At 42.1% G+C, this 140,545-nt stretch overlaps 2 protein-coding genes and 1 long non-coding RNA gene across 6 annotated transcripts in view; 1 reads left to right on the top strand and 2 right to left on the bottom strand.

Moving 5' to 3' along the window:
- The window catches only part of LOC142144050 (uncharacterized), a 5,933-nt gene extending 2,172 nt beyond the window's left edge, over positions 1-3,761 (bottom strand). The window contains exons 1-2 of the long non-coding RNA XR_012689645.1: positions 1,842-3,761; positions 1-1,127 (exon numbers count right to left, since the gene is read on the bottom strand). The exon at positions 1-1,127 is cut by the window's left edge and continues 2,172 nt beyond it. This is a non-coding gene — a long non-coding RNA (uncharacterized LOC142144050). The remainder of the gene's footprint in view (positions 1,128-1,841) is intronic.
- Positions 3,762-7,176: 3,415 nt separating this feature from the next.
- On the bottom strand, positions 7,177-30,657 carry LOC142144052 (uncharacterized). 3 transcript variants are annotated; one of them, XM_075202428.1, is made up of 2 exons: positions 30,561-30,657; positions 7,177-10,689 (listed from the first exon to the last, which is right to left on the bottom strand). In XM_075202428.1, exon 2 carries the CDS (start codon positions 10,562-10,564, stop codon positions 7,976-7,978), a length of 2,589 nt encoding a protein of 862 aa, XP_075058529.1. In that variant the 5' UTR covers positions 10,565-10,689; positions 30,561-30,657; the 3' UTR covers positions 7,177-7,975. The 3 variants fall into 3 exon arrangements, with proteins under 3 accessions (XP_075058529.1, XP_075058527.1, XP_075058528.1); XM_075202426.1 differs by lacking the exon at positions 30,561-30,657 and adding an exon at positions 20,997-21,095; XM_075202427.1 differs by lacking the exon at positions 30,561-30,657 and adding an exon at positions 15,014-15,280.
- A 24-nt stretch (positions 30,658-30,681) lies between these two features.
- Positions 30,682-109,465, top strand: CCDC150 (coiled-coil domain containing 150). 2 transcript variants are annotated; one of them, XM_075202424.1, is made up of 28 exons: positions 30,682-30,922; positions 32,332-32,490; positions 36,543-36,763; positions 37,787-37,965; positions 44,777-44,845; positions 45,216-45,332; positions 45,417-45,546; positions 48,199-48,242; positions 48,364-48,456; positions 56,809-56,916; positions 57,026-57,150; positions 66,030-66,207; positions 66,967-67,035; positions 72,090-72,182; positions 72,787-72,870; positions 73,846-73,953; positions 74,035-74,097; positions 81,526-81,654; positions 90,250-90,419; positions 97,204-97,297; positions 97,378-97,547; positions 97,651-97,777; positions 98,049-98,240; positions 100,837-100,905; positions 101,007-101,156; positions 101,242-101,328; positions 102,312-102,398; positions 109,009-109,465. In XM_075202424.1, exons 1-28 carry the CDS (start codon positions 30,786-30,788, stop codon positions 109,168-109,170), a joined length of 3,414 nt encoding a protein of 1,137 aa, XP_075058525.1. In that variant the 5' UTR covers positions 30,682-30,785; the 3' UTR covers positions 109,171-109,465. The 2 variants fall into 2 exon arrangements, with proteins under 2 accessions (XP_075058525.1, XP_075058526.1); XM_075202425.1 differs by having other exon boundaries at positions 30,852-30,922; positions 32,342-32,490.
- Positions 109,466-140,545: the final 31,080 nt, after the last annotated feature.

Raw genomic sequence — 140,545 nt, forward strand, 5'->3', positions numbered from 1 at the left:
GGGCGAACCCTGGTACTATCCATAAGCTGCTAGTGAGTACAACCATAGCATCTTTTCCCAGATGCACTTTCTCGTGTGCTATATTGGCCATAATGGGATAAACTACTTTTGGCAGACACAAACGCTGACCTTTACACCACTCCTTGCACTTCTAGTGCTCCATGTATTGCCCAAGTCTTTTTCTTATTTTCTGTTGCTTGTCTTTCCATAAGTTGGAGTGTGCTCTGGTCAAACAGGGGTCAGGGGGTCACCATGTAAATAGACTCCCCTTGGGGTACTGGGGCTATGGCGGCTTCTCGTGCGGCCTGGTCTATTTCACTTAGCTTCGGGGGTAGTATCTCTGTGTGTGTCTTCATCTTCATCACTGTTTGGAGGACAGCTGGAATGCAGTGAACAATGCCCTGGTATGTTCATCATATTGACTGGTTTGCTTGCTGAACCCATAAGGTCCCTACTTTTCCATACAGGGCCATAATCATGCGCAATTACAAATGCATAACTTGAATCAGTGTAAATATTTACTCTTTGTCCTTTTGCATATATGCATGCAAGTGTCAGGGCCTTTAGTTCAGCTTCTTGTGCTGACATGTGACTCGGTAGAGTCTGTTGAATCACTATTTCTGTGTGTGTGGTTACAGCACACCCTGTATACGGGACAGGATCTATGTGATAGTGTGAACCATCTACAAAAAGAGTGATGTCTGCATCTGGTAATGGTTTATCTTTAATGTGAGATAAAACCAGAGATTCTTGTTTCATTAGTTCTATGCAATCATGTTCAGAAAAATTTTGTTTGCATTTTTTTTTTTTTCCTTTCTTTCTGTTCAAGCTGGAATGGAATTCCCCCAAATCCCTAGGGTAACCCCAATATATACAGGTACTTCTCCCATCTTTTGAAACTTGCTGCAATAAGGCAGCAGGATTCAACATTGTGCACTGCTTAAGTGTAACGTTACTGGGAGTAAGCAGTGCTACTTCATTAGGATAGGCTTCAGTAAGGAGCATGTGGAATCCAAGGAAAAGGTTCTTGGTTTCTGAGTTCCACAAAGTTTACACTCATTAGATGGAGTGTACAGTACAACGGTTAAGACAGATGTGGTAACTTTAATTCTTCTGGAAGAGAAACACTTAGCTTAAATAACCTGTTAATAAGCCACATCATCAGTTCTATTAGTGTATATAATAATGTGTTGGGCCACAATACTCACAAACACATTCCTGCATTGGGTGTAAACCCCTGTAGTCATGGGTTGCTCTTTTCTTTATTTGGTTGGGTTAAACTTTCATATTAGAATTTTCTAATTATGTATAATGATCTATACATTACTATGGGCCTGAGTCTGGTTCTTCCAAACTTGGCTTTCCTTTCTAGTCTAGTACACATCTACAGCGCACAGCAAAGGAAAATAACGTGCAATCTATATTCCTCCTGCTAATATCAATGAACTCCCCTCTCTGGTCTCCCTTGGACCTTTAAAAAACTTAAAATACAGTTTACTCAGATTCCCCTTGTCTGAAGGTCTTAACATATATCTGTGAACATGAGAGGCTCTGGGGCCTCTTGTGCTTCCTTTTTTTTTTTTTTTTTCTTCTAATAAAAAAGGAAAGGGAGGAAGAAAATACACAGTGCGCTCGGCAAGTGTTATATGTCACTCATTTCACAATAGGAGGGAATGTCCTTTGTGCTGTATATCTTCATACTTAGTAAATCTGGCCGGTAACAAATGTTTTGCTTGTGCTTGGTTTCTGTCACAACGTACGATACCGTTAAGGTAACTGGGTGTCCTAGCACAATATCTATACTCTTTTCAAGCACTAAAGCAGAGTAGTATGCAAGTGACCTTAGCTTGCGACCATGTATTTGTGTCAGTACTCCTTGTACATGTGCACTGACTTCATAACAAAATAATGTGAAAGGCTTGTCATAATCTGGCAAAGCCAGTGCTGGCGCTGAAGTTATTTCAGCTTAAAATTGGTTAAACATTTGGTTCTGCTCAGAGGAGAGTATAAATGGCTTGCTATGATCCAGAAGTGCTAATGCAGGAGCACATACAATTGCTCTTAAAGTCTTAAATCTTTTTCATTTCTGTAAAAATATAGAATTCCCATCAATGCATTACCATACCCACAATAAAGAGAATTATTTACAGTATATGACAATTATAGCACAGTAAATAAGGGCAGTAAATGTCTTTACAAACACTGATTTACTCAAAACTGTAATGAGGATACAAATAAAAACCTTTTGCTTTCTGCACATACAGAAAAACCACCTAGTTCATGCATTTGCTATGCGAATAGCACATAAACTCTAATATCTCTTCCAAAACAAGGTAATCATTACTCAGAAGAGTTTACGTTATTTAAATCCTTCATTAGTTTATACTTATGTTTGTTGTGGTGCAAAGATGGTGCATTGGAAGTTAAATCAATGCAATCTGGATTGCCTAATGGGTCTTTGCAGCTGGAGACCTGTGAATAAAAAAACTTTTGCATAGAGATTAACATTTATTTACTGGGAATTACTGTAACTGTAACATGCGTGTATACTGTTATCAGGTAACCAGTGAACAGCTGCTAAAAGCTTAACTGTGACGCTATGCGTTCCATGCCTTGATTTCCTCAAAGGGGCAGTCCCTAATTTCACAAATAGAGAATGTCAAAGTGACGAGACCTGGGCGAGTGTTCAAAGCCACTCCTTTCTTATCATCTCTTAGTACAGCCCTTTTAAATGACACTAATTAAATTTCCGGGTTTAGAAACATTCAATCTGGAATCTTGGTTCCAAGTATTCAACCATTTTAAAAGCAGCACTGTCTCATAAATCAGAGTACTCTCGTTAGACACAATACATTGTGTCTGTAAATCATTCAACATTTTCTCAACAAAATCTCTCTCCCGTGACCAAATATTCACACATATTTCTAGATTCTGTGATTTTCGTGTTCAAAGTAAAAATATATTCACTTAAGTCTCGCTCACAGACGACATTTTATCTCGTAACATTTCTTTAAAGGCATAACAAACCCTCCTGATTTCTGAGAACATTCATCAGCGCCATTTTAACACAGATAAAAACAGCATGTAAGCTCACTCCCACAATTCTCAACTTCATTAAAGAGAAAGCTATATTTCTGAACTTCAGAAACAAAATTATTTTGTTCAAATACAGAAACGGCTTGTTGGATCCCAGCCAGCTTTGTTCTGACACTAGTACTTATAGTGATAATGTACATTATTTACAATCTTGTCCGTGCAATCGGACCAAACATTTTAAAACTTCTTTTGTATCTTTTTAAAAGCTTATCATTAAGCAATGAATGTACAACTTTTTCAACCTTGAAACATGTCTCTTGTAAAAAAAACGGACAAGACAGACAAACATTGTGATTTAAAGTAAATCAAACATCTCCCTTATAGAGCACTAAGACAGAGAACAAACAATGTGAATTATCACGGATCTCTCTCACACGCAGTAAGACGGAGACAAAACTCACATACAGAGAAAGAAAACTTAACTGACATCTTCCAGCCTACTGCTGTGGAACTACAAGTCCCAGCATTACACTAAATACAAGTTAGCTTCAACATGTTATCATCAATCAGCACTCCGGACACATTTTTTTTTTTTTTACATACATTGTCAAAAAACAAAAAACAGTGTGCTTCTTATCTCAACACACTGAAATCATTTACACAGAATAAGGGAGGGGCACATTTCATTTATTCAGCTGCACAGGATCAAACATACATTTATAATATACAACCTACTTGATTCATTATTCAGCTTCCGATGCATTTAGCATATCCACATATATTTCGACTTTTCAGATCTCTTAACTTTCCTGTGCCACCTCAAACAATCTCTTGGGGTTTGATCTCAATACCCCTTTGTTCTTGTCACATTACCACTTGCAACACCTTTGTTTCTCCATCCACACATATCTTTGGCTATCCCCGCTTTCTTGAAAAATTCCCTGCAGACCTTCTACTCCCCCATTTCCTTTAGTCTTTGTGCATCATATCTATGAGGGAGCTGCTGTCATTTGTTTACTATCTATATTACTCGTATTGACAGTATTCTGTTGAGTCCAAATCGGGACTCTTATCTAGTTTCTGTGGGTTGTCCTTGCACTGGACGTCCCGTTCTGTGGACTCCTTGTACTGGATGTCCGTGCTAAATAGCTTCTTTGACAGTATCTGGGACGAAGGTCTTTTGGAAATCTCTCTTACACAATTTGGGCAGATTACAGAATCTCCCTTCTTTGATATACCTCTGGGGATGGTGTCTAAAATGTTCACTCAATGTTCAAAACAATAACTCTCTAAATCCCTCTATTCCATTACATGCTTCTTTGATCAATGTCTTATGTGACTTTTATGCTTTATACATCATACATAGGTACAAACACATGCACTCAAAATTCAATCATCTTTCAAAAATCTAATCAACAATACAATTACAGTAAACAAATTGGGTTAATACTGTATTATATTAATCAGATGATACTTGAGACTCACAAATTCGCGTGTCAGGTGCCTCAGACAGACATGAGGTGACCCAGACTAGGAAGACCAACGAGTAGAAATCTACTGACCGCGGATGTTGGGGTTCAATGTGCTGGGAAACCTCCGTTGTCTGTCTTGTAGCCTGCTGGACAGCGAATCTCTGTGGCGACCTCCAAGTTGTTAAATCTAAAATTCTGACCCAAGTCAGCCTGTGGTGTCAAGTATATCTGGAAGCGCTTCAATCAGCTGGAGAGAATTGACACAGACCAAGTTCTGTATGCAAGGAATATTCTCTAGTTTATTGATACAAAGATACAGGTTTTTATAGGCTACTGAATAAATGAATCCTACGTCATATGCATACAATAGTTTATACCACTAGTTTATGAGAAGCGCTACTGATTAACTTTCTCACGTATTCTTGAGGTGTTTACTTTTCTCCCCCTTCTAAGGACAGATGAGCCTATTATTTCTTATCTCAAGGGGAGTTGGAGATATGCTATGTGCAACACCATGGATACAGCTCCCATACTACCAGCTGGATATGAAGCTCATTATTGTTTTCATAACTGGTTACATTCTTCAGGTGTTCTCTATTAGTTCAACTTCAAGGCCATAGGCTCACATATTGCAAAACTGCAAGTTAACAGAAAAATGAATAATCTCTTCTAGCAAATAATATTTCTATACAAGTTACAATAAAATGGCTGAACAAAGGCCTGATGAGGCCTTAACAAAAAATCATATTTAACATATATTTACCTCAGTACTGATGGTTTATTTGTTATATCATATGTGTTAAATATTTCCAGCTTCATGTTTTGGCTGTGATTTTTGAAAATGGCATGTTTTTTTTACACTTATAAGATATATGATTAATAAACATGATTAATTAGTTCTCAGTGTCTTCTCTCCTTCACTAGGAGATCCTCAGGGAGATAATCTCATTTATTTGTTTAGTTATTTACATGTAATTCAACTTCTCAGCAGCGCGACCCTGTCCTTTTGTTTTTGTTTTTAACCATTTAGGGTGGCTATGTGCAATCCACCTTGGGTCTGCAGCAACTGAAAAGTTTGAGTATTAGTCTCCCTTATTCCCCACTTTTATACGATTAATCTATTCCCCGCTATTCTCTAGTGTGCGCCATTAACCCCTAGTGGGTTCTTTGTTTCTAATTTCCTGCAGGTCTTGTGGATCCATTTGCCCGCCTAAAGCTGGGTTACACTGAATAGGAACAGCTGCCAGCAACATTAAAGGAGCCTTACTACAAAGGATCACGCCTAAAATGGATACCCAAAGTTGGCTATAAGGAGACTGGTGTCTGTGTTACCTTGTGAGTTATGTTACAACTGTTACAGCATGATTAATTTAACTGTTTCATAAAAGTGCTATAGCTTACTTGATGATTTGTGTTCAATAAACTTAAGCAATCTTTATTCGGATATTTGTCTGGGTGTGAAAATATGCTCCCATGCACTGGGGGCGAGTAATAGGCTGAAGGTAGCCCAGTACGCGTTGACTTGGTGCAGGATCCCACTGGTACACTCTCCTTTGGTTTGTGCAGGCAAATAGCTTTAGGGTGCCCCGTTATCAATACATATGCCTTTAAAAATGAGTGCATTTGGAGAACAACAGCATCTGCATTATGCAGGGAAAAGGGAGGACACCCCAAGCGCTACCGGTATACAAGGTACCACCTCCTTGCCAAAATACTGTGAATAATGAGAAATAATGCAGAATGACCAGAACGCCTATTGTTACCATTATTATGGTAAAAGTAACGCTCATTTTTGCTCATACCTTAATGGGGCGCGAGTAAAAATATAACAAAAATCCGCACAAGGTGTCTCGCAGCCGTTCCAGAGGCACCTTGCGCGGATTTTTCTTACAATTGTATTCCCCCTTATATATGGAAATTAGTAATCAGAATCTGGCCTAAAGGGATTATAAAGCGTAGAATCCTGCTTGTTCCTTAATAATATTCAATATAAATTCTGACTATGGCCAGCTAGGATGTTATGCAAGTAGATACGATGCTCAATAGAGATTAACACAGTAGCATATATAATGACATTCTCATGCTTATATTTTTTTATTGTATATTAATATATTAAAAGTTTAATGTTTTATATAACTGGCTGAGTAGTTTATTTAGTCCTTTTAGACATAAGGCAGCACCAGGGGTTTACTTTATCATTTGCTTTATATGTACTATTTTGAGGCTTGGCAGCACCTCTTAACCCAGGTTGCCTCTCTGTGTCTGATAACATATATTTCTAAGTACATTTGAAAATTGACGTTCTGCTGTGTTGTAACGCCGGTGACTTTTTCTTTTTTTTTACTAATTACATGTAGTAGCTGCCCACAGCCGACAGGGGTCACTGATTGCATGGACAGCTTTTAGTCTTCAATAATTAAAACAGCAATTCATGAAAGATTATTACTAAAAATACTGTTCTAAAACAGCAAAGTGATTAACATATCAAAAAAAAAGTAAATGTTCATGATCAAATTAATTATAGTTATCTTATTTCAACCAACAGCTCAGACATACCAAGAAGGGAAAATGTTCACAGCCTCCACATTTCTATAAGCAACTTGGCCTATATGTACACTGTTATGCCCGTTTCTATCGTCACCAATAAGTGTCCGATGCGATTAATGTGGTTCCAACGCACAAAGAGATTTAATAGCAAAATATAAGTATAACAAAATACAACAATGTTTAACCTATATATTACGCCACACACTTGATCCAGTAACAGCTTATCAATCCTGAAGTCTGTGTGGTCAAAGAGAGTGATACTGTCCAGTGGCTTTTTATGCAGGTTGAGTTGACAAATAAACAGTGATGATGTTGCAATGTACACAAAGATAACTAAAAGAGTTCTTCATTGTTTCAGGGTTTATGAGTAGATTGCAGGTCATAGATCAGTTCAAACTAATCTTCTCCAGGTGGGGAAAATTCATTCAAACAGCTGTGTAAGTATCTTACCTCAAGGAACCGCCTAAAATCTGGATTAAATTAACCCATTAACAGAGTACATATCAGAATTAACCTTATACTGATCATAGATAGCGACCAATCTGTGTGATTGCTTCTGCGATGATACCAGATTTCTGCTGGTAAAATGTGGATTAATATAAGACAAAACTCAATACATTTCTTAGGACCTGAACCATAAATACCTTTAATGTAGGTTTATCTTTGTGTAAATAATCTCTAATTCTTAATAATAAAACAATGTGAGCTGGAACTTTATTAAATGTGAACTATTTACAAATGTAGAAGTGAATAATTGTGCATTTGCTCTGTTTGCCCGTGTGGTTGCGTGATTAACTCTGGTATGACGTAGCGTACTAACCGCAATCACATGGAAAACTATTACAATCAATAAATAATAATTTAGAACAACTTCATCCACTTATTCGACTTCGACAACACCTCATGTAATGACAGTTGAATTATTCTTGACTATTATTAATACTCTGAGATTCAAATGAGTCTCTGATTAGATTTGGCTCAACCTTGCTCTTTCTCAAATAAGGCAGTACATTTTCTGTGAAGAATACTTCAAGTTTGGCTTCTGTCTGCTCCCAAAAATCATAGTCAAAAAATACAGAGACAATGGTGGTCTCTTTATTTGTATGGACTAGTAACTCTGCATACAAAGTGTTAGTGATAGCCATGTGACACTGAATTTGGGTGTAGTAGGCATGGTCTCTCCGCAGGGTGTAAGAGGTCTCATTCCATGTCAGACAGAAAGAACGATGCTTGCAGGCCTGTCGCAGAGTGCTATCAGGATGCTTGTATAAACACTTCACCAGTAAGGGCCAGCTGTCTTTTTTACTCTTGTTTATCACACTCCTGCCAAAACATACCAGCCAAGACTTCTCCATGTGGCTGACTACATCATGGTCTTCCACCTTTAGCTTTCGATTGTATTTTTCCAAATTCAGCTTTGTGTACTTATGAATGGCCTCCTCTTCCATTTGTCTGATCCACTCCTGGTCTGTCCGCAACTTCCTATTTCCTGAACTCAGCATAGCTCGTAGCTGTGATAGAGGCATGTGCTCATTTTTACTTTGTGTGAACCGGCTGTGAATAATCTCATGCACTGAAGAAGCCATTATGCAATTCTTACACTGGCTGGCCCAAATAGTTTCTGTTCTATGATGTTGGAGGAGTTTTTGAGGATGTGGTCTGCGGTTGAAAGGTACAAGGAATCTCCAGATAGATGTATTATTGACTCTCCTAGAAACTTGCACAAACTTCTTTCTTTTTGCAACTCTCTTTTTGAAATCATCAACCATCATGACATAATCATCTGTGCTGAATTTCAGAGATGGTTTGTTGGGGGGCTGTAAGGTACATTTATCCATGGGTTCTGACAAAGGACATAACTCAACAGGTGTGTCTGAGATGCATCGGGGAAACTTTCTCAGATTGAGTGGGAAAGATTTTATTTGTGAAAACAGATGATCAAAAATATTTTGCATTGGACGAATTAGTTTGTGCATGGGATCCAAAGCCATTGTACAGTATCTATATGATTTGTTTTTATGATTTACAAAAGGTTTGTACTGGGAACAAGTGTTGGATTTACTCTGGGAAGCATTGGTAGAAATACTCTTGGAGTGTGAGGCAGGTTTGATCTGGGTTATTGAAGCAAGTGTGGTATTGGAATTTTGGGGACATATGTTTTTAAATGATTTGGAGGGTTTGACCTGAGTAGGCACAATAGCTTTGCCTTGGTTGCATGAAGCAGATTTCTTTTTAAGACTTGCAGAATTGTCTTGTGATGGCATGGGTTTAATCTGGATATTTTTAATATGTTTCTTTTTTTCCTTCTTTGTTTTATTGGTGTTTTGAGTAGAATCATACTGAGGACATGTAGAAGAGTTTATTTTACTTTGTGAAGATGGATTGCTTTGAGGGGGTAGGTCAGATTTACACTTGATGTTTGGAGGTTTTCTGGCCTGAGTGCCTGGAATTATTGGAGCAGTGCTACCCTGTATGGATGGATCTGGATTTTTCTGAGGGTTTATGGAAGATACTTGCTTTGTGCATGGATTAGGATGTCTAAGGTATGAAGGAAAACATATATCTCGTCTTTGTAATGAAAACGGAATGTTGGTAGACAGTGGAATAGTTGGTGCTGGACTTGCAGAATTGTATAGTGAAGGAATGAGTTTATCCTGAATATCTTTCATTAGTTTCTTCTTTTCCCTCTTGCTTTTCTTGGTGGTTGGAAGACAAGTACTCTGAGGACAAGTAGTAGAGTTTATTTTACTTTGTGAAGATGGATTGCCTTGAGGGGGTAGGTCAGATTTACATTTAATGTTTGGAGGCTCATTGCCCTGAGTGTCTGGAGTTATTGGAGCACTGCTACCATGTATGGATGGATCTGCATTGCTCTTAGTGTTTATGGAAGATACTTTCTTTTTGCATGGAGTAGGAGTACTGAGACGTGAAGGAAAACATATCTCTCGTCTTGGTAATGAAAACTGGATGTTGTTAGGCAGTGGAATAGTTGGTGACAGACTTGCAGAATTGGTTTGTGTAGGAAGGAGTTTATCCTGCATACTTTTCAGAAATTCCTTCCTTTCCCTCTTGCTTTTCTTGGTGGTTGGAGCAAAATCATTCTGAGGTGCATATGGATTACCTTGAGGGGGTAGGTCAGATTTACATTCGATGTTTGGAGGCTCATTGGCCTGAATGCCTGGAATTATTGGAGCAGTGCTACCCTGCATTGATGGATCTGGATTTTTCATAGGGTTTATGGAAGATATTTGCTCTGTGTATGTATAAGGATTGCTGAGAAGTAAAGGCAAAGATATATTTGCTCTTTGTAATGAACGCCGGATGTTGGAAGGCAGTGCAATAGTTGGTGATGTCACCTGGTATAAGCTCCCTGTCTGTAGGCAATATAAATGTCCTGTTGCTGGACACAGCAGATACCTTATACTTGGGTCAAGTGGGTTTGTTGTCAATGGCAAGAATAGGTGGGAGTTATCAAAGTTTGCTAAGGTTGTTGCTGCCGGGTGCTGCATGATCAATGTAGAAGTATGGGTTTAGTATAACGGAAAGTTAGGTGTTGATTGAAGCAAGGTAGAAGCAGATGGTCATAAATATACTGCGGCTAGTAGAGTTTTATAAATCCTCTTCTCATGGATTACTAAAAAGAAAAAAAGGGGAGGGGTGAGATGTGAAGGCTCCCTGTTACCATATACTGCTAACTCACATTCAGCAATTATTCATTTATTTCCGATATCCTTATTTGTTGTGTCGCCTCTAGACTTATACATTAAAGTCATTCTTTTTTTCAAGAGACCAGGTAATATTGATGAAAAAATATAAATATAGTGTAAAATGAGGGAAAAGCAACAAAAACAACACAAACTTCCAGTAAAATGAGAGAAAACACTGTAACTTTTGAATTACTAAAACATAAATTATTTTACTCTGGTGAACAAAAAAAAAAAAAAAAAAAAAAGACTCATGTACAGCGACATACTCAGATGTAAAATGCAGGAGAATGTAATGTAAAATCATGGAAATGGGTCCACTGAAATGCATGATTAACAAGGCTGTAGTAAATACATAAATAAAGTCTAAAATCTGGGATGTAGAATCTGGAAATCAAAAATAAGGGGGCCCTTCCATATCTAATATTATCAATACAACTTATATGAACAAGAACACAAAGATTGAAACTGTACCAAAAATCGAATGTATGTACCAGCTAAAAGTTGTATTTTTCAGGAAAACTTCTTTCATTTTGCACAATTCACAGTAAATTCATGTAAAGCAATATCTCAACAAGGGTAATCCTGCAAAATTTAGTTAACTACCTCAATACCACGTCATCATTTATCTGATGGAATGTGGATGTGGTAAGAAACATGTTGGGAAAATAAAAAGGGCTCTGAAAGTCTGGATTTTTGAGCATGTGAGAAATATTATTCATAAGTTTGCTAATCATAGTATTCTGAGACACTTTGCTAAAGTTCATAATGCGGATTCTGTTTCACTTAAATTGAAAGCAATTGAACATATCCAATTAGACAAAATAGAAGGGGATCATTTAATATGACTAGCTCAACGTGAAACCTTTTGGAATTTTACTCTAAATACATTCTCAACGATAGGATTGAATGAGGGCTGTGAGATCCTTCCACAATGCTCTCCCTGACTGTAAATCATCATAAATTAAATAATTGTGTAAAAATTTATAATGGTCCGAGATCACTTTATGTAGGAATGGAGCACTAAACAATATTTGGCCTGATGCAGAGTTGAGCTCATCTTGGGTATAATTTATGGATCAAAAATGCACATGCAAAAATAGCGTATTTCAACCCATATTTCAAGATGCGTCCAGCTCTGCATCTGTAGCATGTCATAAATCCCACAATCAGCGACTGATAACGCCTATACAAAATCTATAGCGTGGGATGTTTTTCACCATTTTCAGCAACCTTGCCTGGAACCGCATTGTTCACTGGTACTCAGATGGCCCTTGACTTGATCCCAGTAGTGTACAGTTGTTAACTGCCATGAGTGAGGGAAACTCGCAGCTATGGAGCAACACGTAGACGAAACAAGACAGACAGTACACAAAAGAGGATAGTCAACTGGCAAGCCTGATCACACGGCAAGAGAGGTACTCAAGGTACAAAAAAATACAGAGTTTGAAACCAGTCAAGGTCCAGTTAACATAGCCAAGGTCAAACTCGCTGAACCAAGCAGCAGAAGATATACCAATATATACAGTATATAGGACAAAGATACAGGAACTAGACTAGGTAAACCTGACACGCGCAAGGCGAATATGGCAATGAGTGTATTTATGTAGGTCCTGGCCAATCAGCTACTGGGTAGAAATCATATGAGTAGAAAGTGTTGGCTGATCAGCTGCTAGGTAGTGAGCAGTGTTGAGTCTTGCAAGAGCTGATAAATCAGCTGCAATGTGTAATCCGTGTTAGCAACTCCGGAAGCAGGGAGAATATGGTTTCTTAGCAACCTCAAGAACACAGAAACACAACAACTCTGTCATTCAGCTAAATTTGGAATGGATTCTGTAGACAACAGAGAAGTAAAACCATAAAATAGCATATGCTAGTTTAGAGCAGGGACACTTACACCCATATACGCATACGCAGAACCAGGACAAAAGCACAAAAAAACTTTGTAAACATTTATTTTCATAGCTAAACATGCATTCGCTATTAGGCTTCCTATAACATTTCTTATCACATATGCATGAAAGTAACGAATACATTTTCTGTTAATATATGCACAAAAAAAACCTACAATATAAGCAGGAGCAATGAGGAAAGGCAACCAGCATTTTCAGAGGTAAATTCGCAATCAGCCAATCAGGAACGGTGTTGGTGATCATCATCATTACCAATGTGTATCTGCACCAGCCCTTAGGCTGGAGCAAATAATCAGTCCGTAAAAGACGTATTTGCATTCAGACAATCTCTTAGTTTCCTTGCTGCACTGAAAATTACATACACTAAATTCATAAACAATTCCCTGCATATAAGGCATAAAAAATAAATAAAGTCCAAAGGCAAATAGCAGCTCCTATCTTCATAACATCCACACTCAAAATGGAATAATTTAGGATAAAAAAAACATAGGGATAAAGGGTGCATGTTGTAGTTATTAATATGCAATCAATGAAACTGTTGTATGAAAGCAGCGTACATTTTTCAAATAAAGATGAAGCTTATCTGTCAAATGTTCATAGATGTACTACAGACTGAATCCTCAGCTCTCACTTGTAATCACTTCATTATAGTGTTAGGGACTTACCTCTCCTCGTTCCTGCTCGCGAACGCAGCCGATGCTCTGTTCTTCCGGGCGGTGCGCAGCTGCAAGTTTTTTGTGGGCATGCACCGAGAGAATTCACGCAATTTACTCTACACAAACACGCCCATAGTGTCCAGAGGGTTATTCCAGTCAGAGTGGAAGAGTGCTCATGCCACAAAACTAGCATAAAGGCCTAATGGTATCATCTGTTACCTGTGCCTATATAAATGTCAGAGGTTTTAAGTCTATCGATGAGTTTAACAATAGACTTTATTTCCATATTTCTCCATAAAGTAAGGGGGATAGGCTGCCATGCCATCTTGAAAGATTGGATTCACGAAAAAACAAAATGTAAATGTATATATAAGGATTGACTTTATGTTTATGTATCATGGATATTAAGAGAGGGTTATCAAGAGCCTGTTTGGATACCTCATGGTCCCCAATATATAGAAAGGAGGTTAAATTTAAGTCTGGTAAGAAGGTCTTCTCTGGGTATGTGTTGGCATAGATTCCAGTATCATTTAGTCAATCCCTAAAATAGCTCAGATTATATCTGACTATATCTGACTATATATAAGTATGCTTGAAAAATACATTCCTCCATTCGATTTGACCTGTTGAAGCCTAATTAGACTAAATCTGGGATTCTTATTATTCCAGATGAAATTCCTACATGCTGAATTAAGGAGTCTTTATGTGGTAGTAATATTGGTCCAGCTTGCAGGGCATGTAGAAGTCAAGGAAATAAAGTAATTTTTAAAATTTGATCTGCCTAAGTAAGACGACTCCTATCCTCCATCTCCAGCTCCCTATTCATTTATGTGATATTAAGATTATATAGATTATGGAGATCATTTTGTAATTCTGTTCCTAGGTATTTCATAGTCTTATTTGCCCATATATTTGTAGAGCTTCAAGAAAGCCCAATGAGGGCACATGCAAACCTACCTTAGCAATGGCGCCATTGACTTTATTGTGCATCACAAGTCAATTTTCCCCATTAGGAAGCTGATTGATTCTTTATGATTTGAGACATATAAAAGGATATTATCAGCAAATGCAGAGATTATAATATTTGAAAAATGTATGTTTTATTAGCCTGCTGGGAAGTGATATGTTTATCATAGAAAAACAAGAAACTAATAATGTCCTCCCCAAACTCCCTTCTGTTAAGAATATCATATAATTAGAGCCATAAGACCTTGTAAAATGCTTTGTGCACACCGAGACTTGGTATCATGTTATCGGAATTGGGTTGCAGTGACAATAATATCTTGCCATTCAGATGCCTGAAACTGAATGGTGACCACCCACCGAACCATGTTGATGCTCTGTAAGGAGTGAAGGAGGGGAGGGGCTTTAAGCCTGCTGCCCATTATTTTTGCTAGAAATTCACAGTCAAGGTTGAAGAGGGTGGTGGGGCAGTATTATGTCTGTAGATTAGGGTCTTACCTGTTTTGGGTATAAAGTTAGTGTAGGCCTCGTTAAAATTTAGACTGGTGCGTATTGCACCCATGTGCAAAAAGCAGAATGTTCCTAGTTTTGTGTGTGATCCCACTGCACTTCTTATGGGAACGGTGGTCATCGTTTTTACGATTACCACCATAATGACACCAAGGAGTCCTCCAAATAAAAGACAAATCTATAAAAAAAACGATGTAAAGAAAAGCACTTACCTGTATACCGAAGTTGCAGATGTCCGATTGGCGCAGGATGCTGACCGTAAATGAGTCCGACTACCGAAGTGGCCGTCAAGAGATTTTAATGTCACTGCGGCTTTTCCTCTTAATTTAAAGCGGCAATGTCAAACCCCACAGGTTAAGTGTTAAAAGTGAGTCCGTCTTACATACAGATGATGTACGTTCTACATAAGCCCTAACCACATCTAAAAGAGGGCTTGCTGGCTCGAAGACCTGCAACAAGTGAAATCAGGAATGACAATATCCTGGTTAATGTGAAACTTAGTCAATACTTTAGGCTGAAATTATGGCAATGTACATACAACTGCCCTATCGTCAAGAAAAACCAGGAAGGAAGTGCGACAAGAAAGAGCTGCCAATTCAGAGACCCTCCGAGACGACTAAATAGCTTCCAGGTCATAAGTTTCAAAGGAACTGATTCTAAGAGTTCAAATGGCGATGTCTGCAAAGCCAAAATAACTAAATTGAGATCCTGCGGAGCTACTGGAGAGGTAAACAGGGGTTGGAGATTTAAAACACCCTGTTTGGACATCCGTCAAAAGAGTCAAACGTTTCTGAAAATATATGGATAAGGCCGAAACTTTCCCTGTAAGGGAAGCGAGCCGCAAACCCTTATCCAAGCCATCCTGCAGGAAGGCCAACAACCTTTCCAGGTAAAAAGAACTCATTGAAAACTTATGGCTCTCACACCAACCACTGTACAACTGTCAGACACGATGATAATTCCTAGAAGACGATGTCTTCCTCACCTGAAGCATAGTCTGAATAACTTTATCTGATAAACCCTTTGTCACTCACCGGACCGTGAGTGCCTCTGCGCTGGTGCGTGGCTCCCTAGCCTTCCTGCCGGCACCTATCCTGAACGGCGGCCGTCCGCCATCCTGATGGTCTGCGCATGCGCAGCTCCCAAGAACTCTTGTGACTGTTGCTTTTAATCTAAATTGGTTGATCAGGCAACTCCCTATTTAAGGCACCTGTGTGCATTACCTCATTGCCTGATCTTGGAGTCTCATTCCCTGTGAGTCTCTGAAGGTGTCTCCTGTGTTCTACTAGTGTCTGATTCCGTGTTACTCATCGCTGGTTTCCATACCTGCTACAGACTCCTGTGTTCTACTAGTGTCTCCAGCTTCCTGCTGATTCCCTGTGTTACTCATTGCTGGTTTCCAGACCTGCTACAGTCTCCTGTATTCTACTAGTGTCTCCAGCTGCCTGCTGATTCCCTGTGTTACTCATCGCTGGTTTCCTTACCTGCTACAGACTCCTGTATCCTGCTCGTGTCCTCAGCTGGCTCCTGGATTACCTGCTCAGCTCACCTGTGGTTTCCATACCCACTACAGCCGTTCAGCGTCTCTGCAGTCCTGCATATCCCTGTGGACAAACTTCTCTACTGAATAGCGGTATGCCTATTTGTTATTGACTTTCCATTGTTACTGTGCATATCCGCTTAGGACAAGCTTCTCTACTCAGCAGCGGTATCTATACCCGCTATAGACTATTATTGTTACGCTGCATATCTGTTTGAAACAAGCTTTACTACTCAGCCGTTGTATGCATACATGTGATTGACTATCCGTTATTATCCTGCATATCTGTGCTGTGCAAGCCTTTCTACTCAGCAGCTGTATACATACCGTTATAGACTTTTGCTGGATACGCTGCATATCTGTTTGGGAACAAGTTCCTCTGTGCTCTCTGTTTTCATACCATTATTGACTCTTTGTATGCCTCCTCTCATTCGCACCTGTTCAACTCCTCACTTACTAAGCAGTGGTACAACTTGCTGTACGCAGACCACTGACTTCCCCGCTACCTACCTGCACCTGGACAAGTCTTCTTACCATAAGCAGTGGTACAACTTGCTGTACGCAGACCACTGACTTCCCCGCTACCTACCTGCACCTGGACAAGTCTTCTCACCATAAGCAGTGGTACAACTTGCTGTACGCAGACCACTGACTTCCCCGTTACCTACCTGCACCTGGACAAGCCTTCTCACCATAAGCAGTGGTACAACTTGCTGTACGCAGACCACTGACTTCCCCGCTACCTACCTACATCTACTCACGTCCATCCTGATCTCTGTGTTCAAATCTGCCTTTCCACTATATCAGTTAGTCGCTGATTCATTGACCAAAGATTGCTGCAAGTCACTGACTTTCCTATTATTTATTTGCATTCTCTCTCCATCTGCTGTGATATATGTTCCGCTAGTCACCCTGCTACCAGAGGACCGTTGTGTGAACTTCACTACTCTGGTAAGCCCACTCATCTGGTGAATTCCTGGGCAAGACTCCTAGTGCCCGTGACACCCTTCTTTTTAATGATCAGGGTTTCAACCTCCATGCCGTTAAAGCCAATTGATTGAGTTTCTGGTGAAAGAACGGGCCTTGACTTAAAAGATTCGCCCTTCATGGCAACCGTGAAGGAGGTTCCACGGACATTACGAAAAGGTCTACGTACCAAGACCTGCTTGGCCATTCCGGAGCCATAATAATCGCTGGAACTTTTTCGCACCTTACCTTTTTTAACACTTGCAGTAACATTGGGATTGGAGGAAAGATGTACACCAATTGGAAGTCCCAAGGAACTGTCATGGCATCCAACAGAAAAGCCTGGAGATCCCACGTTTACGCACCATATCTGCCCACTTTATTGTTCCATCTGGAAGCCATCAAGTCTATTTCTAGCTGGGCCCACCTGTTGACCAGTTTGGTAAACACATCCGGGTGAAGCAACCATTATCCTGGGTGGATTGCATGACGACTTAGATAATCCACTTCCCAATTGTCCACTCCTGGGAGAAAGACCACGGACATGGCCTGTACCCACTTCTCCACCCACTTCATGATGTGTGAGACTTCTTTTATAGCCAGGGAGCTTCTGGTGCCGCATTGGTGGTTTATACAAGCCACTGCTATGGCGTTGTCTGACTGGATCCATACTGATCTGTTCTGGAGTCGAGACTGTGCCTGGACTAGGTCATTGAACACTGCCCTTAGATTGATGATAGACACGCTTCGTCCAGAGACCAAGTCCCCTGTAATCTCAAATTTAGAAGAACCACTCCCCAACCTGAGAGGCGTCCATTGTCACCACAGTCCAATGAGACACACATACTTGAGATTGTTGGTGTTCAACCACCATAGCAGGGATAGCCGAACAGAAGCTGACAAAAACGAACAACAGGGCTGCCAACCGGGTGTCTGACCTTTTCTAATGAGACAGAACTGTCATTTGAAGAGGCCGACAATGAAATTGGCCCCACTGCACCGAATCGTAACATGACACCATGCAGCCAATTAGCTTCATACACTGAAGCACTGACACCTTCTTGAGAGCCAGCATTTTTTTCACTTGGATCTGCAACGTTAGAATCTTCCCCAATGGTAAAAATACCCTGACACCTGGTGTAGAACAGGAGTTCTAGAAATAACATGCGTTGAGTAGGAATCAGACTGGATTTCTTGATATTTATAATCCATCCATGCTCCTGCAACGTTTCCGCTGTCAAGCAAAGGTGGTCTCAAAGAAGATCCTCCGAGTCTGCCTTTATCAGCAGATTGTCTAGATAGGGAATCAGCTTTACCCCTCGTAGATGAAGAATCGCCACCAAAAGCACCATTATTTTGGTAAAGACTCTCGGTGCCGTGGCTAATCCGAAAGAAAGAGCCCAGAACTGAAATTGCTCTTGGGCCACTAACTGAAACTTCACTCTCTCTTTCTCTTTCTCTCTGTCCCCAGGGAGCTCTATGTGTGTAACTGCAGGCTGTTATGGCGCCAGATGAGATACAATGCCCGGGAAAGAATGGGGGCATTCCCAACTGCCATCTACTCCCCTGCAAAATGGGCATTTTTAATTTCAAAATGGCCACTTTTAATTTCATTATTGCCTGCCTAACGGGGTGAGGACTGCGCTCTTCATCACAGCCTCACTCTGGTAACATACCCCTGGTACCTGACCTCCACAACTGGGCGTCCAGACAATTTTCCTGATCCACAGCCAAACCATTCAGTGGGAGACTGACCAGGCACAGACCGCAGGCAGCGCTGATATCCCCTCTGCCTGGGAGACAGCTGCTGCAGCCGCGGTCCCCAGGACGACCTGCCACGCTGCCCTAGACAGTGGGTGCATCCACGGACACATTTTTAGTGCTGACTGACCCTTTTCCTGGGACCAGCACTTGTGAGAGGGGCGGCACAAAGCACCTTAGGCACTATCCCTCACTGCTAGTCGCGGCGTTCACCCATTTAACATGGTATTGTAATCAAAGTGGTAAAATAAAAAAAAAATGCTAAACTAAAAAAAAAGTGCCCTACCCTGTAGGCACTAGTAAAAAAAAAACTGAAGAAGGTACCTGGAGGGGGCATAGAGGGGAGGTAGCAGGCTAGACACATCTTTAGTACCATAATCCACACTGCACCCTCTATGCCCCACGTTGAGCAGTGTCCCCCAACTGATATTGCAAGTGAAATAAAGAATAACTTAGATCTATAAACTAATATGTACAATTTTGATTAATTAAGCAATTCATTATACTAATCAACTATGACATACTGAGGGTCTTATTACCCACTGATCAAAAACAAGGATACTGTAACATTAACATATAAATTGATTAACATAAGACAATCAATGCTAAGTGTCAAGGCGCTATTAGGAGAAAACACACAAGATCATTTAGGGGACAACAATTTGTGTTTCCCCTCAGATTTTTTTTATGTTAGCCTATTGCACTTGTACTACTAATTCAGTATTTTATTTTAACTAATATTTTGCAACATCAGTTGTGTATTACCATGTTCAACGACTTTTAATGGTTTGAAATAAAATCTATAATTTTTATTGTATCAATACCAAGAGCATTAGATTAAGAATGAATCTACATACTGGCCTATAAATAAGTGCTTTCAAGATCAGAACTCTTTTTTTCTCTTTTTTTTGGTCTAATGCAATTCTGCAAAATTTTGTGCATAGTTGTTCGGGGGCCTTTCCCAAAAGTGGAATGTGCTCTAGGTCATAAGGAGACAAACAAGTGCATTTGATTAAAGTTAATGCACTGTGCATTCTCAGTCTGTTGTTAGTAAATGAGCCTTTGTATCTGTTTACAATTCTATAATGAATTTACATCTAGTAATTGGGAGTTTGCAAAATTTAAATGATATATCCATATAAGTAATCATTATGTTATAGCTTTAAAAGAAATTATTATATATTGTACTCAGAATGAGAAAAGAAAAAGATTGAAGCCTTGATAAAATGTTACAATAAGATGTTCTCAGAGAATATGGACAAGCCAAGGACGCACAGCTGAATGTTTTATAAAAAGCAACATTAAGACTGGTGGGAAAATGCCTGAGAAGATAAAAACATAAGAAAGATTTGTTTAAAACTTACATATTCCAGAATACGCATAATGTATCATTAGCTTGTTGTTTTCATAATTTACTGTATTCTAATTGGTTGTTACGCTTCTATACCCCTAAAAACTGTTATGTATAATTATATGATTCATTTCTGAAAAAAAGCAGTTTCAGTTTGCAAACCAGACACTTGTGTGGTCTCTTATTCTGTGCTCCGATCGATCGTTACTATAGATATTTGACAAACTGCTGACTGACTTATTCAATTACAGGTGGTTATTCTGTCAACATAGGTAAAGAACCCCAAAATAATTGCCTCTCCTTGCTGCAAATTATTTATGCAGATTAGTTAAAAGTCTTTGCGATTTTTTTCCTACATTAAGCCATTCCTGTACCAAAATCCCTGACTGTATCTTTCCCATATAATCAGCTGCATCTGTTTACATTTTCTCTCACATGCATTTCCTTTTATCCAATTCTGCATCACCTATTGTAACTGGTCAACTTGTCAGTTATTTTCTGTATCTCTACCTGTCATATAATTCAGTTATGTTCCACTCATAAGCATTCTTTTCTCAACCCTTAATACTATTCTCACCTTTCTAGACTTCTTCAATCCATGTCACAGGGCAAGTCTCTCTCTGTTGTCTGCTTAGAGACAGTACAATCCTTAATTTACAGTCCCTTGCCTGGTTGTTCTTCTGAGTTTCGTTTTCCTGTCTGTGACAACACCTCTGCTCACATTTTACTCCACCCCCTGGTGTTGAGTTGATATAAACAGCAACTGCAAGCAAGTTTTACTGTATTGCTTTTAGCTCTTAAGTGACACACACATAGTTTTCAGAACTATAGTTAATATCTATGTACACTATATGGACAAAAGTATTTGGCCACACCTGATAATTATTGAATTCAGGTGTTTCAATCAGACCCGTTTGCCAGAGGTGTATAAAATCAAGCACCTAGCCATGCAGGCTCCATTTGCAAACATTTTTGATACAAAATGGGTCATTCTAAAGAGCTCAGTGACTTCAAGCGTGGTACTGTGATAGGATGCCACCTTTGCAATAAGACAGTTTGTGAAATTTCATCCCTGCTGGATATTCCACGGTCAACTGTAACATTATTAGGAAGTGGAAGCCTTTAGGAACAACAGCAAATCAGCCATAAAGCGAGAGACCGCGTAAAATCACAGAGCAGGGTCAACGACTGCTAAGGTGCATGATGCGTAAGTCACCAACGCACTGCTGATTCCATAGATGAAGAGTTCCAAGCTTCCACTGGCATTAATGTAAGCACAGAAACGGTGTGGCGGGAGCTTAACTGAATGGGTTTCCATGGCCGAGCAGCTGCATGCAAGCCTCACATCACCAAGACCAATGCCAACCGTCGGATGGAGTGGTGTAAAGCACACAGACACTGGACTGTAGAGCAGTGGAAACATGTTCTGTGAAGTGACGAATCACGCTTCTCTGTTTGGCAGTCAGATGGGCGAGTCTGGGTTTGGCAGATATCGGGAGAACGTTACCTGCCTGACTGCCTTATCATGATGATCACCAGCAGTTACTTATATAACGTCACTAATTCCGCAGTGCTGTACAGAGAACTGATTCGCATTGGTCCCTGCCCCATTGGAGATTACAGTCTAAATTACCTAACATACACAAACACAGACAGAGACTAGGTTCAATTTAATAGCAGCCAATTAACCTACTAGTATGCCAACTGTGAAATATGGTGGAGGAGGGATAATGACATGGGACTGTTTTTCAAGGTTGAGCTAGGCCCCTTATTTCCAGTGAAGGGCATCTTAATGCTTCAGCATACCAAGTCATTTTGGACAATGATATCTTTCAACTTTGTGGCAACAGTTTGGGGAAGGCCCTTGTCACGACTGTAGTGGGTGTTTGACTGGTAGAAGGTACCTGCTGTTGTTGGCGCAACTCAGAGGAAGGCGCGGAGTCTAACGTGCCCCTGGTATTCACCAGGAACCCCCGCAAGGAAGTATGGACTCCGCTGCAGGGACACGCAGGTCGCGGTCCTTCCTAGAGTCCACAGCGAGATACAAGGGAGTGTCAGACAGGCCGGTTCGGCAACGTTCAAGTAGAGGAGGTACAAAGGGAAATCCAGAAGAATGGTCAGGCAAGCCGGGTCGGTAATCTACAGGGAGCGCAGTACAAGGCAGAATCCAGATAGGGGTGGTCAAACGGTCCGGGTCAAAAGGGTCACAGGCAGCACGAGGAAGGTCAGGAACAATATAGCAACTGGTACACAGAAACGCTGGAGGCAGGAAGACCTGATACTCTGGCACTGGTAGGAGGGCCAGAGAAGGTTTAAATACTGGAGTGCTCCAATAGAATCAGCGCTGCAGCGCTGTCATCCTCAGCGCCGGGAATCACTATAGCGTCCCGTTGCCTAGCAACGGGTCGCGCTGTCTGCAGAGGTCAGGCGGCCGAGGATCCGGAAATGACGCGTCTGGTTGCCTAGCAACCAGACGCGCGATCATACAGTCAGGCGGCCGTGCGGACGGCGCCTGACAGTATACCCTCCTCTTCCTCCTCCTGTTTGAAGGAACTTCTTGAGAATTCTAGGAGCGTGAAGGTCCTGTTTGTCCACCCATGATCTCTCCTCTGAGCCAAATCCTTTCCAATGGACCAGAAATTGCTGTTTGCCACGAAGAATGCGAGAAGCCAAGATCCGACTGACTTCGAATTCAGTTCCAGAAGAGGTTTGTATTGGTGGGGGACGACCGGGAGGTCGATAGAATTTATTGAGTACCAGTGGTCGTAGTAATGAGACATGAAAAGTATTATGACATCTCAGAGAAGGAGGAAGTTTCAATTTGAAGCATACAGGATTAATGACTTGCATGATGGTGTACGGGCCAATAAATCGAGGAGCCATCTTCATAGAAGGGACCTTTAGTCTTAGGTCCCGGGTGGATAGCCATACCTGGTCTCCCACCTTTAAGAGAGGAGTGGCCCTCCGATGACGATCTGCAAAGATCTTGTGATGCTGAGTAGCCTTGAGTAAAGCCGTCTTAGTCTTAGCCCAAATGAGAGAAAATTCCCGATAAAGAGTATCTACAGCTGGGACCGGTGAAGAGGACACTGGAAAAGGATCCGGAAACACAGGGTGACTTCCGTATACAATAAAGAACGGAGAGAATCCGGTAGACTCATGAATGTGTTGATTATGGGAGAACTCCGCCCAAGGAAGGAATTGAGACCATTTATTCTGGTTGTCGGAGGTAAAACAGCGGAGGAATGTCTCGAGATCCTGATTGATTCGCTCCGTCTGTCCGTTGGTTTGCGGATGGTATCCCGAAGAGAATTTCAATTCTATGTTTACTCTCTTACAAAAGGTTCTCCAAAACTGGGATGTAAATTGGACTCCGCGGTCCGAAATGATCTCCTTCGGGCACCCATGTAGTCTGAATATCTCCTTGATAAAGATATCTGCCAGACGACTGGCCGTGGGCAGTCCAGTTAGAGGAATAAAATGTGCCATCTTCGAAAATCGATCAATAACCACCCAGATAGTGGTAAACCCTGCACTGAGGGGTAGGTCTGTGATAAAATCCATGGCCACACTTTCCCAAGGAGCATCGGGGATAGGAAGTGGACGAAGAAGGCCTGCCGGGACTCTTCTACAAGTTTTGTGTTGAGCACAGGTAGTGCAGGAAGCAATAAATCTCTCAACATCGGCACGTACATTAGGCCACCAGAAGCGTCGGCAAAGCAGCGATGTAGTCTTCTTTATTCCAGCATGGCCGGCAATGCGGGATGAATGAGCCCACTGCAAGGTCTTGAATCGGAGATGGGGTTCCACAAATGACCGGCCTGGAGGAGGAGAGGACGTTTTGGTCCTAGTAAGGGCTACGATATTAGAAGGATCAATAATATGCTGCGGAACCAATGGTCTTAAACGATCGGAATCGTCAAATGAGCGAGATAATGCATCAGCACGTCCATTCTTGGCTCCCGGGCAGAATGTGAGCTTCATGTCAAATCGAGCAAAGAAGGATGCCCAGCGGGCTTGCCGAGGATTAAGGCAACGAGCCTCTTGAATGAACACTAGATTCCGATGGTCGGTAAACACAGTAACAGGAAATATAGCCCCCTCCAACAGATGTCGCCACTCCTCCAGAGCCGCCTTGATGGCCAGTAATTCCTTGTCCCCTATTCCATAATTACATTCGCTTGGAAGAAATCGTCTGGAGAAAAACCCACACGGGTTGTGTGAGCCAGCCGGAGACTCTTGAAAAAGCACCGCCCCAATGCCTACTGAGGATGCATCTACCTCTAGGAAAAAAGGTCGTTCTTGATCTGGCTGGGACAGAACTGGGGCTGAAGAGAATGCTTTCTTTAACGTTATGAAGGCAGACATGGCCTCCGAAGACCAGACCCTAGGGTTGGCAGTCTTCCTGGTTAACGCTGTAATGGGGGCTATAATGGTGGAGAATCCCTGAATAAATTGGCGATAATAGTTTGCAAAGCCGATGAACCTTTGAATAGCTTTAAGGCCTTGTGGCTGAGGCCAGTCCAGAATAGCTGACACCTTGGAGGGATCCATACAAAGACCTTGACCCGACACGATGAAACCAAGAAAAGATACCTGACTAATCTCAAACACACATTTCTCCAGCTTGCAATAGAGGTGATGTTCCCGAAGTCTACGTAAGACCTCCTTTACTTGTTCCCGATGAGTCTTCAGATCTTTAGAAAATATTAATATATCGTCTAGATATACTACCACAGAAGTGTATAACAGGTCATGAAAGATATCGTTAACGAAGGTTTGGAAGATGGCTGGGGCGTTGCAGAGGCCGAAGGGCATCACCAGGTACTCGAAATGTCCATCTCTGGTGTTAAAGGCCGTTTTCCATTCGTCTCCTTCTTTGATGCGAATCAAATTATAGGCCCCACGGAGATCTAGTTTGGAAAAGATTTGAGATCCACTGAGTTTGTCAAAGAGGTCGGAGATGAGAGGTAGTGGATATCGATTTTTGACAGTGATGCGGTTGAGAGGACGATAATCAATACAAGGCCGAAGAGACCCATCCTTCTTCTTAACAAAAAAAAACCCTGCACCCGCTGGGGAAGTAGATTTGCGGATAAATCCCCGTTTCAGGTTTTCTGAAATATATTGAGACATGGCTGACGTCTCTGGACGAGATAAAGGGTAGGTCCGCCCCTTGGGGATGGGTTGGTCAGGAGATAAAACAATAGCGCAATCCCAGGGACGATGGGGAGGCAAGATCTCCGCTTCCACTTTACTGAATACATCCTGGAATTCCATATAAGCCTCAGGAAGGTGGGTTAGCTCGGAATGAGCCATTACTTGACATTTAGGAGGCAAGACTCTAGACAAACATTCAAAGCGACATCCTTCACCCCACGACATAACTTGAGCGTGGTCCCAATCCATCTGAGGAGAATGTCTTCTCAGCCATGGTAACCCCAAGATGAGGGGATTAATGGACCTCGGCAACACCAAAAGTTGGATAATTTCGCTGTGAAGTACTCCTACCCTCAACCGAACAGGAGAAGTCACGGATGAGATGGAGCCGTGAGTGACACGACTTCCGTCGACTGCCGTCAGAGATAACGGTTGGGGCAACGGGTTCAGAGGTATCTGGAGCTGCGAAGCTAGATCCGCCGAAATGAAGTTCCCGGAGGAGCCGGAGTCCACAAAGGCCGTGGTGGAAAAGGTACCCTTGGGGGTGCTCAGGATGACAGCCATCTGAAATTCTGGAGAATTTTCTTTAGAATAGGGAGCAACTGTGGATTCTCCTAAAACGGCCTCCCCGCCACCATTTAGGAGGAAGAGTTTCCCGGTTTCTTGGGACAAACTCTTAGCAGGTGTCCCGAATCTCCACAATACAGACACAGGCGTTGTTTGAAGCGTCTCTCCCTCTCTTCAAGGGATAATTTAGAGCGTCCTACTTGCATTGGTTCGTCCACTGGCAGGATGGGATTTTGGAACTGGGGTGCTAGCCGTGGTATGAACCGTTTGCCAGGAGAGCGTTCCTGCGTGCGCTCTTGGTAACGCAAATCCACCTTTATGCACATGGAGATGAGAGAATCTAACTCAGCCGGGAGTTCTCTGGAAATTAACTCATCCTTAATCCGATCCACCAGACCTTGCCAAAAGGTTGCCACCAGTGCTTCATTATTCCATTTTAACTCGGAAGCCAGGGTTCGGAATTGAACTGCGTATTGCCCTACGGACAGGTCACCTTGGCGGAGGTTTAACAAGCTGGTAGCTGCAGAAGCAACTCTTCCGGGATCATCGAAGACTTTCCTGAAAGCTTCAATGAAAGAGTTGGAGTTATGAAGAAGTGGACCCCCTTGTTCCCATAAAGGTGAGGCCCAGGCAAGGGCTTGACCACTGAGGAGGGAGATGAGAAAAGCTACTTTGGTGCGTTCTGAAGAAAAGGCCCCTGGGTTGCACTCAAATTGGATGGCACATTGGTTCAGAAAGCCCCTGCACTTCTTGGGATCACCGTCAAACTTTTCGGGTGTCGGGATGCGTACACCGGAGGCCGCTGTAGAGACCGTAACCACACTGGATGCTGTGGATGCCGCAGAGGTTATGGCTGGTGTAGCGGGTGCAGCATTCTGAAATGTATCGAAGCGGGTAGCAATCCCTTGGACACATTGTAGAAGATGCGCTTGGGCTGCTTCTTGTTGCTCCACACGTTGGGCCAAATGCAGGAGTAGGTCACGAGCAGACGGTTCACCAGACCCCTCCGTTGTCATGGCCAGAGTATACTGTCACGACTGTAGTGGGTGTTTGACTGGTAGAAGGTACCTGCTGTTGTTGGCGCAACTCAGAGGAAGGCGCGGAGTCTAACGTGCCCCTGGTATTCACCAGGAACCCCCGCAAGGAAGTATGGACTCCGCTGCAGGGACACGCAGGTCGCGGTCCTTCCTAGAGTCCACAGCGAGATACAAGGGAGTGTCAGACAGGCCGGTTCGGCAACGTTCAAGTAGAGGAGGTACAAAGGGAAATCCAGAAGAATGGTCAGGCAAGCCGGGTCGGTAATCTACAGGGAGCGCAGTACAAGGCAGAATCCAGATAGGGGTGGTCAAACGGTCCGGGTCAAAAGGGTCACAGGCAGCACGAGGAAGGTCAGGAACAATATAGCAACTGGTACACAGAAACGCTGGAGGCAGGAAGACCTGATACTCTGGCACTGGTAGGAGGGCCAGAGAAGGTTTAAATACTGGAGTGCTCCAATAGAATCAGCGCTGCAGCGCTGTCATCCTCAGCGCCGGGAATCACTATAGCGTCCCGTTGCCTAGCAACGGGTCGCGCTGTCTGCAGAGGTCAGGCGGCCGAGGATCCGGAAATGACGCGTCTGGTTGCCTAGCAACCAGACGCGCGATCATACAGTCAGGCGGCCGTGCGGACGGCGCCTGACAGCCCTTTTCAATTGTAACATGACTGTGCCCCAGTGCACAAAGCAAGGTCTACAAAGACATGGTTTGATGAGTTTGGTGTGGAAGAACTTGACTGAACGGTGCAGAGCCCTGACCTCAACCCCTTCGAACACCTTTGGGATGAACTGGAATGGAGATTGCGAGCAAGGCCTTCTCGTCCAACATCAGTGCCTGACCTTATAAATGCTCTACAGAATGAATGGGCACAAATTCCCACAGAAACACTCCAACATCTTGTGGAAAGCCTTCCAAGAAGAGTGGAAGCTGTTACCGCTGCAAAAGGGGGACCAACTCCATATTAAAATATATGTATTTGAATAAAATGTCATTACAGTCCCTCTTGGTGTAATGGTCAAGTGTCCGAATACTTGTGTCCATATAATGTATATGCCCTGGAAAAATATATTATCACAAGCCCCTGCAATATGGAACAATTTTAAGACCTTCTGTAGTGGTAGAAATTGTCTATTCTTCATATTATAAATAGAATAATCAATGTTTCTGATACAGACTGTGATTCCAGACACCTGTGATAACACTATACATGCTTTATAGACTGAATAGACTCTGTGACACAAGTTCTTGTTTTCTGATGTTAAATGTAGGGGAAAACTATATGAGGCAGCAGACATTGGAACCACACAATACATAGGCCATTATATTCTGTGATTTTAAAAGATATGTTGTTACCCTTGTCTTTCTCCATTTACACTCCTATTGATTGCATTTCAGACTGATGCCAATAGATATTAGTCCATATACGAAATCTGCTGCTCTATGTAAATAAATGTTGATGATGATACGTACCAATTGGTGGCATAAGTACTAAGCCCAATTGTATTTACATGAACTCTATACAGTCATCCAAGAGTACAGCTGGTAATGGTCACCCACATCGCAAAATTATAAGTGATATGAAAATCTGGTCATCTTTCTCCCATAAACTCGGCATGGGTATGAAAAGATTGTAACACAGACGAGCTTGTTTGTCCGGACCACTGTACAAGTAGACCTGAAAAATCCAGCCTTCTGCATGTGTCATTCAGATCTGGGGGTTTATTTATTAAACTGCGGGTTTGAAAAAGTGGAGATTACCCTAAAGCAACCAATCAGATTCTAGCTATCATTTTGTAGAATGTACTAAATAAATGATAACTAGAATTTGGTTGCTATAGGCAACATTTCCACTTTTTCAAACCCGCAGTTTAGTAAATATACTCCGTAGTCATTTACCAATTGAGACATGCATCACCATCTAAAACCTTACATTGCACAGAGTTTTCTAAGGAGTTCTTGCAGTTCAACAAATGATAAGGAAGAACAGAAGTTTAAAAGGGAAATTCAAGAAAGTACATGTATACAAAGGATGAAGAGGAGCAGAAGGTCAAAATTAGTGCATGTATTCAGATAAGACAGAGGTCAAAACCAGAAAGCTTAATCAACAATCAGAGATATTGGCATTAAAGCGGAAAAAGAAAAAGGTAAAGAGGTAAAAGAAAAACAAAAGAAAACATAGCTTTAACTGACACCCAAATCACCAGCACAGAATTAGACTTCTTTTGCCTAGAACAGCCCCTTTCCCAGTTTTGGAGGTGTCCTCTGATACTCAAATGTCCACAGCCAATTCTAGCAATTGTTGCTTCCTTCTCATTGCTTCTATGGATCTGAAAGTCCATGTAGCTCTTCTGGGCTCAGTGCTACACTACAACGTGGAATATGAGCTAGCAAATTATGGTTGTAGTTAATTTTACTTGCCTACATATGCGGTAGCAAAGTCAGCTCTTAAAAGTTAAGCAAATGCTATCTCTCTATATGGCAATGGGTGTAAGTCTACTACATCTTTCCCTGGTCACTGTCAAATTTTAGTTCCCCGGTCACTGGCTATAGCCCAATTCTATCATGTCCAAACTTTACCCTTGGCCACTTGGCCACATAGTGCGTTCTTTAAACAATTATCTGTAATTATTTAGTAATGCCTTCAAACAAAATAAGTCCACTTATATTATTATACATGCATCAATATTTTGATTGGATAAATGTAAACAAAATACAGAGTATCTTTATTTGTGTTTGGTCAATAATTGGAAAGTTTACTAGTTGTTTTTGGATTGTAAGAGGAAACCAGACCACCTATAGGAAACCCAAGAATAAACACAAGTAGAGCATACAAATGTCGCGCAGATAGGGCCTTCATAACCATGTTATAGCGATTCTTTTAAGCATACTGTAATGTGGATGTAAAACTGCTGGTGAATACAGTTATGCTTAAAACTTGCTGATAAAAATTGAAAAAATTGCTGATAAACTTACAAATAATTTAAAAATGTATATATTCGGTCTGCGCAGGTGCATAGTGTCACCAAATGAAATTAATTTTCAAAGGATCTGGTCACTGACAAAATTAACTGCATTTTAAATACACACATTGAATAAACGCGGAGCATCCACAATAACAGAAACTAGTCATGCTTCAAAAAAACCAAAAACCTATACACAATTGCAAAGACAAATATATTACAAAATCCGGGGTTATAATTGGAAACATACAAGCAAGTAAAATTATCTTAATCTTTTGAAAACGAATTGGTGAAAATGCATCAACAAAAAATTATAAATTAGACCAGCCCAGCAGAGTCGCTAAATGAAAACAGGAATGATGTGGGATAGATTTCTGAACCACAATGACAACAGCACGAAAAAGTGTCGTCAATTACGTGCAAGATGTCCTGCATGGCTGCCATCTTTGTGGAGATAATCGCATATCAGACATATCCCACAGTTCACAACAACAGCACCACCTTGTGAAAGACATCCAGGAAAGCACCGTTCGGCCTCCTGTAACAGTTCCCCAGGGTGCTTTTCGGTGAGTGATCGAGCATGCGCGCTGAAGATTCATGTGCAGCGGGACAGTTTGAAGGGAGAAGCCGTGGTTTATCTCCATGGTAACAATACGAGGCCTAGAAGTGAAAATAAGGAGATTGACGTCAAAAACAACCTATATTGCACATCAGAGGCATAGAGGCAATTCCAATGCAGTGACCATTTGTACAACTGTCTACACCGGCCATCAATGTAGGTACGGTATTCAGTATCATCTCTCTGTTGGGTCTATTGGGCAGCTGCTGCGTGTCAAATAACATTTTAAATGGATTTTTGGTAATCAGGAAGTTGGAGTCACACATTATTCCAACACCATCAGCTCCGTCTTATATATATGGCATTATAGTGTTAGAATACTTTATGACAATGAGCTTCATGATTACCAGTTTTTACTTTATAATTTGTCATATTTTACCTAGATCAGTAGTAGCTCTTCATCTCACTCCTCAGTGATGACAGGCTAAATGTAAACATATAATTTTTAGTGCTGATGTTTCAGTTATATGCTATATTTTCATTCAAAATTAAAATATCCCATCAAGGTTTGACATGTTATTTATGTATTCATATTTCTTCAGAATTTAGTCACTACTTTTAAAAGGTTCGGATACACTGACATAGGCCAACGTATATCTGTCAAAATCAGCAGCAAAATTGCAGATTAAATGTTAAGCAATATAAGTAGTCTATATTTAAACATGATCTGTGGAACAGATAATAAATGATCACTCAATATATTTTGTAACTTGAGCAGTACTGTATTTTTCTTTACTAATTTCGTATTATCATTTTAGTTGTTTCCATGACATAAAAAGTAACCATTACCAAGGTGAAGCCACATCATTTCTTTATTTCTCTACAGCAGTGATGGGCAACAGGCGGCCCTCTGAGCCTTCACCTGCGGCCCCAACTCTTTTCTGCTTTATTGTCTGATTTGTTTATAAGCTTGTAACACTTGTTTATAATGCCTGCAGATGTTATTACAGATAGATCTTTCTTTGATTATATGTGTTGTTTTAACTTATTATAGATATTGAAGATTAGAGGACCGCTCTATGTGGCCTCCGAAGTGTATCAGGTTGCCAATTAGTACTCTACATAGTACTTTAAAGTGCAGTGGTATTTACAAATGGAAAACAGTATTGTAACAAGTGTCATATAATTGATACAATGGGGTATATTTACTAAAATGCGGGGTTGAAAAAGTGGAGATGTTGCCTAGATCAACCAATCAGATTCTAGTAATCATCTATTTAGTACATTCCACAAAATGACAGCTAGAATCTAATTGGTTGCTATAGTCAACAACTCCATTTTTTCAAATGTACCCCAATAAGTTGAATAAGTGCAATTATGGGATATTATGCAATCAATTTGTTACTTTAATACAGTAAATACAGGTCAGTTCAGATTTGATTTCAATGTACACAAGTTTACCTCTCTTTGACATCACTAGCCCAATGTCGGTTAACTCTGTGAAAAAACACCAGCTACATCTTCAGCAAGCTGACCTGTATAAAAAAACATCTTCAGTCTTGTCAAATATTTGTACTTATAGAAAAAAAATGTATAGAATGTGAAAATAAGTCTGGATTTAATTTTAAGCTGTAAACAGGAGATGGCACGACCAGTGATCGCACCACTCAGTATTCTTCCTACTGCTCCTGAGACCTTCACAGTGCTGGAGCAGCGGATGCGTATAGCAGAGGAACAAGCAGAATCCCTGATCATTGACCTACACGCACTTGGTGTTACTAACCACAGGTGAGGACTGTTGAGTTAATACAATTTATGACATGGCTGAAGACATAATCCAGTGTTTTCATACTTTTGGGAAGTCTTTCATCCAAATGAAATTGTATAACATGTTCTGTATGCTAGGACTGAACAAACTTCATGTGTTTTGTTTCTTCTTCGTTTGTGGACAAGTATTTTGAAATATTGATTACGACGTATGTAATTTCTTTAGTTTAAGTCTGCTATATGTGATTAGTACAAATTTTTATTATTTGATGATTTTATGTATTATTATTATTATAAACCAAAAGTATATTGTAAGTGTTGGCTGCTAATCAATTTTTTGATATTATATTATTATATTGCACACTAAATCGATTATCAATTAAGATCAGTGCTTGGATTTTTTATTTGACTATTTTCCATTTTTGGAGGCTTTGCAGCACTTCTTTTCCATAACTGCATTCTTAATTAGTATTTCTGGTCTTTGTGTCTAGTTTAAATTCCTTGTATCTATATATGCGTCACACACACACACTTGTTTTTATTGCATCGTGAGGACACATGTCTGGAACATGGTGTGTAGGAACACCCCTTTCCTAACGCCCTGTAGACAGAGCAATCATAGGGGTATGTGTAGGAGCGGTTTGTCACCAGAGTTACCACATGAGATTTGCACTTTGACTTTGCATAAAGTACTGACACGGACTGCAAGCTGGGGAAAGTGACTTTCTGAGGACATCCACATTCCCGCATACCTAAATTAACAAATAATAACAATGGTAGGGGAAGTTTTGTGTATTCTGGCCGTCTGAGAACATATGCATGCCCGCTTACACCGAGGCACGGTTGCGTGCCATGAGGCACGCAACACAGTCTCGCTTTCCGGGCACCCGGCATGTCTGTATAAACCTCATCAGGTGTTTCTCCACAGCCTGGACCTCCTCTCTGTCCCAGGATTTTCTCCGCACTTCTTTGCAACCTGAAAGGAAGTAGAGTGGTCCATTATGGCTCCGCAAAATACAGAGAAGGCAAAGTTCTTCTGCCTAGCAAAACTGTGTGTAGCACCTACCTGTGGTAGCCATGGCTGGGCACTGGTCCCGTGTTGCCAGGTCCATACACCGCCTCCCTTCTAATGTGGAAGTGTTGACTAAACGTAAAAGTCAAAACCATACATCAGACACCAGATTTTCCACTTACCTCCCGGATCAATGTGCATCACGTCCAAAATTTTGCCTTTGAATTCCGCCAGTCTGCCACTCTTGAGAGCCATTAACAGTTTGCTGATCTTGGTGAGTTGGAGGGTACGTTCTGGGAGGCGGTAATACTGTCAGTACACCCTGATATCTTGCCCAAGGAAGTCTGCCAACTGATTCAGTTCTGCGTCGTTTAGGTTGAGGACCTTCGAGAGAGTGGCAATGTGCTTTCAAAGCTTCGTGGAAGACAGCGTGTGGCGATGCTTGGCCACACTCTCTCGGGCACACAGTCGTATGCAACCGGAGCCTCTGAAGTGTGACAAGGCAGCTAGTCTGGTGAACATGAAGACATTTTGGCTATCCACTCCACATTTGTCACGCTTTTCTGCGAGAAGTTCCATTCCAGCTTTCATGGCAGGTGTCAGCAGGATGGGGACTTTTCTCCCTCATTTTCCTCGGATTTCAATGCGAGTGAAGTGCCGGCAGAGCTTCCTCTCAACCTTGGAAAGCGCTAGGGGCACAACTTCGTGGAGATCCGAAGTATCTCTTGAGGAGAAGGTAGTCACCAACATATTTGAAACTTCCTCTTCCCTTCTTCGATTGAACAAGATCACCTGTGTCAGGGTGACCTTTGCAATTAGTGTCCAGTGGTTAACCGTAGGCTCGGTGGATAGCCCACTTCGGTAGGCTTGCTGCTTCTCTTCGAGGTAAAGTGCACCTTTTTAACATGTTACGTGAAAGATAAGAGCTGAGGCATGTTCCACTTGGACTCCTTAAGAGTTTTCGCGGAAGCCGATGAGATCAACTCGTTCCATCTTGCCTCATATAGCTTCCTGAAATTTTGTGTGTTTTCAACCACAGCAGTGCAGCCATCCATTATGACTCAGCACTCCACAATGTTCGCTTTCTTTTGCTGGCTGTGCCGACCTTGAGTGCCAGTGAGGGCGTCTTAAATGTAGCTGTCTCCTCGTCATAGCCAGCTACCAGCTTCACAGCGTCTACTACGTGCAGAAAGTTTGATGGGGCGATAAAGTCTTCCATGCTCTCCAAAGGGGTAGCTCTTCTGGCCTGTAGCAGTAGCCTGCCCATTTCTCTAAGCTTCTGATGGATGAACTCGTGCCTGCCAACATCTGATCCGACCTGTCCCATCTGCATGTTGCATCAAGCATTTTTGACTGCGAGTAAGACTTTATCTTGGGTCATGTCACTCAAGAGCTTCCAAAAGCCATCACTAATGTCAGGTGGAATAGGCTGAGCAAAGGCACACAGTGACTGGACTCTGCTTTATCCAGGTGTGAGCTTGTTGCCCCTTCGGTTCAGCTTAGATCTCTTCATGTGTCGCGACAGTTGTGCCAATTGCATGCACCTTTCTTTCGAGTCCTTGGGGAATTTCAGAACCCTGGCTACTTCAGTCTTATTGTGGTGAACATGCTCCAGTTTTTAAGTGGGGCTTCTCACAGTACAGGCAGTACTGCTTTTTGTTATATGCCCTGGAGCCATCACTGTTTCTGGATAGCGTTTGGACAGACACCGTGTCGTCTCTCCGACTCTCTGTGTTCAAAACACGGCTAGCAGAAGGTCGAGAATGGTTGTAAATAGAACTCATCTCTGGGTACCTGCACTCTGCTGCGCTGGTGGGCAACGGGGCATCACCGCTAATGTCTGAACCGCTCTCCAGGGGCATATTCGTCTCCACTGCTGTCTGGGCTATAGTCGGAGCTACTAGTGGGCTCTGTCATGCGTCACTGTCCCAGCTTTACCTTCAGCAGCAGACTGATTCGACTGTGTCTTTACCCTCTTGGTGTACAAAACGCCGCAGGATGCAGTCACTTCTGTTTCCTGCTCCTGCTATACATTCGGACAGAATACTGGCTTATAGCGGTGGGAGGCACACACACTTTCTCCCCTCCCCATTGGACACACGCACACTTTTGTTTTCCGACAAATGTGACTCGTGGGGACATACCAGATTTTTATGCTGAGCATATCAGCAAGGTTCCCTGCATTGATTAATTAGCCTTGGGAAACTTCGTGGGGACCTCAATTTTAGTCCCCACTTTGACTCGGGTCCCCACAGTGTTGGTGTGTAAACAGGTCAATGTCCCCACAAGCATATGAATACACACACACTAATACACATATATTCTTTTTACCCAGGAAATAACCTGAAAAATCACAATCAAGAAGGATTTAAGGATTTGAATCATAACTTGTTAAGAAAATAATCCCTAGATATGTTTTCTTCCATATCTTTCCTTTCTTAAGACACAAAATAGGAAGAAAATTGTTATGAAGTTTAATAATTCTAATATAAATGCATGATGACAGCTGTGTTTTTGAAGCTGTCTGTGGTATCTTTGTCAATCCAGCATATGCATTTCACTGAGTCACATTCTTCTGTTAATTTACAAACCTAATACCTTCGAAGCATGCTTACATACTCTGATTTTACAAAGAAACTTTAATATAGTTCTCAGTTGGGAAGCTTTGACTTATGAGCCAGTTAGACTATTTAGGATCCTCACAGCAGGATGTCTGCTGGAGGAAGAGATTAGCAATTAAACACAATGAATACTTCTGATATTTTAACCCCTGACTGTGATATAACTATGACAATTCATATTTTATTTTGACAGTTATGGATTAACCATATTAACTACAATTCCTAATTTACCACTACACATCCATTTCAAATATTTTTTGGTATCCTACTGCTGTCAACTGGTAAACATACTGTGGATAACTAATACTTAATTTTTACTTAGAACTGCAAATAAAGAAAAAATATTTTTTAACTTTTTTAAAAACATTTTTTTTAAAGAAAAGTACTATTATTTTGCCTTGCTTCTTATGTTTTCCCTCACTTGTCTTGTGCTTTTGTAGACCTGCAAGCACAAAATTGAAATATCAAAATTCTGCAGAGGTTCTTCGCCCAATTAGTCCAGTGAGGGCCCGACCGGTATTCACTGGAGATGGTGATACACTATGGAGAAACTGTGAGAATCTTGTCAATCGTACATGTCACATGGAAAGCATGCTGCAGACTTTGAAACTTAGTGTTTTCCGACTACACACGGGTCGGGAATTGAACACAAAACACTGTGGTAAGAAAGAACTAGACATAATCATAATTAATGATGGGTCTGGGAAAGTTCTAAAATGTAGAAAAAAACCCATAGGGGATATAACCCGCCCCACTGTGGGCACATAATTGGTCTTTCTGATATTTCAAACTGTCCCAAGTGTGGTGAATTTTTAGCTGAATTATTCCATTGTTTTTGGACCTGTCCTATTATAAAGAGCTTCTGGATCCGAATGTGGAGATTTGCGACGACACAATTGGTAATCTATCTGCCTTTTAAGCCTAGATTGTAAATGCTCGGTGTCTTATCAAAGGAAGTAAAAAAAAAAAATAATAGTAATGGCAGTTTTGGCAACAGCTAGAAAATCTCCACATGTGAATCCAGAGTCGTCCCCTTCCACTCCCACACACACACACTTGAACTATTTAAGGAAATAAAAAATGTTTTTATCATGAGGATGGACTGGCTTTCTTGGCAAAATACACTATTAATTTAGTTAAAGGACCAAATACTGGGCTCTCCCTGTGCCTGAAGATATCACAGAAATATATTGAGAACTGCTATATTGCACTTGACATGAATATCAACCATAATGTTTAGAAAAGAATACAATAGACTTAGTAGTATGTTCTTTATTACAATTTATACATAGTGCAACATTTTTGTGCAACTCTTCATAATAATAATGTTGTAACAGACACAAGTGTTGTTGTACATCTTCTCTCTGAGTTTTTGCCTTTCTAGTATCCTCGCGTTGATTCTCCTGTTACCTTGACCATTTGTGATAATTTTATCTGACAATTGTTCCTTTACTGGTTTCTGTTTTGTAAATGTTTGAACTTCTTCAGTAAAATGTTAAAAAAAAATAAAAAATTAAATTTTGTGTTCTATATGCAAATGTAGAATGTAAAAACTATATTTGTTTGATACCAAAGAAAATGAAACCTTTATATCCATGTTGCTGTTCCGCTCACAAAGTATAGTCATTAACACTTTTAAATGAGTTTTATGCATGTTCAGCTTTATAAGATTTTATGCCTCTAGATGAACTGGAACAGCGGTTGCGTGAAATGCAAGAAGTGCATGCTCAAGAACTGAAAAGTGCACAACTAGAAAACATGAGACTGCGTCAAAGGTTGAACTGTGCGATTGAGGATCGGGAAAGAGAAGAGGAAGCCAAAGAGAGGTTGAGTGCTGCCCTGGAGATTGCAACAACCTCTAAGGTACATGAGGAAAAAATATACAAGACTGACAAGTGTGTGATCATACCCATTGTATCTGTTATGGGTGACTTCTGTATCCAGAAATAGTTTAGCATAATGGTACTTGCTGTTTGAATATGGTTAAGAACCATTTATGCTTTAAAAATATTTTGTTCAGGATCTCCTGGCAGTTCATGACTCATACCCTCAAGCATTTCGGTCTGTCTGGGGATTTCTTGTCGGGGGTCCAGGCCTTGTATTCTCACCCCTCTGCTAAGGTTATGGTCAATGGTTCTCCTTCTGATCCCGTCCCAATAAGTAATGGCACCCGCCAAGGATGCCCACTCTCCCCTTTAATTTTTGCCCTGGTCATTGAGCCTCTGGCAGCCACTATCCGAGCCTCCCCAGATATCAGAGGAGTGGAGACAGGGTCCCTGGAGAGTAAGCTCTCACTATTTGCTGACGATATACTCCTCACGCTCCAGCAACCAAGAATATCTCTGCCCAACCTGTTCTGCCTCCTCTCGAGATATGGCGACCTGTCCGGGTATAAAATCAACATAACAAAATCCGAAGCCCTATTTCTTAATGTGCCCTCACAGGACTGCTATGATCTCACCTCCCATTTTCACTTTAGATGGCAGAAGAAAAAATTAAAATACCTGGGAGTATATATAACCACCTCATATGAATCCCTGTATCAGGAGAACTATCCAGCCCTCTTCCACAAACTCAAATCAGACATTTTCTCCTGGCGAACCCTAATCATCTCGTGGCTGGGCAGGATCATTGCGGTTAAAATGACTGTTCTCCCTCAACTTCTTTACCTTTTCCAGACACTGCCTGTGAGAATACCCCTAACTGAAATTTACTCTATGCAACAACACCTTTCTAAATTTGTTTGGCGAGGCAGGTCTCCCAGGCTCCGATTGGCACTACTTAAAAAACCTAAGGGCTGTGGAGGCAGGGGCTTCCCCGACCTCAAGGCCTACTACTGGGCAGCTCAGCTTAGCTCAATAGCTTCCTCATTTGCTCCACCGGCATCTCATGCATGGGCAGACCTGGAGGCTGCCTACCTTTCCATACCCGACTTGTCAGGCCTTTGGGGAGTCCCTTCTGATATTCGGAAGGTCCTAACCAAACGTTTTCCAACTCTGGAATTTGCAGCTCGGATCTGGGAGACCTGCAAGGGTCATCTCTCTATCTTTCCTAACCCTCTGCACATTATACCCCTGTGGCATAACCCCACCTTCCCTCCGGGAAAGTCCCGATCTTTCTCTCGGCTATGGACTAGGGCAGGTTTCCGTTTTGCCGGGAGCCTTCTTGAGCGAGGAAGGCCCATATCCTATGACGCCCTCTGCTCCAGAGTCCCTAACTTTCACCCGCCGTTCTACCAATACCTGCAGGTTCGGCACTTACTCCTGTCGGACAATTCACCTCACTCCCCCTCCCAATTTGAATCTCTCTGCCTCTCTTCCCCTCTGCGAAGGGGTATGATCTCGTCCTTATATAGTCTACTACTAGGAAAACTGATTCCCTCCGGGAACGCACATGAGAGGGAGTGGGAGAGGGATCTGGGCCCTCCCCCGGAGGAGGACTGCTGGGAGACCATCAGGCTGAATGTGGCTTCTAGTTCCATCTCCACATTAATTAAGGAAAATGCGTACAAAGTCTACTACAGGTGGTATCTCACACCTGACAGGCTCGCAAAAATGTACCAGTCAGCCTCTCCTGATTGCTGGAGAAATTGTGGCCATCGAGGCACCTTCGTGCATATTTGGTGGTCATGCCCGGTTATCTCCTCCTTCTGGGACAGGGTATCGAGACTTCTTTCCTCCCTCCTCCAATGCCCTATCAGAAAGGATCCATGGTCCTTCCTCCTCTGTTATCCTATACAAGACCTAGACACCCACTCCGCAAAACTTGCCTCGCATGTTCTGGCAGCCGCCAGATGTCTGATTGCTAAGTTCTGAAAGCAGACGAACCCCCCCCCGCATCTCTTCTCTTAAATCTTATATATGGTTTATTGCCAACATGGAAAAAATCACGTCGCTGCTGCGAGACAAAGAAGACAAATTTCATCAAATCTGGGCCCCCTGGCTTTATGCCCAAGATCCCCGTAGCTTTCTCTTCCTCCAAATAGTTTCTCCCTTCACAACTCCAAATAACATTGAGCCCTTTACTCCTTTAAAACACTCCCATGCAGATATGACAGCACCCCCTTCTGAAGGTGAACATGCTCTTCTCAAGTATATCCTATGATTCGACCATCTCCCCCCCCCCCCCCTTACCTACCCTACACCTCCTCCTCCTCCTCCAATGCCCATTCCCTCTCCCTCCCGCCCCTCACCTATTACCATTCTGTTATATTGCAATATACTTTACTGTTTTATGAGTGACATTGCTGGATATCTACTATGCTTTATGATTATTCCAATCAATATGCTTGTTGTCTAAAGTCTATGTCATTCATACTTTATTATACAATAAAAATTTTGAGTTAAAAAAAATAAAAATATTTTGTTAGCATTAAACTGTGTTCTTCACTGAAATGGCTTGCAGTGTTATTGTTTTTAATACCGGCCCGATCTCTGTTTAGTACATGTCCACCAGAGATGGACAAAATTCAGCTGAAGTTTGGGCCATTGAACAGACAGAGTACAGATTTGTTTGTTACAGAGAATGGATAAAAATCCATGCACACGGCATATGCTATTCTGTTCTGTACATGGTTTGTCATCGATTCACTTATAATGCTCGTATGTGTAGCTTTCCTGAACCCCATAGGGGGGAGTTTGGACAGAATAGCATATGTCAGTGACGATAAGCTTTAACACTAGTAGTAAGGCTGTGGAACTGCCAATGAAGGAAGACAGTGATGACAGATTCAGTGAATGCATTTAAAATGGGTTAGGTGAAATTGCACCTGTAGGTATAATTAATGTTTAAAATAATGGGTTGAGTGATCATTATGACTGCCATCTACAAATGTTTGCCAGTTGGGACTAATTGAAGAGTGAAGCCTTCCTCCCCATGAACAATCCATGCTGTATAATTTGCTGTTCCTGGCCAGGCAGGCTTGGCTAAATGCGGTCTATCAATGGGTAAAGCTGGTATATAAATCTCTTCCTTGTAAGAAAATTATGTTCATTAGGGATGCCCTGACAAATTTTCAAAAATATGACGCCCATGATACTCTCAGTGGTGGTCTGTGAATCTGTCTATATGTCCTGCATACTTCTGGTACTACCTAACTATATTCAATATATCTGTATGTATGTATGTAGGTGTATATATTGCTGCACCTTCCCCTGTGTCCCCCCACCAGCAGCCTTGAGGCTTTCTCCCACGACTCTTTGGGCTTTGCCCTTACAATGCCTGATGAGCTGGCTTGGGCTCAGGGCCTGTCATGCTCGGTTCATGGCTTAGTTTAGGTATCCTTTTCCTTGGAGAGGATTTGGACAACTGTCTACACCCAGGAAGCGTCAGTGGGGGGTGGGGGTCAGATTTCCTGACTCTGGAAGGGTCTGTTTCTGAGTTTTTGGACTGTCGCCAAAGATGCGTCTATTGCTTTGCCTATAGCTGACAAGTGACGGCCACAGCAGGGTTTGCTGTTCACTATCTTAGACTGGACATTGGTGTTGACGCATGCCAGTCTCTGAGGATGAAGCCATTGAGCTTCAAAACCAACTCCATGGTCTCTGGAAGAGTCTAAGCTTCCAGTAAACATGCTGAAACTCCGGGCGATCTTCAGTGCTCTAGCCGGAGAGTGGCAGTTGTTGCGAGGAAGGGCCATTGAGAGTTAATCAGACAATGCCATGGTGGTATTCTTAAATCACCAGAGGAAACCGAAGAGAGCTCTGTCCATAAAAAAGACCAGACGAATTTATGCAATGGGCAGAGCAGAAAGTTTTGGCCATTGCAGCGACTTTCATCCTGGGGGTAGAAAATTGGGAAGCAGATTTTCTCAGCAGACAAACCCTGCACCCGGGGAATAGACCGTTCATTCAGAGGTTTTCTAGCAGTTTGTGGATGAGTGTGGGCAACCAGATGGTGACATGAAGGCACCTCAGTTGAACCATAAGGTTGGTGCTCTTCTCTTCCAGGACAAGGAATATACAGTTGTTTCTGGTAGATGCCATGTCAGTTCCATCTAATTTCCAACTAATTTACCTATTCCCTCCAATAGCAGTTCTTCTGCAGATGCTCCATAAGTTAAAAAGTTCATGTGATACTGATAATATCAGTCTGGCCCAGAAGGCGTGGATACACAGACATCCTAACCATGGCAGAGGGCCCAGCGTGGAGCATGCCTCTAATTCCAGACCTGTTAAGTTCAGTGTTTACCTCGGCTGACTTTAATGGTATGACTGTAGAAGCCATGATTCTTACAGGCAAGGTTTTTCAGTGTTGTCCAGGCCATGCCAAAGGTTCAAAGTTTAAAACTCAGCTCTTTGCAGGTTCTCCATCCTCGATGTTCTTTCAGAGAAAACTGAAGTGCAGACCTTCTCGCAGGGAGTGACATATGTGCAGCCTCCATATATCCCCCCTCCCATAGCTCTGTGGGATCACAACCTGGTGCTGACAGCCTTGCAGCATCCTCATTTTGAATCATGTAATTAGGTTGCATTAAGGATCCTTACCTGGAAGACTTTTTTTCACACAGCTTTCTCCACAGCTGGGGGAATTTTGGAGTTGGGGCTCTATCTTGTAGATCTCCTTTACTCATCTTCTATGAGAACAGGGCTGTGCTTAGAATTAAACCTTCCTTTCAGCCCAACATGGTCGCCAAGTTCAGTGGAAGAGGGCTCTCTTCATAGAAAAATGCAATTTGATGGCAGATAAGAACCGCTTGGCCCATCTATTTCTTCTCCTATAGCTAAGAAGCGACAACCTCAATAGAGGTTGTTGTTCAACCGGAACCGTGGTGGTGGAAGTAGCAAAAATCTTATATTGGGCAGAGAAAAATCTGAAGTTGCTCTCAGTGTTGCATGTAGCAGACAAGCAGAACATAACAGCCAATCACCTCCGTCGAAAAACAGATTCATCCAGTCGAGTGGTTTCTGCATTAGGAAGCGCTTCAGCTACTAATAGGACAATTTGGGATGACTTAATTGGACAATATGGCAAAAACCAGCAACACCAAGGTACCCAGGTTCTTCGCTTGGCACAAAGCAGAAGGGACACAGGGAATAGACCTTTCCATGGACATTCCCTTTAGGTTATGTCTTCCCTCCATTTCCACTCATTGCTCTCATTCTAAAAATAGATTAGAAAAGAGAAGGCAGAAGTGATAGTGATCCTTATGTTTTAGCTATGTCATCTGTCGTTTCCTGTAGCACTGGAGATCCTCCGGGATCAACCATGGCCTTTTCCTCTTCAGCCAAATCTCCTCCACCAAGGCCCAATTTTTCATCCAAACTGTTCAGCCATAATGGAGTCTCCAAGCAAGCAATCAACACACTTTTACAAGCAAGAAAGAAGAAATCTTCATTAAACTGTTACAGAAATTGAAAAAAAGTATCACATGATGTGACTCAATCGAACTGCAGCCACAATTCCACAGGTCCTTGGCTTCCTTACATTATCTTTTCAGCAAAGGTCTTGCCTTCTCTACACTCAAGGTACAAGTTTCCATATTGAATTTTGAACCACTGCAAGAGGGTTCTCAGAGATGGAGAACAACTGTTCCTGGTGGTAGCTACTTCTGCAGAGTTAGAGAATTAAAATCATTGTGGTGCAAGGAACCCTTTCTAAATATCTATGCAGATTGAGTGGTATTTACAGCGAATCTAACGTTTCTCACAAATTTAGTATCTACATCCCACATTAATCAGGAGGTTGTATGGTCAACCTTTTCTCCACAACCTAGTGATGAAAAGGAAGGAAAACTGAACTTGTTGGATTTGGTTAGGGCAATCTCCTTGTAGTTAACCATTACAGAAAGATTTAGAAACAGAACAACTCTTCATGGTTCCTACAGGGCCTCAGAAAGGGTGTACCCCTTATAAACAAGCAATTTCCAGATGGATCAGAGGAATAATTATACAGGCAAACAAGAGGAATAGACATACGGTGCCAGATACATTGAAATCCCACTCAACATGGGCATTAGCAACATCTTTGGCAAGAGGGGCTCAGGCTTCAGCAACAGAGCTTTGCAAAGCACCTTCGCTGGGCATTATCTTCTGTCCTATCCTCTAATGACTCTCATGTTCTCCCCACAGCCAATGAATAAATTGATGATTTTGCGGCTTATGTGACTGATTTGTTCTTTTTAGCCCTGCCTGCTGTATTGCTTCGGTACATCCCGTTGTAATGTCTGCCAATGAGGATTGAAGAGGGAAATTGTGAATTGTGGTTACCATTTTCCTTTAAATACTCCATGGCAGCCCAGTTTCCCATCCTTGTTTGATAGCTTTATATTTTCCAGAGACAACTTGGGAAATTACTAAAAGATGCAGAGGAAGAGGAGGAGCTTCATTATATACAGTCTAGGGGTGGTTTTACTTAACCTGTCTCTACTGGACTGGAAAGGGAACCATGGCTGCCATGGAATATTTTGAGGATGGAACTAACAGTAACCATAATTCACATTTGTCACCGTCGGTGAAATTTGCTAGGCAAGGAATGTTGGTGTTTATCCTATTTGTCATTGTATTGCTTTGTGGTATTTTTTTTTTTTTTTTTTAAACTTCATTGTCCCTTTGTGTCATTGCCTCACAGTCGCCCTATAATAAATTTAGTATCAATCTAAATGTGCATTTTTTTTATTATTTTTTAAATTTATTTATTAAATAAAAATATTTATTTTTCATTTTTTCTATCTCAGACGGATGTGGCAATCGCAGCTGAGGAATTGAAAGCTACAAAAGCTCGTATGAGCCAAAAGTTGGTTGAGGTAAGGCTTGTCTGCTGCCTGACATAAAAAAGTTTTGTTAGGTTTTTCACCCTTTTGTTATTGGAAAATGGGATAACAGTAACATGCTCAACACATATTTGAAACCATCATTATAAGCACATATTTGTAGTTAAATCAGTTACTGGTAGAGGACCCGAACTCTTCAATGCTGTTACAGTAAAATGGCTTAGCGTACTCGTACTCATACTTGCAGTGAAATATGTTAACTGGAAACAGATAACATAATTCACATCGCACACCCTGCATGTTCTTTGCCTCATCATCATATGGAGTTTCTCTTGTCATAGTTTTATGTCAGGAAGTAAAATAAGTTATTTTTATTATTTGCAGTATGATTATTTCTCAACAGTTGCAAGAGAAGCTATCACAAGAGGCAGCCTCGCGGGCCGTGCTTGAGGGGGAGCAGACTGCTCTGCTTCTTACAGTGCAGGACATGAAAAAAGTTGTTGAAGAAGAGCGAGCACAGGTGAGCTGTATATATTGTATGATCATTGCAAAGCAGCAAGATGTACAGTATTAACACCTATTCCTAACTGTGAATAAATTGCAGGTTCAGCAGCTGCAGCAATACTGTCATACTATGCACAGAGAAGGACAGGACATGAAGGACACATTACAGCAGGTAGAGCCAAGATGTCAGAAACTGGAGAAGGAGAACAAGCAGTTCCAAACTGACTTAGGTATACAGGAGGAAATAGAACAAGTGATACATGCAACTTGTCTAATAAGTTAAAAAGACTGTATTCTTAGTTAGGCCATGCACCTAAACCTTTTTTTTTTTTTTTCACCTTTTGCACAGTGTGTTCCCTGGCAGGGCTTTTACATATTCTTTTCCTGTTTCCGTTTTTCTTTCCCTTGCACCTTTTCTAGTCATATTTCTCTTTTCCTCTTTTCTCAATTTGCTTTCTTCTCACACTTCCCCCTTTTCTTTAACTGAATTTCTATTGGTTTTTGCAAGGCACAAAGGTAAATAACAATAAGTCATTGGATACATAGATACCTGTATGTTGAACAGTCTTAAAAAGGTCAACAAAACATTGCAAGGGTAAAAGAAAGCAAGGGGTAGACTATAAACAGAGGGAATGAACCTAAGTATACAAAGGATATTCATAGGCCATGTTTTTCAGGGGAGGACGTACAATGGGGAGGGTGCGGGCCCCAGGGAAAACACAATACAATACAATAAGCAGGAGAAACACACATACACGAGTACACACATGATAAATGGAAATGGCCCCACTAAATCAGTTTGTGGTTTTGAATATACTCTGAAAAGTGTGCATGGTGAAAACCGTAAATGTTACCTCAAAGTCCAGCGTACTTTCACTTTACTACCTCCATCCCTTCATTACTTTAAATATCAGTTTTTCATTATTTTTGTCTTAAACTAATCCTGAGAGTGAGGGGCCATTAGGACGGTCTTTATTACATGCTTCACTATTGTGTGTGTGTGAACAATCTTATTACATTGGTTAATGTGTGCCAAGAATTGGGATTTCACTTCTAACCAGAAGGTAAAAAGTGCACACCATTAAATCTATAGTGACAAGTTTGGGTATCTGGCACCTAGAGGATTTAAATCATTTTATGGGGAGAAGGTTATGCACCTGGGAATGCCTTCTTAAATAAGACTTAACCCCTCCTGCCAACTAATTTAAATAAACCAGTCCTGCAAAATAAAATCTCCAGGTGCTACCAACTTGGCCCATAAATCCATGCACTTAGCTCTGTGTTCTCCCCAGCAGCTATTTCCCGGGTTCTCCACCCGGCTAGTCCTGCATATCAAACCATCCTTCCAATCTGAGGTAGTGTCAAAATTTCACCTGAACCAGAACATCGATATCCCGGATCTAGGAGATAGTTCGCCCTTGGGAGCTGTAGAGTCTTTGCAGGCAGATGTGGTCAGAGCCATAACAATCTATGTCAATAGAACTTCATCCTTTACATAGACTGAGAGCCTTCTGGTTCTTTATGATGCGTAGAAGAGAGGTTGGCCAACGACAAAGCAAGTCGTTGCCAGATGGATTAAAGTTATGATTCAGCACGTCTTTATTTCTGCAGGGAAAACCAGTCCCTGAGAACTCCACAGCTCGTTCTGCCTGGTCGGCAAGCGATTCCTGGGCAGAGCGGCAGGGGACCTCAGCCGAGCAGTTGTCTCTCGGTAACCTGGTCCTCTCTCCATACTATTCCAAAATTCTACTAGCTCAATTTATTTGTATCCAAAGAGGCTAACTTTGTACGTAAGGTTTTGTGTCTGAGTGTACCCTCCCCTGCGGGCAGGTTTGGAACATCCACAGTGTAGTAGTGGTTGAAAGAGAAAAGAGCATTTTTATCCTTGAATTAAATCCATTTCTCTGATTCCATTTTGGAGACACCCCTTTTAAGCTCTATTTTATTAGAAGGGGAGGAGCTTTGGTTTTAAATAGTTTTCAAGAGTTCAAACTAAGTGCCTACTCCATCACTGGTCCTCTATACCTCAAATGCAATCTGACAAATGGAATTAAAGTTAAGTTTAAAAATCATCTTGTTTCTCCAAACACTACTATTTAAAACAATCCCAGTAGTTTAAAATATAGAAAAATATGATAATGCCACTTTATACAGATCTATCATCTCATTAAAGTGCCTTTTAAATATGTAAAAGAAAAAAGTGCTAAATTTTAGTGTGCTCTCAGGTACACTCTGCATGCAAATGTCCTGACTTGGATAGAGAGTTGGGTAGATTGTAGCTTTTATGCTCACTCATGGATAGCTTCCATCCTATGCCACAGCTTCCCTTCCTTGTGCACTTGCTAGGCTGAAGAACTGAAAGAACAGAACTAGGTGCCCTAAAGCAAGCAAAATGCTACATCCTGCCAGACCCTCAGAGGCAGGGCATTTGCATACAGAAAGCTTTGTGTTTCTATGCATTTTCTTGGGCAGAAGATTCATAGAAAAACTAAGGCATTTGACAAAAGTGACATACATACATTTTATTAATGTATAGTTCAATGTTGGCTAATCTGTGACACTCCAGGTGTTGTGAAACTACAAGTTCCAATATATAGCAGCTTATTGCTGGAAGGGTATGCTGGGACTTGTAGTTTCACAACACCTGGAGTGTCACAGGTTAGCCAACACTAGTATAGTTTATTGACATATTTTTTGTTAAATGGTGGTAGAACTCCTACTTAATGGTAGGTGACACACATGGCAGATCTTTCTTTGTCAGACTAGCCAGCAACCTGAACCAATCCTACAATTTTCAACTGTTCAGTGTGGTATTTTGGGAAATGCATATAAATATTATAGTGTAGTGTGCCACTTCTAATGCCGGTTTTGTTATTTGACAGAGGCAAAAGACTCGCTTGTAAGTCATCTGCAAGAGGAAGTCAAGGTAAGAAAGAAAGGGGGCAAGTGATCTAGTGACTGGGTAGTTTTGATACTTGGGGTAACTTTGCAAATGAGAGTATGTGTGGTGACAAATGGGCATTACTGTGACTCTCTATTACCTTTAGATTATCAAGCAGAAGTGTGTGGCAGAGCAGGCAGAACTTGCTATGGTCCGTGATGATTCTGTTGTTCTGCGGGAAGCAGCAGAAAGAGTTCAGGTAAAATAACCAGAATAAATTTTACTTTTCACCAGTGTGAAGGTCCTCTTACTAGCATAGAAAAAATAACTTCTTTTAGATAAAAAGGGGTCATCTTATATCTATTTAATTTTACTCTGGGTTATCAAAATGGATTTCAGGCATAAGCTGTCTGTATTGCTTGTATTTCTTCACTTGTGTTCTTTGATTGAACAGCTGCAACAAACGTCTATAACTACAACACTCACCGCATTCCATCCGTGTACTTGTGTACGTAATTTATTTGCCCTCATTGTTGCTAAGTTTATAAACTTTTTTTATTTACGCAAGCACACACACACTTGTTTTGCCTGATTGAATTATAAGATATGGCAGATTTAGGCACTAACAATTTGTCCAAACAGCTGGATCTAACATATGGAATTTCCTTGTTTAGGCGATGAAGCGATACAGGCACCATTGTACGTTATTGTCTGTGTTTTTCAATCCTGTCCAATTGATTTTGATCCCACTGGCAGATTGGCCCTGCACACTCCGATGTCTGTATCAGGAATTGAACCATTAACATCCTGTTTCCCTGCCTGCCAGGGAACCATTAACATCCTGTTTTGTTATTGTATTTTATACCTGTGATCTCACCTTGTTACTTTTGTTACCGGATTGCCAATCCGTTGTCATTGACTAAGTTTTTGTGTCATTACCCATGCATAGACTTCGGCTTGTTTAACTGTGATCCACTTCTGACTGCATTGAGCTTGGCTGGTTCCTGATTGCTTCCCTTTGACAACTGGGAGGATACACCTCTGACACCAAATTAATTATAGTCTGCCTAATTTGGTCAAAATCAACCAAACATTCTGACAACATTGATGCATAAATGACCAGATCATGTGGAAAGCAGATGACTAGGTCCACAGGAAGGCAGTTGAGGTGTATACAGGAATAATTGCTGTAGTGATGATTACACTGGCTCTTGCATGTCAGCGAAAAAAGTCCAGGAGTACTGGAAACATCTAATGCAAAAAGTCTAAAGGAAATGTTCAATAGAGTAAAAAACAATATGCATACAGTAACATTTCATATTGGTGCGCATTCGTGAGCAGTTTCAGGATAGAAACATTTGCTAATATGCGGGCTGCATGGTGTCCAGGTAGTGTAGATCTGGGACTTCAGTACGGGAGTGTCAAAGTTTAAATTATTTCACTGGGAACCATTTATTGTCCACAAACCATTTGTTGAGTAAATAGTGTATGGGAGCGTGTACAGATAATCATCTACTGAAATATGCATTAAACATATATAAAATATAAGATGAACATATATATAGAAAAGATATGTAAAAATGGATACATTTGGTTTATGATAAATAGCTACTTGACAGTGTAAGAAAGTATAAATGTCAAGATGTGTGTTTTAAACCAAATGGATGTAATGAACTGAAAAAGAAAATCCAGCATAATTCTTTGTGACTTACTTTAAGAAGTTTCACTTATTACAAAATTAGATGAGATGTTTTGTAAAAAGATTGTTTGTAGAGAATCTAGAAAGTTACTGTGATGTTTATCAGAATTTCGGATTTTTATTCATAAAGCTCTTTGGTGTTTTAGAAATATAATGTGTCTTACTCTTTTTGGACATTTTACATCTTTCTACAAAGCATGTAGGCTTGTAATAGTATAAGTTTGACAATTAAATTTATGGTATAAAGTTACTTTACATGAAGACTTTATAATTATGACCCGTGACCATGCCAGACATAAATGGGCTGACGCAGAGTTGTACACAAAATAGACAGATCTTAATTACTAAATCAGGTTAAGACTGATCTATATCCTACTATTATTTAAATCACACCATATGATTCATGGTCCTACAAATGGGTCAAAACAAACTAATAAAAAATTATCTAAATCACATTAACCCTGTAAATAACCATTGCTGAATAGACTAAAACCTTCCCAGTCGTATTCATTATTAAAGGAATTATAGGCCACATATTAGCTGGTCTTCATCGAAGTCCTCCACCTCTGTGGAGATGTCGTTAAATCATTCTAGATTCTTCTCAATGCCTTTAAAGCATACTTGCCAACTCTCCCTGAATGTCTGGAAGGCTCACGAATTTCAGGTTAATCTTCCCTGAAGAGCAGACAGTCTCCCGGATCCATGGCAGAGACAGGGCTTAATTCCCTAATTTGCATTAAGCCCAGCCAAGCAATACCACTTCTACGGTAACGCAATGGTGCCACCACATTCCCTTCCCACACTTGCCAGCTGATCTGTCCCGTATGGGAGAAAGCAAAGTTAGCAAGATAAAACCACAATAAACTCCATAGAGGAATGAACAGGAAAATATATTAAAAACAACAATCCCTACTGTTATTTGGCAACCTTTTGGTTTATTGCAATCTGTAAAAGGGAAGTAAAGCCTGTTTGACATCAAAGGTTTTGCATTGCTGACCAGAATAGGGTGCATAATGTAAATTATATATGCTTAACGAAATATGTTCATGCTCTCTTTCACACCTCTGTTCCTTGTTGGTATGTTGAGAGGGGTGCTGCTCTATGCAAACTTTACACAAATATACAGTGTGAATTGACTGCATTATAGATCAGAACAGAACCAGTGACATCACAGCAACTCATTCTCAGCTTTTTGACCTGTATTACAGTGCTAGGTGAGTGATGAGTGGCAGCTATCTAATCAAATAGGACAGTACTTTACTTTTTAGCAGAACTGCAGTCTAATGTTAGGAAAACACTGGACAATTATTTTACCTTCAAGGCTCATATCTGAAACTTTCAATTTTGGGATTAGTGGTCCTTTAAGAATAGTTGTTATTTCTCAGTCATCCACTCTGGGGGGCACTGCTACAATAGGGTTGTATGAGGGCGCATGTAGTTGGCACTTAAACAGTTAACAAAAGTAAACTTGCTGCTGACTCCTCCCCTCTGTAGCCTCTACTTGCCTTAGTGTAGTTTAAGTGCCCAAGGAGTCGGGCTGTCTTAAGTACTGCTTGCAGTACTTGGTGCTAGTTAGTTTAGATTTTGTTTATATTTTTTGTGTTGTTTCTTCCTTTAGGTACAGGAGATGTAAGTACTGCTGGCAGCACTTACATCTGTAGTGGGAACGCGATTGCGTTCCATTTTTTTCGTGTTGGAGGGGGATGGCGAATGTCTCATAAGGAGAGGATAGGTCCATAACGCTGAGACAGCCGTGCGACTGTACGGCTGTCGCAGCTTGTTGCCATCAGCTACGCGCTACCGCTGGCTTAGACCGCAGTACACTTTCAGGTGAGTGGCCATTAAAAGGAGATACCAAGTCCCCTGCTGAGGCGGAGGGGGGACTTGGATCTTCTTCTTCGACCAGAAGAAGGCAGGTCAGATGACAGACTGAAGGTGTGTCAGAGTAAGGGGCATTCTGGTAGTACTCTGAGAACCGCATATTGACCTGGAGGGAAATTACTTGTCTGTGCAGGGTGCAATATTACAAAAGGCTCCCCCCCACACTTGGTACTTCCCAGAGCGGGAAGTTTTCGCGCCATCCCTCAGAGTGAACAGTGGAGATCTGACACACAGACTGTGGGCACTCTGGGTGGCCTCCTTCAGCTAAATGCCCCACGTGGGGGTTTATATATATATATATATTACAGTGGCCAAGGTCAAAACAAGTAATTGTATTTTCTTCTTACTCTGTGGTGTGACTTTTTGTTTATTTTTTTGTTTTTTAAGAAAAAAGAATTGTGTCATTATCCGACAAAGGTAAAAGCGCAAGAGTATGTGCTGCCAAACTTCCTGTGGGTCAGCAGGACCAGGGGGCTGTTTGTGCGCAGTATGAGGTGGGGGCTGTTGGAGCGCAGTCACAGGGAAGTGCCGCAATGACAGTGGAAGAACCTGCATGGGACAATCTGTCAACTCTTACAGCAGCGTATTAACAGACAAGCAGAAGCTGCGGTCATGGTGGTAGCTGCTCCTCCTGGATCTGCGCCATCAGCCTCGGCAGAAGCGGCGGCGGCAGTTTCAGAGGTAGCAGGAGGGGACATGTCCCAGACTATTCCCCCCCCCCCCCTCAGTCTTCCCAAACGGAGCCAGCTCGGTCTTCTTCCCTGGGAAAAAGATTGGACCGCTTGAATAGGTTTTTAGATTCCACCAGAATGTTTACACCTAAATCCAAGTGGCAATAGTCCTCTCACACATTTTCTCTGTCTGATTCAGAAAGGTCTTCTGAGGAAGAGGGGGAAGTGGTTGAGGATTCAGAATCTACCCAGTTGGGTGACTGGGACGATGCAGTAAAGAACCAAGAAATTCAACACTTGTTTATGGTGGTCCGTCAAACCTTGGACCTGGTAGATTCAGAGGAGCCCCTCGGACCAGGGACTCTTTAAGCAAAAAAGGGCCAAAGACTGTTTTCCTCCCTCGGTAATAGCCGAAGCAGCTTGGAAACGGACAGATGAGAAGTTTTCCATTCCTCGTAGGTTTGTTAGTCTCTATCCCCTACATTAACAGGAAGCGGCGTGATGGGAACAGTTACCCAGGGAGAAAGTGCCATTAGCCCGTTTGGCCCGTCATACTACTTTGTAGATGCCGAGTTCTGCTATCCTCCAGGACCCCACTGACAGGAAGTTAGAGAGTAATCTCAAATCTATATTTTCGACGGCTGGGTCCATATTTAGACTCATGTTCTCTTCGGCATGGGTCGCCAGGGCTATGGAATCTTGGGCTGATCAACTAGTGAAACTACAAGTCCCAGCATGCTTTACCAATATATAGCAGCTTATTGCTGGAAAGGTATGCTGGGACTTGTAGTTTCCCAAAGCCTGGAGTGTCACAGGTTAGCCAACACTGAACTAGCGGCTGGTTTGCAAGATTCAGAGCTTCTTCCGTTCGCCCTGCATTTGAAGGAAGCTTTGGGCTAATTATATGAATCCGCACAGAACGCAGCGTCCATTTCCTCTGCGGTTTAGGCTGCGGCTGTTTCTATCCTCTGGCTTTGGTCCTGGGATGCGGATGTGGAATCCAAAATGTCCCTTGAAGCCCTGCCTTATTCCGGTTTGGTTCTATTTGGACCTGAGTTGGATACCATGATTAGTCAGTGCCATTGAATGCTCCTAGAGGGCGAACCCCTAGGTTTGGTTCGTTTCGGCAGTCCTTTCAGGGAAACCAATTTTCCAAAGGTCAGTCAACCATTCGAGGCAGACCTCATGGATCCTGGGGACAGGCTCTCAGAGGCAGAGGGTCCTATTCTAAGAGACACCCAGCTCACAAGAATTCAGACAAGCCATCAGCATGACTGGACTCCCCCTTTCCTCGCTGAGGTGGTGGTAGTGGGTCGCCTACATTTGTTTCGGAATTAGTGGGTAGCGACCTCACGAGACAATTGGGTCTTAGAAATTATGTTCAGAGGCTACATCTTGGATCTTTCAGGACCCGCTCCTCATTGGGTTTTTTGCCACACCGCTTCCGCGCGATTTGTAAAGAAGATGCTCCAGTCGGTAGCGCCTCTTTTTTCCGTAGGAGTTATGTCATGCTTCGAAGTCTTAAAACGAACAAGGCTTTTATCCCAATCTCTTTTTGGCCCCGAAACCGAACAGTTCCTTTCGGCCAATTCTCAATCTCAAAGGCCTGAATCAGTACTCCGCATGGACAAGTTCCGGATGGAATCAGTTCGCTCAGTTATCCACGGTTTGGAACCCAGAAAGTTTTTTGGCGTTCATAGATATCCGGGACGCTTATCTCCATGTTTCAATTTGGCACAGGCATCTGTGTTTCACGGTGGGACGTTCTCATTTCCAAACCAGAGCCTTGCCCTTCAGACTTTCCACTGCACCCAGAGTCTTCACAGAGATTGTGGCGGTCATGGCTGCTCCCTTGTGGAATCTAATTGTGAACATCATTCCCTATTTGGACGACCTGCTTCTCAAGTCTCTGTCACAGCTAGTCTTGGAACAGCACTTGAAGATCACCATTCAGACCTTTGAACGACACGGTTGGTTATTCAACTATCACAAGTCTCAGTTAGTTCCTTGTCAGAAAAAAGGATATTATTAGGACTTCTCATGGACTTCAAGTGCCAGAGAATTTTTCTTACAGAACCCAAAGCTTGCACGCTAAAGGATTCGGTAAGGAGACTCCTGCATCATTCTCCGCCATCAATTCTTTTAGGCATGAAGCTCCTGGGACACATGGTGTTCACGTTCGAGACCCTTCCATATGCTCTCGCAGATTACAATTTGACCTCCTGCGGCAGTGGTCAGGGTCTCCTCTTCATCTCGACACTCAGCGGATGACCCACGGAACTTCGCCTCTCCCTCCTTTGGTTGTTGGATCTGAGCCATTTAATGGCGGGACAGTCTTTTGTTCCCTGGTCCTGAATCCTGGTGACTACAGATGCCAGTCTTCAGGGTTGGGGAGCAGTTGTCCTCCACTTGCGCCTGCAGAGTCCTTGGACAGGCAGAGACCTCTCTCGAATTAAAGGCGATGCATCTGGCCCTCTGGGAGCGCAGTCTCTGTTGCAGGGTAGGCTGGTACATCTCCAGTCAGACAACACTACTGCGGTAACATACATAAATCGACAGGGTGAAACAAAGAGTGCAGGGGCCATGAGGATGACGAATCGGATCTTCACCTTGGCTGAAGCCTTTGTTACAGCCTTCCAGCCATCTCAGCAGTGTTCATAGTGGGGGTTGACAAACTGGGAGGTGTATTTCCTGAGCAGACATTTTGTTCCTTCCGGGAGAGTGGTCCCTCCATCCTCAAGTATTTCAGATGTTTGTTCACAGATGGGGCCTGCCAAATCTGGGACTGCCAAATCTGGATTTAATGGCATCCAGGCACAATTGCCAGGTTTCCAGGTTTTGTTCCAGAACCAGGGATCCCCAGGCAGTAGCGTTGGTTGTCTTTTCATTGGATTGAGATTTTCAGCTGTGATATCCTTTTCCGCCTGTTCCCATGATTTAGTGGGTACTCTGGAGTGTTCTTCTGGGAGGCCTTCCAGTAATCCTGGTGGTGCCCAATTGGCCCAGACGAGTTTGGTACGCCAATGTTTTACCGTTGACAGACCGGGTTAGGCTCTTCCTCTTTATCCCGACCTGCTACGGCAGACTTGCAGTTCTGCCAGTTGTTCGTACATTTTTCCAGGGACTGGTACCTGTTCAACCGCCTTATGTTTCACCTCTGGCTCCCTGGGATTTGAACTTGGTTTTGGAGGTTCTTCAGAAGGCTCCATTTGAGCCTCTACGTGCGACCAAATTGAGACTTTTAATGTGTAAGGTGGTATTTTTGCTGACCATAGAGTCTGCACGCAGGTTGTCTGAACTGGGTGCCTTATCTTGAAAGGCCCTTCTTTCCTACCCAAAGTTGTATCAAGTTTTCACATAAATCAGGATATTGCTGTACCTGCTTTTAGAAACAGTTCGTCTTCCTTGGAACCTTCATTCCCTGCGTCCTTGGATATCGTTAGAGCATTGAGAATTTATGTGGATAGAACATCGTCTTGCAGAAAGACAGATTGCCTCCTTGTTTTTTATGATTCTCGGAAGAGGGGTTGGCCGTCCACCAACAGACTATTGTTTGCTGGATCAGGTGCATGCTTACGTGAGTTCGCATCGGCCTGTGCCGGTGAGAATCACTGCTCACGCCACTTGTTCAGTTGGGGCATCTTGGGCCGCGCTCCATGGGGCTTCTGCAGATCAACTGTGCCGGACGGCCACCAGGTCCTCTGTTCATACCTTCTCGAAGTTTTATCAACTTAATGTGTTTGCGTCGGCTGATGCAGGGTTTGGCTGCAATGTTTTGCGGACTGGGCTATCGGAGCGTTCCCTCCCTTAGGGGGCTGCTTTGGTATGTCACCATTGTAACAGTGTCCCCCATAATGGATGACTGAGAAAAGAGGATGTATGTACTTATGCTAAATCTTTCTCTGAATCCATCTGGGGAACACTGTGTTCCCCAGATGGATTTGCTCTTCTGCTGTCTGGTCTTGGCTGCTCTCTTTTTTGGGGTTTTTGTATTACACTGGGGCTAGTAGGGGTTGCAGATGGGAGGAGTCAGCTTCAAGTTTAGTTTTGTTAACTGTTTAAGTGCCAACTCCGTGCACCCTCCTACAAACCCCTTGTAGCAGTGTCCCCCAGATGGATTCAGAGAAAGATTTAATGTAAGTACATAAATCCTTTTTTTCCCTACTGTATTGTACTGTGGAAATAAATACAAGTTTTATCATCCGATTTATTTGTGCTTTTACTATGCCAGTCTTTACTATGCACTGTATTGATTAGATTAGAGCACATACTGTAGGTACTGGTTATTTGGAAAGCAGGTTTGTTTCCATCTCACATACTTTACATACTGATATGTGTACTTCATATATGTATTTTGCAGTCTTTAAACCAGCAACTGGAGAATCAGTGCTCAGATCTTACTGTGAACGTGCAAAAACTTACCAATGAGAACATCCAACTTGTGACACAGCACCAACTAGAACTCAAGGTACACACATACCTCTATGAAGACTTGTCTTTCAAAGTACTACTTTGTCACCATCTTATTTCCAGGTTACCTGTCACACTGCCTCCTTTGTGTCTACACTCCTTTACAGATATTGCAAGACACTATGGGACAAAAGTTGCAGGAACAGGAACATTTACTGAGTGCTGTGCAGGCAAGCCTGAGTGGGGAGCTGCAGAACTTGCAGAGTCATCGAACACAGCTGGAGAGAGAATTGTGAGTTAACCATCACTAGGTTCACCTAGGATCACTAGGTTTAAAGTTCAATCAGCTCGACCTTTGCATATTTTGTTTGTGGATTGTTTGAGGTACCTGTAATGGTTTGTACTAAGTTAATGGCAAATTAATACTGTAAGATCCACCCAGTCTGTATCATTAGGCTGCTTGGAGGACTTGACTACATATAGAGATTTAAATTCAGAGATAATTTTTGAGGTGCATATGTCTTAGTCCGAGCACCATTCTGTTATTTATTTTTAGTTTATTTTTATATGGTGCCTACATATTATGGCGGACTTTACAGAAAATATTTAATCATGCACATCAGTCCCTGTCCTAGTGGACCTTACAGTCTATATTTCCATAGCACCAGGAGAAAACCCAAGCAAACAAGGGAGAACTTATAAATGTTTGTCCTAGTAGCAAGGCAAATAAGTTGTGGTCATTTACTAACTCATCAGATTAATTAACCACTCACAAAAGTAGTTTCTCCAGTTACCCAGAATACAGTTCATTTTCTTCTCTGAATTAACTCTGTGTCAAACATATGTATCCCAATGTATTATTTAGGCACATACCATAGCAGATATCATAGATGTGTGACTTAAAATTATAAATGCGGTACATATAAATTCCGTGCAGCCACTTACACACAGATTCTGCTGTACATTTATTCTGTATGAATAGAGAGCTGTATACACTTAGGTACAAATCACATGGTCATATACTTATATCAAGAAAGATTGCATGCAAATGTATAGCTTTATTTAAGAAAATATCTATATTTTCATTAACTTAATTTTCTTCAGTAGCAATCTTATACATAATATAAAACAGTTTATTAGAGATGGTACAATAGACTATCAAGTTTTCTTTACTGTTTTATAGTTGTGTATAAGTACCTTCCTCTTGTATGTGTGTGTGAGTAAGCATATCCAAGATTTCACTACAATTTCCAATGCAGCTTCAATTCTTACACACAGTACTAACTACAACAATCATTACTCACTAACACTACCATGATCACTCCACATTTTCTTATGTTACAATATTTGTTCCACATAATTCTTTGTTACCATATATGCACTTTATATACAGAGATATCAAGATATGTATAGGTATAGGTGTGTATTGGTGTGTGTGTGTTTGTATATATGTGTGTGTTTATATATGTATGTGTGTGTGTGTGTGTGTGTGTGTATATATATATATATATATATATATATATATATATATATATATATATATATATATATATATATGCATGCATGGCCAATCCTTGTATCATATACCACCATATGCATCCTTACTGTCTTAATGTCACCATAGAGCAGTGCTTTGCAGGTAGGGTTGAGTTGGGAAAGAGGGAATATAGAAATACTGCATCCTGGCCAATCGGGTGGTACAAATAGAGTGCACGAGAAGCACTGTCCGTTTTATTGAGCTCCTCAAGTCAGCATTACATCATCTTTAACATCACACCCATGTGGATGCATCTGGTACATCGGTGTGCATACACCAATGTCTGTATGATGTATGCACATCTTGCAGGTGGGGGAAGGGAAAAAGAAAGACTGCTCCTTTAGTCCTCCTCTTCACAAAACTCCACAGAGATAGGGCTCTGCTAATGCTAACCACTGTGCAACCACACTGTTATCAATCTCCATCTTCTGCATGCCCGTGTGTCCCCTGTTTTGGTTTGGGTAAGGATAGAACAACCTGTAGCCAAATCATCAGAATGCTGAGTGAAGCATAGGATATGTTTTAGGAGATATGATCTTGTGGGAGTCAGGGACCTTTCTATTTGTGTAATTGTTAGTGAGAACAGGGGCTGCATGTGATAGGGTCAGTGTCATGAAGTAAGGAGGGGAACGGAGACCAGCAGGAAGCTACAGACTGAAAGTTCTATTGTGGCGGAACCTGCAGGAGGCAGGTTCCCATATTGTCATCAACATTTATTTATATAGCACCAGTAAATTCTGTAGCACTTTACAATTGGGGACAAACCCAGTAATAAACAAACTGGGTAACAGAGACAAAGGGGTGAGAAGCCCTGTAGCACAGATTAGGTAGGGGATACTCCTGTAAAACTGTCTCATAAAACTGTTTCATATATATGTGCAGTTGACCCCACAATCTTCCCACATTAAAGTCCTGACATCCCACTTGTCATTTCCAGAGCACTCCATCGTGACACTGTCACTTTCCAAAAAATTAGAGGACTAGGCACATAAGGCTTCTCCTGAAACAGATGCACTTGTCAGTACAGTCACATTATTCTTTAATTTAAATTCGTTTTTTTTTTGCAATGTATACTAAAGAAAATAGATAGTATTAAAAGCTTTTGTAAAAGATTTTGTATTCTGTAACTGAATATTAATTGGTATTGAGAGTTCTGGCTGCAAAAAAATGCACTTTGCGTCAGGAATATCATACTTTCTCTGTCTTCCTTTGGGGGACACCGGGGACATTGGGTATAGAGTAGGGACAGGGCGAACTGGCACTTTAAACTTCTGTTTAACTAAGCCCTAGCTCCTCCCCCTCTATACCTCACCTCCTGTCCAGCCTCAGTCTAGTTTAAGTGCCCGGCGAAAGGTGCCCTGTGTCTGGGCTGCTCAGTAGTCTTCTTCTGTTACTTTTATTATTTTATGGCAGGAATCTGCTGTATGGAGGGGGGATAGGAGGTGCCTCAGTTGCCAGCCTCCCACTCCCAACGTTTTCTTGCCCTCCTAGAAGCCGGGCACAGTCGCCGCAGGCTGTGTCCGTCCTCCTGATCTGACAGTCAGATAGACTGCAGGCACTGCGTGGGGAGGGATGGCAGAAGGTAAGTGAAACCCTCTCCCAGCACAGTGCTGAGAGAGAAGGGTAGAAAATCGCAGTTTGTCCCTGAGCAGGCTGCTTCTTACTAGGAGCAGTCATTCTATGGAAAAAAAAAAAAAGATTCTATTTTTAGCTCAGGAGACAGGGTCAGGCAAGGGTCACTAACATAGTGAGCTCTGCTAGGCACTGGATTGTTGAATGGTACTAATTCAGTGCTGGGCCCTGGGGGAATCTATTACACTTCCTCCATGGTGGTCTCTCACTATTATGTGTGCAGACACCAGAATAAACAGCCAATTTATAGCTCCCCTTTTCTCTCCTGAGTCCTGATAGAAAGGTTTGGGGACTGTTATTTTCAAAAGTTTGTTACTTTTACTCTGTGGGGCTTTATTGGCTGTACTACAGGCTCACTTTCTGTTCAGTTTTTTGGGCTGCTTGTTATTTATATTGTGTTTTGTTACACTGTTTATTACACTGTTTTGTCCCATCTATTAACATGTCAGAAGGGGAAAAGCCACGCGTGGTAAAGCTGGTGTTACATCAATGTTGAGTTTCACCTGGGCTGTCTGTCACGTCAAGTTACCATCATGTCAGTCAGGCGCGCAGGCTCTGTGCGCAGCCTGCCGGCTTTCAAAGAGCATATGTGTAATACAGCAGCTGCTGCTTTACATACGGCAACACATGCCTGGGTTCAGTCTCTCTCTAATAAAGTGGCTAAACTTCCTCAGTTGGTGCTGTCACAGGCTGTGGTCGCTCCATCTTCTGATTCTGCTTGCACTGTAGCAACTGACATGGGTTCTAGTTCGATAAGTCAATTTTTGACTGTTTCTCCCTGGTGGAGTGTGTACAGCCTGCTTGGGTACAGGGAATTGCATCCTCTGTACAGGGTTTGGTTTAGGTTTCTTCCTCTTAGAGAGGATGTTACAATCTGTGGCACCATCTTCCTCACATAAGCGTAGGAGGATGACGCCACAACTTCAGGGAAAAAAGCCAGATTTGACTGTAGTTCTCAGAATAAAGGTAATTTAGCGGTGAATTCTGACATGGATGCTCCCTTGGCGAACCGAATGAATCTCCTCCACAACCAGAGTGTGGAGGAATTAATACAAGCTGTGTGTCAGGTACTTCACTTTTTGCACGTAAAATAAATAAATAAATAAATAATTCTTTCTTTTTTCTGGCTTCCTCCTTATTGAAAGATTTGTTGTCAGAGACTTGGACTTCCCCTGATAGCAAGTATTTCGGTGACTGCAGTCGGTTTATCCTTTTCCTCCTCAAGTTTTTTGCTAAATGGTAGACGCTTCCACGTGTGGATGCTGCAGTTACAAGGTTAGACAAGGTAACTACTATTCCTTGTCCTAACATAGCCACTCTTAAGAATGGTACAGACCATTAGGTTAAGGCCGTCCTTAAGTTCATTTTCGTGGCAGCATGTGCCTCTTTCAGGCCTGCTTTGGCATCTGCGTGGGTTAACAAAGCAGTAGAACGCTGGTCAAAACACCGTTTTCAAGGTTTGTTGGTAGGCAGGCCTTCCTCTGAACTGCTTCCATTAGTGGAGCAAATTCAGAGGGCGATTGATTATTTACGAGAGGCAGCTACATACGCGGGACTGATTGGTGCACGTATTTCTGCCTCTGCAGTTTCAGCTCGTCGTATTCTCTGCCTTAAGTCCTGGAAGGCTGATGGGGAGTCTGAAAAGGTTCTTGAGACCATACCGTTTTCTGGGGGTCTTTTGTTTGGACCTCAGCTTGACTCCATTATCAGCCAAGCTACAGGTGGAAAGGGCACTTTTCTCCCAGTTAATGCTCCCAAACAAAGATTATCCAAATTCCAGTCCTTTCAGTCCTCAGGAAGGTTTTGGGGTTAATATTCCTCAGGCCAATCTTCTACAGGCCAGTCATCCGCCCCTAGGGGTGGTTTGCTGCATGGGCACCAGGCCTAGTTGGCTTGACGTCCATCAGCAAAACCTGCAAACAAGCAGTCCGCATGATGGACGTTTTGCTCCTCCGCTGTCGCCAGTGGTGTGAGCTCGTCTTTTCTTGTTCAGGGATCAGTGGTTGCAATCTACTACCGATGTCTGGACTTGAGTGTAGTGGATTGAGGATACAAGATCGATCTGTTCTTTCTCCCAGACAGTTTTTGCCATAGGGCTTCCCACTTGTCCACGAAAGCGACTGGTTTTACGAGAAATGATTCTATCCCTCCTTTATTCCGGAGTGATGATTCCGGTGCCAGATTCTCAAAGAGGTTTGGGTTTTTATTACAACCTTTTTCTCATACTAAAACCAAAGGGCTTATTCAGACCAATTCTGACTGAAAATGTTTCAACACCCATGTCACAGTGCCCAGGTTCAAGATCAAGTCTTTGAGCTTGGTCATTCACGGCATGGAACTAGGAAAATTTATGGGGATTCTAGACATCAAAAATGCCTATCTTCATGTACCTATCTAGAGGGGTCATCAGTCCCTTTTGAGGTTTGCGGTTCGGTCACAGCACTAACAATTTCAGGCTTTTCCCTTTGGTCTGGCCACGACCCCCACGTATCTTCACAGAGATCATGCCGGTCGTGGCTGCTCTGCTAAAGTCCAAGAGGATAAAAATTGACTCTTGTCTGGACGATCTTCTTTTAATGACAGAGTCTCCAAAGGTGCTGTAGGCGACATATCCAAGTAGTAATCCAGACTCTACAGTTTCAGGGTTGGATTCTCAACTTCAAAAAGTCCAAGTTGCTCCCATCTCAGCAAATGATCTTTTTGAGTATTTTTATTTCACATCCGTCAAAATGGGTGTTCTTACCAACCAAGACAGGATTCTAGCCTTGTAGAACAGGGTAAGATCTTGGTTGGAGGCAAGGTAGCCTTCGGTACATTTCGCCATGAGCGTTTTTGGCAACATGGTATCGACTTTCTAGCCGATCCAGTTTGCTCAGTTTCATGCACGGCAGTCCCAGTTGGATCTTCTGTTGCAATGCAACAAATACCATCTGAATCTGGCGGCGCAGGTATTTCACCTGTCTCCGCAGACCAGTTAGTTGCTTTTTTGGTGGTTACATAAACAGATTCTCGCCAGGGGACGCAATTTATCAATTTAAAATTGGACTTTAATCACAAAGGATGCCAGCCTTCGAGATTAGAGGTCTTCTGTCTTCATGCTCGGTTTCAGGGTTTTTGTACTCAAAAGGAATCCAAGCTTCCAATCAATGTATTTGAACTGTGAGCAGTCTTCATGCTCTTATAAGCGCACAACACTTGCTGCAGGGAAGGCCAGTGAAGATTCAGTCAGACCATGCCACGTCAGTGGCATACCTCAATCATCAGAGTGGTACCAAAAGTCCCTTGGCCATGCGGAAATTGTCCCTTCATCCTAAGGTGTTTTGTCAGTTGGTGGAATGGTGCGGTCACCCGAAAATCGACATGGTGGCACCTCGGATGAACCACAAGGTTCTCCTCTTCTTCTCCCGTGCAAGAGATTCTATGGCTGTTGCAGTAGACGCCATGTCTGTCCCTTGGAGGTATTGCTTAGTTTACCTTTTTCCACCGGTAGCCATGCTTCCAAAGATGTTAAGAAAGGTAAAGAGAGAGGGTGTTCCAGTTCTTCTGATAGCGCCGGATTGGCCGCAGAGGGCCTGGTACACCGACGATCTCGGACCTGTCGGTTGCCGCTACGCCCAGATCTATTAACTCAAGATCCCCTTTTGTCATCTACGTTTACAACGTCTAGCTTTAACGGTGTGACTGTTGAAGCTATGATCCTAAGCACTAAGGTGTTTCCGAACTTGTGGTGCAAACCATGCTTTGTGCTTGGAAACCAGCCTCTGCAAAGATTTCTCATCGAGTCTGGAAAACTTTTATTGACTGGTGTAAAAAGAAGGGATGTCCTACTTCTTCTTTTTGCTTGGCCAGGTTACTTAGGTTCTTGCAGGAGGGGTTGGATGCAGGTTTGCGCCTTAGTTCTTTTTAAGGTCAGGTGTCAGCTTTTTCTGCCTTCTTTCAAAGAAAACTTGCTGTCATTCCTTATGTGCACATTTTCATTTAGGACGTTCTCCATGTACAATCTCCATATGTTCCTCCAGTACCACCATGGGATTTGAATTTGGTGTTGAATGCTTTACGGCATCCGCCTTTTTGAACCCTTGAATGCAGTGGAATTCAAATTTCTATCCTAGAAAACGGTTTTGCCCATTTCTACGGAACGCACAGTTTTCAGAGCTTGCTGCTTTATCTTACAAGTCTCCTCTTCTTGTTTTTCATAAAAACAGGACAGTTCTTCGAAACAGGACCTCTTTCCTTCCTACGGTTGTGTCTGGTTTTTATCTAAATCAGCACATTGTCATTTCGGTCCTGAATGATTTTATGTATTCAGTTTAATGATATTTATATTGGTTTTCTCAATGTTGTCCGAGTCTTCCGAATTTATGTGCAGAGGTCTCAGAAGATGCGCAAGACTGACCATCTTTTGAGTCTCTATCATGCTCACAAAAGAGGGCTGACTAGCTTCTAAAGTAATTATTGCTAGGTGGATTACGGCTGTTATTCGTCAAGCTTATAGTAAGGCTGGGGAGCCTGTCCCAGATAATCTATGCAAGTACTCTACAGGGTCTGTAAGTGCTTCCTGAGTGGCCCGCTATGGTGGTTCCAGAGAACAGCTGTGTAAGGCGGCCACGTGGTAGTCTGTACACACATTCACTAACTTTTACAAGTTTAATGTGTTTGCATCCAAGAATGCAAGTTTTAGAAGAAAGGTGTTCCGTGCCATTTTTCCTGAGCGTTCCCTCCTGTAGGGCAGCTTTGGGATGTCCCCAATGTCCCCGGTGTCCCCCAAAGGAAGACAGAGAAAATGGGATTTTTATACTTGCGTAAAATTCGTTTCTCCTAGTCCATTGGGGGACACCGGGCGCCCACCCTTAACGATCTAGTTTCTCCTATTGTTTGACATGTAGTCTTGTTGGTAAGAGAATGTTGTTGTTTGTTAATTTTATTCACTTTTCCTGTTTCTCTCTATCTCGGCTTCCTGTGGGCTTGGTTAAACATAAACTGAGGCTGGACAGGAGGTGGGGTATAGAGGGGGAGGAGCTAGGGCTTAGTTAAACAGAAGTTCGCCCTGTCCCTACTTTATACCCAATGTCCCCAGTGTCCCCCAATGGACTAAGAGAAACGGATTTTACGTAAGTATAAAAATCCCATTGTTCACAGAATAGCTAGATCAGATCTTTACCACATGGAATATTTCAGGGATTGTGATCATTAGTGTCCCAAACACGTGTGTGATTGTTACTGAGGGTAAAGCTGCATGTGATAGTGTTAAGGGGGAAATGGAGGCAATCAGGAATCAGCTATCAGATTGTTGAAAGAATAGTGTTCTGAGGCTCCTGCCACACTGGTGTCGGAAGATAGTGGTGTCAAATGCTCTTTTGTATGGCTCAAAAATCTTTATACATCAAACTCATTTGGTCGGTTTGTTTTCTAGCATAACAAAACAAAAGTTGTTGTTGTTGTTGTTGTTATTATCTTTTATTTATAAGGTGCCCCAAAGGATCCGCAGCAAGGTACATGACATATACAGAAAGCAGTGATCAATTACACATAACATGATGCATGAAGATCAAAATACAAAGACCAGACATACCTCAAAGTGTTTCAAACCTAATCATAGAAATGACAAAAACAACTTGTACCACAGTAAAATAATGTTATTATTCCTTGCCTGACCCACATGTTCTGTGTGGTGGAATAGGACAATGCTCCTTACATTTTATCATTGTTTATTTATATAGCGCTAATCAGCTTACGTATCTCTGTACAGAGAATGAATATGTAATCATTCACATTGATCCCTGCCCCCCTTACAGTCTAAATTCCCTACCACACAAAAACACACACTAGGGTCCATTTTGTCATAAACCAATTAACCTCCCAGTATGTCTTTGGACTGTCATTTTCAGCCAAACCTGTTTTGTTTTTTGTTTTTTTTTGTTTTTATGTCTCTTCTAAATTGCAATGTAATGTAACGCCCTTATGGCACATCATTAACTATTTGGGGTACACCTTAAACACAGAGAGATACTCCGTGCAGAACACACAGAGTGTCGGAGAAAAGATGCACATGCAGAGAAGAAAAACACTGTGCAAAAGGAGATACAGGATTCCACCATTGCTCGACTGAGAGCTGACCTGGACTTTGCGCTAAGGGATAGAGCAACTTTAATAAATGAGAACATACAGCAACGAAAGGAGGTAACAGAGAGTAGAAAATGTCTTGACTGAACTAATAAACATTATTTGTCTATGATAGACTCCACTATCTCAAACACTGCTTTGTTAGTGGATCTATATTTATTACTCGCTAAGCTTATCATGTTTGCATACTCTACTGTCACCAAAAACCTCAACATTTCAACACATGTTTACTATATTCACTTATATAGAGTTGGCATGCTATGTAACCTCTTTATCTGGATCTTCTTATATCTAATTTAGTGTGTATTAAATACCTTCTGCGTAACTGTGTTACATCATTTTCTTTGTTGATAAACTTCATATGTTTCAGCTATAAAATAAGTTATGATATTAAGCACGCATGTTACCCTCATGTGACTGTTAAATAACAAGTGTGGAATTTTGCCCTGAGAAGCATGGCCTACTCCATTAAGCATGTATTCCTTCTACTATTAGATGAGTGTTGTGGAGGTTCCCTCGGTTTGCATATGGTATGGAGAAGATGGTTTCAGTCTTTCAAAGCATTTTTCTATATTTTTAAGTTTGGCATATGAGTGTAACCTCCTTAGTACTTCATTATGGGTAGATATGTTTCAGAATTTCTGTGTGATTGTTTTATATGTGTATGTTTACTGCCGTTTGACCACCTTTTCTGGACCCATCTATCTGCAGGCTCTGTGACAATTGCTGGTGTCTGAGCCCTATTTGGCCATCTTTATACCTGCACAATTATTAGTAAGAATTCATATTTCTTGTTTAATTTCCTGCTTTCTGCAGGTAGCTAATGCTCAAAGTGATTTTCAGGAGACAAAACAAAATCTGGAGGTTCAACTGTCTGAAAATAAGGTAATTTTATATAAACGTAAGTCAGTATTACTTTCATGGGTGTTGTCCAAAGCCTAGGGTAGGTATTTATTTGGCCTCCATGCCTGTGTACTTATGCTACATTCAAGTGGGCCCATTAGCTACATATTAAAAGTAATTTCTTTAATTTTTTAGTAACTATTTATAAAAATAGAAAAGTGAAAGTGTCAATGAGTAGCAAAAGAAAATATGTACAAAAGAAAATCACTAAGGGAATTGTTAACAAATGAAAAGTCGGAGATAAAATATCCGATGCAACATATTATACTGCAGGATGTTCCACCAGCAGGATCAAAAACAGTGGGCCTATTATTATTATTATAGTAAATTTATGAGGTGCCACAGTGGTTCTCAGCACCGTGTAGTAGGGGAAACGGGACATACATAAAACAAGAACATACAAGGCATGCAAAATAAATGCAGACATGAAAACAAAGGGTATGGAGGAGCCTGCTCATTAGAGAGCTTACATCTAAGTGGGAGAGGCACAGCTGAAACAAGAGGAGTGAGTGTGGTTCAGGGTGAAGATTGGGACAACTGCAATGTATTAATGTGAATAGTATCATCCGGGATAAGATAATCTCTGGAAAAAAAATAGATGGGTTGTCAGAGGGCGTCTAAAGATTTTAAGGCTGTTGGAAAGTCTGATTGGGCCTGGTAGGGAATTCCATAAGTGGGGAGCAGCACAGGAGAAATCTTGTAGGCTGGAGTGAGAGGAGGTTACCAGAGACGAGACAAGGCGCAGGTCAGAGGTAGATCTAAGAGGGCGGGAGGGAGTCTATGTTGATATGAGATTTGAGATGTATGAAGGGGTGGTGGTGTTGCCCATCCTCCATATCCTAAGACTATGCAGGTTTTATATCTACTTCTATTTCAGTTAGGCCTTTATACTACTTCTAACTTTCTGTATTCCACCTTATTTTGCAATTTGTTATGCTTACTAGTTGGAGTTCCCAGGTGGAGGAGAACTTTTGGAGAGAATTACTTAATATATAGTTTTGTTTTTCATTGGTAATAATAATTCTCTTTCATCAAATCATGAGACACTGCTGCCATAGGGTATAGAGGTGGTTCACAGGAGATGGACACTTAGGAGTTAACAGAGTCTACAGTTTTTTCTAAATGAACAAGGAGTTGGACGATATATCTATGGGTTGCCTATGGCAGCCTGGTTAGCAATTTTGTATTTTAATCGTATTTTATTTATATATTTTTTTTAACTTTATTTGTAGTGCTGCTCCGTCAGTTTGATCTCACTCCTGTGCGAGAGTGTAATTCACTCATTGGGAGGAGGTGGAGCTGGGTCTGGCTTCACCACCCCTTCCACTGTCCCGCTTACAGTGCTCCATAGGGCATATCTCCTCACTAATTAGAAAGTTAGTGAAGGACGATCCCAATTAAGCTGGTGCCAAGCAGCATCGGTTTTCAAAATGGCGGTTGTGTTCTGGAGCAGAGAAGATAGACAGTAACATAGATCTCCTGCTCACTACGAGAGCTATGGGGGGGGACTATATCAGCAGCTCCCCCGGCTTCCTAAAGGACCAAGGGCTTTGGTTAATGGTCAGGTAGATCCCCTCTGTAAGGCTGAAGCTACTAGAGAAAGGAGGGCTGGCTGGGGCTCTCACAGGACTGGACCTGAGGGAACACAATCGTGCTTTTGTTACCTTCTTGATGGGCATTCTTTCTGATATTCCTGTCGGGCTGTAAAGAAATCATACCCCACTTTCATCTTATAGGGGTGGAAGATGCATTGCTAAGGCTTAGCTTTATCTCTCTGATTCCTCTCAAGAAGGCTCCTTCTGTTAATTTCTCTGGGAAGCCTTTTGGGGATGAGGTACCAAAACCTTTCCTGTCTTTTTGCGTGTGTGTTGTTTGTTTACCAGTACTGTCCATTTCTGCCACTGTGGTCTCTATCTGTCTATCTGTTTGAGAATATTTTATTCATTCTTGGGGGTAAATGTATTAACCTCCAATACTAGCAAATCGATGATATTAGGCAATTTTGAAGGCAAAATATAAAATGGCAATGTGTTTAAAGGCAAAACTTGCCTTTACCCCTAAATGCTAGATTCTAAAATTGTTTGTTTTTTGTGGTATTTTTTTATCATATCGCATAACTGGACCAGTTCCAAATCAAAATCTGGAGATGGAAAAATCTGTTGTTTATTTAACCTGCTCCAGGTGCCACACAAATCTCCTAAATGGATGGTAGGTACCAGATGCCCTGTGTAGAGCTTATGGGGCTGGAAACTATAGCACTAGCATGTCTGGGGAGAACAGAACGTAGCTGAGATGGCGAAGTTTATTTGGGCGACATCTCTATCTGTTGCTGAGTTAACTAAACTCGAAGCGCGTCCTAGGGAGTTGACTGTGAGTCCTGCCTATTTTCCCTTGAGACTGATTCTCCATCTTGGGAGAATACCAGCCATATCTTAATTGATCACGTCTCTGCGACCCAGTCTGAATCACTTTGGTTCAGAACTTTAGAAAAATATGTTATGGGGTTGACGCGTGTCTTTTCTTTGCTGAAAAAACTAGTTCAGATTGCAACAGCTCAGAGACCACGTAAACATCAACATGCTACCCAGATTTGCTTCAGGGAGGATTCTGATTCAGAGTTCGTCTTACAGTAGGAAGGTGAACTGTTGGGTGATTCCACTTGGAAAGACCCAGCAGTGTTTAAAAGAGAGGAGCAGTTCAGGGGACAGGGCATTGACAATCTGGTCTTGGTTAGACCTGTAGGACTCTCCAGACTCTGATGCTGCTTTACTTAAAAGGAAAAATAAACTGTTAATCTCTTTTTCATCTTCAAATGCTGCATAGATTTCCTATTGTATAGCCTTTGAGATAGCAAAATGGGAATTACAACCTAAGGTGGACACACCTGTGGTGCATCTGTCAAAAATCGCCCACAATATACATTTCAGATGCCACTACACGTAAAGATGGTATGGATTTGAAATGTGGACGTACATTAAAATCCATCTTTGCGGCATCAGGGGCTGCCTTAAGGGCCCATGTTAGCCTCTGTCTTGGTTAACATGGCCATTGATAAATGGTCAGAGCAGTATGCAGCTTTCATTCAAAGTACATTGCAAAACGCATTTTTGCAAAGTGGTCCAGGTCCAATCTTAGATTAGCTTCTCAGTTCATCAGTCTATCTCCATAAAATTATCTTTCTCTTCCGTGATGGTTGAAGACCGACAACCTGAATAAGGGCCGGGACTGGCCATTGTAACTACGAACGCATGTCTTCAGGGATGGGGAGCTGTGACCTTGTATCTTCGGTTGCAGGATCTGTGGTCCAGACAGGAAGCTTTACTTCCCATCAATATTCTTAAGCTCAGATTAGTATCAAACACTCCATCTTGTGCTCAATCTGTTCTGAAAGGCAAATAAGCCAGAATCCAGTTGGACAATACCACGGCTGTGCATATATAAGGAGGAACCAGGAGTCCAGAGCCGTCAAAGCTCCTCGTAAACGTGCAGGATTTAAAAGCGTTGTTCAATGCTCTAGTCCGAGCACACCAGTTTTTACAAGGAAGGGCCTTAAAGATCTAGTCAGACGCCCTTTATTCCATTCACCTTCGTAATACTGACCTTTCCTGGTTCACCTCCTACCTTTCCAAAGGCTCCTGTCTGCCACTGGCTCCTCCCACCCTGACCCTACCCGTTGCGGTTGCACAAGGGTCCATCCTCTGCCCTCTTCCCTTCTCATACACCTCCACCCTTGAAAAACTAATCAACTCCTTCAGTCTCCAGTACCACCTTTATGCTGACCACATCCAAATATACTTCTATTCCCCTGACTTTTCCCATTCTCTCCTCTGAGATATGTCAAGCTGTCTCTATGTCATATCATTGTGGATGTCCCAACATTATTTCAAATGTAACATGTCCAGAACTGAACTCATCATCTTCCCTCCCTCATCATGACAACACTATGCTTTCCTCTGTTCCTCATGTCTGCTGCCTATATTTCATTATTTTAACTCCTCATACTTCACTCCCTACATCCAGTCTCTTACCCAAACCTGACATTTCCACCTGTGCAACATTGCCAGGATTAGACCTCTCACCACTAAAACTCTCATCCACTCTATCATTATCTTTTGCCTCAACTAATGCAACCTACTTTTGTTTGGCCTCTCTGTCACCTGCCTCTCCCTGTTACACTATGTTAAGACTGATTATCCTCTCTCACCGATCCGCTTCTGCCTCCCATCTCTTTCAATCACTACACTGGCTCCTTATTCCCTTCAAAATCCAATTCAAACTCCTCACCCTCATGCTCATACTTCCGTCTCCAAGACTTCTCCCCATCACTCCACTTCTTTGGAACTCTCTCCCAGGTTCAAAAAGATCAGCCTCCAATGCTACAAATGCTCCTTAAAAGCTCAACTATTCATCAAAGCCTATAAGTTCTCCTTCTAATTCCTCCCCCACTGACCCTCCCTCCTCACACCAACATCCTCACTCCTTGTGTCCCCCTTCAGATTATAAGATCTCACGAGTAGCGTCCTCCTTCCTCTTGTCTTCCTACCTGCTCACATCAAGTTCACCCATGTGTACTGTTTATGACCATAGTACTGTCTTATACTGCCTCTTGCTATTTTGCCTCCATTACATCCTTCTTTTGTCCTATTCCCTGTTATGCAATATTTGTTATGTAATATCGTATGTAATATTTGTTAGGTATCCTCCTCTCCCCATTGCACTGTGGACCTGTGTGGTGCCTTGTAAATAAACAATGATAATAACATGGATACACAATAGGCATGAGATTCCTACTACCTAATAGGTATGAAACATATATGCCTTGAGAGAGGGAAGTTAGCTCTGGAATGTCAATTATGCCTCTAGCAAGTACATTAAAGGTGTATACCTTCAATGCAATCCGCATGCTGCCATTTACCCATATTATTTATGTTACAGTGGGAGTTTACAAGAAACCAACTTCTTCTCTTTTTGGATTTGTTTCTAATGTTCATGTTGTCATGTCTTATGCTATACCTCACTTTCTACTTATGTTGCAGCTGGTGTTGGAAACTGTTCAGAGTTCTCTTTTGACACAAGAGCAGGAAAATAAACAGCTTGTGGAGCATGTGGCAGTGTTGGAGCAAGAACAGGTAATCAATGTGTTTCATAAAATAACTGAACTAAAGTCATAGTGAGTGTAATAGGTGGGACTGCGCTGCCACACTGAATGTATGCTGCAGCCTGCGGGAGAAGTGAGGGGGTGTGTCCCAATCCCCAAGGTGATAATGGTAATCAATATACTCCCAGGCGTCTGGGAGTATTTGAATTAAAGTCATGATTTATTTAAGATTCTTTTGTTTCACCATATTGTCTCGTCTTCAGTTTTTTGAGCCAATGCCAAATATATGCTATGCTTTTTCCACATCATTCAGTTCAATGTAAGCTCCAATGGAGCAGGGAGTGATGTGAATGACAAATATTCACTGTACAGCGCTACGGAACTGGTGGTGCTATATACATAAATGATGATGATGATGATGATGAATGTTCCATCTTAGTCTCTTGCTCATTTGATTAATTGTTTCATCATCTTCTAAATGCATTATATATATATATATATATATATATATATATATATATATATATATATATATATATATATATATATATAAGGCATTCTAGCCAACATTCACGTTTTTCATGCATGTGCGTCGCCATTTTCTCTTTGTATGCTCACGTTCTTTTCATTCATAGCATGCCAAGAAGCAAGTGGAATTATTGCTGACTGAACTAACCGATAGCAAGAATAAACTGGCATATGAAAAAGGGAAAATGCAGGTGAGCTGTGGGAAAAGTTTTTAAACAAAATCATGTATTTTTTATTTTAAAAATCAGATTCTAATTTATGTTTATCAAAATTACTAGAGAAACCTGGTGGTAAACGCTTTAAATTAAACTGAAATATAATGGCTAAATTACTTTATTAGCAGAATCACATGTAGAAATTTTAACAACGAAGTATAATGAATAAATTACTATATTATCAATCACTTTACTAAAGGAACTAAAGAGTTTTTTTTATACACTACAATATATGTATAACTTCTTCCATCGACGTTACATTGCTGGGTATGGTCCCCGCAAGAAGCACTGATATATGTGACTGTAAATAACTGTCACAGTTTCCAGACCAACCAGCAGGTCACATGTTCCAAGTCACCCAGCAGGGTTGCAAATAACGGTCATAGTTTATAGACCACCCAGCAGGTCACATGTTCCAGGTCACCCAGCAGGTGCACAGGGAGAGCTCACTAATTGTCACAGTTTCCAGAGCAACCAGCAGATGCACAGGTGTTTTGTCAACTGTCACATTTTCCAGAGGACAATGGTAATGCATTGTTGTAAACGGCGCGCAAACATTTTGCAAAATAACTCTGAAAGATGCAACTGATTATAACGCCAATTTTGCTGCAAATCTACAGACCAAGACCTTTAATTTGGTATATGATGTACCCTCTTCAGACAACCGCATCTTAGAAATTAGCCACTTCTATAAATCGTACTTATGCTATTAATATATATATTTGGATTTACAAGTTAGAGATCCAATAAGTTACATTATTCTCAATGGATTAGTATTTAGCATACTTTTATTATAAGATGATCAACAAAGGTCATCTCAGATTGTTATTAGAAGACATAATAATAAATTCTATTTAGGCTTGTAGCTGAAACATTATGGGTAGTTCAGTTATTGTGTTATCCTTCTTGATTTTATAATACCATGTTCTGATTTTGCTCCTCTAAATGCAGAGTACAATAGAGCATTTGCAGTCTGAATTGCAGTCTTTCTGTGATGCTCAGTCAGAGAACTCCAAGCTTCGTAAACTCAGTGCTGCCCTACAGACCAAGTACACACAGGTGAGCAGTGACACATGTAGCATTCCATAAATGCATATATGATTAACATGTTCACACTTTTTTTTTTTTTCCTCAATCTAGACAAACTCAGAACTTGACTCATGCAAAATTCAACTCCAGAGAACAAAGGCTAAATTGCAGCAGGTCAGTTCTAATGCTGGGTACACACTACACTGTTTTCGTCCAATAATCAGCTCAAACAGCCGACATACGACCGCTCGTTCAAAAGTCGGGTCAGTGTGTGTAGTGGCACGATGGTCGAAACTCTGCCCAAATGGGCGATTGTCGCCTAATTTGGTTGGTGGTACCGTTTAATATTTTCGTTCCAATCTTGTTTCCGTTGTGCAGTGTGTATAAACTTACGTCCGATCCACGACAATCCTCCGATACTTCCTCGACCTAGGGGGCGTGTGTATGTAAAATTTTTGATGTCTGTCCCAGTCCCATGTGGTGCGGATGATGTCTGTCCCAGTCTATGTTGGCAATGTATTTATATTTACTCTTTCTAAACTTTAACCTTTATAAACTATTAAAGTTATATTAACCTTTATTAACTTATAATTGAGAAGTACCCAGAATAATCCACACAGTGTTCATGCAACATTTTTATTGCAGGAAAAAAGGTACAAAATTTTTTACACACACAGCTGTCTGAAAGACCCGCATGAGAAGTGAGTGCGCCCATACCAATCAGAGCGCAGAGTACTGCAGAGTTTTATTTTTAGTATTTTGTATTTTTAAAGGTGCTACTGGTTTGTGGCAGAACAGGTCTTGATGTCGCTTGGGTTTCTATTCCCTTTGATTTCTTTATCTACGATACAAGGAAATAAAAAAATGTTTACCATTTAACTTCTATATCTGTAATTTATATTCAACGACATAAATACTCTCATTTTCTCACCTTGCACACTGCTCGAGATCAGTTTATATTTTGGCCCCTGTGGCGAAATCGCAATAATAGCAGGCTTAACCTCCATACATTCTGGTAAACAGGCGCCATTTTGGTTATTATAACGGTACAGGTATGTGCCCAAAGCATTTAGCTGTCTATACATGTTCACTGAAATACTTTTGTGTAGAACTTCTTTAGTATATTTTTTTTTTTCAATTTTTTCTTGTTTTCTAACAGGTGTAACATTAGTGGTATCTAAACAGGCCTTCTCACCGTTAATTCTTCGTTCTGACACAAAAAAATTAGGTTTCAAATTAAGCGTTTACATTGCTTTATGTGACACTAGAATGAAATAAAGTCCTTCTAGCAGGTACACTACATGTGCTACTGACCTTTTTTAATGTCGTTGTCGCCCTGGTCCAGTACTTTTACCATCATCTCCACCTCTCTTGGGCTCATTGGATTTGCTGTTTGCTCTTCTTGAGCATCTCCATCCCCCACCCTAACTTTTTCAACATTTTTTAGCCCTTCCAGCACCATCTCTGACTCTATCTCCATCTCAATAGCTGCAACCCCCACTGACACCTTCTCCTCACCCACAACCCCGACTAACACCTTCTCTTCAACCTTAACACCTACTGACACTTGCTCACTTGCCATCTTCACACGCTCCTCTGCGCCAAACAGGTTCCTCTGTCATTTTATACACTCAGACATGGGCGTTCGTTTCTGCTGTGGACCAATCAGCTATGATGCACGCCGAGAATGGAGCATTCCATTACATACGAAGGGATTTTTTTATTAGGGAATAATCATTGCATTGCACTTTAGCAGTTAAATGTTTTTCTAAATTTTATGTCTGTTACTAAACTTCTATTTTATATGAATGAATGAATGAAGAGACATTGTTGCCTTCTCTTATGCAGCTTTGGGAGTTAACTATAGCGAAACCTCTGCCCCTTTATGCTAATGTCTTTGATATCGCGTTACATTTCCCGCAAATGTCGCTGCAGTGTGTACAAAATTTAAATAATTGTTCACGACAACATGGCTGTAAAAAGTCGCTAAAGGGACGTCCGCTCTTCCCTTTATCATCCTAAACAAAGGCTAGTGTGTATGCAGTCCATGGACCGAGCGATCGGACCATCGGTCGCATTGAAAATCGCTCGGCATAAAAAGTTGGTCGAAATTTCTGTAGTGTGTACCCAGCTTAAGAGGAATGTGGATAATTGTATTCTTTTGCCAGCCTGAGTCTACATTGTGTACAGTTATGTCCTCAAAAGCAAGGGCAGGTTAGAAAAAAATTGCAAGACCTTTTTCTTTCCTGTATATCGTGTTAAGTGCAATAATTTACTTTTTCCTTTAGCAGTAGAGGGACACAGATGTTGGAGACACGGGACTGTTTGCTCTTACTTTATATTATTATTTTACACTATTTGAGGAACAGCTTCAGCTGTCCCCTGCAGCGTGGCAGGTGGGTGTTTATTTAGTTTTCACCTTACTTCCTCTGCCCGCTCTCACCCTAATATCTCTCAGTAGGACATTTCTGGTGTCACCCAGTGGCGCAGACTAGCAGGATAAGAAGTCTTTTATTCCTTACTGAAATGCCCTGCAGTTCATTATTAATTGAGGGACAGTTGAGTGCCTTGTTGAACAATCCAAAATGACAACCATCAGGAACGGTGGCTACAATATAGACTAATAGTCTGTGGAAGCGCAGGTATCAAGGAGGATTTTCGTAAAGAGTCACACTTAGCGTATGCAGAACTGAGACCTGCACATGTGACATGGACCATCAAACAGCAGGAGCACTACCAACAGCTCCTGTGCAGAAAGTGTGGTTACAGTGAAGTGATTTGTCTTTTCCACTCTTGCTCTGTAGCTACCTAGTGGGTGGCATGTAAGGCTTACACCAATTTAAAGAGCTGCAGCTTAGTACAGTGTTCGTTTTACAGATCTTCACTGACCCCCGTGTTTAAATTTTGGTTTTGTATTAAGTTCGTGTTTTGGTTTTGGAAAATCTGCTCTTGCGTGTTTTGGTTTTTGTTATGGATCTGTATTTTTTTAAAAAATTGCTAAAATATGTTAAATTCCCATAATTTGGCTCTTTTTTTTTTTTTTGTTCCTACATTATTATTAACCTCATTAGCACTAATTTCCAGTCAGTTATGAACACCTCACAGGTCACAATGTTATTTTCATCCACTCTTGGCCAAAGACTGCAGTGAGCTGGCTGGATACAGAGCAATGACACAAACACACGGCAGTTCACAACGCATCTAGGAAATATTGCCACACAGCAGTGGCAGTAAAGAAAAATGGTGCAAGAATGATTTGTCCCTGGGCCCTCCCACCCTCTTTATGTTCGATATTAAGAAGGACATGAACAATTTAACAAAAAAAGCACCTCCAGCGACAAGGAGTGCCACTTTTGTGGTTGAAGTTTTGTTTGGGTTCCTACAAAACAAGCTACCAATAGCTTAGCTGCCTTAAGCCCAACAGTACTGTCAGTGAACTCTACCGTGGCAAGATGTTGTTGTCCTCCTCACCCTCATCAGTGTACACAGCATCCTCACACAATATTAATTCATTACCCTTGAGATCCACCATTACAGATGTCTCTGTACTTTGATGTAATTGTCGGTAAAGGCCTTCGTCGTCGAATTTGTAGTTCATGTTGATGAACATCATCTTTTCCACATTTTTAGGAAGTAGCCTCTTACGCCGATCGCTGACAAGGTTCTCTGCTGTGCTGAAACGTATTTCTGATTACACACTGGAGGATGGGCCGCTTAGGTATTGCAAAGCGAGTTTGTACATGGGTCTCCAAATTGCAATTTTTTCCTCCCAGTATGTAAAGGGACTGTCTGACATGTCTATTTGTATGATGTCATTAAAATAATCCTCCACCGTCCTTTGGATGTTGATAGTAGGATAAGGTGAAGTTATGGCAGAGGTGTCACGGTTTTTGGCCAATTTTTTTAGACCAGACCAGATGTCAAAATGTTGTGCTGAGTCATCTGCATCATCCCTGGGTCTGTTGGGAAATCTAAGTTTTTTTCCTAGCAGCAGTTGCCTGAGAAACTGAAGGAGGAGACATCGTCTTGTCACGTACCACTTGAGCTGTCAACTTGGTCACCAGAAGCTCTTTGCCTCTCTTGAGATCTGGGTCATTTGGAAATAAAGAGAAGACATAGCTCTTAAACCTAGGATCAAGCATAGTCGCCAAAATATAGTAATCCGATTTTTAAGATTTTGATAACTCTTGGATCCAGGCGAAGCGAATAAAGTACTTGATCTACAAGTCCGACATACTTGGCATAATTGCTTTGTTTCATCTCCTCCTTCAGTTTCTCAAGCTCATAGCACTTGTGGATAGACTCTCCTCAAGGATTTGTGTCGTTTCTGAATCAACATACAGTTTCTTCTACTGCCTTGCTGTTTTTTTCCAGCTCGGCTTTTACACTTAAAGGTATTTGGGCACCTCTTTTTGTCTCAGAATGACAAGGTCTTGCATCATTATGACTGCTCTTTCAGAAAGATGCCTCACTGACAGTTGCAGAACTAGCACTAATAGAGAAAGCCGAAAGCATGTGTAGAATGGCATGTTGGCAATTTTATGTCTTTCTACAGTTTACTTTGCCTTGATTGCAGGTGTTTTTTTTTCTTTACTAAAGTAAAAGCTTTTTTTTTTTTTACATTTCTGTTTCCCTAACTTAAAACCACTATGAACTTGAACATAGGCTTTAGCAGATGACGTAGAGGAATTAGTATCTCATGACTGGTGCCAGCGCCTGCTTGGTGCTCCTGGTCTTCTGTGGACTTATGTGAATTCATATAGATGGCACAGAGCACTGTGACTTTAGAATGAAGAGTGATAAGAACACTGTCTGCTACCCCTGTTTCTGTGTTATCAATGGCACTTAGCAATGTCACTGGAGACTGCCAAGATCACTGTCACCACTAATGTTTCTGTTTGAGCAATGACACTGGCCAACTGCACTGGAGACTGCCAAGAACGCTGCTACTCCTTCTGTGTCTGTCTCTTAAATGATGCCGGATATCCGTGGATGGTGGTTCATATAGAATCCAAAACTTGTGAGATCCAACCATGCAACAATAACATTTTGCCTCTTTTTCAGTTTCGAGGAAGCACGAATGTACCAAGCCGACTCAGCGCGGTACTCGCATCCGCAATGTTCGGATCAGTTTGGTTTTCAGAAAACCGAGCCTGATCATCTCTAGTTACTTTCTTTTCCTTCTAAGATGTAGGTATGTGCAGTTCTCAGAAATCAATGTCTAAGATGAGGAGCGCTAGGCCTCCAACTTTGGGGGTTCACAGTTATGTACTTGCCAAATGTAAGGCTAAATTACCTGAGGAACCCCTTACCCTTTTTTCCAGGGCGACTTGGCATTTAAGAATTTTTTCCACCTATTGCTTCCTAGTCAGACAATGACATCCTTCAAGGATTCCTTTAACAAGAGGTCAAGGAGTTTTCTAAAGATCCTATTTTCTGCCTAGGATTCAGATACACTGCCTTGTCACTGCAAGGTACAATGCGCATACCTATTTCATCTTACCCAATCTACTATTTGGGATTGTTAACCCAGGACTCCTCATTGTTCCAGCATTAATATCTATTTGAATACACGCAAATTTCAATTTTTTTTACATCAATCTAATATCACCAGCAAAATCAGCTTTTTGATTCTCTTGTGATCAGCCTGATGGTTGGATTTATCCGCATATTATTAGTCATATTTATGTGTAGGTGCATCTACCATTATTATGTTTATTACGGTATTTAAATTATACTTAAGTGGTATTTTCATTTAATGTGGTTTTTGTATTAAGTTCACATTGTCCATGTGGATTCGTGTTGATATACAATAAATTATATTATATTTTTGCAGTGCACAAGTATTTCCAGTGAATAGGATGACCATTGCATTGTTGTGTTTATGTATTTTAATAATTTGGGACTGCAGACCCCAAGCATTGGCACCTTATTAACAGTCGCGCAGAAGGTTTATTTTATATATTTTATTTAGTAATTTCTCTTTCAAAGGGTTGATATAATTTCTGAACAAACTGTGCACTATCATCTGATATTGCTTGTGGCTGGTTGGGACTTGACTCTGAGTGTGGTTCCAAATGTGCAGTTTCACATATGTCCTGTCCAAAAATCCAGTTCTGCATTTGTGGAACAAGTACCTCAAAAGTCCCATTTGTCTGTCTTACAGGATAATTTCCTTTGTGTGGTGAATGGTGTGACATTTATTCACTACGGTCGCCAATCTCTTGGGATAGGTAGCAGTTTTCATCCATAACAGCATCCAAAATACATGATCTCTTTAGCATTGCAAACAATTTTCCTGAACTTAGGGGCATTTATCTGGCCCTGAGCACTATATATTGATCCTCAAGATTCAGCGTTCAGTGTCCAGACATGCTACCACTGTGACAATGTCTATCTGAACTATCATGTGGGCATTTGCATCCCATAGGCCATTAGGGAACCATATCATATGCTGCAGTGAGCAGAGCATTTTGTTCCAACATCTTAGTGACTTACATTTTGGGGGTGAATAACTAGAAGGTGGACTTCCTGGCATGTTACTTTCTGATCTAGGGGTCCCCATACATAAATCTTTTGAAGTTACAACTAATTTACACGCTCCCTCTCCACAATCAAAGTCCCGGGAGTGTTTCTCATGAACACACTGGCGATTTCAGTTTTTCTACCTATTTATCCCCAAACTTACCTATCCCTTGGATTCTATGGAAGATCCAACTGGAATGTGCAGGGCTTGTTTATTGCATTTCCTTGGCCTAAACAGCCTTAGCCAGCAGAACTCTATTGATCAGTTTTCGGATGAGCCTTCTGTTTTAGGATCCTTTTTTTTTTCTACAGCTCATGACAGTTGCTGTATAGACATGGCTCTTGAAGCTCTAATTCTCAAGCAAAGGGTCTTGCTGACCCCATTATTCAAACCATGTTTCAGGCACAAAAGTTTGGTTCTTTTCGTGACTATACTTCATCTCATATCTTGTATCTCTCTAGAATAATAGTTAATTCTCTAAGTCTGGTATTCAGCCATAATGGATTGTTGAGTGCTACCTTTTCATCAGGCTGTAATCTTAGCACAACTTTGATGTCCGTTAAATGATGACCTAATCAAATTGACCCCACCGCAGCAGGGACCTCTTCTCTATAATTTGTTTTTCCCAGGGCCTCTTGTGCTGCATTTCCAGTAAGTTTTGAAGGCAAATAATAAATACACTAGAAATTTGGCAGGCCAAAGCCACATAGCTTTTTAAGACTCTGTGGGGCATATTCAATTCCGATCCCGATCCGCGGGATCGCGCCAAAACGGCCGCGAACCTAATCCGCGTTACCGCAATAACGTGGATTTTGGGCTGCGAACGAAAATCCGCGTTATTGCGGTACCGTATTACCGGCAGTACTGCGCATTTTCCGCGGTCACGCGCGTTACCGCGGATCGGATCGGAATTGAATATGCCCCTGTGTGTCTTTTTACCTATACAAAAAGAAGAGGAGCTTCATAGGAAGTAGATGACGTGTTCATCAATGCTCTTAAATACACAACTGAAAATATATCGGGGTGTTATGCATATATGTGTTGGTGAATATTATGTGAGTTCATATCATTCATAGGCTGAGCGCATATTACTTCAGAAGGAAGAAGACTTTACACTGGCTGTGAAGGCTAGAGATGAGGCTGTCAAAGAGGAGGAAAGGCTCAGAGAACAGATTGAAGCTGTTGAGGAGAAAGAGGATCATAACGTGAGTTACATTGGGAGAGATTGACCTAAGCCATTTTCTTTTTTTTAAACAAGTATTTTTATTGAAGGTTTTATGGTAGAAGTACAACAAAAGAAAACACGAACCTAGCTAACTAAGTAATCCCATTTCTATTAACAAAAGGCAACTATGAAGGGTAATGTCATGACTACAAAAATTGTATATTTCTGATTACAGAATCAATCAGCTGTATAAATAAGTATTATGGTGATAAACAACAATACATAGTACAAATATGCTTAGTACAGATGTGCTGTGCAGGGCTGTAGAGACCACCCCAGTGGGAAGGTGGGAAAGGGAGAGAAGCAGAATCCATCCCTTCATAATTTTCATCTTGATGAGGATGTATTGCAAACTGGGACTTGTACCAGCAAGACCAAATTTTATGACATATATATGTACAGCTTCTCTGCTCTCATACATAAACCTTTTGTAACATTAATCTAGTTACGTAAACTAGGGGTATCTGAAGTCATCCAACGCCTAGCAAGTATAACCTTGGCCAATAAGGTTAAGTAAAGCATATATTTGAATAGTAGTTTATTAAAACACTCTTCTTGTGTGGTGCCAAAGTGACATATCTTGAGCATAAGGCAGGGGGTCCTGCCACTGTTCTACATATACATTTCCACACATCTTTTCAAAATGTATACACCACTGGGCAGCTCCAAAGCATGTACCAAAAAGTAACTGGATGGGTGTTACATTTAGGGCAGTTAGAATTACTGCGTCCATCCATTTTGAATATCCTTATAGTGTTAAGGTAATCCCTGTGAAGAATATAAAAGTGCACTTGTTGCTTCCTTTGGTAGGATGTGGCTACTTTTGTGCCCCTGGGCATCAGACTCCATTCACCATCTGTTATTTCACCTAACTCTACCATCCACTTTGCACTAAGAGGAACAAGACTTTCTGGTGAAACCTGTAGCAAGAGCCGGCTATAAAGAACAGCCCCTTGTATGCGCCTACCTTGACAAGATATCTTTGAGAGGAAAATCTACAGGTTGAGGAGAATCCTCACCCACTTAGAGCAGTTTTAAATATCTAAAAAAAACAAATGTGAGTTATGGATAGAAAATTCAGGTCTTAACTGATCAAATTATTTTAAACAATCATTGCTATAGAGCTGAACGAGGTTAAAAATCCTCATCCTTTGCCATTTGACATCTTTTGTGAGTTTGACCAGCTTTCAAACCCTATTGTTGAACCAGACTGTATATGGGTCTAGCCCACCCCTCCCATAATCCTATGTGACCCTGACCAAACTTGAGAAACCTAACTTCCAATAGAAGCTACTTTATGGATTTTTGACTCTTAAGTAGGATCTGCAAGGGCCCCAGGGAAGGATCCATTTGCTCACCCAGAATATGCCTTAGGGTTGCCCCTGTTGAATCTTTGAGCTATTAAATTAGATGGTTGAGTTGTGAGGCAAGATATTAGATTCTAAATTTAGATGGCTTAGGCCTCCTGTATTCTTCGATCTACATAATGTACCAAGTTTGACTCTCGCCCACTCATAACCCCATTCCAGTGACACTGTGCCTATCAATATTTTGGAAAACCTTGTTTGATAAGTACAGTGGTGTGAAACTGTTTGCCCCCTTTCTGATTTATTCTGTGTTTGCATATTTGTTACACTGATCTTCAAACAAAATTGAATATAAGACAAAGACAACCTGATTCAACATAAAATACAGTTTTTAAATAGTCATTTAATTTATTGAAGAAAAAGTTATCCAACACCTACACCGATCATCCACAGCATTAAAACCACCTGCCTAATATTGTGTAGGTCACCCTTGTGGCGCCAGAGCAGTTCTGAATCGTTGACGCATTGATTCCACAAGACCACTGAAGGTGTCTCGTGGTATCTGGCATCAAGACGTTAGCAGCAGATGTTTTAAGTCTTGTAATTTGCCAAGGCTCATTTGTTAATCCAGTACAATCCACAGATGCTCGATCTGGGAAATTTGGAGCCAAGTCAACACCTTGAACTCTTTGTCATTTCCCCAAACCATTCTTAAACAATTTTTTTTATCCTGCTGAAAGACTCCACTGCCATCAGGGAATACCTTTGCCATGAAGGGTTGTACTTGGTCTGCATCAATGTTTAGGTTGGCAGTACATGACTCACAGTTTCCTACCAGAACATTGCCCAGAGCATCACACTGCCCCACCGGCTTCCCTTCTTTTCATAATCCATCCTGATGCTATCTCTTCCCCAGGTAAACTATGCACACGCACACGGCCGTCCACGTGATTGTTAATGAAAACGTGATTCACCAGACCAGGCCACCTTCCTCCATTGCTCCATGGTCCAGTTCTGGCGCTCACGTGAACATTGTAGGCTCTTTTGGTGGTGAACTGGGATCATCGTGGCCATTATGACTGGTTTGTGGCTACACACCCCCATACACAGCAAGCTGTGACTCCTTTCTATCATAGTCTGCATTTACCTTTTCGCAATTTGTGCTACAGTAGCACTTCTGTGTGATTGAACCAGACAGGCTAGCCTTCGCTCCATGAGTGAGCCTTGGGCGCCCATGACTCTGATGACGGTTGTCCTTCCTTGGATCACTTTTGGTAGGTACTAACCACTGCATACCGGGAACACCCCACAACACCTGCCGTTTTGGCGATGCTTTGACCCAGTCGTCTAGCCATCACAATTTGACCTTTGTCAGAGTGGCTCAGATCCTTATGCTTGCCCATTGTTCCTGCTTCCAACACATCAACTTCAAGACCTGACTGTTAGGCACTTGTTGCCTAATATATCCCATCCCTTGATAGGTGCCGTTTTAAAGAGATAATCAATGTTATTCACATCACTTGTCAGTGGTTTTAATGTTGTGCCCCCCTAAACTTAATAACTGGTTGTGCCAGCTTTAGCAGCAACAACCGCAACCAAACTCTTCCAAAAACTGGAGATCAGTCTTTCACATGCTGTGGGAGAAATTTTGGCCCACTTTTCTTTACAGAATTGATTTAATTCAGTCACATTGGAGGTTTTTTTTTATCATGAACTGACCGTTTAAGGTCCTGCCACAGCATCTCAATTGGATTCAAGTGAGGGCTTTGACTAGGTCACTCAAAATCCTTACTTTCTCTACCCTCCTTTGGGAGACACCAGGGAAATTGGGGTATAGAGTAAGGACAGGGCAAACTGGCACTTTAAAACTTCTGTTAACTAAGCCCTAGCTCCTCCCTCTCTATACCCCACTTCCTGTTAGCTTCAGTCTAGTTTAAGTGCACGGCGATTGGGCTGCGTTTGGGCTTTATTCAGTTTCATGCACAGGAGTTCCATTTGGAACTTCTGTCGAAATGGAACAAATCCCTCTTGAATCTGTCGGGCCAGGTATTCTGCCTGTCTCCACATGTGTGGCCTCAGAGGTCCTGGTACACCAACGTGCTATCCACGGCGGAGGTCGGTCGTGGCGTCTGCCACTACGCCCAAACCTGTTTACTCAAGGACCCTTTTGTCATCTAGTTTTGGAACCTCTGGCTTTAATGGCGTGACTGTTGAAGCTATGATCCTGAGAGCTAAAGGTTTTTCCAAATGCGTGGTTCAAACCATGCCTCGGGCTCGAAGACCAGGTTTAGCAAAAATATATCATCGAGTCTGGAAGACATATATTGCCTGGTGTGAAAAGAAAGGGTATCCTACTTCTTTTTGTTTATCCAGGTTACTTATATTCTAAGTATATGCAGAATGGGCTGGACGCGGGTTTGCGCCTTTGTCCTCTTAGAGGTCAGGTTTCGGCCTTCTTTCAAAGAAGACTCGCTGTTATGCCTGATGTGCACACTTCATTCAGTGGGTGCTCCATATGCAACCTCCATATGTTCCTCCGATAGCACCATGGGATTTAAATTTGTTGTTGAATGCTTTACAGCAGTCGCCTTTTGAACCCTTGAATACTGTGGAATTTAAATTTCTAACCTGAAAACGGTCTTCCTTTTGGCTATCTCTACGGCAAGAAGAGTTTAAGAGCTTGCTGCTTTATCTTGCAAGTCTCCTCTTCTTGTTTTTCATGAGGACAGGGCAGTTCTTCGAACCAAGCCTTCCTTCCTCCCTAAAGTAGTGTCTAGATTTCACTTAAATCAAGACATTGTCATTCCTGCCTTGACTACGTCACCATCTTCAGAGGACAAAATTTCTATTCGTTCTCTCGATGTGGTCCAAGCCTTGTGCATTTATGTGTGTAGGACTCAGGATGTGCGCAAGACTGAGGATCTTTTGATTTTCTATGATGCACACAGGAAAGGCTGGCCATCTTCCAAGGTGACTATTGCATGATGGATTACGGTTGTAATCTGTCAGGTTTATAGTGGTGCTGGGCAGCCTGTACCAGATAATCTTTGGGTACACTCTACAAGCTCTGTGAGTGCTCCCTGGCAGCACGTCATAAGTGAACAGCTGTGTAGGGTAGCCACATTTTCTTCTGTACACACATTCACTTGGTTTAATGTGTTTTCATCCAAGTATGCAAGTTTTGGAAGAAAGGTGCTTCATGCTGTTTCTTCGTTTTCTCTTGTGATTCAGCTGTGGGATGTCCCCAATGTCCCCGGACAGGGGCGGTCTGGGCAGGGGGGCATATGTGTGTGTGTGGGGAGGGGGCAATGTATATAGTGTGTGCGTGGGGAAGGGGGGGCAATGTATATAGTGTGTGTGGGGGGGGACAATGTATATAGTGTGTGTGTGAGAGTGGGCCAGTGTGTATATTGTGTGTGTGTGTGTGTGCGTGTGTCTGGAGGGGGGGGGGTTAGTATATTAATATAATGTGTGAGGGAAGGGGATCTTAATTTAATGGTGGAGTGCAGGTTGGGGCTAATTATGGGCGCTATTTTATTTGTGGGTGGTGGGGCAATTTATTAGTGGGGCCTATGAAGATAAGATGGGGTTATTGGACCTTTAATTTAATGCTGGGATGGTTTGAGAGCTATTAATTGAATGTGGGGCTGTTTGGTAAAAATGAGGTCTATTTATTATATGTGATTATGAATTATTTAATGCCTGAGATGGTTGTCCAATACCGGGTTTCTTCTGTGTCACAGACGCTGCTAGCGGGTCTCGTTGCTGTGTGTCCTGGGCTAGTTACTCCGGACCTCTTACTATGGATCCGGGTTGCTTTGAATGGATTTCCCCTGGCCTATCACATGGACCAGGGCTGCTGGGTAGCAGGCAGAGCGGTGGTACTGGAAACGCTTGGGTCCAAACCTCAGAAGCAGCCGGAGAACGGATTAGATTTAGGGTTTTAATTTGTAGATCACAGGAATACAGCGATATTGAAGATGTTTCCAAGCAGGTCTTTGAAGCAAGATGGTTTATTTGCTCACACACACTGGTGGAAGATACCAGTGTGATCAGGTCAGATGAAACATCAGAAGAACGATACATTTCAGTGTACAAGTCAATGCATTTATACCTTTCAGACACATGCTATTTTAAGCATCAGGATATACTCTATTTACACAAACATGAATTTACATGGATTGCAAAGCCACTAATATTTATACTTCGCTATGAAATTCTTAAAAACCTTGCTGTGATATCCTGCATCTTTGTTTGAGACGCAGGAAATGTGGCAGCACGTTTTAAATTAAACCTTCCTGTCTCCAAGTTAAGCCTCACACATCAAAAGACCTGATTAGCATGTGGCTTTTCATCAGACCGTTCGGAATACATATTCACACAGAACAACAAAAGGACCCACAACAAGCCACTTCCCCAAATCACAATACACCAAAGGCTTTGTAAACACAGGCTCATTGTATCAGATATATACATCAGAAATAGGGATTTCCTATAGCAAGGTTAGACAAGAGACGAATTTCTTCCCCTGGTCTCAGAAATAACTATTTCCTAATATACACAATATCAAAAAATAAGTGCAGATGCAATTACATAAATAAGTACCCTGCGCTATTTGCTTTAAATAAATTTTTACCAAAAGTTATTTAATAGTGATCCAGTCAGTCCCTCATAGTGTTAATGTAACGGAATTGTTCTGTTGGGCAGTTCATCGCTGACAGAGCAAGCCAAGGAGTTACCTCCAATATCCATCTGAAAATACAGATTATTTCTAGAGAACAAAACAATACTTTATGATTTAGTTTGATCAGTCAACCTACGTGTGCAGCCAGCTCAATCTATTGGACATGGAATGAGAGCTAATATACAAGACCTTCAAATTGTGAAACTTCTGCTCCAACTCTACTTCTTTCTTTCTGTTAAATTTCTTAATCTCCTCCACCCTATTTATAAAAGTACCCCTTTGAAAGGGATACCAAGGCTAACTCCTGTATAGCTGTCGCTATAATAACCCTCCCAGAGACAAACCATTTCTGAGGTGATGTTAATGCAGTGGGGGAGTGATTTGAGAACCACCCTAGGAAGATAATCCACATTATATACCAGAAGGACCAGTCAGTGTGAGGTAAGGATAAGTGTGCATGAAAGGGATTGTTGAGTGTGAGAGTGGCAGGAGAATCATTTAGTTTCCCGCTTTTTTAATCTCCAAATATACACTAGCCCCATCGCCTCGATAAGTTTAGCCGGGTAAAAGCATCCGGGGTAGCCTCATGCCATCCATCTTTGTTTAAACCCATAACATTGTTGAAGTTCTTCATACATAACATCTGTGTATCATCAGGTGACAATGGGAGCACACTTTTTTCGGATTTCACTGCCCAAGGAGGGTAGGATATAAATGGCCAACAGATTGAAGGAAAGTATTATGATCCTAAGGAGACAAATATGCCATATGGATCAATTTGTATGTGTTCCAAAACAAGATTACATTTTTTTGTTTTTTTCCACACATATCATTAGATTAACACAGCTGTAAACATGTAACCAATACTTTGGAAATCCTATGATGCCTTTAAGTCTTTTTATCCAACCCTGCATAATCCTTTCTAACTAAGGTACACCTATCTACCCAAAGCAAACAAAACAATTCCCACAATTTTAAACATTAATCTAATCTATACTGATTAACTAAACTAGCCTGAACAATGTGTGTAAATAAATGGGAAGGAAGAAGAAAATCCTAACTTCTCTAGCAGAGTATCTCCCATATTCTATAAATCATATCATTGAGGCTAATGTGAGATCAAAGTGCTGTGCCCTCAATTCTAAGATAAAGAGGGCCAAAGTAATGCTAATGAGTTGCAAGGAGTCTCAAAATATTAAGTACAGGCGTAACTAAGCATCCAGAAATCTAGCGGTCTACTCTCAAACTAGTCTTTTGCCTCCTGTGGGGTAGAAAAGAAATGTGATCAACCATCTGCCACCACCACCCATAGCAGAGCCAGAATTAGCAGTAAGGTAGCAACTTTCTCTATATCTGTGTGAACTGAGCACGGCACTTCTGGACATCCAGGGTGAAGTTGGGGAAACCAAGACTGTATGGTTCCTAAATTTTAGAGGCCCCTGTTGTCCTGTCATTCTGAAGATGGCATCTCGATCTTTGAAATGCAGGAGTTTGGCTTTAAAAGTACATGATGGGGCATCAGGCTGAGGAGGTTGGGGAGGCAGGTGGTGAGCCCTTTCTACTGCCAACTGCAGAGAGAATGCCTTCCTTCTAAACTCCTGAATAAGCCAGTTTTCCAGAAATACTTCTGGACTAGATTCTTTCAACTTTTCTGGACGTCCAACAAACCAAAGGTTATTTCGCCTTTGTCTACCCTCCAAATCTGTCATTTTTAATCTGCTTTGTGCTACCAGGTTGAAGTTTTCTCCATTCTTGGGAGCAGTGGTATCCTCAAAGGTAGATATTCTGTGTTCAGCTTGCCTCACCCTCTCTCGCATCTTCTGTAGATGGTAGCTAATTAATGAGAGGTCGCCTTCACCTCGCCAATCTATTCTGTGACACTCTTTTCAGAGGATGTTATTGCTTGGAGCACCAGTTGGAAGGAAGGGTCATCCTCTTGACTTTGATAGTCCTGGTGAGGCGAGGGGTGAGGAGAATGAGATGCTGAAGGAGAGTCATTGGTAATATTGGCCGCCGGATGGCCGGCATATGCTTTCGTTCTGGCCGCAGTTGCTGCTGCATGACTAGATTTTTCCATTTTGACAGGATACGTGCCACAGGAGTCAAGCGACGCTGTCTACCATAGCTCAACTGTTATGTTTTGGGCCTCAAAATAACCCACAAAGAATTTTTAATCCAAGAGTATGCCTAGGATGTCTTTAGGTAGATGTGTAACAAGACTTGTCCACAAATACTCAGTCCTTTGGTTCAGTGTGGTACACACAAAGGGTTAGAGGCTCACTAGATCCCTATTCTACAGGCTGTTATGAGGGACGTTTGCACTCAGCAAGGCTTGTGACTGAGCCCAATTTCAACAACAGAAATAATATTCAAAGTATATTTAATCTAGGCATGTTCCAGATGAGTCATTGCTCCTGAAAGTAACAAGTATCTAAGCCATATTTGAATGATGATAGATAATGAGCATGTTGTGACTAAATAGCTTTATAGATTATATAGCTTCTCTATATGGGTATATCTAACACTTCATGTCTTATCCTCTTCTAGAACAATTCATTCTGTATTTTTCATTTGTAATATACAGAAAGCTGCCCTGAAGCAACAATTGTCTGACGTTTGTGAGGAGAGGACCAGAATGTCTGAAACTTTGGAGCAGGTCTTGTCCTCACACAACCAGCTCCAGCAACACCTGGTAAAACTACAAACAGAATTGGGACGTAGAGATTGTGACATCTTAAATCTACAGAAGGACAGGTAACATATACAATTATTATTAGCTTTTTTTTATAAGGCGCCACCAGGGTTCCACAACACTACATAGAAATACATACAGGGCCTGATTCATTAAGGAACGTAAGTGCTGTTACGTGCCGTATTTTCCGTAAAATTACTCTGCACATGCTCAATAATGGACTATATGCCAGTGGACTCAAGTGCATGCAATTCATCTTGGAACGCAAAGGACACTAACAACTGTCTACGATTTTAAGTACGAAATAGGGGAGGGAAGGGGCATATTGACGTTGGCAAAGTACAGTAAGGATGTGCGCACACATTCAAGCTCTGAGCCAATTGATAGTGATGAAGGTCGCATATACATGCTAGAACATGTTTGCAGTTATGAGCACCTGTATAAATGCATTTAATGTACAGTAGACAAAAAATAAAAAAAGTTTTATGTATTTTTTTTTAAATGTATTTTTATTAATGTTTATTATTGACAGGTGTTAATGTATTTAATATTTTTTATCCTGTGCGTTCTGATGGGACATAATATTGCACATATGCATTGTGCGTATAGTGTGTTATAGCTGTATAGACAGCGCATACTTGTTTCTTAGGGGCTGCTTGTACTTGAATATGGGCGTACATACGTTCAATTTTTGTATGAATAAAAAAAAAGCAAATTGCGTTCACTTTGAATCAGGCCCTCAACGTATAACTCTGTTTAATAACTGATGATACTCTGAAAAGTACAAACCCTTACATGGTGGGACCAATGCATTATATTAGATATGTCAAGAAACACAATATTGCACAGCTCCTGGCTGCAAACCTGTTAGAGTTTTTTGGTAGCGCCGCCTCATTCCCCAACCCTGGCACTCCAAACTCACCCGCTTCCTCCAAAGGTGCTCTCGCACTGCTGAACGCCTCTGGAGGAAATCTCGCTCCCTGGCCAACTTCCTTCACTTCAAATTTACACTCACCTCATTCTGCTCCGCCCTCTCCCTGGCTAAACAATCCTTCTTCAAGTCCCTGATTTCCTCTCAGTCCTCCAATCCCCACCGCCTCTTTGCCACCTTCAACTCCCTCCTCTCTCCCCCTCCCCCTCCTGTCCCGCCCTCCCTCTCCGCTTCTGACTTCGCCACTTTTTTCTCTTCTAAAATTGAGATCATCCGACTGAACATTTCCTCATCCCATCCCTCTCCCGCCCCCCTCATCCTATCTCTCTCCAACAACCTACTCTGGTGCTCCTTCTGCCCCACTTCGGGTGATGAAGTTCGCTCCCTCATTCTTTCCTCTCCACCCTCCACCTGTCCTCTCGACCCTATCCCCTCTAACCTCCTTCGCTCTCTCTCTCCCACTGCCTGCTCTTACCTTGCTCACCTTTTCAACCTATCACTCTCCTCTGGTGTAGTCCCCTCTTCAATTAAACACGCTCTTATCTCTCCCATCCTCAAAAAACCTAATCTTGACCCCACCTCTCTTGCAAACTATCGCCCTATCTCACTTCTCCCCTTTGCCTCCAAATTACTTGAGAGGATTGTCTGTTGCCGCCTCACTAGACACCTCTCGGACAATTCCCTCCTCGACCCTCTTCAATCCGGTTACCGCCCCCTCCACTCCACCGAAACTGCCCTGGCCAAAGTTACTAATGATCTACTTTTAGCCAAATCTAAGGGTCACTTCTCCCTGCTCATCCTCCTTGACCTCTCTGCGGCCTTCGACACCGTGGACCACCCCCTCCTGCTACAAACACTTCTCTCTCTTGGCCTCTCTGGATCTGTCCTTGCCTGGTTCACCTCATACCTCGCTAACCGCTCCTTCTCAGTATCCAAGTCTGGCTCCTCCTCCACCCCCTTCCCTCTCCCTGTTGGTGTCCCTCAGGGCTCTGTTCTTGGCCCTCTACTCTTTTCGCTCTACACCTCCTCCCTGGGGGCTCTCATCTCCTCATTCGGTCTTCAGTATCACCTTTACGCTGACGACATCCAATCTACATCTCCTCGCCTGATCTCTCCTCCTCCCTCCTCTCTCGTGTATCTGACTGCCTCTCTGCCATTTCCTCCTGGATGTCATCGCGCTTTCTCAAAATTAACATCTCCAAAACTGAACTGATTGTCTTTCCTCCCCCTAGACTCCCCGCCCACCACATCCTCTCTATCACTGTTAACAATACCACCATCTCCTCTGTCACCCAACTCCGCTGCCTGGGCGTTACCCTCGACTCCTCTCTCTCCTTCGCCCCCCACATCCAATCCCTCGCCCAAGCCTGTCGCTACCAGCTACGCAACATTGCCCGCATCCGGCCCTTCCTCTCCCAGGATGCCACCAAAACTATCATCCACGCACTCATCATCTCCCGCCTTGATTATTGCAACCTCCTTCTTACCGGCCTCCCCCATTCCCACCTCGCCCCCCTCCGCTCTATACTCAATGCGGCTGCAAGACTCATCTTCCTTTCTCGCCGCTCCTCGTCTGCCTCCCCTCTCTGCCTTGCCCTACACTGGCTCCCCATTCCTTACAGAATCCTCTTCAAACTCCTGACCGTCACTTACAAGGCTCTCTCCCAGTCTACTGCTCCCTATATCTCTAACCTCATCTCCATTCACACCCCTGCCCGTTCCCTGCGCTCGGCCAAAGACCGTCGCCTCTCCTCCACTCTGATCACCTCTTCCCACTCCAGAATCCAAGACTTCTCCCGTGCTGCCCCCCTTCACTGGAACGACCTCCCTCGCTCCATCCGTCTTTCTCCCAATCTGTCCTCCTTCAAGAGGGCACTCAAAACTTACCTGTTCCTTAAGGCTTACCAACCTTCCACCTAACCTTGCCTCCACCTGTTTTTCCCCTCTCTCCTCCCGCCCCCTGTTCTCTCCCCACTTCTTCAACTTGCTCCCTGTGTGCCTGTGTTCTGTCTACCCTCCCTTAGGATGTAAGCTCATTTGAGCAGGGCCCTCTTCCCTCTGTTCTCCATACCTGCTCTTCTGCTCCGTCTTTACTGCATTAGCCTGCCTGGAGTCTCTGAAGTTTTGGTATTTTTTGTTAACCGTTTGTGATGTGTTACCTTGTTTAGTCTACTGTTTGTGCTGTGTACGGCGCTGCGGAACTCTTGTGGCGCCTAATAAATAACGGATAATAATAATAATAATAATAGCATACGTATTACACATATGCACAGTACATCATAAACTCTATATCACAATAACAAGACTCTTGATTTAGAAAGTAAACAAGAACATCTTATACTGTAAACATTTGCCTGGAGCATCCAGCACCAGATTGTCGTCATCATCATCATCAACATTTATTTATATAGCGCCAGCAAATTCCGTAGCGCTTTACAATTGGGAACAAACATTGATAAAACAATACTGGGTAATACATACAGACAGAGCGGTAAGAGAACCCTGCTCGCAAGTTTACAATCTATAGGACAATGGGAGTTAGAAAGGGCATGTGCTACATTATATTGCACAATGGACCAGCTAGAACACAAAGGTAAAAGTATTGAGTGGGGTGTGTGTTGTAGTGTTGGTCAGAGGGTTGTTGTCTTGCGTTAGCTGTGTAGAGGATGGTAATAGGGTAATCTAGGGAAATTAAGATGGTGGCTGAGGAATATCATAACCTTGTCTGAAGAGGTGGGTTTTCAGTAAACGCTTGCAGGTTTGAAGACTAGAGGAAAGTCTTACTGTGCGTGGGAGGGAATTCCACAAATTGGGTGCAGCCCGGAAAAAATCCTGTAACCGAGAATGGGAGGATGTGATGAGAGTGAAGGAGAGACGTAGATCTTTTGCAGAACGGAGGTGTCGAGTAGGGAGATATTTTGAGATAAGTGAGGAGATGTATGTCGGTGCAATTTTGTTGATGGCCTTGTATGTTAGTAGAAGAATTTTATATTGGATTCATTGAAATACAGGCAGCCAATGTAGAGACTGACAGAGTGGCTCAGCAGAGGAAAAACGGTTAGTAAAGAAAATCAATCTAGCCGCTGCATGCAAAATAGATTGTAGGGGTTCAAGTCTGACTTTGGAAAGACCATTAAGGAGGGAATTGCAATAGTCGATGCGGGAGATGATGAGTGCATGAATTAATGCTTTTGCGGTGTCTTGTGTCAGATATGTGCATATTCTGGAAATGTTCTTTAGGTGTATGTAACATGATTTAGATATAGAGTTGATGTGGGGGATAAATGACAGTTGTGAATCAAGAATTACACTTAGGCAAAGAGCTTGCGGGGTGGGATTTATGGTCATGTTATCAACAGAAATTGAAATGTCAGGCAGGAAGCTTCTGTTTTTGGGTGGGAATATTATTAATTCAGTTTTTGAAAGATTGAGTTTGAGTTGGCGAGAAGACATCCAAGATGAAATGGCAGAAAGACAGTCAGTAAAGCGAGACAGCACAGATGGTGAAAGATCAGGAGAGGATAGATACATTTGTGTATCATCCGCATAGAGATGATACTGAAATCCAAAGGAGCTTATTAGTTTTCCAAGAGAAGTGGTGTAGATAGAGAATAGCAGAGGACCTAGGACTGAGCCTTGGGGTACTCCAACTGATAAAGGAAGCGGAGCAGAGGTGGATCCAGAGAAATTAACACTGAAAGAGCGATTAGATAGGTAGGATGAGAACCAGGATAGGACAGTGCCTTCAAGACCTAGGGATTGTAGCGTTTGTATGAGGAGAGAGTGGTCAACAGTGTCAAATGCAGCAGAGAGATCCAGGAGAATTAGAAGAGAGTAATGGTTATTATTTTTTGCTGTGATCAAATCATTGACAACCTTGGTCAGTGCAGTCTCTGTGGCGTGTTGGGAGCGAAAGCCTGACTGAAGAGGATCCAACAGGATCCAACTTGCTGTAAGAAAGTGTGTGAGGCGAGTGTAGGCAATTCTCTCGAGAAGCTTGGAGGGCCATGGGAGCTGGGAGATGGGGCGGTAATTTACGAGAGAGTTAGGGTCAGAATTTTGTTTTTTTAAATGGGAGTAATCACTGCATGCTTGAATAATGATGGAAAAATACCAGTAGGAAGAGATAGATTACAGATTTTAGTTAGAGGGGGAATGAGCACAGAAGACAGGGACATACCAATTGGTGAGGGAATTTAATCTTGTTTATACAAATGGAGACAATTTTTCTTGCAGTTTTACAATAATGAATGTAATTAATTACATGCATGTAATTAACTCTTCTATTACTTGCATATCACTATTTAGGAGTTCAACAATTCCTTTGGTTTGCTTTCCAGGGGCACACTTCCAGTATTGGTTATCCCTCTTTTACTTGTCATCAGTGGATCTTTACCAGATAATGGCCTTTTTTGCCAGGGGATCGTGGTTGTCCCTTATCTTGGCAACAACTTGGTGACAGCCCAAATTGACCTTCCTAAATTTGGAGGTAAATGGCTGGATTATAAACAGACCAAAAAATCTGTATTGAGTTCCGTGGTGTTCCTGGACCTCCTCTTTAACACGGTCTTTGAAATTAAATTTTTCCAATCCTGACCAAACCAGACTCAACCATCAATACTGCAGGAAAGTTATGGGGACTTTGATGTCTTCTCTGGAGGTGATATCTTAAACACAGTTTTCACCTGTGTCCCTTCTGAAGACACTCACATTTGAAGACAGGGAGATCTTTTTCAGTTCCTTCTTGGCAGGTGCTCAGCATGGATACCAGCTGGGGAAAGGGTGGGGGTGACTCACAGAAGATGTGATGTGAACATGTGGTCTCCTCAGGAGGCCATTTTTGCTTGTCAATATCTAAGCTCAGCTCTGAGCACCTAGACTCTAGTTAGGATCCAGAAGGACACTACCACCCTAAGGAAGGGTCTCATATTATGAAGTGGGCAAAGTGGTTTGTTTCAACCATGATATCTACATCCAAAGATGGACAGTTTGGTGGCAGTATTTCTTTTTATGGCACCAGGTCATGGTACCCACAGGCTTACCGAAGAACACTGAAGCCTTCTTCCCGATAGGTCAATCAAAGAGTCTGGTGCTCATATTTCACCTGGTACGTGGAACATGGGCTTTTGTTGGAGTTTTTTTGTACTTCCTGCCTGCTGCTTTTTCTCCAGGGTGTCTGGAAAAGGGTCTAATTATTAGCTCTCTAAAGGTGGAGGCTTTCTACACACTCAGTATTGTTCAAGTGCCAGTTGGCCCTGCTTCTTAACATATTTCTGCAAGTAGCGGGCCATGTTCAACCAGATTTTCTATCTATTTTTCTTATTGGGACCTTGACCTCATTCTGAAGGTCCTACAAGGCACTCCTTTTGAGCCCCTTTTTGTAGTCTCCGTCTGCTTCCTCCCTTGGAATCAATCCTTCATTCTAGCCATTGTTTCAGCTAGGTGTTCTTGAAGATGGACTTGCTGCTTCCACGGAGGCTGACTTTATCATGAAGGTCCTTCAAGCGAATGTATGTTGGGCATTCTTCCCATTCTTCCTCCTGTAGATATTGGCTTTTTGTATATGCCATTGTGTGTGTCACTCTACTGCAGGAGAAAAGTATATTTTATTTTTTTGGTATTTACTCTTAAATCCTTTTCTCCTGTGCTGTTAGGGGTACACATACCACCCCACACAGAAATACTGGGTCTCTGTTCTGCTATTCATCTAGTGGGTCTTGTGTCCAGAAAGATTAGTAGTAAAATGAGAGGAAATGGGAGAGGAGTAGTTGTTGTTTTCTCCCCAGTACCCTGCCTCCAGGGGTGGAATATAACATAACATAGGTATCCCTATACAGCATATAAGAAATGGATTTAACAGTAAGCACAAAAATATCACCTTTCTATTTCTCCTTGGTTTCATTGTCTCCTGTTAGGACTCAGAGCCAGAAGCAAATTCAGAAACTGGATGCAGAGCTTTCAGAGTGTCAAACAAAGCTGCAGGCAGCAGAATCCCAACAGCGTGGAAAGGTGATTTCAAATCAGTGTTTTGTCACTTGTTGCTAATAGTCTTGCATTTTTAACCTATTTTTTCTATTTGTTATAAACAGATAAAACCACTTCAGAGATCCATAGAAGTCGCTCGGGAGGATAACCAGAAGCTGGCATGTGCTCTGGAACAAACTCTTCAGAGAAACTCTGCTTTGCAGAACTATGTGGATGAGCTGGAAAAGAAGTTGGAAAAAAAAGAGGCACAGGAGAAGAAACTACTGCTGATTACGTAAAATCTTTATGCACTGTTGTCAGAATCACACAGATCTGTGGACACACTCACTCAAACATCACTGAGATTTCATATCATTTACATCTTGCTTGTTTTGCAGGAAACAGGCTGAAGAAGACATCCAAATAAAGACACAGCTGTCAGAGGAGCAACTTGCATCTGTAAAGAAACAACATCAGTTAGAGTGTAAGGATGCAAAGAAAACTGCCCAAAAGGAGATGACGGAGGTAAATAGAGTATTTTAGCTTAGTTTCCTAATACAAAATCATACATACATTTGGATCATTATAAAGAAAATATACATACCATGTAGTCTTTAGGCTATATCTCTCGAAATTAGATTGTCTAAGGACAGAATTGGAAGCGCCTGTTCTAAAATGTAATGTACATTAATTGGTAGATCTTTCAGACACTGCAGCCCATCAGATTACTGCATAGTAATTCACAGTTTTTATTGTTCTACTCTTTGACTACTCTCATTCTGTTTTGTCCCCACAGTTGAAGAAAGCATTAGATTGTGTTAGTGCAAAATCAGCTGAACTCTCACGAGCAAACAGAGAGCTGAGAAAACGAGAATCCATACTAGAGAAAGAGACTTTACATCAAAAAGACCTTATACGTGGGCTTAAAACTCAGCTACGATCTTGCGTTGAAAGTAAAGGGACCAGAAAACAAGCTGAAAGAATACAAGTGCGTTCTATATTTTATTTCTTTTAAACAATGTAGAGTATTAAGTCATTCCAGTATTGTTTTCGTAGGTATCATTAGGGTATTTACTATACTCTTTTTCACGGAGGTTGGACAGTATGCAATTCAAAATCTATGTCCCCCTCCAGGCATTACCAACATGCCCTTACTCCTCTCTTGCTCCCCCCCTTATAAATTGCCCCCTAGGCTCCATCCCCATTTTTAAGAAACCCTCACTAGTTCCATTCCTGTCTTATAGATTAAGACTTATTTGTTTACTGCCATTTACATCACTACTTTAGCGGCTTGCCTACAGTAACTTGACTCTGTGTGTCCTAGTCCATTTCTCCAAGGAGGGTGAAGCAGATGCCTGCCAATGACTGGCTTACCATTCTCATGGCTGTCAGTGGTGCGAGAGGCCTCTCTTCTTCTCTTCCTTCTCCTTCACCACCATCACCACCACTACTTACACAGTGCTGTACAGAGAAGATTTGGTAGTCTGTTCTGTGCCGTTTCTTTATTTATATAGTGCTATGGCATTATTTTCATCTCTCTTTATTCACACCTCGGGCCTTGGTGAATGCCAGTTCTGTTAGTGGAAGATATAACTGATACCACTTTCATACTGCCGCCCCGGCAATATCCCGGGTTGTTAACCCGGGATATTGCCGGGGCACAGGGCAGTAAAGATAACAAGATTCCCGGGTCGGGCGGGTTCATACTGCACCTGCCCGACCCGGGTTTTAGAAAAAAAAAAGTGTTAAAAAAGATTTTAATTAAAAAAAAATACATAAGAAATGCTTACTTAACTTATTTTCAGCCAGCGGTGTCTCCGGTGCGTTGCCGGCTGTCAGGGGGACCTCTGGGTACTAAAATGACGTCATTTCTAGTCCATTGGAAATGACGTAAACATTTCTTATGTATTTTTTATTAATTAAAATCTTTTTTTTTTTTTACTTAACAATTTTTTTTTTTTTACAGTATGAATGGTGAGACCCGGGAATTACACAGGTTGCACCATTCATACTGCAGGCTAGCGGGGTCCAACATGGGAATTACCCCTCGCAAAATCCCGGGTCTAAGTCCCGGGATTTTAGACCCGGGATTTTGTGGTTGGACTATTCATACTGCACCAAGACCCGGGTTTTTCAGCGTGCCTCTGCAAAAACCCGGATTTTTGGTGCAGTATGAATGGGGTATTACTTAGTCTTATTCTGGGCTTCTTTAAACATGTTGTGTTTTCTGGAACTGTATTGGGTAGCCACTTTGTCTGCATGTGTCACCCAATGTTCCTCTATGAATGAGACGATTTGTCTACTTATTAATAAATCTATTTCTTGTATAGTTCATTGACAGAGGACTTTCTTTTTTTAAATGCCTCTCAGTTCTACTGACAAAGTATCTGCTTTGTTCTTCTTCTCCTTCTACATCTCTTCTTTGGAATTTGAGATTACATTGCTACATTTTATGCCTTTTAATATACTACACATTTAGTTCCAGGCTAGTTCCATACTTTTGTACAATTCCAATTTTTTGTGTGTGTGTAACAAGTAAGTAGAAGGCAGATGATGGCACATAGAAAATATGTGTATTTTGCTGAACCTGGACAATTTGGGCATTTAGCTCGAGAAGAAGCCTGTTCTACACATATCTCAGCATATTTTCTCTAGTCCCTTTCTATCCACTCGGTCAACAACATGCTGTGAGTAAACAAATGGATTTACACAACTGTTCCAGCCTCGGCAACCTACATAATTGCATGTTCTAAACTGTAAAAGTTTGCTTTAAAACAAACTGTACAACAACCGTGTTCCTAGCTGGCTATTTGCTATTGAACCCAGCCAGTGCTACTGTTTTTTTGAGTGTCCCAGTTCATGTACACTAGAGGACTATACAAATGTCCCAAGGTTGATGCTGGTGTGCCAGAGCTTTTTACTGTTATAAAACTGTTTTGAAGATACCATTGTTATCTTAGAACCACTTTTTTCCTGTTGGCAAGCTTAGTACACTAAAGGCCCTAAGTAAGTTTTTGATCCTTGCCATTTTCTGTTTCCTATTTCGTAGATTTTTGTTCACGGAGTTTCACAAATCCCTGATCTAACTGCTGCCTGCACTTCCTGTCTTTGAACATGTATAATGCATTGCTTTTGTAATTCGTGTTTTGTAACATCATAAGTGGGTTTATCTGTAATCAAACTATGAAAAGCCAGTGGGAGTCTCAGCAGTATAGTTGCTACACCAGTATTCGGATCTCTAGCTTCTCTTCCCTATTCCCCTTTTACTTTTCATTTGAAGCTCAAAAATGTTTCTAGGATGTAAATATAGAATTCAATTAATATATTTCAAGAGTAAACTGTTTAATTAAAGTTATCTATTGCTTAATGTTTTTCATTTTTAACAGTGGTTATAAGATAATCAAGATTGGTGTTTTACGTTTATATATAAATTATATATCTGGTTGATTTTGTTATTTTAGTTTTGTCTGTTTTTCTAAAATGTAATCATGCGACTTGACAAAATTGTCTTGAAATTGCTCCTCCAGTAGACATTTTTGTTGGTGAAACTGATTAAAATGTTTGCGTATATGATCACTGCATAGGCTTTAGAGGTGGAGTTGGAACGCATGGAGAAAATGAAGGAGGAATATGAAAAGAGCAATAACGAGCAGGTAAGATAGAGGGTGGATAGATAGGGACACAAACACCCTGTCCAGAAGTGGAAGTGTGTAAAAGAACACGGCAGTAGCCATGTCTTCCTCTTCCTCTGTAGTGTAAGCACATCGAGCAGTTTATGAGTGAAGTTGGCAGCTTGCGCAAAGAGATAGTTGCAGCAGCATCACAGAAGGCTAAAGAGAACACCTTGCAGAGCCAGTTGGAGAAAGAGATGAAGTCCAGACAGGAGCTGGAGGAGAGCTATAAGGTAATGGATAAATCATATATCGGAATCTTAGGGAAGAAATTTACTTACAACTTTATAAATGTTAGATTTTCTGTGTTTTTCTCAGGAGCTGGAACATAAAGTTCAGAAGCTACAGGATGAGAAGACCGTCACAGATAGGAAATTAAGAGAGGCTAGTGTGGAGTCTGAACAAGTGAGAAGTGGTTTATATACTGTGTTGTAGCTTACATTGTATGACGTACATGCATCATTTAATAACACTGCTCAAAGTTGCATAGCTGCACTAAAACCATGCCAACCAGTCACCAAAGGAAAATGTCTGGTTGCTATGGCTTTAGTGGAGATTTGCACCTTTGAGCAATGTTCTTAGTAAGTCTCTGACTGTGACAAGAAGCTGTTCAAACTGGCAGATGGCTGTTTTGTACCACGTGGCTCTTTTCATGGTAAGAAGAATATATTGTTTCGAAAGTCATTTATTACGGTTTTCCTGTTACCTGATCAATGTACCAGGTGGTGCAGTGTCTGAGATTTTGTGGCACAATTCACAGCTATCTCCTTTGGGATATCAGAAGCAGAGTCACATGAAAAGGCAGTTGTGTGATAGTTACAGCATATGATATTCTGCCTTTTTAAAATTTATAATGTAGACTTGTTCCATCAAATATACCTAAATTATTACACTCGGGGAGAGAGTATTACAGAGAGGTGATGGGAATACAATGAAAGGGGTTTGTCATCATCACATTCTCAGAATACATCATACCCAGTAGTCCCATCTTTTGTGATTGCACTTACATACTTAGACGCAATTTCTGTGATATCAGAAGAGACACTTTGTTGAGATACGTTTACAGCTTTAAAAAAGACTTGTGCCTAAACACATTTTGTGTGTACCACCAGAAACAAACTGCTTGTGTATTTTATTCCAGATAACACAATGAAACCTAACAAAGGAGCCTGTACCTGCCATATTATTTTTCCACCATTGCCAAATAAACTTATGGCATACATGTATGCAATTATACCATTTAGCCCTGACATTTAAAACGTTAAAAACATATAAAAGTAATAAGATGGACATGATAATGACTATGCATTGTATATAAAGGAATCATTTTACAGGGATCACCACTGTATAATGTATGTATAAGAGCCTCACTTTTTATTCACTTATAGATTAGTATTAGTCTTCAGGAAGCTCATAACTGGTTTGAGTGTCACTTTGATGAGCCTTTGAAGAACGGACAAAGGAGTAGCAAGGAGGTGAGAAACCTGCGTCTTCCACAAATCCAGTATACTGCACTGTAACCTACTATAATTAATCTGCAATGGGGGGAACACACACACAACTCGTATTATATACTGCAGTGTTTCTCAACTCCAGTGCTTAAGTATCCCAAAAATCATGTTTTCAGGATTTCCCTCTGTAGGAACAGAAGAGATAATTATTTACTTTGCCAAATAGATGAGCTTACCTATGCATGATTAAGGAAATCTTCAAAACATGGCCTGTTGTGGGTACTTGAAGACCACAGTTGAAAAACCCTGGTATACAGGCACTATGTTGTCTTTACTTAGCACAACCTTATTGGAAATCACTTATAAGTGAGGGATGTCTTTTGTGTACTGAAATCTTGTACCTATTCTCAAGTACAGAGTTTTGCTTTTTTTTTGCTGTTAATGAAATAAGCAAAATAAGAATTGACTGTTTGCTAACTTGTAATGGTCTAACTTCTGTACCATGTACTGTATAAATGTTTTGACCATCTAGCCTTTTTAACTTTGGTTTTTGGGACTTTACATGTGTCCACATAGAGGCAGATGTTGTCCACTATAATCTTTATATAATTTTAGACACCTCTGTTACATATTCGGGCCCCGAGCAGGCTCAGAAACTGGATCCTATGGAGCTCAATTACTGCAGTCAAATCACGGTCATCCGCCAATTGCATGTTCTACTGGTCCTACATCTAATGGTCCCTATCAGATGTTGATTTAAATGATTAGTTTGTTTTGGTTAATTAAATTGGTCTTACAAATTATTGTTTCTCTTGCACACACAGTTGGAGGACACTGCTCACCTTGGGGTATAGAGGGCGCTGTGGGAGTAATGGCACTAAAGACTTGTCTAGCCTGCTCACATCCCCTCTATGCCTCCTCCAGCAGGAAGTTCTCAGTTTTTATTAATAGTGCCTAACAAGTAAGGCACATTTTTAGTCTAGTCTTAATTTTTACTTAATTTGTAGTTATAATAGGTTTATCTTTAAGCTCATCATTGCGGCGTTCATACTCTGAATGCCGTGGCTTACAGTGCTTTAATGCCGCCCTCCCTGAGGTAGTGTGGGCTCCAGGTAAAAGGGTTACCTGACACTATAACAGTGACCAGGAACTCAGCTACTGTCCAGGGCATTGTGAGTCCGGGCTGCTCCAGGAGCCACGGCTGCAGCATCAGTCTCCCATTGCGCAGCTGAGACGGTGCTGCTGGCAGTCTAAGCCCGCACCTGTTCCAGTGACACTGCTGAGGACACAGAGAGCGACTGGTCATGCAGGTAGCAGGGACAAGTTTACTAGTAGGGAACTGTTGTTATTACAGCTCCCACTAGTTTTTTTGTATACAGGCACCATTTTGTGAAGCTAAGGTGAAGGAGGAGCTTCATCGTAGGTGTATTCCTCACTGTTTCCCAGGCATTTGTAATGGTTTTTCTAACTGACATTACAGCTCTCGGTCAGTCTTTTAAAAGAAACAAAAAACAAAACATGCCTGCCCAGATATTATTCTGGGGAGGAACCATTCGATATATTTATGTATATCTAGATTATATGCATACACATTTGTAAGAAAGTGCTTTCTGATAGTGTGACTGTTACTGACTCTGTTGCATATGTTATTCTTCTGTACTAGTCTCTCATCATAAGTAAAGTACAGTGAGTTGTTGCATAGGTCAATACCCACTAATATATTCTAATAATTAGTGGTATTATCTCACATATCATACATAGATTGTGTTTACTGTAGATCAATCTCTGTGTTGGACTGTTTTCTGAAGTGTGTGTGTTCTGCTGTTTTCTCTTTCTATATCTATTCATCATGTTGGAAAGCGGGTCAAGATCCGGGTCCAAAACTGCTGGAACCGGTTCAGTAACGTATTTCACCTGTTCCAGTTGCCAATCTAAAATTCCTGGTGAAAGGTGAGACCCGGATGGTCTCTACATGGCCTGTGAGTCTGAGGACCTGATTCAGCGTTCGTCTGGGAACGCCGCTGATGTGGTGGTACCGGCCTGGGCTAGTGAACTGGCACGGTCCATATCTGATCTCAAAAGGAGAGGCTGCATGTTCTGAAATGATAGGTACTGATGTTTTTCCTACCCTTTGTCAGGAAAAACAGTCCATAGATGCCATTCCTTCGGACCAAGCAACGCAGTGACATTTAGACCCCTCAGGGGAATCCCGAAGACCTGCCTGGGTGCAAAATCTAGAAAGATCTGTATAGGGTTTGGTCTGGGTATTTTCCTCTCTTGAGAAAATGTTGCAGCCATCTGCTGGTAGACAGCGTAAATGTCTGGCCCAGTCCCAGATTTAGGACATGAGTGACTCTGATACAGATCCATCCTGTCAGGAGGAGAGTGAAATTCTGGAAGAATCTGACACAAAAGATTTGTCTGCCTGGGAGGAGGAGCAGCCCTCTAGTAGGCAGGAGGTGGAAGATCTGAGCGTGGTGGTTATAAAGGCCTTTAATATCACGGCCATCGAACAGGCAGAGCAGTGTCTTTTTCAATCCTCTACTCAGAAATCTGGCAGGAGGTCAGGCCCACACCAGATAGCTGGTTTCAGATACCCAATAAGCTATCGCCTGTATTACCCCTTTTCAGGAACAGGATTTTGCATCATGGGAGACACACCCAAGTGTGAATACTCCCATCAAGCATTTGGCTTAGGCAACCATCATTCCTCTTCCTAGTGCTGCAAATTTGAAAGCACGGACAGGAGATGTGGGGGCTTGTTAAAATCCATTTATTTAGCATCTGGTGCTTCCCTCCTCCTCCTATTATGGCAGTGGCATGGATGGTTAAAGTCGTGGAAAAATGGGCCCTCACACTGTGTGATGGGCTCCAATCTGGTATGGCCAGGTCCAAATTATCCCCACTAGCAGCTCACATTAATGATGCTGCTGATTTCCAGGGGGATGCAGTTTTGGACGCAGGTTAGGGTTTAACCAGGACTTCCTCATTAGTGGGGGTGACCTGACGCACCCTCTGGCTTCGATCTTGAGAGGCTGACGCCGAATCCAAGAAAGCTCTGGTGGCCCTACCTTATGATGGTTCCGGCTTTTTTGGCCCAGCCTGGGAAAAGTTCATCTCCCAGGCCATGGAAGGTAAGAGTTCACTTCTGCCCGTGGCCGTTCCCAAAACAAAGGGCACAACATTTTTCTCCTTTCATTTTGTTGGGAAAACAAGGGGTGCCTCATCGAGGGGATCAGTCTTCTGCCCCTCGGGAGGCAGCTCAGAGAGGTAGACAGGCTTGGACGGGACAACGCCCTGGTGCCAAGCAAACTGACAAGTAATCAGCATGACTGCCTACACCCCACACTGGAAACTTCAGTGGTGGGGTCTTGACTGCTAATCTTTCAGAATTGGTGAATCAGTTCTACCACAGACAACTTGGTAAGGGGGGTGGTGGACAGAGGGTACATGATAGACCTCTTAGGGACGCCACCACAGCGTTTTCTGTCCACTCCCTTACCAAGAGACGAGACCAGGAGAGTGGTACTTCTGAGGGCCATTCAATCTTTGTTAGCAGCAGCAGTCATTGTTCCAGTTCCAGAGGAGCAATGGGGGTTTGGTTATTACTCCCACCTCTTTCTGGTACAGAAACCAGTTTTCTCTTTTCGTCTCATTCTGAATCTAAAATCCTTCAACACGCACTTGAGGGTACCCAGTTTTCAGGAAGGAATCCATCTGATCAGTTATCAATTCAATCGGAAAGAACAAGTTTATAGCATAATTGGATATCAATGTTTATCTTTATGTACCCATATGAGCCGGTCACCACAGCCTCCTCCGGTTTGCGATGAACCAGTGCCACTTCCAATTCAGAACGCTCCTGTTTCGGCTGGCCACAGCACCAAGAATATTCACAAAGGTGATGGCAGTCATGGTGACAAGGTTACGTCAAAAAGTGGTGACTGTCTTGCTGTATCTGGATGATGTTTTGATCAAAGCAGATTCAGCCGCTCGCCTTCGAGATCATCTGGACCTCACGGTAAAGATGTTTAATTCCCATGGGTGGGTAATCAATGTCAAAAAGTCCAATCTGGTTCCTACTCAGCACATGGTCGTGTTAAGTCTTTTGTTCAACACGAGATGTCAGAGGGTCTTTCTACCTCCGGGCAAGATACAGAAGATCAAGCTCCAAGTAAAGGTCTTGCTGTCCCTAAAGCACGTATCCATCCTTCAGCGTATCAAGCTGATGGGGTGTGTGATGTCCTGTTTCAAGGGAGTACAGTTTGCTCGGTTTCATTCACGACCCTTCCAACGTGAAGTTCTCGCCAAATGGAAGAGGTCAGAGCCTCGCCTGGAAATACAAAAAAATTTTTTGTCTCTCACCAGCGACTTGTCAGTCCTTGGTGTGGTGGTTACGGGCAGGGAATCTCAACCTGGGATGTTCCTTCTCAGATTGGAAATAGACAATTGTGACCACAGACGCCAGCCTATTAGCCTGGGGGGCAGTGACCTTGGATCTGAGATTGCAGGGTCTCTGGACTCGGAAGGAGGCAAGATTGCCTATTAATGTTCTCAATTTAAGGGCAGTATACAATGCTCTGGTCCAGGTGCAACTCAAGCTGCGGAACAGACCAATTCAGATTCAATCAGTCAACACCACGCTGGTGGGATACATCAATCACCGGGGGAGGGGTGGGGGAGGACAAAGAGTTCCCTGGCCATGAGAAAAATTGTCAAGATCAGAACTTGGGCAGGACAGCAGGTTCATGTAATTTCAGCCGTCTTCATACCAGGGGTGGACTATTAAGAAGCCGATTACCAGAGTCTGTATGCCATACACCCATGGTAATGGTCCCTACATCCGGAAGTGTTCGCCCAGATTGTTCAGAGGTGGGGTCAGCCAGAGATCGACATGGCCTCTTGGTTGAACAACAAGGTAGACAGGTATTGTGGTAGACACCATGACTGTGCCCTGGAGGTTCAGTCTAGTGTATCTATTTCCTCCAATTCCAATTTTGCCTCAGATATTGAAAACGATCAGATACAAAAGTGGTGCAGTAATTCTTTTGGCACCAGATTGGCCGAGAAGATCTTGGTACACAGACCTTCTAGATCATAAGCATTTCTCCTCGGAGTCTTCCTCTCTGGCTGAAAAGATCTTCCCTGAGTCTGTTTTTCCATCAGGACCTAGCACGGCTACCTTTGACGTCTTGGCAGTTCAATCCTTGATTCTTAGACAGAGGAGTCTGTCGGAAAGGGTCATCCAGGCGATCATCATAGCTCGGAAATCCACATCTCATAGGAATTACCATTGTATATGGAAAGCAGTTATCGGTTGGTCTGAGACTAAACGAGTAACGACTGCTTCCTTCTGGTTGACTAGGGTGCTAGAATTCCTGCTGGAAGGTTTGTACAAAGGTTCAGATTTCGGCTTTGTCTATTTATTTCCAAAGCCCTGATGCCTGATGTTCAGATGTTTCTTCAGGAGGTTCTTCATGTTCAACCACCTTTCGTTCCTTTGGTGGCTCCATGGTACCTCAACTTGGTGTTAACGGCTTTACAGAACTCGCTGTTCAAACCACTCAAGTCCGTATCTTGAAACTTCTTACATGAAAGGTTTCGTTCATATTGGCTATTTTCTCAGCAAGGCGTGCCTCGACAGTGCTGTTTTACGTACCAGGCCATTTTTTTTAGCCAAAAGGGGTCTCGAGATTTCATATTAATCAGGACATTGTTATTCCTGCTTTGTCTTAGGATTCTCCTTTCAGTAGTCAGAGTTCGTTATACCTCTGGATGTGGTTAGAGCCTTGCGGATCTATGTGAACCGTACAGCTTCCGTTAGGAAGACTGGTGCTCTCATAGTGTTGTATGATGCACGTAATCATGGCTGGCTAGCTACTAAACAAACAATAGCTAGATGGATTGCGGCAACTAATAGTCAGGCTTATCTGTCGGAGGGTTCTCCGGTTCCTGAAGGGCCTCATGGCTCATTCTACAAAGTCAGTTTGCGGCTCGGCATTGGGCCTCGGTTGTGCAGTTGTGTAGTCTTCCATTCATACATTTACTAGAATTTACCCCATCCACCTCTTTGAATCTAAAGACGCAGGTTTTGCACGTAAAGTGTTATGTGCAGCTCACTCTGAGCGTACCCACCCCTAGGGGCAGCTTTGGAACGTCCCCAAGGAGAGCAGTCCCCAACTGTATGTGCAAGAGAAAACAATATTTTTGTACTTTCCATAAAATCTCTCTCTCAACACAGTTGGGGAACACTGCGCTTCCACCCTTTTGTTGTTCTGACAGTTCTGTTGAGTTTTCTGTTAGTTGTGTTTCGCCCCCTCTCTTGCGGCTATGTTAGTTAAATAAACATAACTTCCTGCTGGAGGGGTCATAGAGGGGATGGGAGCAGACTAGACAAGTTTTTAGTGCCATTACTTCCACAGCGCCCTCTATACCCCAAGGTGAGCAGTGTCCCCCAACTGTGTTGATAGAAAGATTTTACGGTAATTACAAAAATCTTGCTTTGTATGGGCAACTCAACTGACCCTTCTCTATGTTCCCGTTCTACAACTTAATTATGAACTCTGGATTTACATACAAATATAACTAGTGGTCTTATAATCTATTTTTTATTGAAATTTTCTCCCTCCTGTAGGATGTTCCAGAGTATAACCACGTGAAACGGCCACAGTTTCTTCCCCATTCTACTGTGGAGCATTGGGAAACCAAACAGAAGCTTAAGCTGATTTCCAGAAATTCTCTGGTAAAAGAGAGAAGTAAACCACATGGAGATCAAATTCTGGACACACAGTCCTAGAGCTAATATTGGACCAGTCAACGCCTTCAGTGGCTTCATGCCTCAAGAACTGCTTAGTTATTTATTGAAAGAGTATGTGTTGTGTCTGTCTATCCACAAAGTACTATATCTATAAAAATGAAACACATTCACACAGAAATCAAGGCTGCTGGAAGTTTTCACTTAACAGACATTAATGTGGCAAACACAGATACTGTGTTGATTTATAATTATGGCTGTACAAAATGTATTTTTTAAATCTATAAAATTGTGGATTTTATTTTTGTATTGAAATACATATGTATCTTTCTTGTGTCCTCTTTTTTATTTTTTTATTTCACTTCAGCAGCGAAGCAAGGGAGTTGTTAGGTAATTCAAGGCCAGATAGAGGTAGGGGAGTAGTTCAAACTTCTGGGAATTTATTTTGAATGTGTTGAAAACAACCATTGTAATCGATGATCAGATACAGAGGAAACACAGCTAGCACTTGATTAATCAGCACAGAACAATGTCTCTAGTATGGTAATCTCAGTCTGCTGTAATAATTAAATATCTTCTGAGACACTGGTAGTCTTTAGTACTTATTAAAATAACAGTTCTGATAGTAGACAATCATACTCACAGATGCAATCTTTGTAATTGAGAATATCCAATATTCCTGATCACCTGAAAGCAGTAAAAGTCCAAATACAACTGAGATGAGTCCAGTGCCCCTCAGTGTAGTGTCAGCAGACAGTGTCATGTACAAAGATTACTTTCATAGCTAGCAGATAATTGTTTCATATAAGCAGTTTCATGGTCAAGCTACAGTACTCACAGAAGAATTCAAAGTAAGCTGGATGGCAAAAAGCTGAGTTGGAGTAATAATGTTGTTTGCAAAGGTACAGAGTCAGAGTTGAAGCAGAAATTGGCAACTGAAAAGTCTGATATCCAGGCTGTTCAGGACTCTAAAGTAACTTCTATTACTGACAACGATTGCATAGAACAGAAGAGGGTTTTAAACTCCAAAGGTTCAATAAGGTCAGGATAGAAACACACTCTAAATTAATGAGAGAGGTGTGCAATGACTCATGCTCACCACAACTCAAGAGGTAATGACAACATATACAGTAAGTGATTCATGCTCACCAAAGTTAAAGAAGCAGTCCCAATATCCTAAAAGAGTTATGCTAGTCACAGATGTGGTGATACATATTTTGTCTAGACTTATGAAGGGCCAAATTATACAAATCCAGCTTTTTAGTGACCATATCACAAGGAGTGCAGTGTTTTTGCAGACCATTCCTTTTGATTAGGCAAACTTATCTTGTAATTGCAATTCTGCTTTATTCGCTTCATTTTGACTGTGTAGCATTAGGCCGCAAACACTATAGTGTCAGGTCAACAATGACCCGGTTATTGGGGAGTGACTTGGTTCTGATATTGTTGGCAGATTAAACTTTGAGCTCCTACTCCAGTTTCATCAGAATAACGGCTTTTCACTTATGGAGATCTCTGCTATATTATACTCACCTGCTTTAGATTACATGCAACTCCAGTTGACATATCCCTGAAGAGCAATATTTTCGGATCGGCACTCCAACCAAGAGATTTCTTCAGGAGACAGCTGACCTCATGATGACGCTGGATTTTAGTATTATAATGAAGATAACAATCTAATATATATGAAAAACTGACCTGTGCTCCAGTGACTACAACTAAAAATACCTTTAAATAAATACCAATTTCAATATCCAAAAACATAAATGAAAGCCTTTCAGTGCTGTCACAATATACAGTAAAAGATATTGGAGATACTTGGTCTTGTATTCTGTGGGAACTTACTTTTTCTAGTACATACAGATGGGGGACAATGCTGAGCATGGGGAAGAGAACTGTTAAGGTCCATTGCGGAACTTAAAAAAGACACTACACTTTCTGAAAGAGTAGGTGCTGATGTTTTTCCTACCCCTTCTCGGGAGAAACCAGTCCCCAAATGCTCTTCCTAGGGTCAGGCATCACAATGAGATTTACATACCTCTGGGGAATCCCGAGAAACATGGTTTGATTAGGGTATCTTCCTCCCTAGAAAAAAAGTTGCAGGCTTCTGCTGGGAGACAGTGTAAACGTTTGGCTCAGTCCAAAATTCGGGAGGTATGGGACTCTTGATACAGATCCCTCCCTTGAGGAGGATATTGACATTCTGGAAGAATCTAATATGGAATATCTGTCTGGGAGGATTCCTCCAGCAGGTGGAAGACCTGATTTTGGAGGTCAGACAGGCTCTTAATATCACTGAAGTTGATCACCTATTATGGCAGCGGCTGGGGTGATTAAAGCCGTAGAAAAATGGGCACTCACATTGGGCGATGGGCTCCAATCTGGCGTGACTAGGCCTGAATTATTTCCACTGGCAGTTAACATTAAGGATGCTGCTGAATTAGGGGTTGTGGTTTTGGATGCTGGTCAGGGTATATCAAGGACTTTCTTATTAGCTGTGGGAGGTAGACGCACCCTCTGGCTTCGATCTCGGGAGGCAGACGCAGAATCCAAAAAAACTCTGGAGGCTGTGTCTTATGATGGCTCAGGTTTATTTGGCGTGGCCTTGGATAAGTGCCACGGGGGGGTAAGAGTTCATTTTTACTAGTGGCTGCTCCCAAAACAAAGGGTAAAATATTTTGTTCATTTTGTTTTGTTGGAAAATCAAGGTGTCTCCTCGAGGGTTCAGTCTTCTGCCCCGTGGGCGGCAGCTCAGGAAGGTAGACAGGCGTGGTTGGGACAACGGCCTGCTTCCAAGCAGACAGATAAGCAATCAGCATGACTCCTCCACCCCACTGAGAAAATTCGTGGTGGGGACTCGACTGTTGATCTTTCGGGATCAATGGTTCAGTTCTACCACAGATGCCTGGGTAAGTGGGGTGGTGGACAGACGCTATATCAAACCTAGTGGCAATACCTACACGTCAGTTTATGTCAGCTCCTTTTCCCTAGAACAAGATCAAAATAATAGCCTTTCAGAAGGCTATCTAATCTTTGTTAACCACAGTGATTGTTATGGTCCCATCAGAGCAGAAATATCTTGGTTACTATTCTCAACTTTTTCTTGTACAGAAACTAGATCGGTCATTCTAGCCCATTCTGAATTTAAAAACTCTCAACACCTATTTGAGGTTACCCAGTTTTCGGATGGAATCCATGCATTCTGTTATAAATTCCTTTGAAAAAGACAAGTTTCTGGCTTCCCTGGATAGCAAAGATGAATACCTACATGTACCCATCTGGCCAGGCCATCAAAATCTTTTGAGGTTTTACAAAAGTGATGACAGTTATAGCAGCGCAGCTATGGTTGCAGGGGGTAGTGATCATTCCCTACCAGGACGACCTCTTGCTAAAAGCGAATTAATCTGCTCGCTTTCGGTCACATCTACAATTGACAGCGAACACTTTGCAAGCACACGGCTGGATCATCAATTTCAAGAATTCCAGCATGGATCCTACCCAACTGATGGAGTTTTCTGGGGCTATTAATCGACACCAGAACCCAGAGGGTGTTCTTACCTCCGGAAAAGATCCGGACACTTCAACAACAGGTGAAGACATTGTTCTCTGAATCACTTCTCCATTCTTCAGTGTATGAAACTGATGGGGTGCATGGTATCCTGTTTCGAGGCAGCTCAGTTTTCCCGCTTTTACTCTCGAAACTAAGTAATCCAACTAGAGATCCTGGCAAAACCGTCAAGAGCAGATCCATGTTTGGAAGGTCAGTTTTCTGGTTGTCACAGGCAACCCGTCTGTTGTTGCTGTGGTGACTGTTATGAGCGTTTTGTCGCTATCCAATAACTATTGTCGAATCTCGATATGTGTTTCCAATGCACAAAGATTTATTCTCAAAAAGTAGCAGTAGATATATATTCGCAAAATAATAGCAAGTACAGCCGTTACTTATCGCAGGCGCTCTGGATCCAGTGAACAGTCATTCAGTCCTGAAGTCTGTGGTCTAGGTGACTGAACTCTGGATGAGGAGCTGCTGCTTATATGCAAACAAAGATACAGTAAAACAATGCAAAGCTGTGGCTTGCTTCTATTGGTCCAGGCATCAGGAGGGTCCAGGGGGTTGCAGATCATAGGCTAGTTTAAGCTTAGGAATCCAAAGGAGGGGGTCATCTCTCCAGGGGATGAGCTCTGATCTTCCCGCTAAGATTACTCATCATAATAGTCCATAATTCCTTAACATTAATAACTTGCGTATGCACTCTGCGATTCCTTGGCAGAGTGAACCGGACAGTTGCAAATGCAAAGAGGATTAGTATGATGCCACACGTGACTAGATTCTTTCAACGTGTACCATATGTTTTACTGATATGCCTATAACTTATAATATTACATATAAATACTACTATATTTCGACATAAATGACTATGTGTTGCAACTACCATTAATGTGTACTATTTTACAAGTGTGCGTGTTTGTGCGAATGTATGTAAAAGACTAAATACTGTTGTTGCCACGTGTTGCAGCTGCATACGCCCTTCCACGCCATAGCGTGCCCTTTCACGCCGTAGCGTACCGTACGCATCTTTTCAAACAGACAACCAAGTTTGCTCGATTTTAATTGAAATGACTTTATCCAATATGCTGACTTCGACAGCTCCACCCTTTGATAGTATAATAAACTATCACCTAATAACAGTTTCAAGTTCAGGGTTATACAACACTTCTTCACATACCATGATCTCGGTGTCTTGCACCACCCTTTCAGTCTCTTTCTCAGTGTTACTCCCAGAAGACTGTTTTCCACACTTCAACACAGTAGGAACACATTTGACACACAAACCAATTGCTAAAATGACACCCAGTATAAGGGGAAGGAGCTTACACTACCTACACTCGCAACCATTTCCTGTACCCACTTCCCCAGACCAGAGAACCATTTCACAGGGTTGAACCATGAGAACCAACCTGCCACCTTTTCCCCGACCTCATATAACGAAGAATTATGGTTCTTTCGAAATTCCCATTTTAGTTGCAGAATTTCATCCATCTTCCGGTCTATAACCTCCTTAGGGTCATCCGTATTATTGGTGATGTACGTGCAACATTTTACACCGAACTGGGTGGCCAGTGTCACTCAGTACCCACCAGTAATAGAGGTGAGATAATTTAGTACCAGTCTATGTTGCACCAACTCCTTCTTGTACGCTTGTAGCTCCCTTCCAGTATACCTGAAAGTGTCATCATACATCTTGGTGATATTATCTATTAATTTAGCTAGGTCTTGGATATATTTAAAGTTTAATGTTCCCCGAGTGGTCCTGGTGAGATCTAGAGCAACCATAACTTGAAACCCAGCGGTTTCACTAATCAATTTTGTAGCTATGGGCTCTCACCAGGAATCATATTTCTCTTGCCACGGTGTTCATACTGTGTATGTATGGTGGTGATGTAGTCTTGTGAATATCAACCATTTCTTCATGAGTAATAGTCATGATTTCAGGAACCAGTTTAGCTAAGAAACACAAGCCCTTGGAACTCAGAGTCATCCAGGAATAAGCTTTCCTCCCACAAACAAAGTACACATCATCGGGGAGAACATAAGGAACAGTATGTCCATTAATTATATCACACAGAGTTTCGATTAAAACTACCCATGCCTAGTGTCTCCATTTGTTCAAGACACGTGTCAGCATGGATGACATTTTTACAATTATCTATAGAGACTTTTCCAATGGATACTTACTTATGTTTGGTTACACACCCTAATTTGTGACTTCCGTCAACATTCCTGCTTATTGGTGGCCTCAGTCTCCCTCCCAAATGAGCGTGGCGAGCCATTGTCTGATCTGATAGGTCAGCTTCCCAATTCTCCAGACGCTTTGCATGAGAGATATTTAGACACAGCAAAGATCTGTCTACAGAGTATTGTCGAAGCGTTAGACTAGGGGACCTAGTGTTATTGTACCTCCCCTCTATGGGCCTCCCACCCCTCAATTCGAGTACTTCGGAGATGTTTAATGGGAATGGCACTAGTCCTATGTTATGCTGCCCCTGCGGCACATGAGAGCACACCCAGCACTCGGTTTGGTTTAGCACCTTACCCACCAGGGAGTGATAATCCTTCAAAGGATGCCCGCCCACATTCAGATTACCTGTCGACTGACATCGCTGGATGTATCTCTCTTCAACTAGGGAGTCACAGAACTTGCAGATACAATACTCATCAGACAATAGCACCTCACACTGCCTCCGAGTTCCCGAGCTAGCAGACCTTTTCATAACCCCTGGACCAAGCTTGATGGACTGCTCTGGGTATTCTAATAACTTTTCCTCAACCTCCATTTAATCCGTAACACTGCCAGAGCCTTCCTCTATCCTCCATCCTCCTTCACAAAAATAGAATGTCCTAGAAAAAGTAAAAACAAGGAAAATCCTGGAACAAAAGAAAACAAAAACCGCCACTCCATAGCTGGAAAGATGGTTCTGATGCAACGTCTCTGGCTCAGGTGTCTTGGCTGCGGGCCTTAGGTCTCCCGGAACAGATTTACGAGTGACAGATCTGTGTCGTCGGTCTCGGTTTTATCTCGCACTTTCTCCAGGTTATTGACTCTCCTGCAGTGGGTGGAATGGACCCAAGTGTCTCTCTCTGCAACCTTCAGTGATGTAGTACTGGTCAGCAGCACTTGGTACGGGCCTTCCCAATGGTCTGTTAAACAACCTGAACGTAAGAAATTGCGGATCATAACATAGTCCCCAGGTTCAACATCATGACAATTCGTTTCTGGCATACCAGGTGACAGCATTTTGAGTTTTTGTTGTTGTTGTTTCAGCTGTCTGCTCATTTTTATAAGATATTGCACAGTCACTTCATTATTACACTTTAAGTCGTCTTGCGGACTCACGATCAAATGAGGTTGTCGTCCGAACAGTATCTCAAAGGGGGACAGATTAAGAGGAGGTCTAGGAGTGGTTCGAATGCTATGGAGGACAAGTGGCAAAGCTTCAGGCCATGCCAACCCAGTTTCAGACATTATTTTACCAAGCTTGTTCTTTATAGTACCATTTACTCTTTCCACCTTACCACTGGCTTGTGGTCGGTAAGGGGTGTGAAGTCTGCTACTGATTCCCATGAGTTTACACATATTCTGGAAGATATCACCAGTAAAGTGGGTACCTCTATCACTTTCAATGTTTCTAGGGATACCGAACCTACACACAAAATCTTGTACAATTTTCTTTGCAGTGAACACAGCAGTATTGGTGGCTGCCGGATATGCTTCTACCCAACCGGAAAACACATCAATACACACTAACACATACTTTAGATTCCTGCACGGTGGTAATTGGATATAGTCAATTTGTATTACCTGAAAAGGTCCGTCTGTTGGAGGGATGTGGGATGGCTCAGTTGGAATAGTTTTTCCGACATTTTTCCTCAAACAAGTAAGACATGACATTGCTTTCTTACCAGCCTGAGAGGAAAATCCAGGAGCACACCAGTATGCTCTCACCAGTTTGCACATACCTTCTTTACCCAGGTGAGTCAGACCGTGTGCTGCTTCAGCCAGGCTTGGATAGTATGTTCGGGGAGCTACAGGCTTACCTTGTCCATCCCTCCAGAGTCCTGAGGACTCTTGACCACATCCCTTCGCCTTCCAGACCGCCTTTTCCTGCAGGGAACACAAATCTTGCATTTCAATTAATTTCTGCATGTCTAATGTCTGAAAAACCATCGTAGTCTCAGTCGATACAGTCATAGGTTGCCCTGCTGCCCATTTAGCAGCTTCGTCTGCCCTGTTGTTGCCCAATGACACTGGGTCTTCTTCAAAGGTATGGGCTTTGCACTTTATGACGGCTACTGTTCTGGGTAACTGTATCGCTGTCAGAAGTCCTTTTATGTGTTGTGAGTGTGCCACTGGCGTACCTGCTGCTGTCGTAAAGTTTCTAAGACGCCAAAGGGCCCCAAAATCGTGCACTACCCCGAAGGCGTACCTAGAGTCAGTATATATATTGGCTGATTTACCCTCTGCCAACTCACACGCTCTCCTTAATGCTACTAGTTCCGACACTTGGGCTGAGTGAGGTGGGCCAAGGGGTTCAGCTTCTACCACATCCTGATCATCTACCACAGCGTAACCAGTACATAGCTCTCCTGTCTCTGTCTGTCTATGACAACTCCCGTCTGTATAAAACGTAAAATCTACATTTTCTAAGGGGATGTCACGTATGTCGGGCCTTGCAGTAAAGGTCTGGTTCAGGTGTTCCATACAATCATGCGTGTCAGTACTCTTGCCTAACTCATCATCAACCAGGGTCTCCTCACCTCCCACCCTTTGTGTCTCTAGAGACACATATGGAAGGTGATTTAAGGTGCTACATCATTTGATGGTGATGTTTGAGGGTGCCATCAGGGCTAGTTCCCACTTTGTGAATCTAGCTGAAGAAACATGTCTGGTTTGGGCTGAATTTAACAGAGCTGATACAGCATGGGGTGTATAGACAGTTGAATTATGTCCTAATACTACGTCTTCGCTTTTACTTACCAGAAGAGCAGTCGCTGCTACGCTTCTGAGACATGTTGGGAGTGATCTAGCCACAGTGTCCAATTGTGCACTGTAGTATGCTACCGGTCTGCTAGCGTCACCATGTTTCTGTATGAGGACACCTCCTGCACAACCATCAGCTTCCGTACAGTATAGCTCAAAAGGTTTTTCATAATCAAGTATTCCCAATGCAGGTGCTCTAGTAAGACTATCTTTAAGATTAAAGAACGCTTGCTCTGACTCTTCTGTGTGTATGACATGTTCTGGTTTCGAGGAAGAGACTAGTTCCTGCAATGGTAATGCCAGAATAGAAAAACCTGGGACCCAGGATCTACAGTATCCACACATCCCCAAGAAAGTACGAATCTGCTTCTGGCTCTGCGGCAGAGTCATGTGTTGTATGGCCTCAATTCTGTCGGTTGTCAGGTGTCTTAGCCCCTTGGTGAGGCAGTGTCCTAAGTATTTGACCTTAGTCTGACATGGCTGTAATTTATCCTTTGCCACCTTGTGCCCTGTTTGTGAGAGATGAATCAACAACAATTTAGTATCATGTAAACATGACATAAAAGAATCAGAGCACAGCAACAAATCGTCCACATATTGAATTAGAACAGACCCATTGCGGGGTTGAAAGGATTGCAAACAGTCATGTAAGGCTTGGGAGAAAATACTGGGGCTGTCAATGAACCCCTGGGGAAGTCTGGTCCATGTGTATTGCAATCCCCTGTAGGAGAATGCAAATAGGTATTGACAGTCAGGGTGAAGAGGGACTGAGAAGAAAGCAGAACATAGGTCAATGACAGTAAAATGACTAGCAGACGATGGAATCTGCATGAGGATGACAGCTGGATTTGGCACTACGGGGAATTGGCTCTCAACAACTTTATTAATTCCCCTTAAGTCCTGGACTAATCTATAGCCCCTCCCCCCACTCTTCACAGGGAAAATGGGACTATTTACTGTGCTTGATGTACGAATTAAAATCCCCTGTTGCAACAGCCTTTCAATAACAGGATATACCCCTAGTTCCACCTCTGGTTTTAATGGATACTGTGGAATTTTTGGAGCTATCCTACCACTTTTTAGATTTACCATGACGGGCTACGTTTGCCATCAGTCCAGTGTCCTGTCCATCTCTGGTCCTTAGTGAACCCGGTATTTCCAGCAACATCCCCTTTATTTGAGATGGACTTTGTTCTATAACAGGAGAGTGTAACATTAACCTTTGAGGGGTGTCCAATATGTCCTGTACCTCATAAGCGACCTTCTCGGGTATATCTAGGAACACACCATCTGAAGTACAGTATATGACACATCCCATTTTACATAACAAGTCTCTCACTAGTAAGTTAGTAGGAGCCGCTGCAGCCAAGAGAAACGAATGCTTAGTATGCAGAGGCCCGATAGTAACTTCAGCGGGTTTAGTTAGAGGATAATGTAACACTCTTCCCGTTACCCCCATAGCTGGAACAGTTTTACTGGTCACCTGTAGATTAAAAGGAGAGGTTATCACAGATCTGGCCGCCCCTGTATCTACAAGAAAAGTTTGTTTCCTACCAGCTATGTCAACTATCATTTTTGGTTCTTCTCTCAGACTCTCAGTTAACCTCACTGGCTGTAGACTACAGGTATGACCTGACCCCTAGCGCTGACTATCATTTTCCCGCGCAATATTTGCAGCTATATAATTTGAAACAGAAGTTGTAAAATATTTTTGTAGATTTAATAAATCACTCATTAAGACTTTGATAGGTAAGATGCTAAAAGAATATAAAATAAAGCATATATTTTAGTGCATTTGTTGTTCCCAACGTACTAAGATTTAATAATAATTAAATTAATAATTATTAAATTATATTTATTATATACTATTACAGTTAAGTCATAAGTTACTTTTAAATTAGTTGAATTTAATACCAATTATTTTAAGTATATTGGTTTAATTTGAAAAGAACATTGGTTGGAATTAAAATACACTATATATGTTGATTGAGATATATTTAATAGTTTAGTTTCTGAAGTGTTTATGTAAAGACTTCAACTTTCTTGCCATATGTGAAGTGATTGGGGGATTGATTTTTTTGGTAATATACTTAATAAAGTATCATCTGCAGGGGGGAGTGGCCTAGCAGCTAAAATGGCCGGATGCACTTTTTACTAGCTCCTACCACCGTCATTAGTATAGAGCTAAACTTGTGCCTTATTCTCCAGAGGAAAACCCCTACCGCTGCTGTACGAACTCTTGATTTCTCCAGCTATGGGCTGATATCAGTTTTGGGTGCCTGCTTAGGCTGCTGACAGAGCCCCAGTGACTTATATCTATACCACCCGGACAGCGACTATGGGGATTCCGCAGGGTGAGACACTTGCTGAGCCTGTAATTGTGGGAGCCAGTGCTCGTATCTTCACCCCTCGCGGCGGAGAGACTGTCTAATTTGATGTCCCCGGGTCCCTGACTTATCCGGCGCTGTATGGTTATCAAGTGGTGCACTCTCCTCGTCTTCAGCTACTGGGAGGGTTCAGAAGGGCGCTACCTCCGGACTTCTCTGTGCCTCTGGATCCCACACTGCTGGCTTCTTGGATGCAGGGCCTGATCAACCACTAGGCTGACCAGGCTGCAGCCTGGGGCGCTGGGTCCCGGGGGGCGCTGCCCTGTGGGTATTTTTTTTTTAAAAAAAAAAAAATTTTTTTTTTTTTTTCATTCATTTTTTTTTTCGGGGTGGGGGAGGACTCGACAATCAAAAGCAATGGTGGTCAGTGGTTAGCAACACACAGCCAATCGCCAGGCTGCCTGTTGCTGTGCAGCAGACAGGAAGCAGGACGTCTTCACTTCCTATCTGCTGATCTGAGGAGAGGAGCGACGCTGGCACAACTACAGGTAATTGAAGGGGGGAACTGCCCTGCATATCTATAGGGAGGGGGGGGAACTGCCCTGCATATCTATAGGGAGGGGGGGAACTGCCCTGCATATCTATAGGGAGGGGGGGGAACTGCCCTGCATATCTATAGGGAGGGGGGGGAACTGCCCTGCATATCTATAGGGAGGGGGGGAACTGCCCTGCATATCTATAGGGAGGGGGGGGAACTGCCCTGCATATCTATAGGGAGGGGGGGGGGGAACTGCCCTGCATATCTATAGGGAGGGGGGGAACTGCCCTGCATATCTATAGGGAGGGGGGGGGACTGCCCTGCATATCTATAGGGAGGGGGGGAACTGCCCTGCATATCTATAGGGAGGGGGGGAACTGCCCTGCATATCTATAGGGAGGGGGGGAACTGCCCTGCATATCTATAGGGAGGGGGGATACTGCCCTGCATATCTATAAGGAGGGGGGGAACTGCCCTGCATATCTATAGGGAGGGGTAACTGCCCTGCATATCTATAGGAAGGGGGGGAACTACCCTGCATATCTATAGGGAGGGGGGGAACTACCCTGCATATCTATAGGGAGGGGGGGGAACTACACTGCATATCTATAGAGAGGGGGGGGACTACCCTGCATATCTATAGGGAGGGAGAGGGGGGAATGTCATGCATATGTATAGGGAGGGAGAGGGGGACTGTCATACAAATCTATAGGGTGGGAGGGGGGGGGCTGCCATGAAAATCTATAGGGAGGGAGAGAGGTTGATATGTATGAAGGAGGGCAGAGGAGGGGGGCTGATATATGTGACTGGGGGAGTTTTGATGTGACGGGGGGGATAGCTAGCTAGCAGAGTGGAGGTAAGGAAAATAGCTGCAAGGGGGATGGATGCAGGATGGGAGGTAAAGAAAATGGCTGCAGCAGGGGTTAAGGAAAATGGCTGTGGGGGGGGGGTTGTAGTTAAGGAAAATGGCTGCAGGGGGTATTTAAAAAATACAGCAGCTTTGGGGGGCAGAATCTCATGATTGTGTGGTGGTCACATGGGTGGTCTCAGCAATCACTAGAATACTAAATATTAGTGAGATGGGGCTGGTAGAGGTTTGTATTTGATTGACAACAAATATTCAGATATTGCTTATATATGCCTGTCCAATGGGATACTTTTAGCTGGCCATAATGGAGTGTTTTGTTTTAACTAAAGGGCCTAATCATTCATGGTTTGCATTATAATACATTTTTGCATTTTCAAAACAGGACGCCAACTTTCCAGAAGCCAGCGAGAGGATAACAAAGTTGCAAGAGAGAAGAGCAAGAACAGGTAAGAGACAATGGCACAATCTGTCTAAATTTGAATGCTGGAGAATACACCTGAACATTCATATTCAGGAGTGTTCCTATACACCTATATATTCGGAGGAGGGGGGGGGCGCTGCGGCCGTATTAGCCTAGGGCGGCCAGAACGCTTAATCAGGCCCTGCTTGGATGACATCTATTCCGACATCCCACAGTAATGCATTCCTTTGATAGGATGAATGAAAATTTGATCGATTGGCTTTTCAGGATGGGAGACCTGGTGACCGGCAACCTCCAGCCTAGCTGCACAGACCGAAACTACCTTAACTGGACTGCCTCTGCATTAGCTACCCTGGAGGGGATAAGTGCCATTAACTCCCCCTGTATTGTTACACCAGCTATTAATCTACCCCCCCTCTGTCTGGGGTGAGACTTTGCCCTATACCACAATCTGATTTCTTCAATTTGATCAGTTAACATTGTTTAACTCCTGCTGAGCCTGTGCTGCTCCCAAGTGGCTACTGTGTAGCTTATATTTACTCAGCCTCCTTTTAACCATACTCAAGCACATTACTGGCTAACTACAGGCACAGAGAATAGCCACCTTCTCTTGGTGCCTTCTAATACCTTTGCAACCACTCTAATCTATTGATTCTATACCAAATCCTCAAGAGCTCCGAACCTTACCAGTGATATAAACCCTCCATGGGCACTTCATGACTGACTGTCTTCTACCCAAGCATAGGCTTTTTTTTGTCATTTTGTGATCAAATATGCCATTCACAGGCGAGGCATTGTGAAGTTTCTGAAAACACCCACTGGCGACTCAGTCTATTGCAAATTAACTTGTATTCTGCAAATTTCTCTCAACACAAGAGACCATCTTTGTTGTTGTACTCATCGCACCCCATACTGCTCAAATCTAGCAGCACAATTCATGTTCTCTAATAACAAGCTCCCTGGCTCTAGGGCAAGTACAGATTCCTACTAACTCTCAGGGAAAATCTCTTGGTTGCAGTGACTGCCTCCCACCTAGGTGTTCTGAACTGTAGCCCTCTATGGGCCCCCTGCTGGCTATCGGCACCCTAAGTCCCGCTCCTCCCTTCCGCAACTTTTTCTAAGCACAACAAAAACCTCAGAGACACTTCATGTAGCCTTCCACCTTGGCCCGGACTTTGGCAGACCCCGCTGATATGTGCTTAGACCAGTATGTGACCTCTTACCCTCTCCTCTGTGTCCCTTAATTTCCTCCTGTCCCTTCCAGAACGTATATAGCTCCCTTGACACCAACAATGTCTAATAAACCTAAGAAACCTGCTCAAGGAGCTTCTACCAACTTTTTGGGAACAAAATCCAAGACCCCGCCTCATCAACTTAAACGCAATGAGGCATCAAGCTCTCCCTCTACTGTTGAGGTTGAACTGGACCCGCAAATCCTTGCTGTAATGACTCACCTCCTTGAAGGTGTCAAAACTGCATTTAATCAGGAACTCTCTAAAGCTGTTAATTAATTCAAATTGGAACTCGCTTCATTAGGAAACAGGACAGACACCCTAGAAACAAAAACAGATGATCTACGTCATTCACGGACTCTGCTAGATAAAGAACTATCTCACCTCCATGAGGAGGTGGAGGCTTTGAAGGAGAAACAAGAGGACTCTGAGAATCGCTCCCGACAAAATAATGTCCACATCAGAAATGTTGCACAGGAAATCTCCCCATCAGAGCTCCACTCTTTTGTCATAGACCTGTTCCTCCATATACTGCCTGATCTCATGGACCGGGCTCACAGAGCTTTAAGAGCCAAACCTTCAACAGATCAACCTCCACGGGACATTATTGTACGCCTACATTATTTCCGCACTAGAGAACATATTCTTTCGGCCACTAGAGACAAATCTGTGATCTCTTTCCATGAAATGGATATTCAGTTGTTTCAAGATCTCGCTCCTTCCACCATTGAAAAACGATGTGACCAACAGCTTATTACTAGGGTCCTACGACAACATAACGTCTGCTACCGATGGGGATTCCCGTTCCAGCTCCAAGTCTTTCGGGCCAACTCTACCCATTATATTAAGACTCTGGTCCAGGGTCAAACCCTTCTTGCTAAGCTGGACATTCTTTCGATATCCCTTGCTCAGCAATCCGGATCCCTGAAAACCCAGCTCCTCCGCAACCTGAGTGGTCTCGTGCCTCACACCGCTGTGCACTAGAAATGCCCGCGTCAATGAGTGAACTATGACTTCTCTGTAGTGTATTTTTTTTTTCTTGTGTTTTTTTGTTCCTGCAAGTGGAGTTCCCTTAGCCGCTGAGGCACACGGACCCATATCCTAAGCATCACCTGACAACTAATAAACTATTACTTTAATCTCATTTTGTTTACTGTTTTCTTCAATTGCTTGATTGCTTGTTGTATTCATAGGCATATGGTAAATCACACAATTTGTTGTTTGAATCTCTCACTACCCCATCTAACCCCTTCCACCTCCCCTTCCCCACCCCATTCCCCCTTTTGACCCCCCCCCCCTTCCTTTTCGTTTAGTCTTAGTTATATTGAATATTATGTTTAGTTACTGGTTATCATATCACACACTGTTTCTTTAGTTCATTATTCTCGTTGATTTATAGGAAAAAGTTTACTCTGGGTCCTTGGTCCTAGTTGAGTTTCCCTTAGACCACCCCCGCTCGCTCCCCTGTTTTTTCATTATGTCTCAAAACCCCACGAGGGTTCCGTTGACTCAGGGTTCTTGTCCAGTTGGACTCTTCTTTTTCATCTCTTCATCTCCATTCTCTTTCCCTTGCTTGTGGCTTCCCTCTCCCCCCTTCCTCCCTCTTCCTTCTGATAACACACAAGTTAATTTCCCCTCTCATTTTAGTAAGCGACTCACCTCTCAGCCAGAAGCTACACCCCATATGACGCCATGGCCCTGAAACTACTATCCATCAATGTTAACGGTCTCAATACCCCACGCGAAAGCACCATAGCTCTGGGAGCCTGCCGGAGAGAAAAGGCTGTTACGGTCTTCCTTCAGGAGACTCATCTCACAGGTACTCATGCAGTTCCAGGGTAAACAGTTCTCCCAGGCCATTGCCTCAGCAGACTGTAAGTAGGGGTGGCGATCCTAATTCATTACAGGATCCCCTTCGCCCCTCCTCTTCCTATGCTGATCCAGAGAGGCATTTCCTATAGGTAATAGGTACTTTCTGTTCTACGCTTGTCACTTTAGTCCCCATTTACGCCCCTAACCAGGGACAGGGCCCCTTCATTGTCAACCTATTTAAACACATTGAGGGACTGACACAAGTTCACTTCATATTGGGGGGGTGACAATGTCGTATTAGACCAAAAGTTAGATGAAACTATTTCTTCCTCCCGTACTCCGCTAGCCCCACCTTCTAAAGATTCCCTGACCTTATCCACGCTAGTGAAACAACATACCCTTTATGACACCTGGCGCCTTAAAACCTCTACTGCGAGAGACTACACTCATTTCTCAGCCCCCCACCAGCTATATTCCTGCATTGACATGCTTCATGTCTCTCACTCTAACGACTATGGTCGCTAAAACTGGAATCTCTCAGTTTTCATGGACTGACCATGCAGGAGTATATATACAGTATATTCTTCTCGATATTCTGCAACAATACCAACGTCCACCACATTGGCGCTTAGATGACTCCCTCCTATTAAACCCCACTGCTCTCCAATATCAAAACAGCTGTTGATAACTGCTTTCAGGAATATTCATCCCCAGAGGTGAAGCCAGGTGTTATATGGGAAGTTCATAAAGCAACTATTCACTGTCAGCTTATTAGTACAGCTTCGTAAGATAAGAAATGTGCCGCTTTATAAATATCCTCTCTGGAACGTCGTATCGGAAACCGGAAACCTCTTGACGCAACACAAACTAAATTCCAACTCCGCTCTCATATATATATATATATATATATATATATATATATATATATATATATATATAAACAAAAACAGACATAGATCCTCTGCACTCACCATGTACAAACGGGTGCAAGAGGGGGTTGCCCACATTTTATAGACAAGAAAACAGGGATACTCTCCACTCTCCAAACACATAATTAATGCTATAGCAAGTACTGTTCTATATTAAAAACGGAATGTTAGTTCCACATATTGCAATATATGTTAAGCTGACCAACTGACGCCAAAGTCTTCCCATTCTGGCCAGGTGGCCAGTCCTAACATGATCAAATGCTATGCTATTTTATCTGGGCTTAAGGCTTACCTGCACACAGCTTTTAAAGGCAAGGCTTTGGCGTCAGTTGGTCAGCTTATCATATATTGCAATATGTGGAACTAACATTCCCTGTTTTTAATATAGAACAGTACTTGGTATAGCATTAATTATGTGTTTGGAGAGTGCATAGTATCCCTGTTTATATATATATATATATATATATATATATATATATATATATATATATATATATTGTATAGTGATGAGGGTAGAGTTTCCTCCTTCAAATAGCTGTACCCCTTAATAGCTATATTATCTGTGATGATAAAAAGGAAATAAGTAGGAGCCCAGAATACATACATATGTGCAGACAAAAACAATGTTATTTATTATTTTTAAATGACCTACAGTTATTCATCAAGGTAAGTCAAAACATGTTATGTTATTTTCCAAACCTTTATTTAGTAGATGTATGGAAAATACATGATTATACTCACTATTTTGTCACTTTCTGTAAACTACTGTGCATTTCAGTCTTATAAAGAAACCAATGGTATTTTGGGGAAATACAAATTCTTCTGCAAAAACAAGATATGATTTGTGTGCGTTTTGCACAGAAAAATGAGTGACATGGATGTTGGAATGCGACCGGCCCATAAAGTGCCAAAATAGGCTCAACAGCAAAGGGGTTAAGTAGGGTTTTTGCTGGTAAGTTTGCACAGTTTTTAATAGCTGGTTTACCTATTATAGAAATATATCCACTTCTTTGGGGACTGAAATAGCATATTATTAAAAATGTTATTCTAGACTCACTACTTCTGTAAACTCTTCCTAGATAGTTTAGTTCATTGCTTGCACTCCTCTTGTTCTTGTACAAATAAAACCATGCCCACTCCATTATTTTTTACCACTTCAATAAAATACAAATGTGGCCAGAAATTTTGGCACCATTGCACTTTTTTGAACTAACTCACAATTTCTTCTCAACATAAGATGGAATTGAGAACTGTATTTCTTTTAATATTACAGAACCTTTCTTTTTGATTCTAAGCTTAATACTTTGTCATTGTAAATCATAAAATGAAAATAAATGATATTGACAAATTATTGACACCCAAGACTTAATATTTGGTAGCACAGCCTTTGGTCAAAATAACTGCAATAAACCACTTCCTATAGCCATGGTTGAGCTTCCTGTACCTCTCCTTGTTCAAACTGCTCCAGTTCTCCGTAGTTGTGAAGGGGCCTTCTCTCAACTGCTGTTTTCTGCTCTCTCCACAGGTGTTCTATGGGATATAGATCCGGACAATTAAGAACAGTCCAACATCTTCTCTTGAACCATTCCTGATTTCTTTTTGAAGTATGTTTGGGGTCATTATCTGCTGAAAGACCCATGACTTTCGACGGAGACCCAGACTTCTAATACCTCGTTCAACATTGCACTTGGAAATTGCCTTGTAATCTCCAGATTTCATGATGCCATGCATTTGTTCAAGACACCCAATGCCAGATGCTGCACAGCAACATCAAAACATCACTGGAACTCCTCCATATTTGACTGTAAGGAAAGTACAATTTTCATCTTTCTTTCTGTAATCATAGGGACGATATGCTTTGCCAAATTACTCTAATTTGGTCTCATCGGTCCACATGACATTCTTCCAGAAGGATTTGGCTTTCTCAGGTGCGTTTTGGCAAATCTTGCTTTCTATTGTCTCTCTCAGCAGTAGGGCCATCCTGGGCCTCCTACCATATAACCTCCTTTCATTGAGTTGGTGATGGATAGTGCGAGATGAAACTTTCGTACTTTGTGTCTGATGATCAGATTGAACCTGTTTGGCAGTTGATTGAGATGATTTCTCCACCACTCTAACTAGCCTCTGCTGCACTGTTCGATCAAGTGTTTTTTTCTTTCCAGGGAGATTGATTACAGTGCCATAGGCTTTAATCTTCCTAAAAAAACATTTCGTATGGTAGAAACTGGAACATCAATGTCTCTGGAGATTGATTTGTAGCCTTGAGATTATTCATGGTTAGCTACAATCTTCTGCCTGACCTCCTCAGACAATGCACCTGGCTTTCTTTTCTCCATGCTCATTGCAGTACACACAGTGACACAAATCAGGACAAAACAGGACCTTTTCTCTATTGAAGCTCATTTAATGAGTGAAATTGGTGTGGTGAATAGCTGATGCCTGCAATATAAAAATCAAGTGAAGGATAATCAACTGCTTGAAATTTGATTATTTCTAACTACATCTAAAAGGTGTCATAATTTTGTCCGGCTCATTTAAGATTGTCTTTGTGCCGTGTCAGATTTTCCATTGAACTTACTGGGAATTCCCCAGGTAGGCTGATGGCCCATCATAATGTAATGGAGCTGCTTGAGGGCAGGGGCAGGCCCCAAAGTCAATTGTTTGGACTGACATCTTGTAATGGGAAGTGCATGGCCATTAACACATGAATTGCCGTCTATAGCTCTAGCCCAACCCCCACCTTTACTTTCCTTCTATTTCTTTCCTCCATGTACACCGCATGCTCCCGGAAGAAGGGGACTCCTCCCCTGCCCACCCTGATCCCATTTCCTCCCCCATGTTTGTCTCAGATCCTGTGTCCTCTAGCAGCCATTTCCCACAGCACTTATGTGGAGGAGGTGTTACTCAGCAATGCTCAATGGATGGCCCAAGTGAGATTTGGCAGAGAAGGAAGTTCAATGGGAAACAACGGGAGTCTTTCAGTTGACATTATTCTGTGAGACCCTACGCTTCCCTGTTGTGCTGTACAATATTCTCTAGCAGAGAAGGAGTTAATCATTGGGCTAATCGTTAGCATGACGTGGGCTTCTTGCTTTTTCTTGCCCTGCATGTGGAGGTGGGTTCAAACTACTAATAGTCAAGTGGGAGTTTTCAAAGTATGTAAGTTAAATCACACTTTGTACTTTTACTTTGTCACATATGTCTTACACCTTTTTACCTTAACATAGGTGCACTTCTATATCTGTGTTTACCTGCATAGCTAATTTCTCTCTTAGAGGCCTGTTACAACACACACTGCATTGAAAAAGTTTTCATCACTTCTGGTGGGTGGGGCCAATTTTTATAAGAATGCTATTATTATCCATGCTTTAAACTCAGTGCTGGCTAGTGGACAGACATCTAATGCTGCATAAGATCCAGGTCCAAGGGCCCAAGCTGTTTAACACTGTAATTTGCCCTTTAACGGTGAAGGAGTGTATGACCATTCAGAGTCTGACCCTAGTGTGACAAACTAAGTTGTACAATAAACTTTCAATATTCACCGACTACTTAACAGTGGGGTGATCATCAGTGAAAATTCTTCCTGGGGTCATAATCTGGAGCGTGGCTCAGATCTAAGCTACACAGGATGACAACTTAACCCTATAAAAACATCCCATTTTACACCACAACAGCATTTCAAAAGACTGCCATTTTGTCAAGGCAACGAGTGATGTAGGAAACGTGTAGCTGAGCCAATTTATTTTATTTATACACCTAGAACAGTGATGGCTAACCTGTGACACTCCAGGTGTTGTGAAACTACAAGTCCCAGCTTGCTCTGCCAGCTATAAGCTAGTTATCTACTAGCAAAGCATGCTGGGGCTTGTAGTTTCACAACACCTGGAGTGTCACAGTTTAGCCATCACTGACCTAAAAGGATTCAGGAGGTAAGCCACCCAAGTCCCGTTTAGTGTATCCAAAACTGGTGGGACCCTCCATCTTATTGAACTGTGGCATAACATTTAATTCTCCTGACTGTGCAGTTTTAAAGCCTAAACCCTGCTGACAAAACAATTCATTGTTGGATCTGTTTACGTTTGTCGGTAATATTACTGAATCTGCAGCACGCCTGGGAGCTCACTCTGAACCTTCTGTTTCAGACAACTCCAACTCATGAGAGGACCCTGCACTTGTCCATTTCACCCTATATCAGCTCGCCTCCACCGAGGCAGCTGGTGGGGTATGGCCTGTCTATCTGCTTGACCAGGCCATGCTGAGAGCTTTTGCCTGGAAGATAATATGGAATTCATTTGGGCCCCTTAACCAGGGAGGCCTTCTGAAAAACAACCTTCCTACAGCTTGTCCTCAATAATACATGCTCTGCCAACTTCTACTGGGATGGATCTGAGGGACTTCCCATTCGATCAGGGATAATACAAGTTGGCCATTTCCCCTAAATCAATTTACACCCACTTGGGCGGATTTGTTCAGTCTGGTGTGGACACGCTGGGCTACCAGTTGTCTGCTTGACCGGACTGTGAGGTCCTTTATTTACGTGCACATGTTGCTTCTATCTGGAGGCCTGCTGAAGTACTACAACCTCCTAACAACTTCTCCACCGTGACATAGGGTCTGCCATCAAATGCCAGATGGCATAAATTGTGGGGATCTCCCACTCCCATCAGTGCAAAGATGAGTGTTGCTCTAGTATTACCATTAGTGGTGACTTTGGTGTGCCTGTCTTATTATTCTTTCTAGAAGAACTGCACCATTTCCTGTCATCCCTAACCTTTAGTGGTTTAGAGGTGAATTCTTCTTAATGTTATCTGTATTCTTGTAGCCAGTACTTTTTACTGATTCGGGCAAACTGGCCTAATCTGAATTGCCCTTCATCCCTTTATAATCTATTAAATTGTTACAGCACAATACTTTCTACCAGTCCTACATAAATAAGCATAACCATCTCTCAGTTTAGATATGTAATCCTCTTATGTAATCATCTTATGGGTTGATCAGGATGATTATGCTTATACCTGAATTGAACAAAATTGTCTTACAAACCTTGATCTAAAATATTTTTTACACAAACATGACCAGGAAATTCCACAAAAATGAAAATACTTTACAATCCATCATATGCAACCTGTGGCACATACTCAGACACAAACATGGTTTCAATCCTCACAAATAGATTTACTTACCGTTACTACATGGTAGCCTACCCCCTCCTCATTGTGGAAGGGGTCTACCAGAAAGCCTCTTAGCTTTGCAGAAGCATTGTAAAAAAAATCATTATCCCATATCCCCTCACATTTCTGCAATAGTACCATTTATTAAATTCTTCTACTTCTACCCTCAAAACACAATGCCTTTACTACTCATTACAATGTTTTGCGGGAGGCTATTGATCATTCCCAGTTCCAGGCGGGTCTGGTACAGTGGCTATGCCACATTACTTCACTCTCGACCACAATATTAATATGTGCACTCACTCGCTTCTTGCAGACAGTATCTATACTGAAATGTTCCTCAACAATTTCCATAAAGCCTATATTTTTCCTCACAGACATTTGGTGGGCTCTCCTTTTTAAACAATTGCCTTAAATTGAACCTGGTTGATGCTGACCTTTAATACTGTTTATGGAGTTGATTGAATATAAGATGGTTTATATATAAGATGGTCCATTTAGCACCACCCAGAGTTTTCCACATAGTCAAATAATCACAAGAGGAGGGAAAAGATTGCTATCAGCTACAAGAACGCCTACCTGAAAAGCGATTCTACAGTCGTGGCTACATCGAGACGCACTTTCACTATTCCTGTTTCAAAACGAACTATTCTATGTCACTTCTCCCCCCTCTGCCATCACATAACATGCTGAAAGCCTGTGTCTGTGTCAGTGCCGTAACTAGACATTTTGGTGCCCTGGGCGAGACAGGGCACCGGTGCCCCCCATCTAAGTGGGAATGGCATTTGCCAAGTGGGTGTGGCCAACCTAATGTGGGTGTGTCTAGCACTTTACTGAAAGAATTTGTGTATATATATATATATATATATATATATATATATATATACACACACACACACACACACACACAGTGGTGGGATTCCAATAAATTAACAACCGGCTCTCTGCCCTAATGACTATTTAAAGCATGCTAAAAATATATAGTGATAGGTATTATGCAGTGGTATTGTGTGTGTAAATATTTCACAAAATTGTCTTGTATATAAGAGCTTATGAATTTATATGTAAATTGTCACCACTTCTTCAAGTAATTTTGAAAACCTAATCAATGGGAATTGAACACCAAGAAAAGTATTTTACTGCAACAACATTATACATGGAAATAAATATCAAATACTAAGGCTAAAAATTAACCAAGTACTATGGTAGCTAAAGAACATTTTAATGGTGTTATCACACACAATGGCAAGTGTGCAGAACAGAGGCAGCCCACTGTGGCTTTCATGCTATTATGGAACTACAAATCCCAGCATGTATTATTAGTCTATATTTGCAAATCAGTTCAACAGCAAGGGAGACACAATTGTCTCCTTCTGTCATGAATAATTAGCATCACAGTAAATCTTTAGCGAAAGCAGAGTACAGGTAAACCTCTTCCCCTTGTGTGTGGTAGAGAAAGGCATTTTTACACCAGTGAAGCTGGATTTACACACTGTAAATACTCCTACATGTGAGGACCTGCAGACACTGGAAGGGACAAACGGCAGACCTGGAGGAGAGTGCAGACATGACGCAGCGGTGCACGGCAGCGGAGCCTTTCATTCAAGATGTGCCTTTGACTTCTGCAGTGGAAGTTAGGCATTTGGAACGCAAATGCCGAACCTCCTATCTGTGGAACGCACATGCGTTCCACTGCGGAAGTCAAAGGCTTTTCTTATCACTGGCAACAGAGCTAGGTAGCGGGCGGCTGCTGCGCCCTCTTTGGGCTTGCGCCCTGGGCACCGCCCGCACCACCCTAGTAACGGCTCTGGTCTGTGTTGCAAACTGACTGTCAGCCATTTTTTTTTGCCAACTACAGAGCATTTGAAAAGGAGATAATGATTTGTAGGACACTAGCTAAGAAAAACTAGAGGAGGATAGTAAAGAATAAAATCAGATGTATTAGTAAAAGGTTCTTAATTTGCTATTTAAAGAAAAAAAATGACGTGGGGCTGTTGCCTTAAGTAAATTACAATACTAAGAATGGATTATACCAGTGTTGGCTAACCAGTGACACTCCAGTTGTTGTGAAACCACAAGTCCCAGCATGCTTTGCCAATATATAGCAGCTTATAGTTGGAAGGGTATGCTGGGACTTGTGTTTACACAACACCTGGAGTGTCACAGGTTAGCCAACAGTGGATTATACTAATATTTTAACTTGTGTCGATGACACATAGATTAGTATTACCAAAACCTGCGAACACTGCTGTTTATATACTGATGATTAACTTGGTTGTTATGTGCACTATAATTTTGTCTGACATCCTCGCATAACACACCCAGTTACATGGAGTTTTGACTTGTAACTTGGCATACATGTTACTTTAGGCCATTAATTCAAGACTCAATAACAAGGCTATGTCTCATTCAACGGCCAATTTGTGAACTTTTTGAATGGATCATTGATATATTTATTGTATTGCTACACTGCTTTAATAAAAAAAGAAAACAAAAAAAGTATTCATCTACTTTTTCACATTTTAGAATGATGGTTATTATTTGTGAATCATATATTCACCTTCACAGAGTCCCCCAGAAAAAGAAAGATAAGTAAACCATCAAGTAGTAAAACTTAATCACTGCCAGCTGTTACAGCCTGTAATCTGCTTTGAAAAGTCTCTATTGACACCAAGAGCACCATTTCTTCTTGCAAAATGTATCAAGCAGTGTCAGGTTAAATAAGAAGTGGTGAAAGACAACAAGTTTGTCAATTGTGTTGTGGAAGCCAACCTGACACAATATTGACAGTTTATGGATAATATTGTATCAATTAAGCAATACAATATTCTTAGATCTTATGTGTCCAATTCTGTTCTCTTTAGAATCCAGCTGGAAGTGGTCAAAGGTTGACATGATCTGAACAGATGCATTCTTAGTGGCAGAAGGACAAACTTATTTACCGTTTAGGTTTAAAGGACAATGAGAAAGGTCAACAAGCTAAATAAAGTGAAGTGAGATTTGCAATACCACCAGTTATAACAATGTTGATGTATGTTGTTTCTTTATTTCAAGGTAGCCAATCTTTATCATATTAGGAAACTGTAAATAGATCATTACATTGTGTAACAGATGCTGTTAATAGGTATAAGGTTGTACTTGTCTGTACAAGGACACACTTATCTCTGCTTGTGAAGTGTCCACATCTGATGTGAAAGGAATAAAGACTTCATATTTACTTCAGAAGACTTTGAAAATACCTGTTGCCTTATCAATACTATGACCGGCAGTGGCTGAAGTGAAAATTTATAAGTGTAGAAGTTTAGAAGGTATGAAAAATGTAATGGCAATGTAAGTGAATGGAATCTGATAGCTTTACAATGAGGGCAGTAGAAGTGGTGGTATAGCATACCAGTGTATACACCACACTTCGACCACTGATGACCAGGCCACACAAAGACAGACATTTTTTCCATTTCAAGCCACACCAGTGTTGCAGTGTGATTTGGATCATTATCTTATTGACAGGCAAACGTCCACCACAGTTTAAGTTTTTGACTGTATGTGTATGTGCACCATTCATCTTCCCATCGGTCCTTAGAAGATTGCCATCCCTTGCTACTGAATAGAAACTTCATGGTACTACCACAATACTTCATAGTGAGCGTGGCGTTACTTGGCTGTTGTGTAGTGTTTGACTTGCGTCATGTCTAATGCTTAACACTCAGAGAAAAATGTTCCACTTTAGTCTAGTCAGACCACAAGACTTTCTGCCACATCTCTGCAGTATCTTATAGATTGCTCCTTCCTTATCAACCCTCCATTAAAGACTCTATTTGTGAAAGGCCTTGGAGATTGTTGCCCATGACTGATGTGAATGAGTTCTCTGTACAGCGCTGCGGAATTAGTGGCGCTATATAAATAAATGATGATGATGATGATGATGTACATTATATTACTTTGCAACCACTGACTTTTTTAACCACTCATTCATGATGAATAAAGGGAAGACTGCAGAGTCTTCTGAGACAAAAAAAAATTATAACTTGTCTGAAGATGTGTCTGCAGGGGCCTAGAGTTTGAGGTTCTGAATAAATTTTTAAAGAAAGTGTCAACTAACTCTTTAAACATAAAGGGGCAGATTCAATTGACAGCGTTATTCTCTCGAGTAAAGCTGCCCGCTCACTATTACTGTGACTACGGTAATTTCAACGCTGATTTTTGCTCTGGGTTAAACTTACTATACTAACAGTAATAGTGCATGGGCAATTGAACCTGCCCCAAAAAGTTCTGTGAGGATAGGACACCGTACTGTCCTGCAGGTCACATCTGGAACAGAAACCTGACTCTCACTGAGGGACAAAGCAGTAACGACATTGGTAGACAGATTGTGCAAGCCACTTGGCCCATTCTGGTTCTGCAGAAAGTAGTAAGAAGGACAATTGGTTCAGCAAGCACAGTTGTAATCGTAGACAAGGGGCTAGAACCAGTGCTGTACAGCTGTCCTGCAGATAGAAGGTGTTACGTACAGGGAAGAATTACCAAGCAAACCTTGAAGTAGCATATATTATACACGTGATTTCCTGAGAACTCTGGAAAAATGCACTTTGTTGTTACTGCTGAGTATAATGTCCCTGTTTACAAATCTGGGGCCTGATTCATTAAGGGACTTAAATGAAGAAGTTTCTTATTTCAGTCTCCAGGACAAAACCATGTCACAATGCAAGGGGTGAAAATTAGTTTTCTGTTTTGCACATAAGTTAAATACTGACTGTTTTTTCATGTAGCACACAAATACTTGATAGCTTATTTATACACTGAAATTTAAAGTTGATATTTGTGTGCTACATGAAAAAACAGTCAGTATTTAACTTATGTGCAAAACAGAAAACTTTTCACCCCTTGCATTGTAACATGGTTTTGTCCAGGAGACTTAAATAAGAAACTTCTTAATTTAAGTTCCTTAATGAATCAGGCCCCTGAAGTATAACTTAGGAGCAAAGCAGGCTCATTGAAAAGACAGATGAGAAACTCTGGTAATACCTGTGAAACTCCCAATCTTTACCAATGAAGCTAAGCACAGTGTGGTTCGATATATAGGCAGTGTTGCGAGATTTAATTTGCAACATCCATTTTATCTGACAGTGATTAAAGACTTGCAAAATGTGTATTACATGTGTACAGATTTACATGAGTTATATAGTAACTAACAATAGTATTTTCAAGACACATGCTTCTCCAAACAAGCAAATCATGATTTCAGTTGTGGTGATATGAATTAATCAGTACTAATATTAGTCAATTGACTACTGGCTTGCAAACTAATACTGATTTACTAAGGCTATCTAAAAGAAGGTTCACACATGTCAATCATAAATATTGCTTGAGATATCTCACTGATAACTAAACTGCTTCCCTGCAAAATCAGGTATGAGCAGGTACAAAAAATACAATAATCTCAAGCCACATATATACAACATGTGTAGGGAAATCAATTATGCCTACAATGAAGGAATATCTATTATGGCCTAACATTTATATTGCCCAACAGACTTCTGTCCCTTAGAAGTGAGGAATATACCTCATATGTGATGCTGCCATCTAGACACGATGGAAAAATCACTTCTAGTATAAATACAACACAAACCTAGTACCTCTGCATACACTTTAAGCTGACAAGTCATACTGGGATTTACAGTTCCACAACACTAATAAGTTCTGTTTGTAGATTTAACATTATTATTACTATTTTATTTGAAAGGCGTAAAAAGCATCCTGTGTAGTGCTGTACAATCTAGAAATAGAGCACAGTACATAAAATCTAAGCACATGCAGCCATTTTTTTTTAAGTAAATGACCATAACTGGTAATTTAATAACAATCAACAGTATATATAATGCAAAATAATTTTGAAACAAACTCTCTGAAATTAAATCCCTGTTTGGAAGGCCATTAAATAGATGAAATCATTATGAAAAGGCAAGCCAATGTCAATGGATTGGGAGGTGAAACAACAAAAAGCATATTAAAAAAAAACATCAATATAATGTTTTATAACCTGGGGTGCCTCTCTCTGCTTCCCAACCCCTTGCTCATATAATGTTGCAGTAGGATATACCACATGTGTGCAGAGAGGTTAATTCTTATTTATTGAGTCTGTAGGACAACAGATCCCATCCTAAATAATTTTGTTTATGGAATGTTTTGCTCATACCAGTTTATAGTCATGCATCCAGTTATTTCTACTCTTATGCATAGCCAGATCATCCATTAGGCAATCGAGGTTCTGCCCTATGGTTTCACTCAGGCGAGTGGTCAGGGAGGGGCCTGATTACTTTAACCTGTTTTTATGTTGTTGTTCTTTTGACAATTTTAGGCGCAAAGGCGGCCCACACAAGTTTGTTGCTTTGGGCCCATGGGGTCTTAATCCAGCTCTGGCCTTATGCCATAACTCCAAGAAATAGCTGCCGCAGGCGTGTGCAGTTATATGCACAAAAGAATTTCGGTGAGCAGAATAGGCTTTTATGCTGGGCTGTATTTACTAGAACAGACTACAATAGAAAAGTCCCTATAGGGATCATGTATTGTAGGGCATAGGTATATTTTTTTTGCATAACATTCACATTTCCATTCATCGATTGATATAAAAGGTATGAACGCAAGTGTAGGTTGAGTACAGTAAGGGCGTTTTCTCCTAAATGCTACTGAGTCAGACCGGGGCACAGAATCATACATGCCTGTCAGGAGAGCTGATGTTAAATATACACAGATGATGATTATGACAGTATTGTGATGATCAGCAGCATTAGTTAGTCACTTCTCACTGGCTAACTTCTGATGGTGGCTTGTCCTCTCCAGCTGACTGTGCTTAAGTCATTTGGTGACTATATGACATTTGTGTGTTTTAATTTCTTTTAAGCTTGAAAAAGCAACAGGTTTTTGTAATTAATTACTATTTTATTGCTGAAGTGCGAACGGAGCTTTTAAGTAACAACACTGCAGGCACACACTATAAGAAAAATACTTTTTTCTTAAAGCTATACTCAAGAAATATTGTCTCCCACTATGGGAACAACAACAATCCTATAGTGCAGTAGAAATATCAGCATGATTGACTGGTTGACTGCATATATGATCATTGCCCTCTTACCTCTCTGTGTGTATGTATTACCCAGTATTGTTTTATTACTGTTTGTTCCCAATTGTAAAGCGCTACGGAATCTGCTGGCGCTATATAAATAATGATTGCTGACCTGGATGCATCTTGATACACGTCTGTCTCGCCATGCACACGTAATGGCGTCATTTAGTTGGACACATTTTATGTCTGCATATTTTTTTAGTAAAACACGTCCATCTCTACATGAGGCCTTAAGGCAGCAGAGATATGGTTTTATGGTCATTTTATTTTTTCTATGTTTTTTTTTCTTCTACTTGCTTTCCCAGTAACAATAATGGTATTGTGGGCATGTGGGGTGCACTTAGCAATTTTTTGTGCAAGTGCTTAATATATTCTTATTTCATGTAGCCAGGGCCGGATTTACCGCTAGGCAACCTAGGCACCTGCCTAGGGCCTAGCGGCTCTCGGGGGGCACAGCTGGGGGGGACAGGATCAATTAAAAAAAAAAATGAAAAAAAAAAAATTCGGCCCCTCCCCCGACTCACGGCACCCCCCCCCCCCCCTCCCGTGACTCTTGCGGGAGGGGGGGGTTTGCCACGAGTCGGGGGAGGGGGGGGTCGGGTGCCGTGAATCGGGGGAGGGGGGGTCGGGTGCCGCGAATCGGGTCCCGGCAGCCTCTTCTCCTCTCAGTGTCTCAGTGATAGAGAGAGGAGGAGAGGCTGCCGGGACCCGACGAGCGATCACGTGACTCTTTCTTTTTTTTTTACATCTGGACTGACGGAGGAGGAGCAGCGCGCAATAGAAAGGTAAGTAAAACAAGGGACAGAAGTGGTGATGGTGAAGGGGCACAGAAGTGGTGATGGTGAAGGGGCACAGAAGTGGTGATGGTGAAGGGGCACAGAAGTGGTGATGGGCACAGAGGTGGTGAAGGGCACAGATGTGGTGATGGTGAAGGGGCACAGAATTGGTGATGGTGATTGGCACAGAGGTGGTGATGGTGAAGGGCACAGAGGTGGTGATGGTGATTGGCACAGAGGTGGTGATGGTGAAGGGCACAGAGGTGGTGATGGTGAAGGGCACAGAGGTGGTGATGGTGAAGAGGCACAGAGGTGGTGATGGGCACAGAGGTGGTGATGGTGAAGAGGCACAGAGGTGGTAATGGGCACAGAGGTGGTGATGGTGATTGGCACAGAGGTGGTGATGGTGAAGGGCACAGAGTTGGTGATGGTGAAGGGCACAGAGGTGGTGATGGTGAAGAGGCACAGAGGTGGTGATGGGCACAGAGGTGGTGATGGTGAAGAGGCACAGAGGTGGTGATGGTGATTGGCACAGAAGTGGTGATGGTGAAGGGCACAGAGGTGGTAATGGGCGCAGAGGTGGTGATGGTGATTGGCACAGTGGTGGTGATGGTGATTGGCACAGAGGTGGTGATGGTGATGGGCACAGAGGTGATGGTGAAAGGGCACATGTGATATTGTGAAGGGGCAAAAGTGACAATGAAGGGACACAGTGTGATGATAGAGGGACAAAAGTGACAAGAGCACATACTTGGATTTATGCGTATTATTTTTGCAAACAACTTAAGTAAGTATTTCTGCCCTGACTTCAATATTTATTATGTTGTTTTGACCCAACTACTTAAAAAAACGGGACTGCTTGGTAATTATTTAGGGGTGCCTTTTTCTGCAGCAGGGTGGCCTTGCTCTTTTCACATGTTAGGTACGTCCCCAAAGATGCAAGCCACGCCCTCACCTCCTTTGGCGGCGTGCGCGGCGGCACATGCTTTCATATCTACTTAACTATAGGGGTATATGGTAGGCATGCGGCGGCACATGCTTTCACTTCTACGTAACTATAGGGGTATATGGTAGGCTGCAAAAATATAGTGCTATGGATTGTTTCAGGGAGGGGGCCCAAAAACAGTATCCTGCCTAGGGCCCTATGAGGTCTAAATCCGGCTCTGCATGTAGCTGTTGGGTAGTGAATGTCTTACAGCTTTGTAGTGAGGCTATTAAACTAGTAGAGGACAGTTGGTATAAGTTTATAGGGGGACATGATTTTCCAGAAACAATAAAAAGTCCTTACAGCTAGTTGCAGTTTTAGTAACTAGGATTCCTCATGTATTTTCCGGTCAGTGGATAATTATTTCATTTCCACGGTTGTTTGTATTTGGAGAGCTGCTTTCCAGGGTCAGTAATGACACACATGGATTAAGCAGGCTCTACACGATTACATGCACCAGGACATTTAGTTCCGCTACTGCAAGGCCAGTCCAGTATGTAAGGACCAGTAAAGAGTGCTGGTAAATAACAAAGTCCTTTCTTCCATCCTGTAACCCGAGTCTGTCACTAGGCAGCGGGTGCCTCTCTTATTAACAGGAAACTGAGAGTAATTAGAGCAGATGGAGTGGGGATAGAAGGGGGGAGTCTCACCTGTAGCATGGAGACAAAAATCACTTTTATCTTAATCTGTAACAGCAC

The sequence above is a fragment of the Mixophyes fleayi genome, chromosome 3 (assembly GCF_038048845.1).
Source record: "Mixophyes fleayi isolate aMixFle1 chromosome 3, aMixFle1.hap1, whole genome shotgun sequence".
Taxonomy (NCBI): domain Eukaryota; kingdom Metazoa; phylum Chordata; class Amphibia; order Anura; family Limnodynastidae; genus Mixophyes; species Mixophyes fleayi.

Excerpts from the sequence above, each read along its gene's own strand:
- LOC142144052 (XM_075202428.1), bottom strand. The coding sequence starts at position 10,564 with ATGCAGCACCCGGCAGCAACAACCTTAGCAAACTTTGATAACTCCCAC.
- CCDC150 (XM_075202424.1), top strand. The coding sequence starts at position 30,786 with ATGGTAACAATACGAGGCCTAGAAGTGAAAATAAGGAGATTGACGTCA. Across the intron at positions 72,871-73,845 it reads ATGAAAAAGGGAAAATGCAG|AGTACAATAGAGCATTTGCA; the intron begins GTGAGCTGTGGG and ends CTCTAAATGCAG. Across the intron at positions 97,548-97,650 it reads AAGAAACTACTGCTGATTAC|GAAACAGGCTGAAGAAGACA; the intron begins GTAAAATCTTTA and ends CTTGTTTTGCAG.